The sequence below is a fragment of the Aptenodytes patagonicus genome, chromosome 16 (genome assembly GCF_965638725.1).
Source record: "Aptenodytes patagonicus chromosome 16, bAptPat1.pri.cur, whole genome shotgun sequence".
NCBI classification, from domain to species: domain Eukaryota; kingdom Metazoa; phylum Chordata; class Aves; order Sphenisciformes; family Spheniscidae; genus Aptenodytes; species Aptenodytes patagonicus.
The window spans coordinates 8,986,191-9,124,986 of record NC_134964.1 but is presented as its reverse complement, the minus strand read 5'-3'; the positions used below and the strand labels follow the sequence as shown (position 1 = coordinate 9,124,986).

Sequence of the window (138,796 nt, the reverse complement as noted above, 5' to 3'; positions counted from 1 at the left end):
GGACTGTTAAGAAGAAACACTCACAGCATCACAACGTCCCAACCTTTCTGCACCCAGGCAGCATCCTTCAGCCTGGGGATACACAGGAGATGGCCAGGCCGGGGCCCTGTGACCGGGATTCGTTATTTAGGAGGAGAACCCTCATCCCATCAATAAAAACAACCCCCTTAAACTCTACTTGGAAGAGAGAAAAATCATTCAGCCCGGAGGACTAATTTGATGTGGAAAATCAGGGGAGGAGGCTGGCTCTGGCTTGTCCTCCATGCCTTGTGCTGGCTGGCAAGGAGGGAACGGTTTGCCCTGTAATTCAAGCTGGGCCTCTGGTTCTGAAGACATTTCCAATGGCGGCATTTGGAAAGCACAGAGGACCTGCAGTGCCCACTCCAGCCATCGGCCTCACGCTCAGCTTTGCCAAGAGAAGCCTGACAGCCCACACCACCTTCTCCGAGACTGATTTTCCTCTTTTTCCACTTAGCAGATCCTGATTAGTCCGAAAAGAAGACGAACGTGGCTGCTCTGGCCCAGCAGGTTATACAGACTTCATCAAGCACAAGCCTCCTCATCAGGCCATGTTGGAGGGTGGCAGAGCTGTGTGTCGCACTATCCATTATCACTGGTGTCTGCAAGCACAGTGGAGAGGGCACTGACTGCTTTTACTGCACCTGCAACCAGAGCTCTCCGGTTGAGAGGGTTTTTTCCCCCCTTTGTTTCTGTTATGGAAGAAAAAAGTTATTGTAGAAAATTTGCAACCTGGTCCAAGAATCCTGGCCTGGAGTTTTACTTCTCCCAAAAGAAGTTTGACATCCAAAGGGGTTGAAAAGCCAAGTGATTCCCCATGGATGCTATCGTGCCACGGCTGACCCTCACGTACAGCGATGGTATCACAGCCCTGTGCGGGCACAGGCTGGGGCACTTTCCTGCCAGAGAAAAGGAATCAGCTGTGTGTCGGAAAGGGCAATATTTCCCAAAACCCAAGTGCTCTGACTCTACCATCCTGCATTCAGTACACATATACCCAGATGAAGATCTGGCTGCTGTCAGTGTGGAGCTGCCTGCTCTCCTGGGCACCTTCAGCAGGGACCAGATGCTGCTGGCTGGCTGGCAGAGCTCGGGGCTGACCTCACCTTCAGCAGTGAGATCTCCAGGGCATCAAGTCCAGCAGGATTTTCCTCTGCAGTAAGAACAACTACTGAGATTTCATTAAAAAACCCAGTTCTGTGGTTAGAAGCAGGAGAGAAGATTGCAAGCAGTGTCTGTGCTCGGTGCCCTGGGTTTACATTGCAGGAGAGCTGAGGACAGATCCCAATCTCCCCCACAAAAACACAATGGGCAGAATTTTTTCCAAAAAGCCACGGGACGCGCAGAGCATGACCTCACCAGTCAGAAATGGAGGAATTGAGAAAGCTGTGCACAGGCAGCAGGCTAGGACAAGCAGAGCCAGCGAGGCTGTAGCTCCCCAACCTGCAGAGCTGACCTAAGGGCTTGATGCTGCCAAAAAGCAGAGGTCCGGCTCACCCAGCACCCACTGGGACCTTCTGTGGGCCAGCCTAGCTCTTTAATCCAGCAACAATAAAATGCTTTTCTGCCAGGCAAGTGAGTTGCGTCAGCTCCCTGCGAGGAGCAAGAGCAGCCAGCCTGAGCCGGGCACAGTGAGTGCTGCAGCTCCCTTCCTGCGGTGCTGGGCTGCTGGAGCAGCTCCCATCCCCTGCATCCCCAGAGCGGCCGGAGGAACCGCGTTAGGGCGCAGGGTGAAACCCAGCGGAGAAATCCCATGTGCTGGGAAATGGGGACCCAAGAGCGTAAGGGAAGAGCAGAGGGGAGCTGAGCTGCTGGGGGCTGGAAGAACAGGTTGGATGCTGCAGCAGGGCAGCCCACCCACCCACCCACCCGTGCAAAGGATTAGAGCGGCTCCCGTCCACGGAGCTGTTTTCAAAGGAGGCTGACAGAGCCGGAGATGGATCAGAAGCTGCGGAGACCCAGGGGCCACGTGGGGAGGGAAGGCACCGCGCTGCCCCAGGGCAGGGTAAAGCAGCACTTGGAGGGCCACCAGGACTGTGACCTGCCAAAGAGCAATGTTCCCTCCAGCAAGCAAAGGCCTCGCTCCAGCAAAGCACGCTTCCTCTCGGCTCACCGTCAGCGCGGGGAGCGCGTCCAAGCAGATAACTCTTTGCTCTGGAGACTCACGTACTCGTGAGCTGAGCTATTCTTACCCGCTCAGGAAGGAACGGCTTGCAAACAGCACAAGCAAGTGCATGGCTCGACCTTATTGCCGCGTGCAGGGTGCAAATGGCAGACGAGGCTCCTCCAAACAATTACTCATGCTTCGTTGGTGGGGCTGTGTGTGCAAAAACACAGAGCCACAGTGGTGGCCAAAGCACTTTGCACACAACCTCCTTCACAGCCGGGGAAGAAAAATAAATGGCGTGTGCTTGGAGAGCTGGGGAAAGGACCGCTTCGGGGCCCTGGTGGCAACACTCGAGGACTGCGTTTGGGTGCAACCCACCATCCCTGCCAGCACCCTCAGCACGTCTCCTGGGTCCCTCCGCAAGTCACAGAGGGCTCTAAGCCATCCTCCATGGCCCAGCACCAACCTGCTGGGGACGTGTGAAATCCTTGGAAAAGACAAGCTGTTGGACATTGCCCACCTTCATACGGGCAAGAGAGAGCAGCGAGGGAGACGGGGACAAGCACCTTGTTGACCACAGCGTTAGAAATAATTTCCTTTCTGTGAGAGCCTGGAGCTAACCACAGTGGGGATTAATCTTGCCCAATTAGTGGGCAAAACTAGTAAAACAGCACAGGCTTCAAAACATATCCATGCGATACCAACACTGACTGGCTAGAGTGTTTGCCTACTCTGTCTTGGCAATAAATTCTCAGGTGCTATTTAAGAGGCGCACAGCAGCTTCAACTTGTAGAAAAAACAAACGGGCAACTGATAAGCAAACCCACACGCACCCATCTTCCCGGGGCCACGAGAGGCTCCGGAGCAGGCAAGCAGGGACAGGGGATGCATCACCTTGCTCCAGATAGGCACAAGCCACTTTTACAATGCCATTTGAGTCACTTCAGCTGATAAACAAATAGGATACTTAAGCATGATTTGCAAGTTACACAGCCCCAAATATCCAGCTGACCCACTTCTCCCGGGTCGGTCGTGCTTTCCTCAAATGAAGGCTGTTTACAATCGCTAATCCACTTTGTGTGTTGGTTAAGCAGAGACCTCAGCACACTGAGCCGGCGGAGGCAGGGTCCCGCCTGTACCCGTCAGCCCGAAGAGGCTTTTACTGCAACAGTGCTTCCAGCGCAACTAATGACTTCAGCTGCTGGACTGTTTTCACAGCAAGACCCCGGGAGAGGCGCCGGGACGGGCTGGGGATCACGCTTGGCAGTTGTGTGCATATGACCGTAGCAAGACACAGCATCCCCCAGGAGAAGCTGGGGAAAAAAAGCACGTTTTTTTGAAAGGCAAACAGCGACCAGCTCTTTGCTGACCCATTCTGAATTAAAACCTTCAAAAAGAACATTGATGTTATTTTTGCAGAAGCCACAAAGTCGAAAAGATGTAAAATTTCCTTGAAAACAAAGCAAAGGCAGAAAAGCCCTCGCAGGCCTGCCCTTCCTCCAGGCACTGCCCCACCTCCCCACCCGCAGCACTCACGCTCCTCTCAGCCCCACGAGCACCACCCCATTTCAACAGCCTCCCCATCGCTCTCCAGCCAGCCTCCACCCCAACACCCAACCCGCTGTGGTAGGAGCAGTAACCGGCAGACATCATCCTTCAGCCAAGAACTCCTCCCCTCTCAGATGCAAAGATCGAGCTCCAAAATGTCCACGGACCCCACGCGGTACCAGCAGCCGGAGAGAAGCATACGCTCCTCTGCATCTCAAGCCGCAGCAATCACGTACTCGCGAAGATGCCCATCTCTCCCATCGCTCCTCAACTGCGAGTGCTAGAGCAAAGCCAGCATTGCTGGGTTTGGCTCTGCTCAGGAATTCATTCTTAACGTGACACTTAGAGGCAAAATTTAGCGAGGAAGAAATCCTGTACTTGGCCAAGGAGCCAGCGTGGCCACCGTGAGCCGAGCGGCTTCTGCAGCACTTCCTACGAGCAATAAGCACAGGGAACACACGCAACCCGGCACGCAGCACCGGTTCACGGCATTTCACAGCACGTTGGCCTCAGGCTTGGGTGGGAGCGTTGCAGATCAAGTGGAAATTCCCTCTACCTGTGAAAGGAAATCTAGGAGCCAGGCTCTTTGCAGTGCAAGTGAAAAGTTTCTATTTGCTGTTAGCAAGGGTACATTTTACTACCCAGGTGGAAGGGAACTTGGCACATGCAAGCTAACTCCTCCAAGTGTCCTCTTCCAAGTACCAGCACTGGAAGTGGGCGCTAACTGCATCAAACCTACAGCAGAGCTGCCTCCCCCCGGGCACACAGGCACATTGCTTGGGAGTGATTCCTGGCCAGGGCCGAGCATCATCACATGGAGCGCGCGGCAGGCCCGGCTGATGGTTGTGTAATGCACAAGCAACCTGGGCTGCTGCCAACGTGCAGCACGGGGATCTTCAACAGGAACGTAATCCCGCCGAGGCCTCGCTGCCCACGCATCCAATTAAAGGAAGAAACTCTCCCGGTTTTCCAGTTTCAGTGAAATTCAACCATTCTGCGGAGCTTCGCACCCTCTAGTGGAGGAGACGGGAGCTTGGCACGCTGAGGAGATGCTCTCAAATCCTTCAGCACTGCTGAATTCAAGATTGAATTACCCCTACAGATCCCCAAAGCACCACATCTAGAGAGCACCATCTCCGGCGTGTGACTGCCCCAGGCACAAGCCACAAGTGTCAGTGTAGAAGTAGTTTTATATGCCTACTTGCCTGCATGCACACTTGCAGCATGTTAAAAGTCTTTCTACTTTGTTCACACACGATAGCAAGTATTAAATATGAAGAGAGGAAGAAAGCCAACTTTGAGAACCAGCTTTTATTCACGTTTACCACGTAGTTAGGCAAAACTACTTTCTATAACCTAAAAAGACCACACAAGTATAACCAAACTGCAAGGGCAGCACTCTCACCATCCTGCAGAACAATCTTCGGGTCCCGCCACCTGAAAAGAAATGACCAGGACGTTCAGCCACAGCAAGCACGCTGCAGGGAAAGCTGGGCGCAGGCATCAGAGCCGCTCAGCGTGGGCGCCAGCTACTCAGACCCCACAAGGCTGTCGCAAACAGCTCGTGATCCAGGGCCCTCCTGCAAATGGTTCTGCTGCATATCAATTACATTGAGAAAACGCTTTATTGTTTAAAAGTGAGCTGACAGGAAAATCCTCGGTCAGACAAATAACTTTAAAATTAAGATTCTTCAAGCTTAGAAGATACTTTGCTGACTTATATCCAACTTTTTCCTCCTTTATTAGAAACCTGACAAGCTTTAAATATAGCAAACGTTATATGTTTTGAATTTAAATGATAAATACAGCTCATTTTCCAAGCGCAACTAAGATCAGGATATTTGCAATCACCCTATCTAGGGCTCCCTATGCTTTATTCTGACAGCCCATGTGGCCAAAAATACCAATTTGTAACCCAGGGAAGAATGACACTAGTGAAAGGAAAGGGAAACGCTTGTTCAAATAATAAACTGATCAAAGATGTCAGTCTGCAGCAGTACACAAGTGAAACGTCTTCTACCTGCAGCCTGAGACTGTCAGACAGCTCTGCCCAGGTCAGTTCAACGTTGCAAATTCAAAGCACACGACTTTGCATCTGGTGAACAGAGAGCACAGCTTCACTCGGCACAGGAGACATTACCCAGTCAGGGGGTTAGCGAGAAATCCAGCTAAAGCTGGAGACCACTGCCCCACACAGACCCATCTTCTCTCAATCATCATCAACTGAAGCATCTAAGAGAAGCAGCATCCCACCCCCAGCTCTCTTTAAAGTCCTTTCCGATAGCATTTCTACCATGAAAACTTCCAACAGCAGCACACCGGTGCCAATCACCACTTTTGGCACCATCTCCTTTCCAGCTGGGGGGAAGCTACTCTCAAGCCTGCGGTGTCATGGTAAAATAAGGCTGCCAGATCCACCCAAGCATGCGCCTGATCATAGCAGGCATGGGAACGTGACTGCGTTTCTGCCAAAATGGCCGTAACGCGCAGCCCAGAGCTTATGTTGGTTGACGCTGACAGCAGAAGGTCAGACGTGTGGCCAGCAGAAAGCCTGCCAGCACAGCGTTAACCTCCTAGACTGGTCTGAGCAAATCAGGGCCAGCAAAGTGAGCTTATACTGGATGAGAGTGTTGTGTCACGGGGACGCAGCACTCGGGTCTGACACCAGAAGGCCCCGAGCCAGAGACACTGCTTCGTTTTTGCAGAGGAGGCACAGTACGAACAGCGTTTCTTCAAAAATATACTTCGTACTGTTGCGGTTACCCTGGCAGAATCAGCTGGGTAAGAGATACGGTGGAAAAAATTCACCACCTGAAGGACAAGCAGGTGCAACACAAAGAATTAACAGTGAGCTTGTTAAACCATCAGGCTGCCAAATTAACACCCCACTAAAATTATCAGGGACAGTTCACACATCTGGTTAAAACGGCATGAAACCGGACAGAGCAACAGCATGCTAGAGCTCCCAAGACAGACACATCAATAACATCCTTCTAGCTCAGGTGCTGCTGGTGCACAGTGCCCGTTTTTAAGATTTGATTGGAAACAGAGCATCTGGCAGCTTCTGCACGGCCACCGTGCACGCTGCGGTCTCCACAGCGCAGCAGAGCTCCCCCGCAAAACAAAGCCACTGCGGCGGGGAGGAAAGGGGGGCAGAAAAGTTGTTTTTCCCGCCCCCAAACTACACAGTCCTTCCTCTCCCTCCCAACCTTTGACACTGTTAAGCTTTCCCCTAACTTCATTAACGTGCTAGAAAGTTACTTATTTTTCTCTCCTCAGCTTGTTTTTGCTGCTCTATTGGGTTAAATCTGCTTACAGATGGGCCCGACAAATCCCAGTGCCAGGGCAAGGTGAGCAAAGGAAGCATTTTGCTGGGACTGTGGGCAGGGAGGGTCTCCCATTTCAGCAGCGATGAAATATTAATTCATTTTATCCCAAACTGCACTGAGGGAGCTTGCCAAGCACCGGCAGATCAGCTGCAGCCACGCGCAAAACACAGTCTGATGGCAAAGCTGGTTTAAGGAGCACCTTCCTCCCACCGTCTGGCAGCTCCTCAGTTGAACAGGAGCAACCATCTGGGGTGACCTCGCTGGGAGCCAGATCACCCAGCTGACACCACCAAAAAACAGGAAAAGTGCTTTTCTTTTTGGCAAAGAATTTTTTGTCAGAAGCCAGGACCGCTTTGGTGCCAGGTTCACAGCACAGGCCCTTCCTGCTCCCCTTCCCATCCTTGCAAGAGCACGTGCTCGCCCGAGCTGTGACCCCAGCTGAACTCCCCAGCCGTCAGAGAAAAACCAAGCGGTAAAGAAAATCACAGCTGTAACAAGAGAGCAAAGTACACAGCTTCCAACAAAGCCTTACAATTCGCTCAAGCAAAGAAACCGCCTTATCAGTATTCCCTACTACGTGGGGAACAAAGTTTTGGAATTCAGATAGTACCAGTGATAAATCAAGTGAAAAAATACACGAGCAACATCTCTAAGTTCTGCTTTCCAGGTCTGTAAAATTTGCCTGCAAAGGAAGGGCAACGTCAGTTTAATTTTGCTAGAATATTTTCAAAAGAAGATTCAGCATACGTTAAAGGAACGAATCTAAAAGCCGTTTTTCCATGGCTTAGGTAGGAGCCTGTTGTATGCAGTATCATACATGACCATCAAAACGCTGCAGGGATGCTCACACCTGTTACTGCACAGGATGAACCCCAGCACGGAGCCCGCCTGGGAGTTGATCTCGGGCGCGGGTGAGGCTGGCTGGTACGAGGCCGGGCCTGTCGGCCCCACCACTCAGCAGCCCTTCCCCAGCCCCGCGCTCGCTGCGGCGCCCGCAGACCCCTCTCCTGCCCCCCCTGCCCGGGAGGGACGCGAGGGGCTCACCCGACTCGCCCGGTTCTCACTCACCTCGCAAATGGAAGCGCCGAGGGCCAACGCAACCGCCCGCCGTCACCGTTCGGGGCTGCGGCTTCTCTGGGGCCGAGCCCCGGCAGGAAATCCCGCGACACGCCAAGTTCTGGGAAAATTCACAAGGAAAACAAACAGTCCCGATCTGGCCCCTGCGCCGTTCGCACCGCAAGCACGCCCTGCCCTGGCCACGCAGCCCCCTCCCCACGCAGCCCCCTCCCCACGGCGCGGCTCGCCCGTTCCACCCCTTGGGCCCAACTCAGCTTTCCCCCTGCCCCCCCCCCCCCACCTGCACCCGCACCCCCAGTGCAGGCTCCAACCCCTCCCCCGTGGAGCAACCGCGAGTGGGGTTTGTCCCCTGCGGGGCACCCCAGCTCTCCCGCCGCCCCCCCTGCAACCCCCATGCCAAACCCCATATCCTTCCTCCCAGGGCATCACTGCCCCCCCCCACTGCACCCCAAGTCCCCCTTGCACCCCCACAGCGCTCCAGCCCCCCACACCCTGTCTCCCCCAGCCCCCACTGCCCCCCCACCATTGCCCCCCACCGCACCCCATCTCCCTCAGCCCCCAACACCCCCCACCACTACCCCAGCCCTATATCCTGCCCCCGGCCCCCCAAATCCGGCCCCCCTGCCCTCCCACATTGCCCCACACCGGCCCCCAGCCCCCACTGCACCCCATCCCCCTCAGCCCCCAACACCCCCCACCACTACCCCAGCCCTATATCCTGCCCCCGGCCCCCCAAATCCGGCCCCCCTGCCCCCCCACATTGCCACCCCCACCTCCCCCACCGGCCCCCACTGCACCCCATCCCCCTCAGCCCCCAATACAAGCCCCCCCCCTGCCCCCGGCCCCCCCAAATCCGGCCCCCACCCTCCCATGCACCCCCAAGCCCCCCGGCCCGGCCGCCCGCCTCGAGGCCCCGCGCCGCCGGAAGCAGAAGGGCCGGAAGCCCAGCGAGACGAAGCGAAGGCCGGAGCGCCTCGCGGAGCACTTCCGGCCTCCCGCGGAGCTCCGAGCGCTGCCTTAAAGGGCCAGCGACGTCCCGAGGCGGCCGGGCCGGCGTCGCTATGGCAACCGGCGGGGCCCGAGCCAGGCCCGAGGGCGGCCTGGCGGGCCCCGGGGGCGGGTAGCCGGGTGGCGAGTGCCCCGGGCGGCAGGGCAGCGTCAGCCCGGGGCGCTGGGCTTCGGCCGGGCCCGGCCCCGCGGGCCCCCCCGGCTCTGCGGAGCGGGGACGGGGCTGGCGGGCACCGCTCGGGCTTCTCCGTGACAGTGCCGGGAGGAGAGCCGAGAACTGGGGGGGGGTGCCCCTGGGGGGGGACAGAAAACGTGACCCCATCCGGCGCGGGGAGCAGTCCGCGCTCTAGGGCGGTGCTGGGTTTGGTTTTATATCCCCCAAAAAGGCAGAATCATAGAATCATAGAATCATTGAGGTTGGAAAAGACCTCTAAGATCATCGAGTCCAACCGTCAACCCAACACCACCACCCACTAAACCATGTCCCTAAGTGCCTCATCTACTCGTCTTTTAAATACCTCCAGGGATGGGGACTCCACCACTTCCCTGGGCAGCCTGGTCCAATGTTTCACCACTCTTTCAGTAAAGAAATTTTTCCTCATGTCCAATCTAAACCTCCCCTGGCGCAACTTGAGGCCATTTCCTCTCATCCTATCGCTTGTTACTTGGGAGAAGAGACCGACCCCCACCTCGCTACAACCTCCTGTCAGGTAGTTGTAGAGGGCAATAAGGTCTCCCCTCAGCCTCCTTTTCTCCAGGCTGAACAACCCCAGTTCCCTCAGCCGCTCCTCATCAGACTTGTTCTCCAGACCCCTCACCAGCCTCGTTGCCCTTCTCTGGACACGCTCCAGCACCTCAATCTGCGCAGGCGGAGGGTTCGCAGGCTGCTCGTGGCCGGAGCTGAGGCGGCACCGGCGTCGACGCGGAGGAAATCGGTGTTGAGATCCAGTTTTCGTTTGACGGTTTTCGAGGCCACCGGCTGACGTCGAACCGCGCTTCGCTTTCCGTGGCTCTGCCAGCTCCGCTCCTGGCCGAGCGAGGGCCGCCTTCCAGCATCAACAAGGGTGTCTCACGCGCGTAGTTTAATCACAAATTTCCCTCCGAGGCATTTCGGTATAAACAGCCCGACAGAAGAAAAACACTACAACACACGTGCAATAGCTTTCTCCCTGATGGCTCGTTAAAAATGAATAAGCGCTTAGTTTTATTTCTGCAATAACACATTTTAGCAGACCTTTTATAAAATATACATATGGATCTAAATCATACATGCAAAACCTGGACGAGCAGCTGGTAAAGCCAAGCACCGCGCCGTTAGCAAACGCTTGCTTTCAGGTTGCCCGTAAAACCTTAGCGTGGCCTCTCGGTGCCGGCACGTTCAAGCAAGGGGCTTGAACAACACGGTGACAACTCGGTCATCCCACCAGCCTGTCCCCACGCCGCGCGAGGGCAGATCGGCCCCGCCGGCTGAGCGGGTAATTCAATACTCTGGTTTCCCATTAGTCGGTGCACAGCCCGCGCTGTGCCGGCTGCGCGGCTGCTCGGAGCCTGCTCTGAATACTAAACTGTTCATTTTCTTCTGATTTTTCTTCTGGTGGTTGTAAATACGCAGGCGGAGTGTTCTACAAATACCGAGGAACGTCTTTCTAGTCCCTATGAAACTGGAGGTTGTGATCCCCATTTTGCACACAGAATTGTGATGCAAAGGGATGAATGAAAACATAAATACCCACAGATTTGAGGAGCTCAGCTTGCAAAACCTGCTTCTCTGTTTTTCAGGGTACAAAGCCCTTTCCTTCTGCCCCTCGACCAGTGGCCACAAGCTGAGGGATGTTCACCTCTCTCCCAACACAGCCCAAATCTTCACGTGTTGCTGGTTTAATGTTGGATGTGGTAATGCTCAGTAGTTTTGTTTTGTTTTTTTCTTCTTATCAGAGTGAAATCCTTTAATGGTGCCAGAAGGCGCCCAGAGCATGGCGGAAGAGCCCTGCAGCCAGTCTGTCCGAGGCTGGGCCCTGGGATCTCGCATGCAGTGGCCACACGAGGCTCCTCGCAGGGCCGGACAAGCCAGCCAGGCTGCGCAGGCACCCCGGGCGCCCTCACAAAAGAGATGGGCTTTTCCAACTGAGTTAGAGGGGCTCCGAGACCCTCGCAACCTTGTTTAATGCCTGGCAGGGAGGTGCAGGAAGCAGCCGGACACCCCGCTCCAGACAGACACCCCCTTCCCTCCGGGGCGGCACGGGGGCATGCGTGTGCAGAGCCTGAAAGCAAAAGCATTTCACGACCGATGCCGCACACGGTGCAACCTGCTGCATGCCGTTGCCGCGTCCACCTCCCCCCACACACCCTCTTTTGTCTCGCCTCTTTGGAGCTGCTGAAAGGAGCCATGGGACTGCGCAGCCACTCAGCACCGACCGACTGGCTTCCACCCCCCCCCGTGCTTTTATTTTCCTTTGGTGGAATAGAGCCAGGGCTGCAGCCAGCTTTAAATGTTAGGTATCTCGTTTGTACAGCTGAACCTGTGCCGTCTGGCTGATGGCAAGGGCAGCTCTGACAACAAACTATTTTTTTTTTCCTTTTTGATAAAAGAAAACATTACCTCTCTGAGATTTACACACTAGATCAAGCATAAACCTGAATTATCTCCCTCTCCTTTTTTTCCAGGGAGCAGATAATAGGTAGATCTATCCATCCGTCTGCTTTGTTACACGTCGCCCAGCTTGGCAGCATATCTGTTGCTATTAAACCATGTTCATCGCCCTTGACATTTAAAGGACCATTATGTGATCACTGTCACAGTCTCATACATGGATCCTTAAACCATTCTCTCTTCCTCTTCCCTCTGATGATGGATTTGCTCATTTATGCCATAGTAATTTGTTTTTCTCATGCTGCGCTCCAGCAAAATGCTTTCACTGTCAAATGTGGTTTTCTGTACAGCCCTTCCCCGCAGTACCATGTTACAACCGAGCAGCTCCAGGCAAATCAGAGCTGCCCTGTCTTTCAACAGCGTTAGCGAAACAAAATAGCATATGCCTTTGGGAGCCTGATCACGCCGGGGTTGGATCCTCCTGCGTTCAGAGTCGCTGCTGCAGCGGTGCGAAACGTGGCAGACCAACAGTGCTGCGACTCCTGTTGATGGGGCCATCGGCTACCACGGCTGCTCCATCGCCCCCATGCTGAATGTCCCGTGGGACACGTGGACGTAGGCTCCGCGGTGAGGAGCACGTGGCACTCGAGAGCAGGGAGCCGAGGCTTCCCATCTCTTTGGGAGCCTCTTTTCCACCTCTTTTGGGTGGGAAGCGCCGTCAGCTTGAGGGATTGCAGCTCATCCATCAGGTCAGCACATACATGGGGAGAATGTGCAGACCGGAGGGTTTGCTGCCACCAAAGCTTTTCCAGACGATCCGCAAAGGGGAGAAACATTTCAGTGCACCAAGTCTTGAGAGTACTTGAAAGTCCCTTTTGGCCTCTCCCGTGTTCTCCTGTTGGTGAGATCAGAAACGCTGAGGGTGGTACCCAGCTCCACCGGGCGCTGGTGGGCAGTTTTGCCGGAAAGTTGGTCTCTTACACGTCCAGGCATTGAGTTAAATGGGTAAAAGCACTTACCAGAGAGTTTGAAACATAAAGCTGAGCCCTTGTCCCATGCGTCAGTTTGTACTTTGGGTGTCTCTGATGTGAAAACCCGGCTCTGTACGGGCTCCCAGCCCGCTCCCACCACACACAAACTCCTGCCTCTCCTAGGGCTGCTCACACTGAGGGACTTCGTCCACCCTCGTGAGCAGGACCGTCGATGCGCTCCGGTTCCTGCCGCCTCGGAAACGGGCTGTGAGCGGGGCTACCCTCGCCCATCTCGCACTTGGAAAATGTGGCCAGCAGAGATCAAAATGCGTGTCCCCCTTGGACGGAGAGCGTCACGGCTGGTCGCGCGGCAGGTGGTGTCACCTGGACACCTGAGCCCAAGGCACTCCAAGCATGCATGTCCATCCCACCATGGGGCTGCAGTGCTTCTGAGCTGAAAGTTTGGGGATCTCTGGCTTAAACCTGAAAAACAAAGTGAAAATTTCCTTCTCCACAGAGCTCAGTTGTTTCTAGAATTACTCCCATCAGCATCTCCTCTGTTCCCAATCCCCTGCCACAGAGAAGGTTGCAGAGGTTCATGTATCTAATAAATTGCTATTCAAACCCACTTGCTTGTAGAGAAACATCCTCGACCAAATCCGGCTGTGCTGCGGAAAGTTGTTTTCTCTCTCAGGCACTTGTCACTGTCCCCAGCTGGAGGTTTCTCTCCATCAACCTGCCAGCAGGACAGTTTGTGTGCACACTTCAGAGGGAGCCAGCTGGGCTGGTGTCCATCTACTCCTGAGACGATAAATCTGAGAGCAGGCAACCCGATGAGGAGCGCTGCAGCGGCCAGGCGTGCTGCTGATCGCGGCACATCCACGCTGCTGCCTCCCACCTACCGGGGGCTTTTTGGAAGAATAACTCGTGGCAAAATTTCTGCCAGATCCAGTATTGTATGGCTGTGCTTCCCTCATATTAGCTGTACCAGGTATTATTTATCCTCCAGCAGACAGCACCAAGCTGCCAAGCGGTACGTCATGGAGCTTGGCTAACTTCACGGGCACAGACTAACTGTGCCCAGCCCCGAGCTCCTCTCTGCTGCCTGGTGGCTTGGCATTGCGTGCGTGAAGTAACGCTTGCAGAACAGCAGCCTCAGGCCTCTTCATAGAGCTGAAACAGACCCCAAAGCGGGATGGCGAGTCCTCCCCAAACTGCTTGGCCAGTACATCAGCAAGGGCAGCAGTGTCCATGCCACAAGCTGCTGTGGGATGCTAATTCCTTCCACCAGCACAGCTGGATCTCAGAGGTGATGTTTCTTGGCTGTATGCATGCCTGCAGGACAGGACTCAACACCAGCAGTTATTCACCCGGTCCTCCCATGAAAACTGTGCAACAGGGACAGCTCTGCGGGCTGGCAGCGAGGCGTTTAGCGGGCCTGCAAACATTGGGGGTGATGACCATCTTTAACCACAGCGGACCCCTGTGTAAGCAGGAGGAAGGCTGGGCAGTGCAGAGACGGGTGGTAGCTGGGGCCAGCCCTGAAGGGACCGCGGCAATCCCTTTTATTCTGTGCTCAGGTAGCCGTGCTCTAAAATGCCTTTGAAATACTCCAGAGCACTTGGTCCTTGGTCCAGGAGCTCTGTACCTTTGTGAGCGAGGTCAAGTCATGGCAGCAAACAGGCAGCCGGAGGCACCCCCGGAGCACCGGTCGCTGAAATTGTCCCAAGGAAATTCCTCCGTACTGCATTCTGGGGACCAGCGCTGACGTCCTCTTGCTCTGCAAAACCCACAGCCCTAAACGTCCCCCATCCCCAGCCAGGCACCGCCACCGCTCACAGAGCCCCCCCCCACGCCCCCGGCCGCCTCCCCACTGCCCCGACGAGCTGTTCTACACGGCTGCGGCCGCACAGCAGGCACCCTTCCAGTGCAGGCGCCTCAGGTGAGCTGGTGCCCTTTGCGATCTCCTTCTGTTGCATTCCTATAGAGTTTGGCCAATTTGCATAACAAACACGATATAAATGTCAAAATCAGCCACATCCATATCTTAGTTTCACTTCAGACTCTGATTGCATCATTTTGACTCTAACTTGCCTTTGCAAATAGCTGGAACCTGGCACGCCAGGGACGTCGCCTTCCCGGATCCCCGGGGCTGCGCTCCGAGAGCCCAACATCCATCTTACTTAGAGCCGCCCGAGAGCTCCTGCCTTTCCTGCAGATGCAATTAGCGGTAATGCCACTGCTGCGCAGCACAAACAGACCCAAGGAGGAGAGAAAACCACATGTTGAGCCAGGAGACAGACCTGCGTGGCAGCCCAGGGGGGCAGATGGCCTCTTCTGCATGCCAAGAGAGAAACTGAGGCAGAAACAGCCGGGGGTCTGGCTCTCCGTTGCAGATCCACACCGCAGGTCTGGGTTCCCGGTGCCACCCTTGCCTCGCTTTGGTTTGCACAATTTCTCGTGAAGTGCCATGAGGATGGATGCGCTCAGGGTGTTTTTGCAGATGCAGGGTGAGGGGTGAGGAGGGACAGCTCCAGACCCTGGTCTCTTCCAGACTTATCCATGCACTCCACTCCTCCTCCTGCTGAGCTGTGGATAAACCCTATATAAACCTACCTGCTGCTCTCCGTGACGGCCCCACTGACTGCGTCCGTTGCCTCCTGTGGGGCACATTTTGGGCTTCTATCTAAATGTTTCAGAATCCCTAATGCACCACTTCTCATTTAATTCTGCAAATGCAAATGAGGATTTGCAGGAAACCATTTGATTCACGGGTTCATCCTTTATTTTGGCAGATAGCATCAGTTAAACGCCTCCTTATTTCTGCTTTGTGAGAACAATATAAACCACTTAAGTACACATACAAGATAGACTGATCCATAAGTGCTTATGAGCTTTTTGATTTACTGGGGCGTCTTTATCTTTGCTGAGTATCTTCCAAAGTCATTTATTATTTAGCAGTAAATTAAAGCAGAGGGTCTGTGATTTTCAACAACAGAAATTAATATCCCAGCACTCTGTTGGACCATGTATATCTATAATTTACAGCACTGAAATCAGCCAGATAGAGCGGCAAGACAATCCGTTTCCCCTTCTCCCTTGTTACCTCCTGATTATTGCTGCACAGGGAGAAATAAAAAATGGACTCGCAGGAGAGACGATCAAGTCAGTGAAGGATAGTTTTAAATTAAAAGTCCAGTTTTTGTGGCTCTCATGATATCCCCTTCGCTTCCCACTCCCCCTCCCGCGCACGTCACTTACGGATAATATATTGAATATGCTGCAATCTTGCCTTGAGACTGCTAATTTTTAATCTCACTGGTTCTATGCTCAGGGTTAATGATGATGATGATGATGATGATGATGACGACGACGACGATGATTCCACCTGCAAGCCTCGCAGACACATGCTGTGGGGTGCTTTGCCCGCCCATTCACAGTGGAGGGGTGGCCACGGTACCCGCAGAGCTGGAGCAAGCTGTGGCTATCCAGAGACACGAGCGACAGCGAGGACAGAGCTCTTCCCCCTGAGTCTCCATGGACCCCTGAAGTCCGTGGGTGATATTAGGAACAAGGGTGGGGGTGTCGCATTGGAGAAAAATACATCCTTTGAGCTGGCAACCCCTTCCTTTGGGTCTGGGCCAGCTCGCCGCCAGCAGCCTGGTGCCACGTTCAAGTGCAGTAACATGGCCAGAAAGTTTTATGGGCTGTGTCAGGCTCCAGCTGACACAAAGAAGCTAATAATTTATAGCAATCTCGTGTACTACAAAGGCAAAACATGTCCCTCTTGGTTGTAGCTCTGCGAGCCGCAGGGATAAATCAGCTCCAGCAGGGAGCAAATATGAGAAAAGCAGAAAAATGACCCCGAACTTTCCACTTGGCTTCTCTGGAAGGAGGAGAGCGCAGGGGCCCTGCAATCGCCCTCCCGGCACGGGTCGCGTCCCAGCCGGCCCGTACAGGCGCCCAGGCTGGGCCGGGGTTTCTGAGCACTGCCCGCAGGCACCACGGCACGAACTGCTGCTCAGCCGCAGCTGCCTGGACACCCATCACGCTGCCTCCAACACCTCCTTGCATCGCCTTTTGCTCGTGCCCACGTGAGCCCCCCATCCTTCTGGAGCCCGCCTGGGCTGCGGAGTAGTGAGGTTTTGCACCCCAGAGATGTGGGGGGACGGGGGCTGTGCCCCAGGAGTCACACAGAGCCGTCCGGGTGGCGGCAGGGGGGCACTTACCAGCCACTCCTTATGCTCACCAGCGAAATGAGGCATCTGTACAGCAAGGTCCTCACGTCTGGGGCCTCCACAGGGGCAGGATTTGTGCTTTTGGCCAACAAATCCATCTTCTGGAATAATCCCAGGAAACTCAGCGCTACCCTAGATGCTGCCAGCCGGGAAGGGCACCCATGGGCAGGTACAGACACTTTCCCCCTCTGTAACCACCACCTCAACCCAACGCAGCCATCTCCGTGTTGGAGCAGCACAAACCAACCTCCCAGCATCTACCAGAGGTGTTTCACCGCACCAGCAACCAGGGTTTCACCATGCCAGGACCAAGTCTGCTCTCACCGCGATGCTGAGCAGCTTTCTGCCACAAGAACCGAACTCCCCAGCCCGGCGATCCTGCAGCATCGGATGGGATGCGACACCCCATCACCTTATTTTCACTGTACTCGCTTGCCGCGGTTCCCCAGGCAGCCAGCTGGCTGGACCGCTGCCGAATTATACGGGCGCCCTTCAATTTCTCAACTAAATTAAGAGAGTCGTTTGTCTTGCAGCGAACCAGATAAAAAGGAGGAAAGACATCAAGAAATTCAGCCTTTAACAAGTCACGCTTTCCCCCTCTCTTCTTCTCAATGTGGAGAAATTTCCAAGGAGAAGCCGTTGCAGTATTATTTATCTTTGTTTTGGGGAAGAAAAGCAAGCTGATTAAAAACAAACATAAAGCAAGAGCCGTGGGGTCCCAGAGGCTCCCTTGCAGGAGTTCAAAGGAAAAAAGGAATAAAAATCTGGAAGCGTTAGATCAAGACATTTAAGCTTTGAAGATCATATCAGTTATGGATGAATTAAAACACACAATAATTAGCACTGAAAGCTACGGTACCTGAAGAGATGGGGAAAACTGTTTTCTTCGTGCTCATCAAGTCCTTCCAGGGATGCTCGTGCCAGGCTGGGTTTATGGTCCAGGCGCTCGCGTCGTCGCCAGCAGAGTCTGCGCGTCGCGGCTGAGCTGCACCGGCTGGGATAAGGGTTATTGTCGGGAAACACGCTGCCATTTGCATTGCTCGGGACCGCAGCTCGCCCTCGGACCCCCGCCCGGAGCGGGGACGGGGACAGCAGCGCTCTGCGCGCCTCCCGAGGCCTGCACTAAGCCCTGAGATGATGTGACCTGGAGGTGGAGATAAGGTGGGAGAACAAAACTCCTCCGTGAGCATTGGGAGGCACCTGAAGCTTATCTCCTCTGCGCCTGCCAGTTGAAGATTACAGGCTTTTATTTTCTTCTCCCCAGTGGCAAGGAAAAAAAGAGAAATAGGGAAAAAAAAATCCTGCATGCAAAACATGAGCCTCAAATAAATATCACGGCTATGTTATCCCATTAAAAAAGCATTTAGCTGCAAGCTTTGAACACCCTGGGCCTTACAATGCTGGGCTCTGACTGCAGTGAGCAATGGGAATATACGTCTGCCAGCTGCTGTTGGCTCCTACCTCCTTGGCAAACTGCAGAAATTTTTTCAGCAGAGCCACTTGGCTTCAGACCTGCCCAGGAGTTAATTTGCTTGAAAATCAGCAAATTAGATTAGATACCCCTGTAGATCAAGGGTCATGGGCATGGAGGAGGGTCCCAGCTCTTCAAGGGTTTCACCTTCCCCTTTGGAGTGGGGTCAGGCTCTCCTTGCTCCACTCCTCCTGCTGTGGAGTTGAGAAGGGGGCTTTTGAGCTGCTAATTTCTATCCTAGTTCTTGCAGAAAAGGGATGGCTGGACCATTGTGTTCTGATAGTCCTCCGAGGGCAGTGAATCGACCGAATCTCCAGCAGATGAATGGGAAGGAACCTCTTTTCTGCATGCAGACACACAACAGTGGCAGTGATAAGGATGTTCAGCGGGAAGAAAAAAAAACAGGCAGATTCCTATCAAATAATGTGTTACCATACGGGCAATTCTCAGCAGCTTAGAGGCTGAGTTGGGCTCTGTGGCACTTCGAGAGGGAAATTCAGAACCAGGTGGATAAAAAAAAAGCCATAAAACTGTGTTTGCACTGCAACAAAATGAACCAGGTTTGGGTTTTTTTGGTGGAGGAGGTAAAATTAGTCCAGGCAGCAAGGGTCAGCTCCAGCCCCAAGAGCCGCTCTGCCGGCGGGCGGTGCTGAGGGATGGGTTGCGCTGGGTGGCTGCACCGGCTCAGGTTTTGCAAACTGGATTTGCGGGTGCAGAGCAACATCATCCGTTGTCCTCGGTGGGGTGACAAAACCAGGTGGCATCTCACCCATTTCCATCAAGAGAAATCCACCTCCGCGGAGCTGGGCACGTCCCAGCCCCTCCGATCTCAGCATCCCCCACCCTTCACAGCCGCCTCTCCTGCTGCTGCTTTTCTTTTTGCCTTTTTACAGCTTCTAGCTCAATTCGAGCAGATGGAGGCTGACCCAGGCTAGCCCCTCCTGCCAAAACTTTTCATTCCTTTAGATGGGAAAGGTGTGGGAAACCCTCGTGACTGATGCCTCCAGTAGCACGTTTCAAAACCCCTCCTTGCCCAGGAGGGCAGCCGTGCTCCTGGCTGCTGGAGGAGCGGGGCGAAGGGTGACAGAGCGGGGAACCTGCAGCCGGCAAAGGTTTGCTGTTGTATTTAAAAAGCGCTGGAGCAAGCCTTTTCACCCTGGACCGTTTGATGACTCCAGATGTCCCCATCTGCAGAGCCAAGGACACTATCTGCAAGGTCCCTGCCTGGTGTGTGCAGCAAGGGGGTGGCTTTCCCCGGGGGTGTGTGTGACATCCCACCAGGGATGGGGACCTGCAAGAAAGGTTGCACTCTCCTTTTTGGCTCCTGGGCAGCCACCCCACTGCCGGCTCTAAGTGTCCCCATTGCCACTAGATGTCAGTGAAGACTGGAGCTGGGGCTTTGCTTGGGAAGGGCTGATCCTGGCAGCAGTGCTGGGGAAGCAAAAGCGGGGTTCTTGGGTATGGGCATCCCACCGTACCCCTCTCTGCAAGGCTTGGGGACACCTAGTGTGACCTGTCACCTTAGGCATGGGTTCGGAGGTTTCCCCCGCGTCTCCCGAGGGGCCTTTGGCCCCTCGGGAGACGCGGGGGAAACCTCCGAACCTTTCAGCCAAGGGTATCAGGAGTCCCCATTCCCCATCCCCGGCGCTAAGCAGACAGCGTCCTTCAGCAGGCAACTGCTCCTCGTTAGGTGATAAGCAGCATGGGAAAGCAGCAAGGGAAAGAAATCGGGCAGTTTCTCTGAAGGATGTACTACAAGCAGCTTGTTAGTGTGCAAGGAGTGGGGGGGCTGCGGGGTGTCCGAGGGAGCTGCATAGACCATCCCGCAGGCCGGGCTCTGCACTGTCCCCGAAGCCCTGTTACCGGCAATAATGCGTCAGCTATTTAACGTCCTCCTAAAAGCATCCCCCCCTTCCCAAGTCAGCTATTTAACGTCCCCCTAAAAGCATCCCCCCCTTCCCAAGTCAGCTATTTAACATCCCCCTAAAAGCATCCACCCCTTCCCGAGTCTTGCCAGATCCTTCGCTTTCCCATTGGCAACAGGTTTCACCCTAAGCACGAAGGGCTCTTTCGGCTTTCTCACTGGGGATGGGCCACGTTGCAGCCCCGAGCCAAGCCGGGATGCTCCTGGGGCGAGCGGGGCAGAGGGCAGCCCCTGAGCCGGCTCCTCCGACCGAGCCGAACCTGCGTCCTCCATCTCCAGAGGTCCAGACCAGGAGCTTTGCTGCTGCCCCCCAATAGCGACGTCCACATGGGAGTAGCTCCCCTCTCCAGCAAGCTGGGCTCACTTACAGCATTGAAACGTAACAAATAAATAGCAAATGTCTTAGTTCCATGGAAAGTGAGGAATAGTGATGTTACCGAGCTGAGCAGAACAATTTGATTTTTCACTTATTGAATTACGACGACACATTGGCTTCAACCTCCCAATGAGAAGCGGTTTCCCACCACCAGTGGACGATTATTCAGGCAGAGTTTGAAATAACTCCCCAGCTTCCTGCACCAAAACCCATTAAGACCAACTCTTTTCCCCGCAAACATCCCCTGGAATTACCATTTTCTAGTAAAAAAAAGGTGCTTTACATCAAATTCTCAACTACCTCTAGTTGTGGGCTGGAGGATCACAGATATTAAATACTACAGGAGGGTAAAAACCTCCCCTGCCAACCTTCCTCAATGCTTATTTGGGGGCTCCCTTTGTCCCCCCTGTTTCCAGTCCTGACACCCAGCCGTATGCGCCCCATCCCTCAAATACAAAAAGTGCAATTTCTAATCCCATTTCTATTCTTAAAAATGTCTTCTAAGATTCAGAGGGCTGCAGAGGAGCAGCCCCTGCTCTGCAGGGCCCACACCCAGAAATCCACCCGAAAGTCCATGCTGATTAAAGGGTACTTGATTTTCACTACAAAATAGTATGGGGTTTGGGGGTTTTTTGGGTTATTTGGGTTTTTTCTTTTGGTTTGGTTTGATTTTTTGGGTTATTTTTAAATGGTCTATTTGCTGAAGGTGTTCTTGTAGAAAAAGGTGGCCTTGCACCCACCAGGGTTGGATGGAGATTAGTTTGATGGGCTGGAATAACCTATGCTGACCCGGGGCAGAGCGAGGTGGCACGCTCTGCCAGATTTCCCAAGATTTTAGCCAGCATGCGCAGGGATGTGAGGGTCTCAGTGCAGGGCTCAGCAGCTCTGCAGTCCAGGCTGTCAGAGAAAAGCCAGCACCGAGCAGCTCTGCCACGTCCACGGCAAGCCCGGAGATGCTCACAGAGGTGCTGTAAATACTAAGTGGGATTTGCAGTGTATTAACCACACACACCACACCACCCCCCCCCGAGATGCCTTTTGGAGCCACAGGGGCCGGGGGAGGCTCTAAAGAGACAAGCTTGGCCGAGCCCTGGCTGACACATTTCAGGATGGCCCCATGGCACGTGGCGGGGTGACGCCGCTCCTCGCTGTCCCGTGGGGGACAGAGCGAGGCCACCCCCGGGCAGCCGCCCTGCCAGCAGCAGTCAGAGCAGCCCTGCCATCGCTGCATGAATAATGCATAAAGCACCCACGAAATAATAGCTTCGTCTTCAGCAGCTCCATCAGTCCTGCTCCTGGGCTCGAGTCGCAGCCATTATTGGGAAGGGGTAATAAAAACCCAGCCGCCACCACCAAATCCATGGAGCCTGGGAAGCCTGGGGGCTGCCTCTGAGTTAATTGCATGTAAGAAAACAGCTATTAGGCTTTCTGAAGCCTTCTGAAGAGAATTAAAAGGGAATTAAGTTGCTCACTTCAGCTTAGTCAGTACAAATAAACCTTCAGCTGTTGGTTAGCAATGCCAGAGCAGGAGCGGTGGCTGCTGGAATTTCTTTCTTTCTGGTTGGTTTTTTTTTTTTTTTCCTTTTTTTTTTTGATTCTTGTCATTCAGGGCAACGTAGTGTCAAACCAGCCTGGATCTTCTCCAAGAAAGCTCTGCCTTTGCGGCCACGATGCTATTGCTTTCATTCCTCACGGAAATAAAGGAAGAAGCAAAAAAAAAAAAAACACACACACCAAAACCCCAATCCCAATTCACACTGGTACCTTTTATACCCACGAGAGCCCAATGCAGATCTCATTTTTCATATAACATTGGATAAAGCAGCATACCTGGCAAATAAAGAGATGCTCCCTCCCCCGTCTGCGTGCGGTTTGCTCTGCACAGTTGAACTCACGCTGCGCCCCACAAGAGAGATGAACCCAAGCAGAGAATAAACTGCCAAATAACCGCCGCCTGCAAACGGACCTGGAAATAAAGATTACGTTGGCTTAACGAGCAAATCCTCTGTCGATGGTACCAAAGCATGGTTTGAGAGAGGAGCGTCCCCCTGAGCACCATCGCATGCCCGGTGTGGGTTTGTGACCTGAAAGCATTTGCAAAGAGCCCAGCCTGACCGACGGGCGATGCAGACGAAGCGGGCAGGACTGGCACGAAGGCAGCCGGGGGGGCGGGGGGGGGGGGAGGCCCGTCCCTTCACTGGGGTAATTGAGTAAATGTGAGGAACCTTCATGTCTTCAGCCAGTGACTCCAGGTACAAGGCAGCCAGCCTGTGCCTCAGTTTCCCCTTCTGCAAAATCACACATCTCTTTTCTACAGAGCGTGATTGGATATCAACTTGCAAATCTGCCTATTTACATATGTATACACACACACATACTAGTTATAGTGGGAGAAAGAAGAATGTCTGGCGAAGATGCAGGACACCCCCCCACCTACAGACATGCTTAGAGGGGGGGTCACAGCATCACCGCCTACAGCTGCATTTGCCGAGTTAAACCCGAGGCAGAAGGCAGGACAAATAGCCAGAAAAGCGGCTGGCCTCGGGCAGAGGCTGGGTGCTGGATCCGAGCGGGGTCCAGCGAGTCCCAGGGGGTTTCCATCGGCTGGGCCGGGCTGGAAGCAGATGTTTTGCAGCGCATTGACAGACGCTGCATTTCTGCTCTCTTCGTGTGCAGGCACTAAAATGCCGGACCCCAACTAGGGCCGCTTTAGCTGGATTTTTTTATCGTTTCCCTGAGAGGGGTTTGGATAAAGTTAGAAGTGTGAAGCGGAGCCTTGAACCCCACCAACGTTAGTAAAGCCGCGGTGCCTGGGGGGGTCCCTGCAGGTCAGGTTTACCCACCTCCAGTTCCCCCCCAGCAGGATGCAGCTTCACTGCGGAGCCAAAACCCCGCACCCGAAACGGGAACCACCACTTTAGCCCTGCCGATAGTCAGCTCCCCGCTCCCTGCCGCCGAATGAGGATCTCAGGCCAAACTAAGCGTGAGGGGGGGGGTGAAGGGGTGGGTTGCAGCGGGACAGGGAGAAGAGGAAAGCATCGTCATGGCCGAGAATCCCGCCCGAGCGGTCCCCTGTAAGACAGGTCTTCCCAAGGGAGGATAAGGAGCTCGTGCGCGCCAGGGTGGACTTTGATACCTTCGGGCCTGAGGTCTGGGGAGGTGGCCCCTTTTGGGGGGTCTTGGAGGGACCCAAGCGTCCTGGCTTCCGTCCCAGCTGCCAGGCGCAGAGCTGGGGAACCTCACCAGAGAGCATCAACCGCGGCAGGGTTTGCACCGACAGAGCTGCAGATTTCGTACCCCGCGTGAGCGAGCAGCCTGCCCGGCAGCAGCGGTTGTTTGCCTGCGCACGCCCCAAATCCTCGCTGCCTGTGAATCAGTAAGGCACCAGGAATGCAGGCGCAGCTGAGCAAATACGATTGCTACATGCAGTTATTAATTGGACAAATCTCTCATATTTTGATGCTTGCGGAGCTCTCTCAGGGAGGTTTCAGTGGCTGAGAGGTTATTCCTCCTTGCCTAACTGCTCTGGGAGCACCCTGGGTTGCTCGGTGGTTGTGGGTGCTGTAAGTCATACGAGGACCTTGCTACCCCCAGGCACTTGGGGACTAAAGTCCCGCCGTGCACACGTGCGTCGATATAATGGCTTGTGGCAGAGAGAGGGCACGGCGGGACAGAGAGGGGACCTGCCTGAGGGCACAGGATACCCACTGCCCCGGGCACAGGATACCCACTGCCCCTGCTCACTTTGGCTTCACGGCCCTGAACGCGAAGGCTGCAGCCTGCTGTCCCCCGCAACGTCCCGGGTCCCCCAATCCCTTTCCCGAAGGGCTATTCCAGCCGCTTTCAGTGCTGCTCCTTAACACCCCTGTTTGCCCATGTTTTCCCGAACACCAGTCCAAAGGAAATGTTCAAAGATGGCCGGGGCAAACACATTTGAAAAAAGGCACAAGTAAATACTTACAGCCTCGAGCATTTGCTCTGGATTAGGCAGCCGGCACCGGCTCTGCCCGTGCCCCCCCGGACCCTCCTGCTCTTCCCTCTGCCCCCCGCTCTGCATCCCTCCCGCTGCTGAGAGCCCCTCGTGCCCTGAAAAGGAGGGCAGCGGGCCAAGAGCTGGGTGCACCAGCGAAAAACCCCTGCAAAAGGTTCGCGTGGCAGGTAAAACCCTACGGCACAGTCTGGGCTGGATGCTGGTGCTGCCCGAATGCCCCACGGCATTTCGGGGGTCGGCAGGGGGGGAGCGCTGCTGCTTTTCCTGGCTGTAAGGGGACATCAGACAGTGGAGGAGTCAAGAGCAACACTCAAATGAAGCAGAAAAGGAGGGAGACACTGAGCCTCGCTCGCCAGAAAGGTCACACACGTGGCATCTTTATGCACAGGTAATGATCTGCACGGGTCAGCGCTCCCCACCCCGACCCCATGTCTTGATGGCAAATAAAACCGTGTGCGCTATTAGCACTGTGTTACTCAAGCTGAGGGCAAAGCTATCAGCCAATTTTTCTCTTACGGCGCCTGGAGACGAGGGGAGGGATGAGTGATTTCAACCCCAGCGCGTGCAGGGAGAGGGCTGGCAGGGGGTGAGGGTGGCAGAGCAAAGCGGGGAGGCAGATCCCCCTCGGAGCATCTTTGCTGGCACCAAAAAGCACTGTGATCGCTGCGGATAACACCCAGGGAAGGGAGCACTGGCAGCCCCGGGCACGGATCGCCCCAGGTCCAGGCCAGGGGCTGGCTGGCTGCAGCAGGAGCATCACCCCAGGGCTTTAACAGAGGGATTCCCACTGGGAGAAGAGGATTCATCCCGTGGCTGATCTCTTACCAAGCCTTTCCACGTTTCTTATTTTACAAACATCTGCTTTCTTGCATGCAAATAACACTGTCCACCTCCACGCTGTCACCACAGAGGGTGGACATATCACACGCCTGGGGACAAATCCCGGAGCTGCCACCTCCTACAGCCCGAGAAAGAAGCTGACCCAGCTGGGCTGCAGGGCTTGCTTCACCCCGGCACCCTGGGACAAAACACTCATCCACTGACCCCCAAAATCAGTGGGAACCAACCTGGCAAAAAGTGAGTTAAGACAACAGCAGCTGGAAAGGCTTTGCTGCCGCGACCGAGACGCCAAGCCCGGGTGCCTCTCCCGCTGATGCTATTCAGCCTGACAACATCTTTTTGATTAAATTCTCCGGCTTTCAGGGTGCTACGCTGCCTGGAACGTAATACTTAGGCTGTTAACGGGGTGTTTCATCTCCTCTTTCCCCTCCTCCATGCTGCTCGCCTCTGGGCAATATTAATGACTATGTGTGCTCCCTTCCTTGCTTGGATCCACACAGCCAGTAGATGTTTTTCCTCTCCTCAGCTGTAAGACAGGGGTAGCAGGGCCTCCAAGGAGGTTCAGTGGTATCTTGGGTTTATTCGAGGGTGGCAATAGACCAAAATTGCTTTGTATGAGCCCTCCGGGATGGATGGTGCAGGAAAAAAGGACAAACCAGGGCTGGTGAGGGGTCCTGCCTCCTCCTGTGCGATGTCCCAGTGGGTCCGGCAAGCCCCAGTGACACAGCCCTGCATGGGTTTTGTCTTCGCCTTGGCTTTGTGGGCAAAGAAAGCAAAGCACGAGCTCGCTTTACCTTCAGACGCATTTCCATCGCTGCCGGGGCTGTACAGAGCATGCAAAGCCTCTGAGCTCCTTGGCACATGCCTTGCCCCTGCAGAGCCAAGCAGCATCCCCCGAGGGATGGGCCACATCGCCCCCAGGCAAGCAGCATCCCACCCCGCCGACAGCGCCGACCTGCTGCATCCAGCCCGGAGCCGGTGCGTGGAGTCACGGCGATGAGCCTCGTCTTGCTAATAAAATAATTGAACACGATCGGCTGCCCTACTCGGATCATGGCCAATATCCGTCACATAAACCTCATCTGCCGAGAGATTTATTTGTTAATGAGGCGGGGGGGAAAGCCCGTGCAAGGCTCAGTTCTGCTCTGAGTGATGCTGGGCTGCTGCTGCTGCAAAACCCAGCCCCAGAGCCCGTGTGGGTTTGCACCAACTGAACTGGGATCAGAGGGCACCTGAACCCATCCCAGGACGGCTTGGGCTCCTGCTGAACTGGGGATGGTGGTTTGTTCCGGGATGATAGAGCACTGAGGGTTTAAAAGAGGCCGGTTAGGCGATATCTCAGTGCCCATCCTCCAGCTCTAATTAACAGGGTTTGCACCCTGCACCCTCCTTACCCGACCGGCGGGGAACAGCCCGGCTGCTCCTAAGGAAAAACAACGAGAAAAAAATGCCCATAATATTGCTTTGCTAATAAAAGACATGACAAGGATAATAAATGCAACCCTTCCTCGGCTGCCCTTCTTGTTCCAGAAACCATCCCTCACTCCAAAGCGCTGGGTGAATTTTTTTCTCCTTTTCAATACCGAGCAGATTCGGCTGCCTGGCACGGCACTTTTTTTCCCTCGGCTTGGTGCAAAGCGTCTGGGTCTGATCTCGGGGGCCGGATCCTCACGAAGGATGAAAATTTGTGAGCGCGCGGGGCAGCCGGCTGCTGCTCCTCACTGAGCCATCGAGGCTAAAAAAGGAACTGGTCCGATCACTGTTTTGGGGGGATTTAGAAGGGTTTGTGTGTTTTCAAGTGGCGTCCTCTGGACTGGGCTCCAGATGCTTTAGATTTTGATACTGTATATTCTTTCTTCCCGGATGCTCCCAAGTTAACCAGTGAGTCGGGATCCAGAAGCACAATCCCACATCCCCAGGCTGCAATGAGAAGTAAAGGATTTCGCCCAGGGGGAGGAAAATCCCCGTGTTAGTACACAAACAACGTGAAAACCACAAGTTGTGTTTGTACACGAGGAAAATCCCGTGTTTCTGCCCCTCGGAGGGTGGGCAAAACCCAGGGTTTACTGGAGGCGGGGGCCGGCGTCCCGGGGACGTCAGCTCTTTGGGGTTCCTGGGGGAGCCGCTGCCTGGGATGGGCCATGAAACCCCCCGACAGCAAACCCACTGCCCTTGGCTGAGTTTCCCGTGCATTAATCAAGAGATATGGGGTATTTTCATGGAAATCATTCGTTCGTGAACAACATGCAGATGGAACAAGGGGCCAAATGCCGACAATAACAGCAGCAAACTCCTCTCACCAGCCCCAGTTTTTACGCAGCCCCTTTTCCATGAGCACCCTGGGCTTTCCTCCATGTCTGCGTTGCACGGAAACGTCCCTCCTCTCACCCCAGCCTGGTTTAGGTCACAGCAAACTATACACTGAATAGATCTGAAAAATCAATCCGGATCTTCTTTTCCTTTCTCGGAGCGCAGGCAGCTCTGCAGGCAAACCCTGCTCGGCGGGAAGAGGGCAGCCAGGCGAACCCAGACGGATGCTGCAGCCGCTAGTCCCGGGCTCCTCTCATCCCCCAGCCTCCACCTCGCTGTTGAAGCTGAGACCAAAGGCAAAACCTGCCTGAGACGATTTTTCTTTCTTATTTTCGATCTTTCATATTCTTTGCACAGCCCTTCTGTCTGGCGATACGCTAACACTGCCACCAAATTGAAGTTGGAAGATAAGAGCAATCAAATCCCTTTCCACAGGATACCTTTAACTGGACAGGTTTTGCTTTAAACCTAAGTACCCTACTGGGGATTCATTACCAAAACCCATCCGCTTCCCGTTTGTTTCTAATGGGAGGGAAGATGAGTTTTGAATAATGAAAAGCCAGCTCCTCTCTGCCTGCCTGCCGCTGGACGGAGCAAAGGTTGTGCCGCTGCTCTGCCCGCTCGCCTCTGCTCCAGGGTCCGAGCCCAGCACCGTGTAGTAACCCTGCAAACCCCAAACTATTTAGGAACCCTGCAAAACCCCAAACTATTTATAGAATCACAGAGTGGTTTGGGTTGGAAGGGACCTCTAAAGATCATCTCGTCCAACCCCCCTGCCGTGGGCAGGGACATCTTCAACTAGACCAGGTTGCTCAGAGCCCCGTCCAACCTGACCTGGAACGTTTCCAGGGATGGGGCATCCACCACCTCTCTGGGCAACCTGGGCCAGTGCTTCACCACCCTCAGCGTAAAAAATTTCTTCCTTGTATCTAGTCTGAATCTCCCCTCTTAGTATAAAACCATTCCCCCTTGTCCTGCTGCAACAGGCCCTGCTAAAAAGTCTGCCCCCAGTAGAGCAACCCTACAAAAACCCACCTGGCTCCTATTTGCAGGACACACGCAGGATCCTGGCTGGGACATGAGCTCCTGGGACGGCCACAAGTCAAACCAGGCACCAGGTGAAACCAGTGCTAAAAAAAAAATTCCCCCTAAAGAAGGAGCCGGGGAACAGGCACTGATGTTTTCCAGCTTAAAGCTCTTCCAAATTCTGGTCTGTAGTTGCATCATCTCGGAAGGGCTGGGCTGCCCAAGCACGTCGGATGGCAATCACTTTCCCTTGCAAGGGCAGCAGGGGAAAGTGATGACAAATTCCTCCAGTTAATTAAAAAGCCCCACTCCAGAAACGTAGCAGAGCTTTAGAAGTAATTTATGATCGTTTATTCATTTTGTCCCAGCACAATCTCTGTGGAAATGTAAAATTCAGCTACTGTATGATTTTCTCTTTACATTCACTGGAAGGAGAAAGAACGAACAGATTCTGTTAAATTAATTATCAGCATTGATTTCTTGTCTTTTTTTATATTTTTATCCCGAGACAGAGCCCTCAGTAACTTTGAAGAATCTCTAGCGCTCAGGCTTGGAAAATTGATCTAGCGGCTTCTGTGAAGCAGCATTTCCAAGCTCCCCTTCCTCAAAATACACTCTAAATGTTAATTTGCATGCTCAAAAGGAACCGGGTGATTTGTCATTACATTTGCCTCCTCTCCCCTCTCCCAGATGTAGCTGCTCGTTCCCTTCTTAATTGATTTTCATATTTAGATTCAGTTCTAGGGAAAGTAATTTGGGGACTGAATCGGAGAGAGAATTAATAGCTGACAACAAACGGGAACTTCGATGGGACTTCATCAGGCCATCCGAGCACCCAAACTGGTCCTCTTTTCCTCCAGCAGTTTAATTTTCTTGATCTGTTATAAATCATTATATTGAAATATAGCTACTAAATAGAGACTCCTCACTGCTTTTGCAAAGCAGAGGCGAAAGCTGCCAGATAAGGGGGAAGAAATTATTTGCAAACATTCATTGGGATCAAAGCCCTGGAGGGTCTCTCCCGGCTCCATCAGTCACTGCCGGCGGCAGCTCGGGCGTGCAGGATCCGTGCATCACTGCAGCCTGGGGCTGGACCCAAAGCACAGGGGGAACATGGCCAGCAAAGGCAGGTGCTGCACAGGCTGGTGCGATGCGTGTCCCCCTCCAGGCATCACGGATTCGCCTTGGGATGCGTCCGCATCTCCGGCTGCATAGAGCGGGACCTACAGCGGGGAGGGGAGAGGAGCCCGAGGAGGTGCCGTGACTTGCCCAGAAGAGATCCTGTGTCCCGAAGGCACCCAGAGAAGCGCAGCCACAGAAACCAGCACGGAACTCTCCCAGGATACTTGCATTCCAGGCCTTTTACAGCTGGCACCCACAGCTTGCAGCACCCTTCGCCGGCAGAGGACACACGGCAGTGCTCGTGTCCCCTCTCTGCTCAGGGACCTCGAAGCACGCGGGGTGCTCCTGATGGCCAAACAGCTGCGAGCTTTGGTTGGCAGAAGCCTGAAGCCCCGAGACACCCCGGTGCTGGCGAGCCCTCCTGCCCCTGGAGCTGCTCTGAGTCTCCTGGGGCAGCCCCGCAGGGATGCCACAGCACAGGCAAGCCTTTGATAGCCTCTAGCACGCCAGAGCTCCCGTTAACGTTACTTAATTAACGGTCACAAGGATACCAGGTAGTGTAGCACTGCTCCGGCTGATGGGAATTACCCAACACCAAAAAGCTCCCTGGGCTGACCTGCCCAGGGAGCTGCAAGTCCACTTCAACTCTGGTTTTACTCATTGCACTTTTAGCACCTGAACTTGTAAAAAACAAAACCAAAACCAAACCCATCTTTTAAGGAAGAAATGTTTTTCTGCCAGTAGGTTTCATTTTAGGGCCACTCCAAAGCTGGCTGGAGAAAGCAGTTTCTTCCTTTCTCCTACTGTTCTAAACACAGTTAATTCTTTTATAAATTAACTTGCACAATGTCACAGTACATTACCTCACCTTGGAATATTTTTATTCTGAACTTTGCATGGCTGATAAATGGAACGATGCTTGGATTTTCTCTGGGGATGTTTTACCCGTAACGTAACTTATTAAAATACAGCTGACTGCAGAATAAATAGCACTTTTTCAACAGAGTCCAGGTTATCCAGCGAAACACAGATAATGAATAATGGTTTATGGTAAAACTGATAATTCAGCAGCTATTATATAGACTGGCCCTGTGGTTTCCTTTAATCATTGGAAATTGCTAGGCAAGGTGCCATGGACCACTGGCCAGCTGAAAAGCAGGGGTCCCCAGGAGGGGAACGACACAAGGTCACCTCCTCAAGCCAGCCTCACCAGCCACGATGTCCCTGCCCACCCGCTGTGCCCAGGGAGCTGTACCTGCTTCCACAGCCGTTGTGGTTTATTCCAGCCTTTTATCCCTGGCTGTGAAATGCTGCTTTTTTTTTATAGCAGGGGCCATGAGGTAGAGCAAGGCGGTTTTATTTCTGCGTGTGTTTGCTTTCTGCCGTGTGCGGGGCAAGATGGGGCAGCGTCCTCTCGCCCGGCATCGCCGGCTACTCCACCGGATCTGGGGGTGCACGTCCCTTGGGGTACCCCATCCCCTGCCAGCCCAGGGATGGGATCCCAACCCCGCTGGCTGTCCCTGGAGAGCGGGGCAGGGCTTTCCCCCTCCCAAAGGTTCAAGGATGCTGGGCAGGTTTCTCCAGTTATTACCCACATTTGCAAAGGCTGCCCCTCCTTTCCCCATCGGCTACAGCCAGCTCCAACGGCATCAGGTGTTGCTGTCAGCTGGCGAACACCTCCTGCCCTTCAGGCCCCCCTGCCCGCGCCCTGGCAGAGGGGAGGTGGCTGCTCGCACCGTCCCATCCCCGCTCCCAAACCAGCTCCAGCTTTAGCCACCAGCAGCCTGGCATGGGCCCAGCACATGCCAAAGGACAATTTCAGCAGCCAAGAAGAGAGAAGGTGGCTCCCACCAGAGCCAAGAAGCGGACATAACACCTGATGCTCCCAGCCGCGCACACCCGTCTTTCCGTGTTTCTCGAGCCGGCGGACACGTGCCACGTACCTCAGAGCGCCGGTGACAGTGGTGGCTCCGGACCGAAGGTGCCAGCATGCCTCCAGCAGCATCACAGCCCCTCCGCAGTGTGGGGCAGGGGAGGAAGCCATGGGACAAGCAGCCCTGCCCAGCTGGGGCTGCCCTGAGCCCTGCGCTGCCCACGAGCAGCACCTGCCTTTGGCCTCCTCCCTCCCCAATGAAGAAAGGAGATGCAAACCTTCTTTCTCCCAGAAAGAGCCAGGGAGGGGCTGTTAACCCTTCCCTGTCCACAGGCCCTTGGCTGTAACCCAGCTGCCCCCCGGGCAGGGCAGCAAGGGGACGGCGTGGGGAGAGCTGGTGCCTCTGTGCTGGTCCCATCCCATTTCTTCTCTTTCCAGCCCCCCGTCGCTACCCGGGGTATTGCTTGGCTGGTACCAGCGGTGATGAGAAAAAGCAGATGGTAAATAGACTCATCTTCCAAAGCAAGGTTAACCCGGAGAATAAGCGGCAGAGGAGCAAATGGAGCTGTTTGGAGGATCAGGGAGTCGGGGGCATGTGATGGGCAGGGAAGGAAGGTGCAATATGCCCTCAGGTGGAAGAGGAGAGCAGTCTGGGGTCACTCCACCGGGCTGGCATGGTATCATCCAACAGGCAAACGGCGTTGTGTTGGGAGGCTTGGGCTGGCCCCCAGCCTGAGCGATATCCAGGGCCGCTGCCGGGACTGCCACGGGCTCTGTTGGGTAACGCTAAGTGGCCACTTAAGTGCTGTGCCTCAGTTTCCCCACTTGTACCCCAAGGCTAACCTCAGTTATCAGCAGTGTCAGTAGTGACATGTCACACGGCCAAAGTACAGTGAGAATCTCTGCAGAGAGATGTAAATCCACGTCAAACACTTCTTCATATCTCTTGGGAAGATCAGACAATAATTAGCTCTGACAGCAGCACCCCAGCTGGCAGGAGGGCAGGAGCACGGTCTCGCTCGCAAGCACCAGGCGCTGCTTGCTTAGAGCCAGCTCCCGGGTCCTGCCTCGTGCCAGAGCATCCCGATTTCATCCCCGGTGGGGCCTGTAAAATCCAGGGGTTTGCACGTGTGGACTCTGCTGCGTTTAGTCGGGTTTAAAATAGCTTCCCTGTCCTGCCTGCAGCCGAGCCTGGCCGGGTTGTCTGGGATGGGAGGCAGCGAGCAGGATGGTTGGAGGCAAGAGGCTTCTAGAATAGGGCAGATTCCTGAAGGATTTCAGGAAAACCTCCCTCTGCATTAGTCCCCCTCGTGCCAGACCCAGCACAGCCCGTGGGCTGCAGCTTGCAAGGCTTGGCTTAAACTGCCCCAGACAGCATCTGAAGACCTCCCTTTTATTGATTAGCAGGCAGGCGTGCTTACAGCTCCTTGAGACTCTTCCTCCTCTCTTTAATAAATACCTGCTCTTCCTCCAGCAGCAAATCTGCCTGTGCGGGCAGGAGCCCCCGAGGCCCGGCCGCAGGAGCTGCTGGGGCAGCGAGGTGCCTGGGAAGCGGGGCGGCAGCCGCTGCTTTCCCAAATCCCTTCTTAATTATGCATGATGAACACTTGAAAATCTGACCCGAGGTGGCTGTTGTTGAGTCATCCTCCGTTTAATTGCTTGCAAATATTACACTGTCTCGCAGCGTGGGCTGTAAATTACCAGCAAATAAAGTGTGGAAGCTGCTTTACAGCTAATATATTGCTTCTTGGGAAAGTTTTGGATTAAATGAGTCTTTCTGCTGAGATAACAGCGCCTTCCCCGGGGGTCGGGCTCTGGTGAGGGGTGCAGGGGGATGCGGAGTGGAAGGCTGGGCCGGGGGATGCTGCCCTCTCACCGGCCCATGCCTGCACCTTGCAGGTAGGAAGAGCCACGGGGAGGGTAAAACATGGACGCCTCCAGTCCAGCTGCTGTGACAGCGTTTGTGCCACTGGCTGAGAAGTGCCAAGCGCTGTTTATCAATATTTCCCAATACCTCCAAGGTGAGCCTTTCTGAAGATTTCAACATGAGGGTTCGTTAAGTGACTTCAAGTGAAAAAGAAAAAAAAAACCAAACCAAACCCGCTATTCAGCAGTACAGATTTCCCCGGAGGCTTCTGTTATTATCGTCTTCCCAGTTATGAGTGATTTATCCTTGATGTTCCTGGCTTGGCATACACTCTGCAAATCACTGCTCCCGCTGTGAATCCAGCCCGTCTCGACGCCTGGGCAGAGGGGATGCAGCCACCGCAGGTGCCAGCGTCCCTCTGCCTTCCCCAGCGGTCCCCAGGGGTCGGGGCTGTCCTGCCGCCTGTGCACGAGGCTGGGGCGTCACCTGTTGCTGATGTCTCTTAAGCTCCAGCCGTGGCCAGCCCTAGATGATTAAAAATTGTTGCAGGAAATGTCGAGATTGGGATGAAGCTTGGAGGTCTCTGCTGTGGGTTGATGAAGCCTTTGGGGCAACTTGGCTGGTGCCACGTGGATCTTCATGGTCACATTCGGTGGTGACCCGAGTCGGGCAGGACTTTTGCCAGCAACCAGCCCTGTTAGGAAGGTCTCCAAGAACAAGACTGTTGAAACTGCCCCCAAATTTAACCTAATTTATTAATTCCCATCTCTGGACTCCAAGGTCCTCTGTCCATTACCAAAATGCGTTCGTCCCAGGGGAAGGAGGTGGCAGTTGTTTGGGAGTCTGAGGCAAGGTGATGAAAAGCAGAAAATACCAGCAATGCTGCTGAGCCGCCTTCCAAAATAGATGGTGGCCAAGCAAAGGAAGAAAAAAGTGTCTCCCCTCCCTGCCTTGAGCTGTTCATTTTTTTCCAGGCACACGATTAGATGAATGAGAAGGTCACAGAGAGGCCGAGGGCTGAGCTGCCACCAGGGGAACGTCCCGCCAGGGATTTGGCCCTGGCACCGGCTGGTGATGGCTCAGGACTGCGGCAGGATCTCCAGCCACATTAAAATGACAAATTTCCAACCTGTGGCAAGCACAAAACGATGACTTCGATGTGGTTTGTCCATGACTAGCAGAAAATAAGATTTCACATTGTTTCTAGATCATTCTCTTAGTCATGCTGAAAGGAAACGGTACGCTTTGAAGCAAAGCGTCCCCCCAAGAAAATCAAGGTTATTTCAAGGTTTTATAATTTCCCGTTGGCCATCAGAAAACAGGAGGCAAAATCAACAGCAGCCTTGCTCAAACATACCCCAACCCACTGCGTCCCTCTGATTTCCTAGAAAAGGCAAACTAAATGTTTTGTAATTCATTTTTAGGAGGGGAAAATGGGCATAACTTGGGAACCTTTGTTCAAAATGTTCAATTCTTCAATTCAAACGTTAACAATTCTTAAATGTTAAGAAGCTCTACTGCTTTTCCCCAATCTTCCTCCGTAACTCCAAGACAAAGGATAATTAATTGATGAAGGAGCTGCTTTATATGAAGGCACTTACTCTACTTTGCAAAGAAATGCAAACTATAGTTAGCAGGTTTTTTTCTTTTGGCGTGTGCAACCTGCAAACACTCAGCAGTCCTCGGGAGTGCTGCGCCGGGGGCGGATCATTTATAGGTGTTGAGCGGGGGTCAGTCCTTCAGGCATTTCAGCAGCAGCTGGTGGCACAAATGAGGATTTTTCAGAGTCAGCCAGTGAGTTTAGCTACATTTCAACTCAAAGCATCACCCTGAGGCAGAAGGAGATGTGTCCACCAACTATCAGTCCCCGTGTCTCCATCACTGATGGCTTTTAAAAGTCCCGCAGGTTCCCCCTCCTCCCCATCTGCCTCAGACACCTCGCCACGACTCGGGACTGCAAAGGAAAACCACAGTTCCTGTGAAACACAGGTGGGAAGTGAGATTTATTTTTATATCAAGGATGACGGATAGCAAGACTGTGGTTGTTTTCTCGGGGTGCCCAGATGGGGTGTGCATCCCCGGGCTCGCCCAGCGTCTCCTGCAGACTGGTCTCTCCCCCGCCGGGCACCCAGCTCACTCTTTATTTGGAAAACACTACCCATCCTTTAGAAAAAGCCTGGGGCAGCCAGAAAGCCATTTCCTCTACCAGAAATACCTGGAAGAGAGCAAAAGAAGCGGGGAGGAAGGAAGCTATAAAGCAGAGGAAGCTGTAAGGCATTCGAAACCTTGGTACGGCGACGCTCAGGAGCTGGAAAAGAATAAAAGAGTAGCTGGTCTTTGTTCACCTCTGGAGCCACGGCTTTGGCAAAGATGAGCGAGAACAATAAAACTTCCACCAGTCCTAGGTTTTCCGTGATGAATGTTAAGGATTTTCTCAACAAGAACTCTGAATAGTGTGAAAATAATAATGGAAAACATTTTTGTTGTCTCCAGGGAGGAAGATGCACATAAAGTGGTTTTTCCTGGCCGGGTCGTGCTGGCAACAGCCCTGGGTGCAAAGAGCTGCTGGACGGATTTCAGGAGCCACCCTTGGAGAAAGACTGGAAGGAAACGTGCCCTTCCCTCCTTCCCTCTCTCCTTCAGCTAGATTTGTATTTCTCTTTCTGGCTGTGCTGCAGAGAGTAATGAACGTGGGTGATTTGCCATCAGATAAATGGCATGCATTAGCTGCCTGTTTAGAGACCATATTTCCTCTTTGTGATGAGAGCTCAATATCTTTCCAATGAGTTATTTCTTGGAGATCTTCTAGACCTGGACTTTAAGTACCAAGCAATTACTGCGCCGTAATTCCAGGGCTGCTCGTCTCCCTGCTAGACACAGTCTCTTAAGCCTCGTCAGGTTGACTGGAGGAAGCTTTTTTTAGTTTTAAAAGAATGGCTTAATGGCAGCTGTTTCAAGCAGCTCCCTTTTCCCTTCTTCTCCTTTTCCATCCAGCCTTTTCAGTCACCTGCTGCAATCTCCTCGCCCTGCCCAGCAATGCTGGGGGGTTGCTGGGGCTCCAGGTACCAGAGTTGCACCCTGCACCAGGAGTATATTGGAAATAACAGAAAAGTGGCCAAAAGCTTGTACCTACACATGCATTAAACCATGGCACTGCTGCCCCGTTCTGCCCAAGCTCTGCCCAGGGGGCTGGCACAGCTGCACGTCCCGGGCCAGCATCTCCCAGGGATGCAGCCCATCGCTAACCCTGTTCCCACCTCGCCTGCTTGGTACCTCCACCACTGCCAGCTCCAATGGCCTCGGGCAAACTCCCTCCTGCACGAGGGCCGTCTGCCCTGTTTGCAGAGGAGGAAGAAAAGCCTTCCCCCCCGCTTTGGGAAAAGCCCTTTGCCCTAGGACACAAGTCCGGAGCCACGTTTGCATCTTTAATACAAGCGACTGTTGTGCTCCAAGCTCCCAGTCGAGGCCGGAGCTCGGTGTGGCAGCAGCGGAGGCTCAAGCCGTGGTTTTGTCTTTAAATCTCATTTTTGGGGGAGTATCAGCATGTCCTGACCTTTTCTATATCTCAAGGGAGCAGTGGGTGATGTTGGGGGCCACATTTGGAGCTGTTTGAACAAAAGGTTCCCAAGTTATGCCCATTTTCCCCTCCTAAAAATGAATTACAAAAGTAATAGGTGCTTCTTCAAGCTTTGCATGGAGCTGGAGTTGAGCCTGGCTCTTGTCTGACATGCTCGTGGCGTGGGCTGGAGGGAAGTGCTGCAGCTGTGAGAAACAGGTGCTCTAAAACTGAAGGAAAAGGACCAAAGTTTTGCAAACAGGCTGAGCCAGCCCTTGTGCTCCCAACATGTCCAAGCGCAGGCAGTAATGCTGCTTCCCTCAGGGGCTGGAGGCCGAGAGGAGACAACGTACCTGGAAGCATCGTCCCTTTTAGCGAGCACCAGCAGCTCCTCTGCCTGCAAACCTGTGCAATCACTGCCAGAGATTTACTCCCCAAAAATGCATTTCTTTTTTATTAAAGAATACGGCAACAACAAGCAGAAAACGCAGGGCTAAAGCTGTTAATGCAGAGTTCACGGTGCCTGGGGCATCTCATGCATTTTTAAATGTCTCAACATGTAGAAGTGGAAAACAAGACAGCAGAGTGCCCCGGGGCCATCCCGCCGCCCACTTGACTCCTGCTCCGGGCACCTCCGCTTCCTCCCAGCCCCAGGGCACCCGGGCTCCGCGCTGAGTCCCCAGCAGCCAGGGCGGTGGGACGGGACAGGGTGCAGCAGGATGGGATCCAGCGGGACGGGATCAGTGAGATGGGATCAGCAGGGATGTGATGCAGCAGGATGGGATCATCAGGATGGGATGCAGTGGGATGGGATGCAGCGGGATGGGATGCAGCAGGATGGGATGCAGCGGGATGGGGTCAGCAGGATGGGATGCAGCGGGATGGGATCAGAGGGATGGGATGCAGCGGGATGGCATCAGTGAGGTGGGGTGCAGCAGGACACAACACAGCAGAACAGGAGGAAGTGGGATGGGACGCAGCAGGACGGGACGCAGGGGACAGGGTGCAGCAAGCCATGATGCAGCAGAGAGGCCGAGCACCTGCGGGTGCCTCCCCAGCCCTGCTGGGAGCCGCTTCAGGAGCAGGGCCCAGCTCTTGCAGCAGCCCCAAGCACCAACTCTCAGCAAACAGGTTTATTCATGAATTACAAAGTCTTATTCATTAAAGAAGAACATTCCTGATGAGCAATTAAACACCTAAGTAAGCCTCAGGTGGATGGATGGATGGATGGATGGATGGACGGACAGACAGGTGATGAGCACCACGAACCCCCTGATTTACCAGAGCAAACGCTCTCTTACAGGAGAAATGGTAAACCGGAGCTAGCCTGGAAACTTGCTTTTTTTTCCTCTTTTTTCTTAGCAGCTCTTCTTACTTTTGACATCACTGCACCTTCAGGGCTTGGAAAGTCTCCCAATACACTCACAAAGGCACCGTGTGCCTGACGGGCTCAGTGGGGTGACCCCCGCTGCTCTTGGCTGGAGAGCTGCTTGTCTGAATCAAAATCTCTTTCTGTTCTTCCTACCAATTTTTTCCCACTATCAGATGCAGGGAAAGCACCCCGTCCTGGGACAAGCCAGGCAAGGTGCCCCACACCACGGTCAGGTTTGTCTCTCCCTTTCCCTCCTCCAGAAAAAAATAGGATTATTCTTTGCAGCGTTGGGGTTTTTTTGAATGACCAAATAATGGACAAACCTACGGGAGATATTTCAGCCTCCCAAACTGCTGATGTTGAAATGTATCCAGGAGACCAGGCTAATACTGGGAGTATTTTAAATAGATCAAATAATGATTGCATTGCAAAGCCAGATTTTTATGTCTCAGGCCTCAGGCAGGTAGAGTTCAAGTGCGTTTCGATAGTGTATTAATAGTGTATTAATGAATTCCGCATACGCCGCTTGCAATCTTCAAAGGCACTCTTGTTTTTGAACTGTAATTGTCCACTGAGAAATGACAAAACAAACAGCAATTACACTGGAAAAGGGATTTTAAAAAAAATTATGCCAGTGGGACTGGAGCTCATAAAACAGCGTTAGTGATATATACACACTAAACTGTTGCCAATTGCTGGAGAATTGAAAGCACGGAAGTGCCTTGTTTTCATGTTTTCTTTCTTTTCCCTTTTTTTATTATTAAATTTTTGCAGTGAGCGATGCCCAGGGATGAAGGCAGATGGTGCATCTGCAGCCAGACCCACGAGGAGCTCCCAAAACATCCCCACATTGAGATGGGGAGCAGGGCTGGTCCTCTGGCATCCCTGAGCTCGCAGGAGACACGGTCCCTGAGCTCGCAGGAGACGCGGTCCCTGGAAATGCCAAATAATTCCTCCGCACCCAAGGTGCCCGACGAGTCCGTGGCGCTGGGAGCTCCCTTCCAGCATCGCCGTCCTGTAGGAGCGAAGCGACAGGACGTGCCCTGAAAACTGGTCCAGCCTCTCCAAAGAGAGATGAGAGCTTACCCACCCAGAGGACATTTTTATTAGCATGATGCTAATAATTCATTATTTTTATTAGGGTGGCGCTGTCCCTCTTTATGTGCAGTCTGCAGAATTCTTTTCCACGAGATAATATAACCCACGCTGGCCCCAGTGTGCAGAAAACTGTTGGTAACAACACGGGGCCATTTATTTTGTGTGGTATTGCTAAAGTGAAAACACCAGCGAGGCAGCGGTGGCCAATTACTGTCAGCCCCTACCTGCGAATAGGAAAAAATTCTCCTTCCTAGGAAGGAGAAAGAGAAGTTATGGACTGGACTCGGTGCTGTGGCAAGGCTAATAATAATAACAACAACAACAACAACAATAATTTCTGTGTCTGGAAAGATTAGGGGCTGAAGTGCTCCCTGCCTGCTCTGCCGTGCTGCGTTTCCACCTTTATTTTTGGAGCGTTTCTAGTTTCAGACCGGTTTCTTTTTACCTTAAGTACACTTTTCTATTAAAAATACAGAAGTGTATTGTCGAGATCTAACCTACTGTAATTTCAGTAGCTTGTATAAAAATGTTAAGCAGCACACGGTTGCCGTCAGCTCTATAAAGAAGCTCTAAAACCACTGAAGCGCTAGAAGGCTCTGGCTGAAGGGCCGGATCCAGCGCCTGCCAGCATCGCTACCCTCCAAAAGTGCAGGCGAAACAAATACCTCTCCGCATTGACATTTTCCACTAATTTAGTCGTGACAAAACTGAGGAACTTGGGAGGGGAAAAAAATGGAAAAGCTCATTTGCCTTTTCCTGACTGTGAGTAAAGCCTAAGTAATATATTAATTTTAAACCCATAAAGAATATGAAAATCGGGAACAAAGCGCTCAGCTCCCTCACTGCAGATAGTACTTATCTTGTTTAGGAAATCAGTTTTAAAAGCATGCTCAGATAAGCTTATTTTTTTCATCTGTAACTAGCATATTTTAAATGGTTTTATTTAACTAATAAAAAACATTTTTGATGCTGTTTTTTGGGCATCTTAAATGGAAAACCAATTTCCATCTGAATAGACCATGGCACACGTTGTGAGTCCAAAATTAATAATCATCTCGTAAAAAAGAAATGTATCATTCCCTATATTATAACATAATAAAATGCAAACACGAAGAATTGCCATAAATATACATTAAGCTACATAATTGCTTAAGTAACCTCGCAAAAAAAGGAGTTGTAAAAGAAGCAAACCTGCAGATTAGTGGTTAACAACCAAGAAGAATCGAGTTAAGAAAATAAATAAAACGTACAAATGAGAAACGAGATTAAAGCTGATCATTTAAACCAAGCTTTCTGCTTTGCTAATTTAAATCATGATTAAAAAGGGTGGCTGAAATCAATCATCTCCGAAGCCTTCAGCTTTAAAGCTCCTTCCACCCCGGGAAGGGCTGGGGAAGGGTGGGGGGTAGCCCGGGCATGCCGGGGGATGTAGTGGGATGCGGTGGGACACAGTGGGACGTGGTGGGATGGTGGTAGGGGATCCGCCGAGTCTCACCCCCCCTGCGGCTGTCAGGCTGGTGCTGAGCTCTTCTGGATTAAAAAAACTAAATTACAAGTGCCAAGAGCTGCCCAGGGTCGTTAAATCCTTCCCAGCCCTGGCTCCGTCAAACACCGCGCACTGGGAAGGACGCTTGTTCCACAGATGCTCCTGACTGCACGGGTCAAGAAAATAAGCCAGGGATTCAGGGAAAGCCAGGAGTATTAGCAAAGAAGCAGTGTGGCGGTTGATGCTCGGCTTTGATGCACATCCCATGGTGTTCAGGAAACGATGGGTGGCCCAGGGCCGCAGAGTGGGGAGACGGGGAATGGACATGAGGAAAAATTTCTTTACTGAAAGAGTGGTGAAACATTGGACCAGGCTGCCCAGGGAAGTGGTTGAGTCCCCATCCCTGGAGGTATTTAAAAGACGAGTAGATGAGGCACTTAGGGACATGGTTTAGTGGGTGGTGGTGTTGGGTTGACGGTTGGACTCGATGATCTTAGAGGTCTTTTCCAACCTTCATGATTCTATGATTCTATGGGGTCCCAGCACCCAGCAGCCACCAAATCCATCCCCTCCCAAGTTTTATATGAGTAGGATGTGCAAGTTTTCTAGGAAAGCGTTAACAGGGATCCTCCCAGGCAGGTGTCCTACAAGCTGGATGGGGTGAGAAGGGGCAGCAGACGCTTGCCAGCCCCACAGCAGTGTCCCATCTGCTAACCCATCCCACCTCAGTGGGAGACGGGAACCACTTTGCTGCTGCCATCGCTGTTAGGGTACTGCAGGGAGCCCGCTGTGTTCGCAAAGCCCTACGGCAGCACCCCCGCCAGGACACCCCCCCGCCACGTGGCCATGCCACCACCCGTGGGTTTCCCACTGCTGGGGAGCAGTGAGGGCTTCACACCCCTCCATGCCGGGCTCCTGTGGTCCTTCGCACTGCTCTCGAGGAAGCGTAGTCTTTTTTGGAGTGGATGAGGAGATGTCTGAGGAGCTGGTTTGGGATTTTAGCAGGGCCTGGGGCAGCCCAGGGGACGTGCAGGGACACGGTGGTGCAGCTTCCCACTGGCTACGGCAGCATCCCAGGAAGATACTGAGTTAGAAAAAAATACAATTCCCTCCTGGCATCTCTCGCTCTGACTCACTTCCAAAGCGCGCCCCCGCTCCCGAGCAAACCAGACCATCTTTCTTTCATATGAAAGAGAGAGGCTCAGCAAGATGTAGCAATAATCTGTCGTTTTCTATTCCACTGCTCAGTGAGGAGCATCTGGGGATGGCGGGGAAGGAAAGGGACCTCAAAATAGCGGCAGACTTTCTGTGCAGCTGGAGAAGCTTTTTGGAACAAAGAAAAACCTGGAACAGAGCAAACATTCCCTTTCCCCATTCCTATCCCAAGGAAAGGGCTTGGGTGCAAGTGGCATGAAATGCCCTATGTATTTGCTTGGTTGGGAATAGCTAGTAGGACCTGTTTGGAAGAGGTGGGAGGCTTCAAAGGGGCATCTACCATCATCAACCAGCTGTGACACCCCAGGGCTGGGACTCCCCAGCGCATCTGTTTTGGAAGCTGGGTTCTCTTCTGCTCCCCTACCAACACGTTGTGCAGCCTCATGTCTTGGCATCGACTGCTCCATCCATGGAACAGGCACCTCTGGCCTCGGCAGGGGACCGCTGTGCAGCGCCCTGCCGCTGCCTGGCCAGCGCGGCCCCGTGGTCCCACCTGCGCTTTCCACCCTCCGGCAGCCGATGGTTTTGGATTGAGACCAAACAGGGCGTTGGCAGGGTGCTGGGTCTGAAGGAGAGGCAATCCAAGCGCATGTCACCCAGGGGCTCCCTCCGAGCCTTTGCCAGAGAGAGAAATGCTAAAAACGCCACCATCTCCTCTGGGAGGAGCACCCACATGCCAATAGCCAGGTTGGCTCCAGGAGATGAGCATCTGCTCTACATGGCTGGCACAGGAGGAGCACACCAGGCTGCACTACGTCAGACCCTCCCTGCCTTGGGACCGCAGGAGGGACAGGGCCACCCATCCCCATGGGAGCCACTGCCTGCCCGCAGGGTGCTGCGCTGACTACCAGGGTGCAGGGGAGGCAGCAAAGGCACGGCCAGTTTGAAGCCCCCCATTTGAAGCCCGTTGCCTGCATGTGGGACCACACCGAGCTGCACCTGCCCGGTCCCCACTGTCGGTCCCCTGCCATGCCTCCAAAATGAGACCTGAGCACCTGAGCTTCATACTCTTCATCAGACACTGCAGGTCTTCATCCCCTCTCCCCATCATCCTCCTGCCCCCGGAAGAGAGAGGCGGTGCCTCAAGCCAGCACGGGGGAAACTACCCTGTAGCCGGGGCTGCGGGAGCTGCTCTTTGCTGGGGATGGGACGATGGAAGGACCAGGACAGTGTAATTCCTTCTGCTGGAGCGTGCAAGCAGAGATTTGGTCTCTGGGAGGGATGAGAGGCACCTTTGCACCACCCAACCTTGAGAAGGGCTCAGCCCAGGAGGGTGCAGGTCCTGCAGCCGCTTCCCTGCCCGATGAACAGGCAGCGGGGACCGAGCTGCCGCGATTTTTGGTGCCTGCCTGACTTGAGCTCTGGCCACATCCCAGCTCAGTAATTTCTGAGTTCCTACCACCACCTTGTTAAATCAAACTAGGCGTAAGCTGAAAGCGAGCCGTGGCAAGGAAAGTGTTTGCAAAGCACCAGCGCCAGATGTCCCAGGTCCCGGGTGAGCCTTGTCTACCGTAAAAAGCACCAGCTCGAGGCTTTCTTTGTCTCGCCAAAAAACAAGCACTAAGGCTAAGCACGGGCCTCGCGCTGCCAAGGGGTATAAATTGGCACCTATTAGCCATCCTCAAAATAACTCTAACTTGTTTGACATAATGAGGTGATTAAATCAGCATGAGAAATTCTGCTTCTTGAAGCCAACAGGACACGGCGAGATAAATTGCGTTTCAAATCTCAGCACAATTAGGGAAAGGACGGAGCGCGGTTTAGGGAGGGGGACGTCTGCGTGGGCTTCATTGAGCTTGTTGTGCCGTGCCAGCAGCTCTGGGCCAGGGCGAAGAGGGAGTCTGCATCGACCCACAGCCCTGCCTGCTTTGTTAGTGCTCTGAGGGCTGGGAAAACACAAAGATTGCCTAATATGCCTGATTTCACCCATTTTTCAGCCCCCCACAACCCCGTGAGGGCATGCGAGGACACAGCTGCAATGGGTGCCAGCTCTAGTCAACGACCTGCCACCGCCTCCCACACCTACTGCCCGTGTGTTTTCCTGCCACCAAACTCTTGCTGTAGAAACTCAGTGCATTAAACCTGGTGTTAACACAGAGGGACTCCCCTGGGACGGCCTCTGTTAGCAGGGCGTTTCGGCAAAGAGTTTGCTTTTGCTTCACCAGATAGGGGAAAACGAGCAGGAAAGATGCTGCACGGCACGTAGGTCGGGCAGTAAATGGAGTTTGCCCTGTTGGTGAGGAGCATCCGAGCAGCGTCTTGGGTTGGTGTCCCCAGCTGCTGGAGCAGGCGAGCATCTCCACACCACGATGCAGGAGAGGATCAGCCAAACGTGAACACATGGGTGAGAGCTCCAGAAATCAACCTGCTGCCAAAAGCAGCCGACCCAGGAGCTCCCCAAGATCCCAGGGGACCTCTCAGACCCCCCCCCAGCCCTGTACTGCTTTGGGAGACCTCCGGGGTCTCCACATCGGCATAGGTCTGCAGAGCTCCGCCAAGCCATCTGCCTCCATCCCCCTGTACAGACGTTTCCAGCAGATTTTCAATGACCTTCAAAGGGTTGTCTCTGCTTGGCCGGCTCTTGTCTCTGATGATTTGGTGCCTCTCCGGTTCCTGTCATGCAAATGGAGGGATGGTAAATCTTTGGCCAGCAGTAATTTCACATCTAGACATTGCGGGGACTGAAGATAATGAAGGTTTTTGAAAACCTTCCCAAACACTTTCAGGTGCTGCCTTTGCCTTTCTGTCTTCATGCGTCAGGGACAAATCATTCCTTACAATCTGTGTTCCCAGACCCTTTCGCCTGAACTCTGGAGAAGGATTTCAGTTAGGTCTAGCACAACGTATGGTCATTTGTCATAAAATTATTTTTGCTCATTTATCTCCATTCTGCCTTTTCAAGTCCTTTTCTTGCATGCTACTTTGGCCAAATTCCCAATTCCCTGAATTTATTATCACTATAAAATGGTTGCCTGCTCCACAGCATGACCCAGACCCACACCCCACTGCGATGCTTTAGAGGCCTTCATCTGTTCCTATGGCAACTGGAAAAAGAGGCAAGCACTGCAGCCAGCGCGGGGACAGATCTTGCACGGATGCTGACACCCCTCCCAGCTGGGAGGCTGCGAGGAGACCAGAAGAACATGGGGGGGATATGCAATGCTGGGATGAGCGGGCAGAAACACATCTTCCTGGTGTTTTCTGTTCCCCGGTCACCACGTAGCAGCTCTGTGCTGGGTCCGCACGTGGCCAGGAGGACACAGCTCCGCTGGGATGATGGATGGGTGCTTGGTGCTTTGCTTGTCGCAGAGGGGCACAGCGTGCTGTGCTTGAAGCTGGGGTGGGATGGAGACAACAGGCGCTCAGTGGGCGGTGGGATGTGAATTTAGCCACGGGGACATGGATCTCAGCCCCAGGTCACCCAGGTACCCACAGTGCTGCCTGTCCATCAAAGCCCACCCGCTGCCTAAGGGAGCGCAGCTGGGGCGGTGCAGGGACCTCGTGCCCCACGATGACATCCAGCCTGGTGGCACAAAATCCTGTGCCCTGCTGGGCTGGTCTTGCGCTGGTTTCTTACTCTGCTTGTCCTCCAAGTAAAATACCTTGCACAAACCCACTCTCTCCAAACCAGCCATCTTTGCAACAAGAAGCTGCTTCTGCAAAATCTACTGCCTTTAACCTGTTGATAGACATTAACACCTTTACTTTCATTTACTGATGTTATTCTCTTTTAATTCTTTAATAATCAATTCCTGCATCAGCCACTCCATCAGTTTGCCCGGGATCGAAGTGGAGCTGACAGGCCTGTAATTATCCAGGTCATCTCATTTATCCTTTTTAAACGTTGGCAGAGATCTCACCTGGGAAATTGGCGGAGCAGATTCAGCTCTTGTTTTTGACACAGGCACAATTTTGTTTTTCCTCCTGTGATGGGTCCCTGCCCCCAGGCTGGGGATCCTGTGGGGATTGCCTGACCAGCACCTTGCGTACAGCCACAGGCACCGTCCCCGTCTCCTGTAGCACTCCAGCTGTCATTAAAAACTGGGAAAAACAGCATGGAAGGGCCCCTCATCCTCTCTGCAGCACGGGGACCGGCTCCTCTGCTGCTTGCAGAGTGTGAGCTGGGCTCTGGGTGTGACAGTTCTCCGGTGTCACCACGGTATACACTGCATTTCCTAAGCATCCCCTGGTCTGGGGTCTATTAGTCCCCTCCATCACGCAGCAGGATGCTTTTCCCCCATTTCCCAGTTTGAAAACAAATGTTCAAAACTAAAGTAAATAAAACTAGAGCAGGTGCTGGCCTTGTCCCAGGGGAAAATTTCCAGAAGGAAATAACCCAAGGGGCTACAGATTTCCCCATCCTGGGTGTTCACTGCAGTTCCCGACCAGACGTCCCCGTGCGGGTCGGGCTGACGACGCACACGAGCATCCCTGCAGAGCTGGCCGCGGCCGCAGGGCTCAGCCCCGAGGGGGAGGTGACCGGCAGGACTCCCAGCGGAGCAGGGTGGGAGCGCTCAGGTGCCCCCTTCCCTACCGAGGGCAGCGGTGTCAGGGCCAGAAGCTGCCCCTGCAAGGACTCCTGGCTGCTGTTTGGCCCAGGCTGAGCTTTCTCCAGTCAAGTAAAATACTGTGAAGCTGCAACAGCCTCAAAGCAAATGAAAAAAAGAGCATTTGCAGGCAGCAAACATCCATATTAGGGCTCCTCCAGCAGATAACTTATAGCCATCTATAAAAGCTACATAGAGCATGTCTTCTGAGGCCAGGCTGCTTTTAACATCCATCAAAAGACACTGAAAAAAAAGTGAAGGGGGATGAACAAAAGCAGCAACGCTACAGAGAAGCGCCCTGGCTGCATCACAAGGGAGGCAACGCGTTTACACACACCTATCGCCTTTGATCCGGCGCTCCTCGTTTCTGATTTTACACTTACAAAGGATGCTGCTTATTCAGGCAGCGCCTTGAGTGACCGGCCGAGCCCCGTGGGTTCCCGCCGAAGACGGTACAAAGCACTTGAGAGATGGATGGGAAATAGCTTCTCCTCCGTCTGCAGCCACGCAGTCGTGACACACTGGCAGGAGAGACAGGCAGAAAAGCCTTTGCTCGCTGCCATCTGGCAGCCGGAGCCCAGGAAGCCTGAGCTGGAGGTGAAGGAGAAATTAGCTTTTCTGTTTACCTGCTTGTAGCAAGGAGGAGGAGGTTAAACTGGGACCAAGAGCCAGTTTGCAAGACTGGCAGCGAGCACAGAGCCACATGTGCGACCTCTGCTCACCGCTGCAAGAGCTTCTCCCTGAAGGCAGATGAAAATATGGGGGGTTTGGTGCTGAGATGCACTGGGAACCGGAGCAGACATCACTAGGCTTTGTCCAATGTTGACCAAAAACCCCTGGGAAGCAGCTTTATACCAAAGGATTTGTGTGGGATTGCTGTTCAGCAGCGGAAGGGGTTGTTATGAGCAAAGGCGCCACGGGGAGTATACCAGGGGATGAAAAACCGCTGCATTTTAATGCCCAAGGCTGGCTGGGGCTCGGTGGCATTTCCCTCTAGCTGCTGCTTTGTAATCCTTCTTTGTGCTTCCCAGCCTCCCAGCGCGTCACAAGCTGGGGGCCAAAAGCACGAAGCAAAAGGGCAGTCTGCTGCGTGGAGGAGGTGGTCCGATTGCGAGAGATTCTCTGCAGGGCTCAGCACCGCAGGGACTGCTCAGCGCTGCTGCGAGAAAGGAGACAGCAGCAAACCCCACGGCAGCGTTTGCCAGCCGGGAAAGCTTGCAAAAAGGTAACGGCCTCCAAGCAAGTGTTTGCGTGCGAGTTGCAGAGCAAGCGTTGCTGCAAGGCCCTCACAGAGGAAGCTCAGCACTGCTCCAAAGAGGCTGAAATTTGAGTCAAGGAAGGGATTGAGTCAACCGTCTTCCTTCCCTCCACCTGAAGGCATGTTTGCAGGGTCCTTGGGCATGGGAAGGGACCCTTGCTCCAGGGCAGCCTGGGGGACATCATGGGGGCCGCTCCCATCCAATGCATCGAGCTCCAGATGAGCAGACCCTCGCACTGAGCTGGCAGGCGAGCGGCACCGCTCCAGCACTGTCAGCAACCTACATCAAAGCAACGCCGACGTTTCCCACCAGGATTTCTGAACATGAAATTTCTGCCTATGCCCAGGCTACTTCATTTTTCATCTCTCCTGGCTGTGAGCTGCTCCGCTCCTTTCCAAGTGACCTCGGGCTCCTCTTCCTAGTTATTGCCTGCCCCGTCCTTTTACCACAGAGGTGGGGACGCACCTCTCTCTTCAGCAATGCAAGGGGATGGCTGGAGGCAGCATGGACACCAGAGATGAAGGAAACCCACCGGGTCTCTCTGCCCTCCACGGCCACGGCAGAGCCATCAGCAGGGAAGGGTGTGCAGGACTGCAGGTCGTATAGCCCCAGCTAAGAGCAGCTTTGCCGGTGCCACAAGCCAACCTCACGCTGCAATTTGGAGAACCACCACCGACATGGAAAGGACGAACATTAAGCGCTTTCTGAGCGTGGCAGGCAGCATTTCCACGTGCCCCTATTTCTGGCACGATAAACCCCGGCACATTACAAGGAGGGAGCCCACTGCTGTCTGAAATGCTTTTAAAAAGCTTTGTTCGATACACACGTGGTTGTTAAAAAGCCCGGCATTGATTCTCCTTGCACATCCCCGCCAGCCCATCCCTCCCTGACCTCCCGAACCCACTGCTTCTCCAGCACTAGGATCCCTTTGAGTGCATTATATAAAATGCTGCCATACAATAGGATGAAGCTATGCAGTAGCACTCGCAGAAATGTCTTTTGAGCACACCTAAAGCTGCTTGTTAACCAGAAGGGAGATACAAAGAGCACAAACTACTTACTGGGATATTACTGCTCGCGTGTGCTGCTTGTGCGCAAGCCCCATCGCTACCCGACAAACTTCTCAGGAATTCAACAGTGCCGAGGATTTAATAGCTGCGGGGATGAAGCTGTGAAAAATAAATGGGCTTTGTTTGGTAGCTTCGTGCCACTTGTAGAAAACAAAGTGGTTTCAAACGCTGGGACTTTAAAGCTGGGTATTTTTAAAATAAAATAAAAAAAAAATCGAAGGAGATTTCCAGCCGACATCTAAGCAGTGAGATGAGCTTGTTTGGGAAGTGTTGGGGAAGAAGCTGGAGGCTTTAGAAACGCTCGTCCCTTCTTCCCTCCCCTGAAAGCATTAGGACAAACTGAAAGAGCCTTCAGCCTCATGGGGTCTGTATCGCACCGCCTCGCTTCGCAGCACTGCGGTGGGCTTGGGTGGGAAATTACTGCTGGGGTGCCGGGAGGTGAGATTTCTTGCAGGAGCAGAGGTGTGTGTGCCATGGGGTGAGCATCAGCCCCGCTCGCCCCACGTCAAGGGATGGGGCAGGACGACGAGCCTGCGACCCACGGCAGGCAGGCTGCAAAGCGAAAGCCGCTCACCCGTGGAAATACAGCCCAGCAGCTGGACAAAGCATTTCTGTTATTTACAGCAACTTCCCAGGACCCCAGGTCTGAATTGAAAGCATTTGCTCGCTTTTCGAGAAGCTATTTAGTCCTCTACAGAGAAACGCACAGCATCTCCATAAATTTCAGCAATGTCCAGAGGGCAGTGGGACCAGAGAAAATGCCCTGACCACAAATCCATCAATCTCTTCAGGAAAGAATCAATTTTTATGTGCTTGTAGCTGTGGGGATTATTGTTGACCTTGTGAAATCATAAATAGAAGGTGCTTTTGGCACAGTCCCTGCTTTCATCTGGCTTATTTTTCTCTTCCTCTCTCCCCCACCTCCCCATTTTTGGAAGGTAGCTGCCTACTTTGCAGGCAGCCTGCCTAGAGCATCCTCACTTGGAAATATCCATGCATCTTTTTTTGCTAAAGGCAGAACAGCCCCTTGATGCTCCTGGGCTCCGTCTCCTGCCGGGGGAACACACCCGGCCAGTGCTCGGGTTAGCATCAGCAGGGCACAGCCAAGGTGGGCAAGCGCAGTGCACGGAGCCACTGCAGCCGGCGAGATGCATCCAAAGCCCTTACCACACTCATTTAACAAATTCTTACGGCTATGCTTTTTTCACCATGCACCCACAGGCGTCATGTTCCCAGGTCAAACTGTGCTGTTTAGTTGTAGAGGGTCAAATAAAATGTATATGTCCATAACAAATGAGCTCAGAATTTAAGTCATTGAACTCAAAGACACCTGCAACATCAAATTTTGCTCTGAATATGCCCTCAACCCCCTTTTATGGGCTCTTGAAATGCCTGCATGCATAGGTGCACTTCTGCAGAAGCACAAACCCCCAGGAAACCGTTTGGAAACAGGATCTAAATCTAAAGAATCTAAAGTCTTTTGCAACAGTTTCCCCCCTGCTCTCCCACCTCCCAAACCTTCCCGTAGGGAGAGCTACGGGTTTCTTCCTACAGCTGAGCGGGCAGGTATTACAGCATCTTACACCAAAAGTGCCTGAACGGAACTCCAGGAAGAAAACCCCTCCTTGTCTTTGGTTTTAACAATGCCATTCTGAAGCAGCAGCATGGGATGCTCTAAGAGCTGGTCCAGCCTTGGATGGGTGCCTGGTACCGCCTGGGCTGCGTTAGACAGACAGACAGACACCGAGACTACCCATCTTGTTCCTTCGGCCATTTTCTTTGCCTGGCCAGCTAAGGAAACTGTAGGGATGCTTTTATATTTGGTAGATTACAAAGCTGCTAAGCTTTGAGAAGGACACGAATGAAGAACTGATACAAATTGAGAATGTTCTTTTTTCCCCCCGTGCCTTTGGAGCAGCCCTACCAGCTCGCTTCACGCAGGCTCTCATTTGGACCAAAGCCCTGGTTGCCAGCACCGCGACGCAAGGAGCAGCCAGGCAGCAGAGGGTCCTTCCCTCTGACGGACCCGTTTTGCCTCATCATTAATCATCCATCTAAGGAAGCAGCAAATATTTTTCTGCATTATGCTTCAGTGGGAAAAAAAAAAAATTAAATTTTGATAGAAGAATCTCTAACACCCCAAAAGAGCGGCTAAACCAGACCTCTTGCCTCTTCCCAGTTGCATAGGCTCTGGACAGGGCAGCTGTGGATTTGGGGAGACACTGCCCCCCATGCCATGAGCATCGCCTGTCACCCCATTTCTCTCTCCTGGGGTATTTTGGTGGTCAGAAGGCGAGTGCTGCTCACGCTCCCCTCAAGCAGGCCCTGACATGGCTGCACTGTTCGGAGCATCCTACCCCAAGAGCTACGAAGAAGGAGGGTCAGGAGGGTCCTGGAGAGAAGATTTCACAGCACTTCCCTTTTGCCGTTACCTCTTGGCAGGCAGAAGCAGGCAGTGCTGTGAGCATCTTCCTTCGACTCCCTGCCCCAGCTGCAAGCCAGTATTGCCTGGGACTGGCACTTACCCTGCCTGAACCTGATCTTTCTTTTTCTCCCCCCCCAGTAAACCAACAAACGTACCATTCCTCCATGCAGCTTTTGGCCCCCAGCACCTTTGCAGACTGAATCCCGAGCTCGGTGCTTTCTGCAAGGCAGTAACACGCTATTCCCTCATCCACACTTGTAATAAAAATAGGACTCAGACCTTCATAGGTTTTAAAGAAAATGAGAGCAGGGTCTGACCCTTGCAAAACATGGGACCGGTGCTGGGATGCTGCTCCCCTGCAGCCAGGCTGCCCGGCTCACGGGCAAACTGCTCTGCTGCTAAATGAAGGCAACACAGTGCCCCGGCAGAATATGATGAAATGGATAAACAAAATGCAAGGCAGCCAGCACGAGCAGCACTTCAGTCAGGTCAGATGAAAAATTAAGTTTAAAAAAAAACCAACCCAGATTCAAATCTAGTTTCTCCCATCAACAGTTCATGAGTGGCTCAGCTCCGGAGAATGAGCAAGAAGAGAGGACAAGGGCTCTGCAGAGCATGAAGAGACTGCTCTGGGTCCTGCTCCCCTCTGCTCAGCACAGGACCAGCTCCTGGTGCATGTCCTGGGGGGGATGTTCAGTGCTGGGCTTTGTCTGAGCAAACCCACCTGCGACCATCACAGCTGGTCCTCTCCCATGGGGACCACGAGCATCCCACAACCAGGATTTAAACCCAGAATTGCCCTTTGCCAGATGCGAACCCAGATCTGGCAGGAACGGCCCCGAGCAGTACCCCAGGCTCCCCACGGGCACTGGATTGTGCCGATCCAAGAGCTCTCCTCCCCGCTTATCTACCCCTGGGCATTCAATTACTGGAGCTATCGCAATTCCTCCCGTAGCTCTCCCCACCTCCAGCCCCTGCAGCTGGTCGGACCCCTGGACTATCAGCAAGGTTCATTCACGATCATCATTAACTCATAGCTGCTCTCAGAAAACAGGGAGGACCGCGGCAAGCCAAGCCAGCGGGCGACACAGGTCCCTCAGCCGACGGCCAGGAGCGCGGTGCCAGCCAGCCCCGCTCTTTCTCCGATGCGCAGCCCAGGGTTGCCTTTTCCTTCTCCTCCAACACCCAACCAATTAACTAAATAAACAAGGAAACAGCAATTAACCCAGCGTTGGCCTCTCCAGCACTCTGCTAGCAATCCTCCCTCAGATGAAAGCTAACAGATTTCCCTGCCACTCCAGACAGCTTGAGGGCATGAAATCAGCCGTAATTTTTCATCCTCTGCCCCCCTCCAGCATGCCGACTGTTCCGGGGTTCCAGCCCCTCCAGCCTGCTGCCCTTGACGAAACGCGCCCGGCGGATGCCTTTTAAGCGAAATCAGACCCAAAGAGCTTTGCTTGCAGATGCAAGCGCCTATGGGTGCGTGTCAAGAGCCAGCCGAGCCCCCGTGACACGTGGCCCATGTGGGGCTGCACGGGTGGCCCTCGGCACCCCCTGGGTCTGAGCACCCCTGGGGCAGAGCCAGGTCCCTCTTCAGCCAAATTTGTCGGCGTTTCAACAGTCTCTGTCCCCGATCCTATAGCTCAACCCAGTTATCTGGATGTCTGCCCCGTCCCCGGCACACCTGCAGCTCGCCCGTTGCTAGTGGCATCAGGGCAGACCTGGGGTCCTCGGTTCTTCCCACACGTGGAGACACGCTGCAGGCTCTCACCGCAACGCCTCGCCTGCTCCCTGGGAGCATCACAGCCGCTTTGCTGCTCCAGGATGAGCTGCAAGGCTGGATCGGGTTTCTCAAAGAACATCCTGCCCTTACAGATCCCATGGGAACGAGGCAAGGCACAGGTTTTGTAAAACTACTAAGGGAAAAAAATAATAATACATATTTGACAGACCCATCTTCTGCGCAGACAGACAGCTCTTTGAAAGCCAGAGTGCCTTGTAAAATCTGGGTCAGTTTTGTGAGATTATTTTGAAGGAGTGGAAAACCATTTTGACAACTTCAAACTACCACATTTTGGCTTCCCCCCCCCCCCCCCCCCCCCGAATAAAGTACCTCGGAATGACTTTTTGTCTTCATAATCTACTGAAGTTAAATCAAAGTTAAGACCCAAATAAAATGCCCTGAATGATTGGCGACAGAGCTCTGTGAACTCTCCCCGCGGAGCCGGCGGGGAGCAGCCAGGTCTCTCACCCAGACCAGTGCTGCCACAACTGATTAACTGAGTCAGTTAAATCACTCCTTGTCTCACCGACGCTCCTCATTTAACCCCAGTTCCCTTATATTTCCAGCCCAGCAGACATCACCCCGAGGGACAGAGACCTGGCAGTTGTTTTCCCATCCCGGAACCACTGACGCCCTGTTTATGGGATGGGAATGAAAAAATATTCACATTACAGAAGAAGAGCATCCCCAGTGCGGGGATGGAGCTGGTTATACCCTGTCCTTAACGCAGGCTGCAGGCACGGGGCTGCCCCATGCCCCGAGGGATGGACTCGCTGCCCAAGCGCAGGCAGAAGCTGCCTGCAAAGCCCCACACCTTCCCATCACATGCGGGTGGACCAAGACTGCCGTCCCACATGTGATGAGACCCATTTGGGGACATGAATCTGGGCGACAGCAGCATCACGGCACGAGCGCCCTGGGTGCCGCTGCACCAGGATTCACCTGCTTCAGCAGAGATCTCGTCCTGATCAGCATCATCTGCTCTCCTTACCCCACCACTCCTATTTCAGGAGTGACTGACCAACATTTATTGCTGTGACCTTCCCTAAATACAGCCCAAATGGTGCAAGATGAGGCTTTGATGAGTAGACAAGTGGCAAAGGAGGTACAAGCCCACCCCATGGGCAGCAGATCACGCCCAGACCCCTCCGGGGGCTACAACAGCCCCATCTGCACAAGGACCTGCTCCCGCAGGGAGGGCACCCGGGCTCGAGCAGGCTGCCCTCCCACACCGGGGTGCTGGGTGCTCCCAGGGCCACCCGCCCCAGCACCCTCCCCACGCAGTTCATCAGTCTCTGTGGCACGAGGACTGCAGATGGAGCAGGCGATGGAGCAGGCGATAATTTCATTTCCCTTGCAAATGAGGCCCCATTTCTTCCCTACCCCCAGCACCTCATCAGCGGAGCCGTCATCTCCACCCCACTCCCCACCAGCCTTCGCAGCCTCCTCCACTCACTTCAGTTTGTTCACCCAGCCCCGACAAACATCCATTTCTATTTCAAGGGGAGTCCTGGCCGTCACTGTGTTCTTACAGTCTTCTTGCAGACGGTTGATCAGGCAGGTTTGCTTATTAACGAAGTTATGACAGTTAACTATTAATAATAACAACAACAACTCGCTTTTCTAGCAAACATGGTTCCCTGAGACCTTACCCAATGCCAATTGCTGAAGGCCATCGCCGTATGGATATGCCGCTTAGGATGGGATGCTGCAACGGGCTATGCCTACGTGGAAAAGGGGCTTTGCGGATGCAGGAAGAGTGCTGAGGTCTGAGGTGGGGGTGCAATGAGCTGGAGAACCCCAACAGGTCCCACCTCAGCACGATGCTCCCCATGAGCCCCCACTCCTGCAGCCCCACTGCTCGCTCCTGGCAGGGAGTATTTTATCCCCCTGTTTCCCCATGCCTTGCCCTCCTCCATCAAGGCTTTCCCAACCCCACTGCTACCCCGTGCAGGGTGGGGGTCCAACATCAGCTAGCCTGAGTCCGCGAGGTTTGCCAAGACACCGACTGTTTTGCTGTATTTAAACAGCCCTGGGAGCACCCTTGGTCTCAACAGACCCATTCCCCAGCAAAGGTGCTTTTGAACTACGCTGTGCCATAGCAAAGTAATTAAAAGCAAGCCTGAAATCTTCCCAGGGAACTCAGAGCACAATTAAGGCTGCAGAAAGCTCCAGAAAACAAAGACTCAGAGCTCCCAAGTCCCCTCCCAGGCAGAGGACGGGTGCAGGTACTGAGTGGGGGGCACAGGGGAGCAGCCGCAGGGTCACGCTACCTCCTGGGGTGGCACCAGCCTCAGTTTCCCCACACAGTCTTCCCCAGCATTGGTTCAGATCACAGCAGTCACTGACCTCCCAGAGAGCGCTGCAACCCCATGGCCGGGATCCTGCACCTCCTTGGCTGGAAACCCTGCAGGGAGCAGAGAAAGAGCCATTTATGGGGGGTGCCGCTGCCCCCCGGGACCTCTCCTCACCCTGATCCAACCCAGCACATTGGTGTCCCGCCAGCCAGGCTCCCCCACACTTCTGCCTAAGGGCACCCGGGCATTCCCAGACAGCCCCGAGGCACCAGGGATGGGCTTCATCCTCCCCCCAGCCTTCCTCCCTGCAAAGCAGATCGATGCCAGCCCCGCTAGGAAAAGCCAAGACAGCCAGCAGGATCCAGCCCTGCTTTCATTAATTTCTCTTGAATAATTAAACCCTGGGAAGTTAATACTTTCTGCTTAAAACCTCAAATTGCAGTGTTTGTAATTACTGTTTTATTGAAGCATTAAAAATTAAAGGGCATCCTAAGATTGCAGTTAGTGCGAGAGCTGCATTCGGCCCTGGGTAAGAGGAAGCCGAGCTCTTGGGCACCAGCCCAGCAGTGGGGGGGCACAGCCTCTCCATCCCTCCCCCTGCTGCGGAGAGCAGGTTTTGGGGATCAGCAGTTACAGGAGGAGCAACCCCCCCAAGCCTGGGGGTCCTGGCCACAAACCCTGCCCAGCTCAGCCTAGCTCCTGAGACTCAGGCTGCCTATCTCAGGATGGGGGGGACCCCTGACAGCCCCCAAACCATCACCCATGTCGCTGCCAACACCACCCCAACCCTCCCCACAGAGCACAGGGGCGGGGATACCAACTCACTGAGCCAGCCTTGGAGCCCCCAACCATCCCTCCTCCCACAGCCAGGCTCCGGGGCCAACCCAGAGCCCCCCACCTGCAGCAGCACAGCCTGAATCACCTCTAACAGCCCTTTATAGGCTCCAGCTGCTCCCACCCTCCCTGCACCGTGGGGTGGGCTTGCTGGAGGCCAGGCTGGCTCCAGGCTGCTGCGCATGGACCCCTGGGAATAGGTAACGAGGGCTGAAAAGTGCTTTTAGGACCACAGCTGTGAGGAACCCTCATCTCCCCCTCCAGGTCTTGTGTGCTCCCATCCCTTCGCCATCAATTCATCCCATCACAACTGGAGATAGTCTTGAAATTCACAGCCAGGGCATCCGCTGGCCCCGCAGGGCTAGGGCATGTCTGGGGTGGGAGGATGTCCTGACGTGGGGTGACTTCCCAGCCCCCCGGAGCAAGGGGGCACGGCCGGAGTGCTGTGTCCGACTGGGCGGCTTCACGGCAGACAATAAATGGCTGGAAATGTCGGCGGGTGTTTTCATGCATGCAAAAAGACTAGCAGGCAGGTTGGAGAATTACCAGCTCGTGGCGAGGTGCTCATCACCTGCACGCGGAGGATCCCTCTGCCAGCTGCCGGCGGGGAGATGCTGCTGGATGCAGGGGAAAGGCGGGGAGGGGGCACAGTGGGAGAAGGCAGAGCTGCTTCTCCTCTGCCGTGTGTGTCGGGGAGGTGACCCTCATGCGCGTGCCAGCCCGCTCTGTGCCAGGAGCAAGGCTGGAAGGGCACAGAGGCATCCCGGGATGTTTAAAACACTGCTGTGTGGCGCAGTGAGCGTGGCCCATGGGAAGGGTGACAAAAGCCACCTCAGTCTCCACGGAGGACACCTCTCTCTTGCAAAGAAGAGGCTCAGCCCGGGGGTGATGAGGCCGCCCTTGTTTTCCCAAAGTCCTATTTTAGGAAGGAAAACAAGCATAAAACCCAAACAGGAGATGCTTTATTGGTTCTGGGTGGGGAGGAAGAGCTATTCAGCGCTATTCACATCACCTCACTGCTGCCAAGCCAAGAGCATCCCCCATCCCTCCCGCTGCTCCTGTCGGCCCCTCATCCCAGTCCTGTTCTTCCTTCCCAGCCTCTGTGTAATTTCTCTCTGGAGATGTGGCTTGTGCTGCATTTCCACCCTCAGCCTCGTTAATGTTTGTGTTTCTGCGCAATTCGCAGTCCTGAGTGTTGGCAGGTTGTGTGTCCGAGAGCCCAGAAATATCCATCAGCTCTTTCCCCGCCAGCCCGCATTGCTCCAGTTTGAGCTGCTCGGTTCCCCAGTTTGGGGCTGCGTTACTCCAGTTTGGCCCCCTAATAGCCCATTTTGGGGGCTGCAGCGGGCTGCTCAGCTCTGGAGCATCCGACTGTCCCAGCCATCCCATGCCACACGGACCAGCACCGTCCCCAGGACCCGGAGACCAGCCCGGTGGGATGGCTCCACAGACCCCCAAACTGGTTTCCATGGCAGCCAATTTTCAACAGTCTCGTCGGTCTCCATGGCAATAAGACTTCTCCCTCCCCATCCAGGGTGGTGGGGCGTTGCTCAGGGGTTCCCACAGCAGCTCCCCCCAGCTTGAGAACATCCCCCCGGGTTCCCCAGCAGTTTCCCCAGCCCCCCCCAGCATCTCTGGCCTGCAAGTAAACCAGTACAACCAGTGCAGCTCACGACACCTGCATGGGTGGATACAGATTAATTTTATTTTACAGTCCTGTTGAGGATTTCGAGCTACTCACCGATACGGGACTAAAAATACCACCAGGGTCCTCAAGTTTTTATTTTTCCCGTTCAACGACACTTATAACAAAAACACCCAACCAAAATAGCACCTACAAAATCAGATCGAGTCCCTCGCGGGCGATGGCAGGAGCTGGAGGTGGGAAGGTGTGAAGGTACCAGCTGCGTGCGGGGCGGCTGGAGGAGGATGCAAACGGCATCGCCCTTCCTCTGCGGCAAAACACGCTTTCATTGAAGATAACCCCCAAGATCTGCGGTGCACAAGTTCTCTGCAGGTTTGGATAAAGCTCAGCGAAATGTAAGAGGGAGCATAATCCTGTATTTTCTGTGCCGTTAAATATTGGCAGCAATGATTCTGGGGACTGCTGCAGCGAGTTTGTCCTCTCTGTCCTCTTTGTTTTGCTCAACTGCTTTGATGCGTCCTGGACACTGGGAACCCAACATTTCCTTCGGGGCCAAGCTGGGAGCCAGCCCTTGGGGTGATGCCCCTCCAAGAGTTCCCCTTTCAGCCCCCCAAGCCAGTCCTCAGTAGGGCAGGAAAGGACCCGAAGCCAAACCAGCACCAGCAGCATCTTTCCCGGTGCTGGGGCAGGAGGCAGGCAGGCGGGGGGGGTTGTGGCTGCTGGGCACGATTCTCACCCCGCGGCCCCAAAAGCAAATTCCCCAAGTTACTAGCAAAGCCATGCCATGCTGCTCCCATGGGAGCTCCCACCGGCAGGAGAGGGGTGCAGAGAAGAGGAGTTGGGGTTTGGTTGGATGGGCTTTAAGGAGCAGTGGGGGGAAGCAGGGTGGGTTTGGAGTCGGGACTGGGCTCAGTCCTGTGTTGCCGCTGGGACTCCGAGGGGTCCAGAGCCCACCAGTACCCGTGGGACAACAAATGCGATCAAGAGCGGCGCAGGAGGAAAGAACTGCTCCGTATTCCTGCTGAGATGAACCCGTCACGGGAGGACACTACTTAATTAACGTGCTCAGAAAAAGAAGAACAAGCAGATGTTTTCATTCAGACTCTTTTTAGCATTAAACAGCAATGGAGAAGGACAAAAAAAGTCAACGAAGTCTCCCCGCAGTTTAGTTTTCTGGTCGGAAACGGCTCAAACAGGAGCACAAGCAGCCAAATTCGCACTGTTCTTGGAAAAGTGGCGATCATGCAATCCAGCGCATCATGCCCTGGCAGTCGTGGGGGGCGTCACGCAGTGCTGTCCCCCCGCCTGTCCCCCATCTGGAGAGCAGCACACTGAGGGGACCAGACCCAATCCGATCCCCCCCGGGGTGTGCCCAGGTGGCGGCGGTGGCAGCTCTGGTGTCAGGGACACGTAACTCCGCATGCTCTGCTTTTATAATAAAGTTAAGGCAGATAGTGCGGTTGTTGCTTGGGGGGGAAAGATGATTAACCACTATAATCCCAATTACAGTTTCTAATTGGGATTAATTCGTTAATTAAGTGTGGAAAGCCGTTGCCTCCCAGATTTCTTTTATGAACTTCTTGCTCCCAAGCCCAGTCCCTGCCTTGCCACATCTGGCCACAGCTGGAAGGGCAGAGGACTGGTCGCTTCTGTGTGATGACACAGAGATTGCGGTGGCACTGCAACCGCTGGTGACAGCCAGCCGGGCTCCGCTTTAGCACCCAGTCACTGCTCTTCGTTTGACCTAGATGGAGAGATGGCAAGATCTGGGGACAGGAACCAAAGTGGCTCAAACCTCACTGCCAAACCTGAACAAGCCTTTGCAGAGGGACAGAAATGTTGCAAGAGCCTGGGGACAGCAGTGACTGAGGAACATCTTCGTTGCAGCTTCATCGGAGCTGATGCACCAAGGGCCTGGTGACGGAGGCTCCTTGCAGGTAAAGCTGGTGCAACACCCTCCCTTCTTCCCAGAGCAAACGGTGCAAGGAAATCCCAGCGTGCCAGACTTGGTGAGAGGAAAGGACGTGGGGCAAAGCACACACAGGGGGCTCAGTGGACAGCAAAGGCGTGGGACTGGCAATGCCAGGAAAGGGGAGATGCAGCAGTTCGAGTGCCCGGGCTCTGTGCCGTAGCCAGGGCAGCTGGGTGTACCTTTCCCTGAGGAAAGCGCTGCTGGAAGGGTGCGGACTGGGCTCTCCTCGGCTACAGCCGCTGTACAAGAAAGACACGGACCTGTTGGAGCGGGTCCAGAGGAGGCCACAAAAATGATCAGGGGGATGGAACACCTCTGCTATGAGGAAAGGCTGAGAGAGTTGGGGTTGTTCAGCCTGGAGAAGAGAAGGCTCTGGGGAGACCTTATTGCAGCCTGTCAGTACTTAAAGGGGGCCGAGAAGAAAGATGGGGACGGACTTTTTAGCAGGGCCTGTTGCGACAGGACAAGGGGGAATGGCTTTAAACTAAAAGAGGGGAGATTCAGACTAGATACAAGGAAGAAATGTTTTACGCTGAGGGTGGTGAAGCACTGGCCCAGGTTGCCCAGAGAGGTGGTGGATGCCCCATCCCTGGAAACATTCCAGGTCAGGTTGGACGGGGCTCTGAGCAACCTGATCTAGTTGAAGATGTCCCCGTTCATTGCAGGGGGGTTGGACGAGATGGCCTTTAGAGGTCCCTTCCAACCCAAACCATTCTATGATCCTATGATTCACACCTGCCCCAGCGCTGCATGGCCGGGCTCGCCTCGCTCCCCTGAGCTACATGTACGGATCATGCCCCTGCTCCCACCGCTGCACACAGCGAGACAGCTGGCAGAGCTGCTGGCGCTTCCTATTATTTTTCTCAACACTCTCCTGAAAATTAATTAATTCAATTAATTGAATAAATAAACAATCCTCCATGCTCGATGGCTCTGAGCCAGCTGTGCATCACGTCAAGCTGCAAGAACATCACCCGTTCCCGGGCTAACTTGCTAAGAAGCAGTGAGGGGTCCAGGTCTCAGTGACGTGAAATTGGGGTAATTTGGAAAGGAATTGGGGCAATGCAACATTCAACAAAAAGTTGCACGCACACCCCCGAAATGGCTGCATTTCCATACAGGTTGCAAAGTCTTTCCTTATTTCTTAGAGATGCTGTCAGATGCTTTGAATCCTTAGATGAAAGGACCTAAATTAGGGCAGATCGTTATTTCCTGTTTTCTGGTTTATATTTATAGAAAAGCTGATACGTCTGGTAGCTCACTCTAAAACTAAAAGCAAATCTCTGTCCTGTTTCCAACTGGTCTTTACTGGGAGCTGGGTTCCAGAGGGTGAGAGGCGGTGGGAGCCCTCCGAAAGACGTCGAGGTGAGGGGCTGCACACCCCGCCAGCCCCTTTCCTCCCGGCTTTCCAAAGCCAGCAGCCAGGTGTTGGGAATGGCCACATTATTCATAGATTTTTGCCCTCCTGAGGTCCTTTGCAGGCTGTGGTGGGGCCTGCACCCAGGGGCCCTGGCTGGGGGCCAGCCCCGCTGAGGTACCTAACCCCCCCAAAAACACTCCCCCCTCTCCCCATCCTCCCAATCTTTAATTTTTCCCCCTTTCCAGATGACCTGGATGCCGAGGGCCGGATCCTGGCTCGGTTCCCACGCTGCCCGGGCTGGGGGACGTCCCGTCACCCCCGTGGGTGCTGGCAGGAGAGGCTGCATCCTCAGCAGTTTTGCTCTGCTTTGTGGACGGGGCATCGGTATTTCTCTGCCTGCCTGGGGAATAATATTGAATGGGCCCTATCTCTCCTGAGAAAATATCGATCCAGAGTTTTAATGGCTTTCCGCTAACGAGCCACAATGAGTGTCACTGGGCATCACTGCTTGAGTTGATAAGAAAGGGAACACTTAGCCCCACAGCTTCAAAAGGTGTTTTCGCCCACCCCCTTCCAAGTCCTTTCTACTGGAAAAAAGAAAAAGAAAGAAGAAAAAAGAAAAGGAAAGAAAAAAAAAGGCAAAAGATTTCACTGCTCTTTTCACTCAATAAGTCTGAGGACAGGTTTTCAATTTACTGACTTTCTTTATAGCTCTGGCTTTGCCAAAGGGAGCAAGAGATGAGCGAAGGGGACAGGAGATTAAATGCATTAGTTTATTTTGGGAAGTCTTTCTAAAGGGGGAAAAAAAATAATAATAAAAAAAAAGAAAAAAAGCATGACACCAGGGAGACAGGACTCAATTAAAGCAAGACCTTGAAATACATGAGCCAGTAGTCCTGACCACGGGTCCATTAGACATCCCTGTCAGGCGGTGTGCTTTGGTTACTGGAGGCTGTATGGCAGCTAGATCCATCACCTGGGGAAATAACCACTGGTGCTTACATCTTCAGCAGCTCCTTGATCTAGCGATAAACCCGTTAGGGGAAATAAATGGGTTTCTCTTGTCTGGACTGTCCACATCATGGATGCAATTTGCCATTTTACACGGCCGCTGATAAGCAGGGGATCGGGAGGGAAAAGCCGCTTAACGATTTCCTAATAAAGCCCCAGATAAGAGCGGAGCAGCGCTATTACGTCCCTCCGGTTGTGATTTACAGCCCCGATTGCTGCTCCGGGAGCCAACGGCGGCTGAGCCTCTGCAGGGGAAGATGCTGGTGCGGGGAGAGGCGCCCAGCCGGCAGCGGGATGCTGCGGGGGGATGCTGGGGCAGGGACCACCCGTCCTCTCGACAGACCCCCCCACTGCCCCAGCTGCACTGGCAAGGGAAGGTTTTGATGCGACCAACATTAAAACCGGAGGGAAAAAAAACTCCAGAAAGAAAGTTCTGAGTGGAATTCCTAAGAAGAGCGAGGCTCAGGAACAAAAATCACCCCTGGCTCCATTTCTAGGTACGGAAAATGGATTTCCAGAACAATATCATTCTTTCGACACGCCTGTCCTGGTTTCACAGCTGCCAGAAGAGGAAAACAGGTTAAAAAAAAAAAAAATTCCAGGAGGCTCTGCTCGCTGTGATGCCACCAGAGATGCCATCAGAAGGTCCATGTCCCCCCTGAGCAAACCTCAGGGGCTCCCCACACACGTGCTGTTGTTAAATAAACAACTGCTACTGATTGTTAAATAAACTGGCCTGTCCATGAAGCTGACAGCTCCTCGTTTGATTTTCAATTGTTTGATTTTATTCATAGTTTTGACACTGTTTCCCCTTCTCTTCCCCCTCCCAACTGGGGATTTATTCTTGGTAATTATCTGCGGTAATTAGAATCTCTTTCATATGGCAGCGCTTCGGCTTCCCTTTAAATCTCTTCCATGCTCCTACTTAATAAAATGTGAACTTAATATCTGTATCATCCTGAGATCTCCCTTCCAGATGGAAACGTGTCCTGGCCGGGGAGACCGGGGCAAGCACTGGAGAGCTGCTCGGGCAAGAGCTCGGGAAGGCAGCAGGATGCTCCAGAGATCGCTCGGGCACAGCTGGGGCCAGAAACAGGCAGAGAAAAAGCATTTCCAGGTGACAAAGTCCCTTCTCTTTTACGCCAACTCCTCTGGAAGCTGCTGCTGACCCAGCAGCTCCATCCCTTGCTGCCACCTCCATGTCAGGGTGCCCGGGACCAGCAGAGCTGCAGGAGTCAATATGCCCCGCAGCCCTGGCACACGCACCCCCACATAACAAACAATTCGGTGCCAATTCTGCACCCAAAGCTGATGTTAATACCCAGCGTTGGCGTTACCGAACCAGCCAAGACCTCACCTTGTCCCTGCGTGGGATTTTACAGACCAAGGCATCCCCCTGCTCCCAGCAGCTGGGGCTCCACACGGGACGAGGCAGGAGGGGCTGCCCCGAGCACCCGCGCTCTGGTCCCTGTTCACATCCAGCATCCGCAAGCCATGTGCAATTACCGACGGGCCAACAAGAGAGGCTTTTCCCCGGGCAGCACCGAGAGCACGACTCGGTGCCAGCTGATGGGGCAGAGACATGACAGGTAATACCAGAGCATTACTCAGCCCCATCACCCAAATTTACAGGCTGGCTCGAGATCCAACAAGGTTCCAGACAGATCATTATTTCCCATGACAGCGGCGAAGGTGAGCCAGACGCCTTTTATTTCAGCTTGGAGAAAAATACTCCTGCCAGGGGATAATTGGGACTCTCTGCAGCGGGAGGCAGGCGCTGGGCTGCTGAAAGGTGAAGGCTATTTTAAAAGCAGCTGAGCAGAACCGGTGGAGAAAGCTGCCCGGGGAGCTGATGTGCAACGAGCGCTGCCTCGAGAGGCATCCCGAGCCTCTTGGTCTTTAAAGCTCGCTTAGATCCCCTATAAAACCAGGTTTTATTTGGTCCTTACAACCCTGGGAAGCAAATCGCTGGTGGTTCCTGCTTGCAAATCCCCCGGGCCTCTCCCGGGCCGACTCCTGCCCACCCAGCGCTCACAGCAGCCAGGGCGAGCGGCGTGGGAGCCTTTGCTGGGCAATGCTTTGAGACTGAGATGAAAGGTGCCGTAGAAAGGCACAAGGTATTGCTGTTCAGCTCTGCAAAGAGAGGTTTGCGCTGCTTTTATTTATACACATGCTGACTGCAAGACACAAAAATTACTTAATCAATCCTTCCCCTTGTCTGGTGTTGCAGGCGGGATGGAGGCTGCCTACGCAATTTTGTGCTGAAGATGACAAATTGCTCCAGGATAACGACAGTGTCTCCAGCTCCCGCCTCATCTGGCACGGGGTGCGGCCAGTCTCACTGCGGTGGGCTCACGGGCTCGGCCGAAGGGATGCCCGGAGGACACGAGCACCGTGCGGTGTCCCCCTTCCCGTGGCCAGAGCGGGGAGATGGTGAGGGGAGCTGGGGAGGGAGCTGGGGTCTGCCTGATGCTGTTGCACAGCTGAAGAAATGGGATTTTCTCCCAAAACCAGGCTGCAAGCCAGCGAGCCGCAGGGAGGACGAGCTGGAGGTGCCGGGGCTGTGTGGCACAGCTCCAGCGAGCGGCTGGGTCGCGGGGGAGACCTCATGCACTCATCCTGCCATGCCACTGCTCTCCATCAGTCACCTCAAGCCGGGGGGGGGACAAGCCTGCCAGGGCCTGGGACCCTGCGGTGACACCACCAGGGCAGGCTGCCACCCCCACCAGCCTCCCTCGCCAGCCAGGCCAGGAGCTCTTCCATGCAAGGAAGGGCTGAGAGTAAGTTTCCAGCCCACAATTTTCCAGCCACGTGTTTTACGGGATGCAGGAGTCTCACCGTCGAACGCTTCCAAGCAACAGGAGGGCTGAGCACCAACCTCACAGCAACGCACTTGCAGCCTTGCTCCGGTGAGCAACCCTACAAAAACAAACCAGGTCACCCCAGCCAGCGCTAACCCAGCAAGGGGACGTGCCGGGAGGGGAAATACCGGCAGCAGTGAAAACTCCCCTACAGCGAGATGAATGGCATGAAGAAAAGTTAAAGAAGCAAAGACCCTGCATGGAAGATGGTTGCTTGGAGCTCACCTCTTCCCATGGCTGCAACATCTGGGGCACGCAGAGACACGATGTTGCTTTCACAGCTGCTGAGTTGCCCCCTCTCCCCTGGCCTCGGTCTGTGCCCGCCGGCAACTCCTTTCGGCTGCTGCAGCACGTCCTCCTTCCTGCCGGCTCATTCGAACCCCGAGCAGCCCCCATGCCCCCGCTGCCACCTCCGATGCCTCGGTCCCTGGTGGGACGTACAGCTCCGTGCACGGCCCAGCGGGGCGGAGAGCAGCCCGGGGGCTGGGGGGGCGGACCTCGCTTCAGGCACCTCTACCCTGCTGGCAGCATTGCCCTGGGGACCAGCACCCTTCCCGGGATCCTTCCCCGGCCCCATCCTGCCCCTCGCTTCCCAGGGACAGCCTGGGGCCATCCAGCCCCCGCCAACTCTTCCTGGGGGTACCGTGGGTGCAGACTCCGCTGTGTCCATCCAACCCAGCTGCTCTCCTTGGGCTTTGTCCTCCCCCAGCTCCGCAGCCAAGGCAGGTACCGGCAGCCCCCCTGCGCCCCCCAACACAGCTCTGCCCAATAACTCCCACAGAAGGGCTGGGTGTTGCTTCCCCTTTAATTTACCACTTGCCGGGGGGGGGGGAGGCGGGGGGGGGTGTTAAAAAAACAATCAATAAATAAAACAACCTAGGATGCTTGAAGAGGATGAAAACCCTGAAACTGCAGTCTGCTGGTGGCTTGTCCCATTGCCAGAGGAGGGGAAGGGTGTCCCCAGCCCCCCTCTCCCCATCACCCCGTCCCAGCGCCACCAGGTCCAGGTGGGTTTGGATGCGGTCGGACGATGCTCCTCGAGAAGAAAATGAAACCAAAGGTCAGGACATGGTCATTCACAGTTGACTGGCAGATGAAACAACCCCCAGAGTCTGACACTCCCGGCTCTCCCGCCGGGAGGGACCTGTCCCACCTCCCTCGGCTATTGCAGAAGCTTTGAGAAAAAGCCACTCGTTGCACGTTGCATGTCTCAAACACGGGGGGGGGGACACGACACCAAGTCACAAGCAGTCCCTGCACAGAGCCACTTGTCCTTTGCGGTAGTCGCGGCAGGGGCAGAGGCGCCGGTACTTGGTGTTGTATCCCGCGCAGCTGAAGAGCAGCGGCTCCTTCTGGAGGTAGCACTCGTGGACGTTCTCGGCCACCGCCGGGTAGAGATGGTTCATCTCGTACTCGGTGCTGTCGCAGGTGATGCTGAGCCTGGAAACAAAGACAAAGGTGGGTCAGTTCAGGTGAGGAGGCTGCCTGGGGTTTCACTGAAGGGTTTTTAGTGCTGTTCTGTCCTTCTCGGGGAGGCTCTTTCACTAAATGTTGAGCCAGATCTTTGTTGGTTGCTCCAGCTATGTTTGGCACCCTTTGGCTAGACGTGAATCCTCGTCACCAGCCCAACACATCATGCGGGAAGGGGTGACACTTGCAACTCAACCCTGCAGCCCAGAGACCACCCCAACCCTTGCGTGGGCCATAGATGGCTCAGGAAATCACGCACAAAAATCCACCCAAATCTTTTATATCCCCCCCGCCAACCAACAGGTCTGTCCACTCTCCGTGGGCACCTCCCACAGCAGCTAATGTCCCCTGGAAGGGCACGAGTTCAACAGATGCCCACGTGTCCCCTGCTAGCCGGGATTAGCCAGCAAAACCTGGGTGGGCATCAGCCAGTCCCTCGAGGAGCAGCAGAACTGACCAGTGCGGATCTCAGCATCCCTTTCCTCCCACCCATGCCCGCATCTGGAGACGGAGCGGCAGTGCTGGCATTGCCCTCCCTCCAACCCCTCTCAACCGGTGAGTGCCTGAGCCAGCTCATTTTAAGGTCTGGAGGGGGGCATGGAGGGGAGAGAGTGAAATCCAAGCCCCAGCTCTAATTTATCATATAAAAATGTCAGTGGGACTCACAGCACCTGCCTGACCAGCATGACAGCAATGGTAATGCTCGCATTTTAATTGCCCACAGAGCAGTACGGAGCCGGGTGGCAGATTTATACTCTATTAAAACTTCACCGCTGTGTGTTCAAAATGCAGTTTTATAGAGAAAGACATTAAAAAAAGACAGAAAGGGAGAGAGCATGGAAGAGGTGGAGAGGAACAGGGTGGGAGAGAGGCGGAAACGTGCCTGGAAAGGCTATCGTTGCCTTCTGAAGTGTGAAGCTGGTCAAAGCCAACACATGCAAGCAACGGGCTGCTTTGCAGGCAGCGCCCTGCCTATATCGCCTTGGGCACAAAGGCACCTCAATGGGATTTCGGGAGGGAGGACACAAGGAAAATGGGTGCTGGGGATGGGGGGAGCAAAGGGAACATCATCTGGCTGATGACCCCCACCACCAACTCGCTGAGAAGGTCACAACTCACTGGAGAAACACCTCCTTCTTGTTGAGGAACCTGAAGAAGGTGGGCTCGCAGACCAGCCCGCGCCGCCGGCACGTCTCGGTGCAGGTGTGCCGGGTCTCCGACACCCACACCTGCAGCGAGTCCACCGGTGGCCAGGCGCGGGGGTCCCGGATGGCGCTGGGGGACCACACCAGGTGAGTGGCGTTGGGGGACAGGGCCAATGGGCTCGGAGGGCTTTGCATAGCAGGACTCTTGGCCTTGGGAGGCAGAGGAGGAGACGAGGTGGTGCAGAAATCCTAGTGGGAGAGAAGACAATGGGTCAGTGCCCAGAGGGACAGGGTGAGACATTGGGGATGGGGAAGGGAGGCTGCTGGTGGGATAGGAGGACACTTGGGCTGCTGAGTTTGCTCCTCAGGTTGAGGTCACCTGCATGCATAGGTGGCATCTCCTGCTGTAGGAGATGAAGGCACCGCCACCTCTTCTCCCAGTGCTGCCTTACGCTCTGCAGCAGAAAGGCCTTGACCCAGCCCCAGCCACCCCCCCACCAGCCCCCCAGCATCTTTCGTTCCTGACAAATCTCCCCCAGCCCCCATCTCCTGGTGCTCTCTGCGATTAGGCCACTGGCTGCACAGGGCTGGGACTTGGGGTGCCTACTGGGGAGCTGCATTGGGTCAACGGTTTCTCTTGCCCAGGGAAACAGGGACCAACCCATGGGAGAACAGGGATGGTTCCCAGCAAGAACAGGGATGGTCTCCCAGGAGAACAGGGATGGTTCCCCAGGGAGGACGGTGATGCTCCCCAACCTGGTGCTGAATGTAGGCGTGGATCCGCTCCAGCATCCCCTCGCAGGTGTACTCATAAGGCAGGTAAGGGTCCACCTGCGGAGGGGGAAGAGCAGAGCACAGGCAGCAAGCAGGGACAGCCTTGCCCTCCCCCTGGGCCCGGTGGCCCGGGACAGCAGTGCCCTGGGCAATGGCTCTCCCCACCCGCTGAAGCCCACAACTCATCTCTATCCACCAAAGCAAGCAGGGCAGAAAACTAGGACTGGAAAAACTTCACAAGCCATACAGCAGTTAAGAGAAAGAGGATGAAGGATTAATTTGGGTTCAACCCATGTATTGGTGAAAATGAAGTCACCTTGTTCCATTTTAGTCTCACTTTTCTTCATTTTTGGTAAGTTATAAAATAAAATCAGTTTTCATGCACTAGGTCACTTCCAATTAAAGTATGAACTGTTTCAGCCCAAGAAACACTCTGCAGCTGTGGGCAAGGGGGAGAGGTAATTTTAATATACAGAGGAGGAGTTAGGCTGGTAAAGATGCCAAGCTAATCCAGAGCAAGAGCATCCCGGTGTGCCCTGGGTCTGGTCTAGCATCCCCTGTTCCTCTGCTCTCACGTGCTCCAACCTGGGCACGGTTCTGCCTGCTCAGAGAGGAAGGTCCAGGCTTTGCTGCCCCGGCGCTACGACCCACTAAACCCCCTGGCTGGTGAAAAGCCCAGGGCTGGGACTGGCTGTGCACAATACCGGGGGAAAAAAAAAAAAATCTCTCTTTTCCCACTGTCACTTCTCTGAGGGTTTGCTGCTCAGCGTGGACGGCTGCGTTGGGGTGGAAGCTGGTGTTTCTCCCAGCCTCCGAGGCTCGGTGACCCCCACTGCCGCCGGCACAGGTTGGGACAGGGCAGGGAGGCAACAGCTGGCTGCACACCGGGACGGAGCAAATGCTGGTGCCCACATTGATGCCAGCACTGTCGCTGCACCCCCACGTTGATACTGATACCTGCTATTTATACAGATCTGGCAGCGCTTAAACCACGGGTGTATTTTTAGCGTGGGTTACGAAACGCTGCCGGTCTTCAGGAGACTTTTGCCTGCGCTCACTTCCCGACATCGCATTTCCCTGTCCCGAGGGTCACCCTTGGGTCCTGGCCTGGGAAATCCCCCTCCTCTGCACAGCGGCTCAGCAGCATCCCCCAAACGAGCATGTCCCCTGCACGGCGGCAGCACAGGGTCCAGGGCGAGCAGGCAGGAGCAGGCAGCCGGGCTCGCCGCCCTCCAGTGGGGCCGGTGCGTGGCCATTGCCCCAGGGTCAGTGGTGATTTTCCCCGTGGGAAGAGCATTGCCACGAGGGCTGCGTTACTGATGCACCCCTTCCCTCTGGAATAAATTATTTTTTCAGGAACTTTCTGCCCTGGGAAGACAGATTTTCCACACTCCCTTATTTTTCCGGAGAGACGTTACATGACCCGCAGGAGATGGGGCTGGTCTTGGGACCCCTCTTTCCCCTGTGCATCTCTGCAGAGCTTCATGCAAAAGAAGGACTATAAGCAAAAATACTCCAAAGATAATTCATCCGGAAAACACTGTTTCTTCTACTTTCTGAGCTCTGCACCTCCAAAATAGCTATCTCCTTTTGAAGTACCTGTCAAACCCATGCTCAAAGGCTCAGACGGCCGAGAAGATCCCTCTAAGCATCTCCCTGCCATAAATATCCCACCTGAGATCTCAGCCAGGCTGGAAATCACAGCTGCTCTGTCTAATTACAGATGTGCACGCTAATCAGGGCTGACACAATGACAGGCACTGATCCTGCCTCCGAATTGCTGATGAGCACTGGGGCAGAGTACTCCACAAAGCTAAACTCTGCCCGTCTCAGTCGCACAAAGCCTGTGCCAGGCTGGGTGCTGGGTGCTGCCTGGCACCTATTCAGGGGAGACAAACCTCCCCTCACTCAGCATCACCAACGCTCGCTCTCATCTTACCACTGCTTTCACGGCCGTAACGCTGAGGGGCTTTTCCCAGGACCCCGTTACACCAGACGTAGTGCAGACCTAATTCTGTAAAACAGCCTCTTTCCCCGCAAAACACCGCCGTTGCACCCGCTGGGATGCAGCACGTCCACAGCGGGACGGAGGCAGAAAACCTCCTTGCACCTGCACGTGTGCCCAGAGGTGATGCTCCAGGTGCAATCCCACCTGCCCGCAGGCTCCCGGGAGCCCTGTCGGGTCCAAGGGTATCAGAGGACCGCGGCCAGAGCCCACTGCAGCCCCCGCTCCTCCAGCCCCAACACCTCCATGTGCCCCCCTCCCCCCAAGGCTCTTGTTCCCCCCCCGGCTTCCCTCTCCCGGTCTTGTTAGGATTCAGCTCGTGCACCCAGGACTGATAGAAAATGCCAATTTCAGGAAGATAACTGTTTAATTAAAATCTGACGGGCTTGGCCTCCTCTTGACAACCACATCGTTAATGCTGCTCCCCGTACCGAGAGCTCAGGATCTCCCCAGAGCCCTGGGAGGGAGGAGGAGGGGGGCTCCAAGGTGGGGACCGCTGCATCCCGCTGCCCGGCGGAGCGATGCACGGGATGTCACAGGAGGGAGCGGAGGGGTCGGTGAAGATGGACTTTGCCATCCTTTCCCCCAGGCATCGGTGGGGAACACAGGGCCAGAGGTCTCCAGCCCCAGTGCTTTCCATCAGCCAAATGGGGAGTTACCAGTGCCCCATGGGGATACCGCCATGAGAGCCCTGGTTTTATAGTCTCCAGCAGGAATCCCAGAGCTGAAGAGAGCAATAAGTCTCCCTCGCTCAAAAGGAAAAGAAAGAAAAAAAAAAATTCCAAACGTCATCAGACAAGTAAGTAGAAAAATAATGCAATTCTCTGCCAGCGTGTAACAGCAGGCTGGGAACACTTTAACCAGCTATTTTCGCTGTGATGTTTAATACGCCACTCTTTCAAGCATGGTCTGAAATGTATAATTTTCCATTATATTCCTGTATGTTTGACTTTAATATAATGAAGCCTTCTCCCTTCACTACACCAGAATATTGGGTCTATTAAATTGCTTGTGCGAGGACTATTTTTGACAATGGAAAAAGCTGAAGGCCAAGAAAATGGTGGTGCCTGCAAACCTCTCTCCTTCTCCAGCCTCTAGCCCCTGGCTAATGGCCATAATCCATCACCGGGACAAGCCTCCCGGCATCACCTTTCCCAGGGGGATGCAATTTGTCTCTTGGCTCCGTGTGGCTGTGTCGGGATTTGATCTCTGGGGTAGAGGGGTTTGGTGCTTCCATGATTTCAATTTTCCTTATAAATAGGTCAGGAATGCGAGCCATCAGGGAAACCCAAAGCTGCTCCAAGAGGGGGATGAATGGCAGAGGTACCGCTTGCCGAAAACCTCCCCCAGCAGTTGCAGGGTGACCTGGAGCGGGTGCCACCTCCGAAAGGACAAGGGAGGGAGCACAAGGGCTTTTCTTGGGAGAAAGAAAAAAAAAACCACCATATTTCCAACCCAATCCACATCCAAGCCACGATTCAGATCTCTCTCCAGAAGGAAGAAGTTTCTTTCAAGCAAATCAAGGTTGGCGAAGGATGCCGGCTGCATCTCAACTCCTTTATTTGCACAAATAAGGCAGCCAGCCCTGCCAGCAGGCCCGGCCGGCTCCAAACACACCAAAGGACGCTCTGCCAGCCTGGCCGGAGCCGCGGCAGGGCTGTAGGTGCAAGGATGGCACATCCCGCCCCGAGCTGCAGCTCCGGGTGTCTGCGATATAAATCGGGACGGCTGTACAGCCACCCTGGCACGACCTGGCCGGAGAGCCATGGGCAGGCTGGGGCAGCCGTAAAGTAACTCTAAAATATTGTTGAAGCATCAGCAAATCCCCCAGAGCCACGATGCTCTAAACCAGGGCGAGCTTGTTTGCCAGCTTGACCATATCAGAATTACTACCAGGTTCATGAAACCAGCTCCCAAAGCCCTTGAGGGGTCCCAGCACCCAGCGCCCTGGTTCCCAGCACCCGGCACGGCCTGGCTGCCGCCGGGAAAAGCTGATGGCAGAGGCAGAGCAAAGGAGACATCTCACAGCTTCCCACCACAACATCCCATATCCCCAAAAATGTTTTACTGAGTTTTGCCTGGAAGATGCAAAACTAGAGCTGTGGGATAAGTGACTTTTCAGTCATACAACAACAAAAAAAAAAAAAAGAAAAAGAAAATCCATTTCAGGTCAGTTTTCAATTTCCAATGTTTCCACCCATCAAGGAGGGGAAAAATGCTGTGTTTCAGGTTCGGCAATCTGTTTGGGTTGGAGAAGCAAAGGGAAATGCATCATTTCGGATACAAGCCTTCCTTTCAATAAACTGGCAGGGTATTTTCAAACAAAGGCAGGCAGATGGGAAACAAAACCATGTTATTTCATTCCAGTAATGTTGAAATGAAATGTTTTGACTGAAAAAATAAATTGATGGTGGTTATTCTGAAACAGAGACAAATTTGTTAGATACTCTGATAACGAAACACCCCATTTTGCCTTCAGGGAAAAAAAGGAGTCAGTAGAATAGTTTCTCTGAGCTGCAGTACCTGGCTGGGAACAGCAACACTAAACTGCCCAGCCACCGGCTTTCTGCCGCTCCTGCTAACGCCCTTGTTTTCAATTCCTGCTATAACAAACTATTTTAAAGACAGGATACCAAGGGATTCCTGAAGCCAAAGCCCATAATAAGACTTTGAAACCTGTAAGGTAGGTCAATTTTTAGGCTTAATTGCCTTGACAGCATCTCTAATAAAGCAGACCTTTCTATTTAAAAGACAAAAAGGGGAAAAAAGGAGGAAAAAAAAAAAGAAGTTGCCGTAAGTTATTCACACTCACTCCCTGCTCTGCTTCAGGAGGATTTATACAATACCTTTAAAAAAAACCCAGAGAGGCGAGTTGTGGGATTAGCCCAGCGCATTTCTTGGTGGGAAGGAATAACTTCTCTCCAGAGCGACTGCACATTTTCAATGCAAGCGGGACATCAGCGCCTGGTTTTATTCATTTGAGGCAAATTTAGGACTTCAACCTCCTGGCAGTCGAGGGTAATTACAGCAGTTGGGATGCTTCGCGGGAGGGGACCTCGGGGTGGGGGTCCCTGGTCCCTCAGAGGTGGGTGGCAGCTTTAGCTGCCCCGTGGCCCCATAGGAGACAGTTTATCTGACTATACATGGTGTCACGCTGGGACGGAAAACAGAGCAGCCGCCCTGGAATGCCTGGCCGCACGCCGTGCCGGCGTTACAGACACCCTTGTTCCAGCTCTGCTTCCCCTGCCCTCCGTCAGCTGTTTAGCAACTGAAGAAATAGTTAATTAAGGGAGGGAGGCAGGACGTGTTGTGACTACACCACAGCTGCATTTACATGAAGAGTGGGAACGGGGAGAAAAGCAGAGACGAGAGCTCGTCTTTGGGCAAAACAGGGATCGGCACAGCAGCGGCACGCTCCGGCTGAGCGCCCGGTGCCGGAGACAGCAGGTCCCCCCACCAGCTCCTCCTGCCCGGTGCCCATCACGCCACCAAATCCTTTCCTAAAATCCTTTTTTTTTCTTCTTTTTTTTTTTTTTTTTTAAACCAGAATTATCATTAAGCGTCTAAATGACCTGGTGCACATCCAGTTGACGTTGCAGTGCAACACAGCTGCTCAGGAGCCAGCAGAGCCCTTTCCCCCCCTCTTAATTCTCCAATTTTTTAAAATTATTTTAATAGCACAGCAGCACCGGGCTTCACTATTTTTTTTTTTCTCCTTTCTGGAAAACCTGAAAATTTCCTTCTCTCTCCTGAATCAGAGACCGGCAGCTCCCGGCCGCCCGCCCGCCCACAGCGTTGCCTTCGCTTCGGGGCCCTCTCTTCAGCCCAGATGGTGGAGGGTCAAGCGCTGGCAGCTGGCCCAGCAGCACAGATGTAATTATTTTTAATTTAATTTTAATCGAGATACCGGAATGAATGTGCAAAACAACAACTGTTTTCGTAAGTCGAGTTTGTTCGGTCTTTGCAAACTTGTAGAGAAAATCAGCGCAAGGTGAAGAGCTGCGGCAATCACCCACGATAAGGTGCAAGACCCGGGCAGACGGCACGGCTCCATCAGGTGAATAAAGTCCCCAGACTGCCACAGACACCCACCTCTGCAGCCTCTAACGTGGGGAAAAGCAAAGATGACGCCTCTCTGGCCAGCATCACCGCTGCTTCTCCCTCCGCCCCCCCCCAAATCCCACCCGGCACCGTGAACCCCAGACCCCCGCAGCCTGACGCAGAGCCCCAGTTTCACAGCGCACCACTGTCCTCACGAGGGGACAGCTCATCCCGAGCGAAGCAAATTGCAAGCAAAATGGAGGATCAGCACTTTTCTCCCCTCCAGGAAAGTTGACTTTAATAATTTGGACAACTTGAAAGGCTCCTGCCACAGGGCAGGAGGTAAATATTCATAAGGGAGCGTTTCTAGGGCGGGCGCAGCTGGAGCGCTGCCTTCCCGGGGGGGCCCTGCATCCCCCCTTCTCTCCACGCTTCTCTCATCCTTCACACAGGCAACTCCTGGGGCTATTCCTATTGATTTGCTCCATCCGAATGATAATGATGAACAGTGAAATGGGGGAACGGCAGGTGCAGAGGTCGGTAACTCTCAGGGTACTCGCAGGGAGATGCTCTCTGGGTTTATCTTTGCTTCACACCAGGTCCCAGCACTGCCAAGCATCTCCACCAACCTCAACCTCCTGCTCCCAAACCTCATCTCCCTTATCTCAGCCTCCCCTTGCTCCGGCTCTGCCTGGAGGATTCCCAGGGGATCACTCAGAGGCACGGCACTGCCTTGGGGAAACACCTTTGATGCTCAGCACCAAAGCAAGGCGAGAGCACGAGTCCACCTGAAGCTGCAGGAGAGGAGGATTTCTGCTCTGCATGTACAAATAATTTCCAAGGGTAAACAAGGAAGGAGAAGCAATTAATGCTCAAAAGGGAGAGCCAGGCACCAGCAACCGCCGCTGATATCTGTCCCTGCAAACCCAGCAGCGGGGAGATTGCCCAGCCGCCTCCTCCGAGCCGTACCTGGGTCCTCATGATGGTTTTGATAGCAGCTTCAAACTCCTCGGAGTTATTGTAGTCGACAGTCCACACATGCGGCTTCCCGATGAAGTCTTCGGCATATGGGTGTTGGGAGGACACCTAAAACACAGCAGCGTGAGATGGTTTTTGCAGTCCCTGCCAGAACTGCTGCTGTCTGCCACTCACAGCCACGACGGCAGAGGGGAGCAGCAGGCTCAGGCACAGACACGTTGGGTTTTAAACCACTGCACACAGAGATGTGCTGGAAAAAGAAGGTTTCCTCTGAGCGCAGCTGCCCCCCAACATCAGGCTGATAGTCTAAAATACCCGCTGGGTTGGGATGCCCCATTCCCATCAACACTGAAATCACCTCCACAGCCCTGAATATCTCCAATTCCGTAATACGGGTAAAACCTAACCTTGACCTGAACCATTTGTGGGCCTGGAATGGCAAAAATAGACTGAAACAGCAAATCTCTGGCAAGGCATCGTGTCTCTCAGGTTTGCCAGCTCCACAAACAAGGCAGAGAGAAAATCCACCAACACCGAAGGCCAGGGAGAAAGCGGTGCTGGAAGCTGCATCGCCCCGATGCCACGGGCAGCCCCATGCACTGGTACCCCACAGCCACCCACCTCTCACCAGGCCATTTTTGAGGATACCTCTCTTTTGTTTCAGCCCCTGAGCTGCCTTTTCAGCCCAACGTTGCTGCAAGGCAGCCAGAGCCCCAGATCTCCTCTCAGGAAGGGAAGAGGGAGGATGCTGAGCAGGGGAGGAGTTTTTGGGGCACCGTGAAGTGTTGCAGAGGGGCCTGAAAATGTGCCAGCTGGAGGAGGAGAGCAGTGCATGTCTCTCTTTTATTCTCCCGCTTGCTGTCCTTTCCCATTTTTTGCCGACAGATTGATCATCTCCTTCCCCTCCGGCATATAAACACCCTGGGGCATTTCACAGCCCTCGTCCCCGGCTGCCCTCCCGGCTCTGGGCTGAAGCACAACCACAGCACCCACCTGGGATGGGTGCTAACACCGGTAGCTAATTAGGGGGGTGCATGTGACAGACACGGAGGTGCAGGACAGCCCTACCCCCCAAACCCACGATGGGCACCGCTGAGCCGAGCTGCAGCAGGGCTGAGCCGCACGGCCCCCCGACAAAGCCCTTCTCAGCAGGAGCGAGCATTGCACTGCATTATCCACTTTATTAATAATAAAAGAGGTAATTTTCTCAACGCTTTAACTTTTAAAGAGTTCCTGCTTCACTTAGATTGAATTCCCAGCGATGGGCAAGCCTGGGAGGGATTTTGTACTCCTGCAACACTGCGGAGGTCCCGGCATCCCTCCGGGGGTACAAAAGGATGAACAGGGGAGCATCAGCCCCAGTTTGGGAGCAGGGTACGGGGAGTGCGTGGATCTGCACTGATGGGGAAGGAGCTGGGGTCTGTGGTCTGCAGAAGTCTCCTGCACCACCTTCTCCTTTGCAACCCCAAACTCACAGCAGGGCCCCTTGCACCCAAGTGCTCCGGACGGAGACGATGCGAGGATGGGAGAGGGGACCCCATCTGCAGGTATCCGCACTTCTACTTTTGGAGGAAATCTCACAAAAAAAACAAACAAAAAAATCTCAGTTTAGCAACCGCTCTTCCCCGCACCGGCCCGAACCCCGGTGTAAAGGAGGTGGCTCCATCCAGCCCATCCGCTCGCCTCCTGCCAGACTCACCTCTCTTGACGTCGGCTTCCCGCGGAAGAACTCGTGGTTGAGGGAGCTGTGCGGGGGATTGAAACGCGCCTGCAGGAAAACGCAGCCGTTGGCGATCGCCTCCAGCGGGGCAGGACCCTCGTAGGGGAACCCAAAGCCAATGAAGAGCTGCAAGGGAGCAAACCCAGTGCTGGTGAGTGAACAACCGCCGTAGGAAAGTCTCCCAAATAACCCACCAGCATCCCTCTCTGCTGCTCTAGTCCTGCACACCAAGCCTCTAAAGGCAGCTCCATGTGGTTCAACACCCCATAGCTTAAATGTGCTAAAAACTCCCCCTGCTCCATAGCTCACAGCCCACTTGTGCAAAGCAATGGGGTGTTCAGGAGCTGCAAGTTCCCCCGTGGTGGCTACAACCATCGTATTGGTCCCGTATGGAGAAATACTGGTTTGCCAAAGCCATTTGGGCTGGAGAACCAACAGCATTTCCCCCAGACACTAGCTGAAGGCGACCGGGACGTGCCTGCACCCCGCACACTCGCTCTGAGAATCCCGTTTATTTTTATCACAGCCTTGGGGGGAAAAAAAAAAAAAACAAACAACCCAGCCCACTTAACAATAAATGAATTAATCAGGAAACTTTGTGCTCCATCTGCGGACAGTCTGCAAGGAGAAACTCATCAGACACATCTTGATTTGAAATTATGTGCTCTGCTCAGCTCCCGGCTAATTAGCCCTGCTGATAGCGCCTGCAAGCCTGGGAGAAGCGCAGATAACGGCCTCTCCCCCCACCCCCTCCTTTAGGTTTTATTTCTCAAGGCAACTGAGTCCTCACTGCTGGCTGGTTAATGGGGGACAGTAAGCGGGGTCCCACGGACGCCCCGGCTGGCTCTCGCCCACCTTCGCCTTCCTCAGCAGCTGCTGAAACTCGTGCTGCGGCAGCAGCCCGTGGTTCTTCACGAACGCCGGGACCTCGGGCGGCCGCTGCGTCTCGTAATAAACCGTGCCGTGGATCTCCATGTACTTGTTGAGGATGGCCAGGAACTTCTCCTTGCCCTGGGCAGGAAGGCAGAGGTGTGAACTGCACCAGAAGATGGGGCTGACCCCCCCACGGTTATAGGGGGAGATTTAACTCTCAAGCACCCGCGATGCTTCAGCCCAACCCACAGCAGTGCAAAACCTGCACCCTCCCCTCCGCATCCCTTGGACGCACGTCCTGGACCGCCCCAGGCTCCCAGTGAGCCTGGACGGCTGCAGGATCCGGCACCCTGAACATTGGCACCTCGAGCCCCTGCCACCTCTGCGGGCAGCTTCCACTCTGGAGCTGCTGAATTAAAGGTTTCGGGGGATTTAGGGAGAAGTTTGCAAAGACCAGAGCTTGCTAATGGCCTCTTACTGCAAGTAACAAGTCCCCAGGATTTTCTCACTCAGGTTTAATCCTGTTTTACTACCTGGAAAAAAATCAAGGGGGTCATCAGTTTTCTTCTTTTGGAGGCTTTCCTCCTTTTGGTCTCCAAAGCAGCCCCCCATTTTAACAATTTCTCTACTGCAGATTTTTTTGCTTGGAAAAACCACACAGGGACCACCCTTTGGATGCTGTATTTTCAGCTTGTTCCAGTGCTGCAATAGGCCCCGAAACAGCAGAGACTGGGAGGAAATAAGGAGGTATAAATGCGGAATTTGAGAAAACTCCGTATGTTGCCTTAAAGCCTCTCTGAACACTGTATTTCTGCCCTCAGCCACGTATCCCTGGACTTCTCTAAGGCTAAAAGCAAGTGGTTTTGGTGGGATGAGGCTGCAGGGTGAAATCCTGGCCACGGTGCCACTAACACCCAAATCAGCACCGTTTTGATAGCGATTCCCTAATGCAAATGGCTTGGGGAGATGGGAATGAAACACAACTTATAGTCCATGGGTAGCGCCGGGCACCACCGAGCATCGTTGGGGGGGGGGACCGATCCCCACAGCCCCCTGCACGGTGGGGGGGCTGGCATGGGAGACCCCCTCCACCACTCCATCCGAGCACCGTGAGCTGTTTCGACCCATGGAAATTGGGCAGCAGCCTGATGAAAACAGCCTTTCCCAGCTTATTAAAACTTCGGCTCCTGTTGCGAGCCAGAGGCAAGAAGTTCGGAGGGGTAGGAAATGAGAAATAACGGGAAGGTAGGTTTAATGAAATGTTTCTAAATGTCAAAAAGATCCTGCTCTGGAGACGGCGCTTGGTCCAAGGCTTGTAAATAAGCACCTGGCTCCAGAAGATGGAGGTGCTCTTTTCCTTCCTAGACCTCAAAATCACTAAAAATAAGGAAAAACTCTTCCCCCTTATTTTATTACGTGGGGTGGCACAAGACACGAAGCAATGCCCAGGCAGCCTGGCCTTGAGGAACAGCCACCAGCGAGAACCAGCTGCAGCCCCTTCACCCAGTATTAAATTACCCCAAATATGCAGTTTTGGAGAAACTGATGTTGTTTGTGAATTCTGGCTAAAAGAAGCAAACGCTCATAGCACTAAGGGTGGAGGGAAATGTCTGTTCTGAGGTTTTAAACTCTCTTTAGTCCCTTCCCAAATTAACCTAACTAAGCTCAGACGAAACTTCCGGATAAGAAAGGGCAGGGGAATGGTAGAAAAAAAGAAGACAAGATGTTACAGTTCCCCTAAAATGAGATTTAGTGGGTTTCAGTAGGTTTTTTAGGGAGCCCCCAAGCTAGGCGGATGCTGGGGGGATTTGCTCTCAGGCATGGGAGGTGATGGAAAAGCCACAAACACCAGGGAACAGGAGATGGTGTGGCCGGATCCCAGCCCACCACAGGCATCCCTGTGAGGGCAGAGCCGCTAATCGGGAAAGGTGGGGATGGGGAGGAGATACAGCCCCCGGCTGCATCAACCCGCATTGATCCCAGCAGCTCGGGAGGACCGAGCCCGCGACGAGGCAAAGTCAACTCTGGCAAAACTTTTTCTCTCGCGAGAAGACGGGCAGAGGTAAAGCCCAGCAGGAGCTGGTGCGGTACAGTACCTGCAACTGGAGCAGCCCCAGGCGGTGCACAAAGGGGAAAAAAAAAATAGAAATAAATCAAGACACAGTGAGAATTAGCTCCTTTTTTTAAGCCCTGGAAGGAAAAGCAGCTGGCTAGCTCTGGATAAGAGAGGGGGGAATACACACACCCCCTGGCCACTATAGGAGATGCAGGGGAGATGTTTCGGGGGGCTGGGGTTATTGGTGGTCTTTTTGCTCACTGGCAGAGCAGTTTGGGGCTGGGGGAAGAGAGCGAAGGGTTTTACCCCGCATCTGCTGGCCTAGAGGTGGCCTCAGCCAGGATGCACCAAACGTGGCCGAGTGTGGGGTCCCAGCAAGGACCAGCACCGGCCACCAGCAAGGATGGAGTAAGAGCCCCCATGCCGCAGCCCACCCCTCTCCCCCATTACAGTCATGGGAGGGCAGGAGGGCAGCACAACCCCCTTTCACAGGGTACTTGAAAGCAGAGCCAAACCATCCCCATCATACACAGGAAATCACCTAACAGCAATCATTGTAATTAATACATAAAATCATTGATATGAAATCCTCAGTCTAAGCAGCCTGTTGGGAGGAAGCATCGCCTAGAGCAAAGAGCAGGGGATGGGGTCTCGCCAGCCTCTGCCTGGTTTGCTCGGAGGCGCTGGACATGTCACATCACTGCAGCAGCCTCAGCTTCCCCTCTACGAACGGGCCAAGGATGCTTCTCTACAAACACACGGAGATCCGCGTCTCAAAAGCTCAGGGTAAGAGCCAGAGGCTGCTACTACCCCACAGCTCTGCCTACGACTGCCCCTGCCCATCTGGCTGCTCCCCGCAGCGCCAAGGACACCCACCTTCCAGATGCTGGCCTCCTTCCCGTACACCACCGCCATGCTGCTCACTTTGTTGGACTTGATGAATTGCCTCTCGGTCTTGTTGAGCTCCTCCGACACAAAGCCCATGAAGGAGTTGTCAGGGGTGTGAGCTGTGGACACCAAGGGGAGAAGACACGTGGCTGGACAGATGTTTTCTGGGACTTCATCAGGGTTGAGGCTGCAGCTCCACTGCAGCATGGGGGCTGAGACGAGCCCAGCTCCAGACCCTTCCTGCAGCTTGATGGAAAAATGGCATGAATCCCCATCCAAGCAGCTCATGAAATACAGGCTTTGGAACTTGCTCGAGCAACTCTTTAAAAAGTAAGGCATTTTTAAGGTTGCCAAATGGGCTTTATCCAGCCAGGAAAAAGCAACATTTGAGTCACCCAGAGCCCAACGGGTCACCGGGCTCCTTTCAGACAAGCACATCTCCTTTCCACTCCACAGGCAAGTCTGAACCACTGAGCTGCCTCTCGCCTCTAAAACCCCAGCTGAAAGAAAACCAGGCTTTGCAACCAAAACCGCCTTGCATTTCCCCTCCCAGGAGTTGGAAGCTCCTGGCTGTGCCCTGTGTTTGGCCCTGGCTGTGCTGGAGCTAGCGACCCATCATGGAGGCAGGAGCCAGGTCTCTCTCTCCAGTGCATTTCTATATGCATTTTTCTATATGCATATTTCTATATGCATTTCTATATTTCTATAAGAGATGGCCAAGCGGATTCGGGAGCTCCTTGCAGGCAGCGGGCAGGCAGGGGGAAGCAGGAGCAGAGCCAGGGAGGACAGCATTGCCCACGCATCACCTCCTAAAGGAGGTGAGCCCCCGAAACCGCGCCCCCGCCCCCCACTTACGGAACATGGTCATGAACTGGGTGGGCTGCAGGTTCCAGTAGCCCCAGTTGGTGCGGTAGCCACGTAGTGTGGCGTACTCCTCGTGGTTGTAAGCCGGCTCTGTCCCAAAGGTATCGATGACCCGGACACGGCACCTGGGAGAGGAGACAGGACCGCGGTCACACCTCGAGGACCTCGGCTCGAGAAAGTCCCACTGCCAGGGACATCTGGTGTCCCCAGGCAGCTCGTCCCTTGTCTGCTCCCCAAGCAGGGGGTGCAGGAACATCCCAAGCAGCCCTTCCCAACCCACTGCTCCCTGCTGTAACCAGCAATTTCCCCTTGCAGGGCTTTCATCTCCCTGACATTTGCGAGAATGATGTATCTCCCGAAGACTTGTTAATGCTTTTCCCAATATCCCGGGAATGCTGAGGCAGGCATTACCAGCACAAGACCAAGGAGAGAAGGGGAGCATCAAGCAAGGGAAGACCAAAACAAGCTGAATGCGAGAGCAAATGCATTTATAATAAAAGCAATAACACCACTTGTCATTTTTCTCTCTAATAAAATTGTGTAGGATAGTGGAGGAGATGGGAGAAAACATAATAAATAGCAGGACTATCAGCCCTAAATTAAATCTCGTATTTTCCTGGCTGGTGATATACCGGGGGATGATGACATTTGTCTTGACGCCAAAGGAGCCAGGGACAGGGCTCTGGCTCCACTTCTTGCAAATAGAAAAGGCTCGTGCTTCCCTCTGTGGTGCAGCCACCCCTGTCTGGAAGAACACACGCACCACAGGCACACGCAGGGTTTTTTTTTTCCCCAATTCAGTCTCTTCTAACGAGGTTTTATCTTAAACACGCAAGGCTCCGGAGCGAACAGACCTCCTTGTGCCGCCGCAGCAGGGGACACAGCACGGCAGCAGCTGGCAGAGCCAGGCAAAAATCAAAGGTGCAATCAAAGGGTCAGACCTCTTGGGCATGGGAGCTGTCCTTCGAGGTCACTAGCATTAGTCTTTGCTGCTAATTAACGAAACGGAGAGTAAGAGAAGGGAGTGGCTTTGCTTACCTGTATTTCTTAAAGGAGAGCCCCATGTGCTGCTTCATCTGTTGGAGACCGTGGTAGTCGGTGTAAATCAGGTCGAAAGGTAAAGGATTGGTCAAGGGGCAGTTTCCCCGTCCTGGAGGCACCCCTAAGTGACTGGGGAGAAGCAGGAGGGACTGATCAGCCCCCCAGCACCATGAAAGCCCTGCAACACAAACACTCGTTTCCCTGCCCAGTGTTTAACAGGGGCCATCAACCAGCTCCCCAGTTGATGGAGGGGGAGGAAGATCATTCTCCTCTCCCCAGCCTTTATTTCTTGGGCCAAAAATCAGAGGTTTTTTGGAGTCCTGGTCCCTCCCCATCTTTGCACCTGCTCCAGCCGAGTTGCTGCTTCTCACACGTGGATGATGAGGCTTTTGCACAGCATTCCCAGCCAGGGCTCACCGGCATCTCATTTGACACACACACTCCCCTGGACCTCTCTTGTCAAAGACACCAGATTTCGTTTGCTTTCACTGCAATCACATCAGTGACAGACTTGCAAACCCACATCTTTCCCCTCCTCCTGGCCTGCAAGGCTCCCAGCTTAGCCTAAATCTCCCGGTTCCCAGTCCCACATCCCTCCCAGTGCAAACACCGTGCATCCTTTTTCTTACTCCAGTCCTTACAGGTACCCACCACGTCCCTGAGCACGCTCAGGTTCTCCTCACCGCTGGTGGCACTGCCTGTCCTTGGATGTTGCGCACATTTCATTAATATTTCTGACTTTTTGTCCCATTTACGAAATAGTTCAATAAAGCCAGGCCAGCCGGACCCTGGGTCTCGCTCAGTGGGTTTTCAGCCAGTTCCTTACAACAGCCGTACTCAGCCCCTCTTCCCTCCTCCGGCGGATAAAATGCATTATCAAAATCCAGCTAAACTAGATCGACTGCAATCTCTTTATCAAGATCATCAGCTACCTTGCTGCCAAGGTGATATGTGATTAATCTGGCATGATACAAGGCTGGTAAACCTGCGGCACGTCTCCTTCCATTTCCAATTACCTCTGTGAACTGATGAATCCCTCTCTCCAAAGCTGTTCCACTAAGTGTACCACTGATGTCAGCCTGACAGCCCATCTGCTCATCTGGACCACGTTTCCTCCTTCTCAGAAAAAAAAACTGTGACACCTTCCAGCTTCAGCAGGTTTCTCAAAAATCCCTGTTACGTGTACTTGTGATTTCTGAGTGCCAGTTTGCTCAGAAATACAAATGGTCCACCCCTCAGTTTCAATGTTCTTGTATTTTTTTGTCCTCCTAAAGACAACAGTTCCTCACCCTCACCCCCATAACCCCACTCACACCCAAAGAGCAATAGCAACATCCTCAGGGAAAACCAAAATGTTGACCTGATTTGGTCCACTTGGGCTCTGCCCGACTCCCACCACACAGTCACCCTGTTTCATTCTCAGTCCTTCTAACAGGGCTGAGGAACTTGTTTTATTTTGTAAGTCTGAGCTCAGACAGTGTGAAATCTCACCCTTAGCTCCTGCCTGCCAAGATGTCTGTCTGTGTTTTCTTCTGGGCTCTTCACTTAGTCCTAGCACCTATTTGGAGATGGGAATTTATCCCAGCCATCCCTCTAGGCATTTTCCCTTTTCTTAGGAATAAAAGGTCCAGCCAGGTTTTAAATTCCCAGGCTTTGAAGCCTTCGCTCTGTGACCTCTCTTACTGGTTCTCCTAATTTCTCTGCATTTCCCCTTCTGAACCTGAGAATCCTCTTTCCAGCCCTACCTGGATTTCCTCTGTTGCTCAGCTGAAGCTCGAATGGACCCACAGTCCAAGGGCCCATCCTCTGAGGAGCACTTCCATAAGGTCCTCAACCCTTGCCCAGACCTACGACTACGCACAGCATTTCATCTATCGATCCCATGGCTGTTTGCGGAGGAAATTGATGGCTCTCCCACCCGGGGAACAGCCAAGTTATACAGTTATCACAAGCATTTGCTCTCCAATCTCTCACTAGTCTTCACCAATAACATCAGAAGGGTCATATGTAGCCAGTGAAATTGGTTGGCCATTATAGCTACGATAGAGGGCTTTGTCTGCTCCTGGCCATATCTCCCTCTCCTTCTGATATGGCTTGCAAGCCCTTGAGCGTTGGGCACCAAGATCCTTCTTCCAGCCCCATCCTGAGACCGGTGAAGGGTCATCCCAAACTCCTGACTGTGACTCCAGAGAGCGAGTAAACGTGGAACCACATCACTCGCCAAAGACAGGAAAAATACAGAATTTCAATTTAAGGCGAAGAGCTGTGTTTGCACCTGCTTCATTGCTCTTGTCACAAGGAATATAAGCGTCAGCTCAGGGCAGCCCGGCTGGGTCAGCCGCAGGGGAAACAGGCGGCAGTTTTATCACTTTTATGCACAATTTTACATGACATGGCTAATTGGGAAGATGGCAGGAATAGAAAGGCTCTCGCCTCCAACAGCCACCTCAGTACAATAAATAGGGCAACAAGGAGACCCACCCCTCCCAGGGAGGCTGAAGCAGAAGGGGAATTGTTAAGCCAGTAAAAAAAACCCCAGGATTTTATAGAGATGCAATGCTAAATAGCACATTTACTAGCACATGTACTGCTTTCTCCTCAGTCATCAGGAACATGTATTCAACAGCTACGATTACTTTGCTGCTGGAGGATGAGCGCACCTCTGCTGACCCCCCAAGCCGGGCAGCACCTCGCGCTCTGCTCCTCTGGGTGCTCCTCAAACCACCCCTGAATTTTCACTAAAGCAGATCCATAAACCTTGTATCTAACTAAAAATCCCCCAAATCGTAATGCTTCTCTTCCAGCATACCCCATCCTCTCCCTGGTAGGCATCACACAAGCCGCTGTGTTACAAAATCACCCGTAATTTTAAAAAGCCCTAACCAAACTTGACAAGGGGCTACAGGAGACAGCAATTAGCATATCTCATACTGAAGCCTCCAAAAAACTTTCCACTGGTTAGGTAGAGCAGGCCTGGCTCCCCCGGCTCCCCCTCGTCACCGCGATCTGCCACACATCCCCTCTCCGGGTGTTTGGGACTTGCCACATCCATTTATACTCCCAGCACCAAGACTGCGAGGCAGGAATAGATCTACAGGCAGGACCAGTATCTTTGAAGCAGAGCCTCTCTCTCATTTACCCCCCTTATCCTTCCTAAACACTTTATAACCACTGATTTTAATATTCCAATCATGCAAATCCAGGCTGCACCTCCGAGGTGGGGGGGATTTTTTTTTTTTTTTCATTCCTCCTTACTTAAACATTCTTTATTCAAGCTTTCATCATTTGCCAGTTAAGTCAACTAATTTTCTACTAAACCCAATTTCACTCATGGTTGGAGTGAAATTTCCCTGATTTTTCCTCGTGCCATGTACTATTAATGGCGCTTGAAATTATGCAAATAAAATTGATGAGCGCAAATGCCTTCTTCCCAGCCAGTGCAGCCAAAAGATTTGTTTTTGAAAACCTCTCTATCCCAGCTCCTGAAGAAACCTCTCCTCCCAGACCAGCCAAGGACAGCCACTGGCTCATGCCCAGGCTCAGCAGCTCCGGAGCCCCGGCAGGTGACCCAGTGGCTTGTTCCATCCCGACATCCAGGATGGATGCTCCGAAGTGGCTTCAATCCAAGCGGATGCAAGCGCCTAGCTCGCCTCTCCACCAGCTGCCTCCACCAGCTGTGCCTACTCCAGAATAAATCTACAGCAGCTTCTTGTCCTCCTATTTTCCCCTTATAAGTACTTTAATCAACCAGGGGACACATTCCCTTCCCGAGCGCGGTGCAGGCTCTCTGAAATCAGATGACTGCGGGGTTATCTTTACATCCCATTGACCTATTTTCAAATTAACCCAACATTGCCTTCCACATTATCACTCCTGGGGCTGAAAAGTCCAGCACTAAATGGATCTCATAGGCATCTGCTGGCAGGCTGGGCCAATATCCTATATTATATTTAATTGCATCTTCTCTGCCCGCATTTGCTGTCATCAGCAAGGCAGACTGCAGCAGGAGAAATGGAGGAGGGCTTCTGTCCTTTCTGCTCCCTCAGCTTCTCCCTGTCTACAAGAGCCCAGCAAGCACAGGGCCGTTATCCGGGGGATGAAAGGTGCTGGAGTCAAGCGGCTCCCGGGGGTCTGTGACAAGTCCATCAGGAGCAATTTAAAGTGCAAATCGGAGCGCGTGAGATGAACGCCCCACTGCCTGGCCTCTGCTCCCAGCTCTTCCTCCTGCTAGAAGGGACTCGATGACCTCAAAATCGAGTTTTTTCAAGCAATTACAGTATGCTTTTTAAGCCACCTGCAATGATTTTACTTTTGCAACGTGCATCTGGACTGTTTCTCTGGCCCATCATCGACCCCGTGTGACACAGCCCTACCCATCTGGCGGTGAGGTTCAGCAATCAATTTATTTATTTCCGAGGTTCAACAAACCCCTGTTTTCCCATTGTGGCAGGACGCAGCAGTTGCTGGAAACCTTTGCATTACGTTCCCAGAAGACAGCTAACACCAAGTCTTCGCTGTTCAGCTGAACACCAGCAGCTCCAGTGGCTCCACGGCAGGGCTCTGCCAGGAGATCCCCAGGAAGGCATTTTTTCTGGGCTGCAAAGATAAGCCATGAGGAGTGAAGGCTGCTGGATGCTTTGCATCTTATAAGGGGATTGAAAGCCTCCAGAAATGGGGAGTCAACAGTCCTGCAGGGCTGGAGGCTGGGTTTGATCCAGGGGCTCCCGGTTGGATCATCTCTGGGTGTGCTGAAACCTCTGTCCTCCCCAACCTCACCAGCCCGGAGGGGCTCTGGGCCCCCACAGGGAGGATCAACCCTATATAAATTACCCAGTGATTAATAAGGTTATGATAACTTTTATGTGACAAAGCAGAGGTTTCTGCAATGGCAAAGAAGCCAGTGAGCGCGTTGTCATTTGGCTACAAAATAAACATATTTCACGAAGGAGTGCAATTTAACAGCTCGGTAATTCCTGCTAATTTATGCACCTTCTTCTCCTACAAAATGAAGCCCTCAAAGGCGGAAGAAATCCCTCCCCACCGCCCCTCGCCCCGGCAGGGCGGCTCATCCCCGTTCCTCACATGGCTGCTGCCAGCAAAGCTCTGAGCTGCCTCCTTGGAGGTGCCGGGAAGCTGCTGTAATTAAAGGGAGCAGCTTTTGCAGTCTCGTTTCGATGTACCCAGCTTTTAATTGCAGAGCTACACAGCTGCAACTCTGCAAGCAGCTGTACCTGGCTGAAGAGGGGAGGAGGAGCCGGGGAGGTGATGAGATCCACCATCCTCCGGTGAGAGCCACCCTCCGGCCGGGCAGAGCCAGACCCTGGAGAAGCACAGGAGGGTGCCAGAGCAAACGGCTCTTTCTGGTTGGAAATTCAGTAAGTAATGAAGAAACTTCCCAGGAAAGGGAAATCAATACTTGGGCTCCTCCGGGGAGCAGCAGAAGCTGAGCACTCACGTGCTTGCAGCACCTGGACAGACCCTCGGACAGGCGGGCTGTCCCCTGCTGTCCCATCTGCTCCAGCAGCTCAGAATGAAGGGACAGTTTTAGCCAAATCTTCATGGACACCACTAGAGCAAAGCCGATTTGTACCCACTGACGTCCCAGACCCCCGCCTACCCCATCACCTAAGATGTGTCTGCTGGAAACGCGTCCAGATTAAACTACGGACTGGAGAATCCAATAAAGCTCAGACACACAGTGGCGTGTCCAGCATTTGTGTAACCCCTTGGCTCAGTCTTCACCAACCCTGTCTTTGCAAGGGTTTGCAGCGGTTGAGTACCCACAATCAGAGGCATCATCTTCAGCTCCCACCGAGACCTGTAACCAAACATCCAGCCTTTCCGAAGCCCACAGCACCCCGTACGCAACCGTGTCCCCGTATGAACATCAAAGCCTGGCCAGAAAAAGAACAAGCCAGTAACCCTAACAGCTTACAGAAACTCTCGGTCTCAAGTAACGGGAACATCTGATGCTGCATTAAAGGCTGAGGTTTCCTCCCCACCAGTGCGGAGCTGATAAATCCCACGGCCACGCCACACAGCTCCATCAGGACCACATGCGTCTGGTCACTTCTGGCTATTTTCACGAGCAATTCCTGGCTTGCCTGCACAACGTCAGGACTGTATTTGCCAACTGGCGAGGGAAGGTGAAGCCTGGAGCCTGGGCATCGCGCAAGTTTTCATGTGAACAGATGCAAGACAGAAAGATGGCTTTTATCTGCCAGAAAATAATTAGAAATGCCTTCATCTGGACATCATGTTTCCATTTGAACGGCCTTTTTTGCAGCCTGAATACACCTCGGTGACTATGGAAAGCGCAGGAAAATAGCAGCTATAATTAAGTATGTGCCAGGCAATGAGAGGAGAGCGGCGGTGGCAGGAGCTGAGCCTCGTCCCACCGCAGTGCCGGCCCCGCCGCAGCCCTTCCACGCCACCCCAGCACACAGAGAGCGGCTCGTCGCCCAAACCACACACTGGCCACAGCTACTGCTCGGCAGGGAAAGGGCTGCCAGCACAGGATACAAGCACGTGCTGAAAATTAAGTGCCTTGCCAGGGCCAGTATTAGGAGTCCAGAACTTGACACTGGAGCAATTAAGCTCTGAGAACACTTTGTAAAGCCCTGACCCCACGAGGCATCAAATCCTGTTTTCTTCGACTTTCTGTCCTGCCTTATGAGCTGTTAATTTCAAGGGGGCCATTGCAAAAAGCACCTTTCAGCATCTCCGAGATCAATAGTCCCTGCCGCTCCAGCAGCTCACAGCACCGCACCCCCATCTCCCTCAACCTCTCCCTTAGCCCCGTAAAACCAGCTGGAGATGCCGACACGACCATTCCCATGACCTAAGGACAGGGGTAGGAGCTGGAGGTCCCTGCAGCGCCCGTTGTGCCCCTTCTCCTGGGGGGAAAGGCTGAGCGCATCCCTCCCCGCCTGCCCCTGGGGTGCGGGCGCTCCAGAGGAAGAGGCTCGGCTTATTGGGGCTTTTGCACCGGCGCAGCCATCACCCCGAAGGCGCCGCTTGTAATTTTCCAACATCTACTTCTAAGCTGCCTCACTAACAACCCAGCTCAGGTCTTTCAGGCACTTCCCACTCCTCCCCTACCAAGCAACACGCACACTCACCGGCCTCGATTCCCACTTCCCTGAAAGCACATTTTGGCTACCAAAGCAGCATAAGAAGCCTTCAGTAAGAATAAAGTGTTTGCATTTGGATTCGGGAACTTTCCTCCCTCCCTGCTTCAAGACAGGGCTTGAAATGCTGCCGACTCCCTCCGCTGCCCCTACCCACCCAGCACACACCTCTGAAGGATAACAACTCCTGACTCCCTGCTCCAGCTCAACACTTTGCTTTCCTCCCAGGGAGCTGCACATGCCCAGCGATGCTTTGCACCAGCCACCAGATAATCCCATGTTTCACCCCTTGCCTGTCAAGACGCATCAGAAGCGGCTCACAAATTCACCAGGAAATGCAAAAGAGGACAAACACCTGCGCTTAGTTTGACTACAGGAGGAAAATTAGCCTCTGGTAGGACACAACAGCGGAATTCACAGGTCTTTAACGAAAAGCAGAGCTGAGCTCAGCTGCGCCGATCTGAGACCTCACAGGGGCATTTGGACAGTGCCTAGCCGAGCCGTGGAGCAAGCCTGCAGATCCCCAGAGCTCCTTGGCTTTGCTCCAGATTAGCATTGGTCCCCCAAACCAGGGGAAGAACCGTTTAACACCCCTGCTACTCACTGCTTGGCATCTGCTGCTCTTCCCTTTGGAGCCCCCAGCATGGAGAGATGCCCAGCACAACACGGTCACACTCCCAACCTGTTTTCACCCCCAGCCTTCTATCACCAGTTTTTTGGACCAGGCACTTACTTTTCCTCCTCGTTTGCCTGATCCCCAGCATTTCAGACCCAATCCTGACCACTGCCCCCGGGCACTGCTGCATTGCAATCAATATAGATGCTAATAATGAACAGCTCTCAGATAACTACCGGCTGAAGTGTACGCACACAGACCTTCCAGTGATCCCTCGCCAATGATCAATATGCGTAGAAAAATCAGCTCAGAAATTTGAAGAGGCAAAAAACAAACCAGGAGAGAGGTTATTCCATGCGGAATAATTTACGGGCACCAGCCTTTGCTCCATGAAGGCCGTGCTGGGTGGGAGCAGCTACAGCTCTGAGCTGTGAAAGGAGCAGGGGGTGCCAAAGAAAAATAAACAAGAAGTGGACTCAACATTTCACATTGCTGGAGCAAAATATCCCCAAACCCGCCCTGACGCTGGTGCCTGCCCTGCTGCAAGCTCAGCAAGAGACAGCCGCGATGGGAGAGGACAAATTTAGCCCCGGTCTACAGTGGAGCAAAGCTTTGCTGCTTCAGGAGTTTGCACGGGGGCAGGAGGGATAAGAAATCACTTGGGCTGACCCTTCCGCAGCGACAAGTTTTGCTTTATTCCCAACACCCCAGTTCTAGCCCCCCGCGCATCCCCCAGCTCTCTGCATACCAACCCCTGCCCAAAGCTGCAGCTACAGGTCAAGCCCCCTCCAGGCTTTAACGAAGTACCCAAGATTAACTATTAGCACAACTCAGGATTAATTACATGTGTTCTGCTAAGCCTCCCGCTTGCTCGTGGTCGGGCAAAGGCTTATCTCAGCATTCCTCAGAGCCACCGCTAATGCCATACCAGCCCGATAGCAGGGACATTGCTGACAGGTCTGCAAGCACGGAGCAGGACTGCTGGCACCACTCGATCCTCCCCTCAGGGGGGACCTCTGCTCCCCCTCCGACACCCGTGTTAACCCACCTCTTGATGGGCTGCAGGAGGGTCCCAGCAAACACTGGGCTCAGTCTCCAAAGGGACAGAGGAGACCCGGCTACAGCCCCAGGTCCTGCCTCCGCTCGCCCCAGTGACGTGGAGGTGGACCATGACGTGGGTGTCCAGCATTTAAAATGTCATCGAAGCCAAGCATAGGACACGCACTCGGGGAGGTGGGGACGGTTTCTGTCACTGGGACAGAGAGAAGTGCAAGATGTGCAGCCCCAGCCTGGCTCGCTCGCTCCCCATCGCAGCCGCGAAGGGGAAGAGACGGAGCTGCCGTTCCCAGGCATCCCAGGGGACACGTCCAAATCCATGTCAGCAGAGGAGGTCGCACCACTGCCAACCGATGTCAAAGCTCCTGCGCTTCTGAGAAAGGCAAAATACTACAGAGGCAGCCACGCAGCTCTCTCCAGAGTCACTCGCAGAGGGAAACGGATGCTGCAAACCCCCCGTAAGACTCAGCCAGCTCCTTCCCCTCGTTAAACGACCACCGTGAGGCTCTTCATTAAAAAACACAAACAAGAACCACACAACACCACCACAACCCTCCCAGCCATTAACTTCTCTCAACCTTAAGTACACAGATATTATTTAGCACGTCAATTTTGCTGAGCATGCCACACAGAGATCGCCATGATGCACGCCCACCTCTTTGAGAAGCTGCTGCCTTTTGTATTAGGACCAGGATTATTTTTTTGAGTTAATTAGTCAGGAGCTAATTCTGTTCATTAACTCTGAATGCCACAGGGGCAAGGGTTGGGTTTTTTGGTTGTTTTTTTTCTCAGGACTGTTGGGTTTTTTCACTCCCTTTTCAGCATGACTCATTATGCAGCCGATGCTGGCTTAGCATCGCCCAAAATCTGCCCAGTCCCGAAGGCAGCTTCAGGCTTTTCTTGATTTATAACCCATCCTAATTTGCATTTTCCCTGGCACTTGCCCTCCACTCGAGATGTCTCACAGGAGGCGAGGAAACGTTGCAAAGTTACAGGAGGCAGCAGCGTCAGCCTGGTAACAACAGAACTGCATCAGCAGAGAGGAACGTGGCACACAGTTATCTCCTCCCTCTTACTTTTTTCCATCTAATATTGGTCCCTCTTGGAGACAGGTGCTGTCTAGAGACACTTGTAGGGTGGCCCGGCGTAGCTGTTTGCACACTCTCACCCTGCATCGCCCCGTATCCCACCGCAGAAAGAGCTCATTCCTCTGCGGGAAGTGCCCCAGCAGCGGCAAATTCCCCCGCAGGTCTTGAAGCCACCACGAGCACCTCCCGAGGAGGGACTCCTTGGTGGCTGCCACCCCCCTGCAATGGATGCAGGTTATTTTTGGCAGCCGCCCCAGCTGCCTGCCTCACGGTGGAGCAGGAAGGGAGGGAGGGAAAGAAGGAAGGAAGGAAGGAAGGAAGAGAGCACAGTCACTGCTCAAACAACGCTGGCGAAGCCACAGGAGTTGGGTGCAGCCGTGCACGGTGGGAAGAGCCAGCGACCTGCAGGACACCTGCGTCCTACAGCCACACGGCCACCAGCCCTGCAGAGAGCATCCCTGGGGAACAGGGGGGTTAAAAGGGAACCTTTCCCATACCCAGCCCTAGGCAGGCGTCAGGGGACACAGGTGATGCTGTGTGCTGACAGCAAGGGATTAATGCTGCTCAGATCCAGCACCGGGACCACAGGGCAGAGCCCTGCCCCAGACATCTCCACATCAGCCCCATGCAAAGCCCTACTGCAAAGCCTTAGTTTGGACCAGTCCTCCTCACTTTCCTGGGATGCAGAAGGGATGGGATCGATCCCAGCCATGACACTGGTGGTTTGCAGCCACCCAACACTTGCACCAGCGCAGGACCAGCGCTGCCCGAGATGCAGGTGGGGAAAAGCCACCCCCGAGCCCTTGCAGACCTCGTGCTTTCACGCAAAACCTCGATGCAACCCACACACATGCGGGGGGCAGACCCTCTCGGGGGGGACCGCGCACCCACAGCACCGCAGCACCCACCTCTGCAGCTCCTTCAGGGAGACCGTGACCCTCAGGCTGTGTCCCAGGAGGAAGAGGGCAGCCAGGATGTCAGCCCACTGCACCATCTCGCCCAGTGGGCCCCCCTTCAGCACCCGCGGACTGAAAACATCCCCTGACTCCTCTGTCAGGAAGCCAATATGGATCAAGATCTGGAGAGACAAGGAGAGGGGTCAGTGCTGGGAGAGGTGGTGCTGGGGGAAAGGGACAATTTGGGTTTTCCAGCCCAAAATGACTTATGGTCACCGATCCCTCCAGCTCCTTTTGCAGGCTGTAATTGCTCGGGGAAATCATTCGGGTGTAAAGATAAGTGATCTATGTCCAATTAGCAAAGACCCAATAGTCAGAGGCTACCAGCTCCCATCGACTGGCGCTCTGTATCTTGGGACCAGGCCCATGTTCCCGATGTACATCACGGTCCGTCCCACGGACCAGAGCTGGATCTCCCGGCACACAGGGACCGAAGGGCAGGCACCGCAAAAACATGAACGGGAGGGCCAGCAACCTCGGCACCTCCGTGGAGGAGACGTGCCAACCTCCCTGCCTGCTGCCGACAGCAGTCTGCCAGCTGGACATCATCTCCCACCCACCAGAACCTGCCTCCAAAATTCACCCCATCGTTCAGCAACACCGGTCTTGCGATGTCCTGAACACGTGCAGAGTCGCGTCCACGGGACATGGACCCAACCCTACAGACCCATGTGCTTCCATAAATGAATTTTCCTCCCAGCCCACTCACATCCCAGCCATACCCGCTTCCCGTGTCCCCAAGAGCTCAGCTTTCCATCCCCGCACCACGACCCACCCCCCCCCGCCCCGTGCAGTTTGCTCATACGTGTTTCTGGTCCCTTTGCCGGCCCTTCAGCTTCTGCTCGAGGCGCCGAGCCGCCCGCAGCCACTGCTGGGCCAAGTGCCGGATCCTCTTCTTCATGAAGCTGAGGGACTCCTTGCCCGTGCCGACCAGCTCCAGGAGGCGAGTCAGGTCACCCCGGAAAGCTGCCTAGGAAAGGAGCACGCTCTGCGTTTTGAGTGTAGAAAAAGCAGCCACGAGAGGAGCCCCTGGGTTGCCACGGGGGCTGGTGGAGGTTTGCCCATCATGGCTGAGGTGCCGTGGGTCCTTCCTGGATGGATAGCTTCCCCTGGTGCCACCAGACCTGACACCAGAGCTCCTCCACTTAATGCACCAAATCCCAGGGGCCCTGTTGCACCCAGAGCATCTCGTGACATCCTGGATTCCTCAGCAGAGGAAAGACACGGACCTGTTGGAGCGGGTCCAGAGGAGGGCCACGAAAATTATCAGAGGGATGGAACAGCTCTCCTATGAGGACAGGCTGAGACAGTTGGGATTGTTCAGCCTGGAGAAGAGAAGGCTCTGGGGAGACCTTATTGCAGCCTACCAGTACTTAAAGGGGGCTGAGAAGAAAGATGGGGACAGACTTTTTAGCAGGGCCTGTTGCGACAGGACAAGGGGCAATGGTTTTGTACTAAAAGAGGGGAGATTCAGACTAGATACAAGGAAGAAATTTTTTACGCTGAGGGTGGTGAAGCACTGGCATAGGTTGCCCAGAGAGGTGGTGGATGCCCCATCCCTGGAAACATTCCAGGTCAGGTTGGACGGGGCTCTGAGCAACCTGGTCTAGTTGAAGATGTCCCTGCCCACGGCAGGGGGTTGGAGAAGATGAGCTTTAAAGGTCACTTCCAACCCAAACCATTCTATGATTCTGTGAAAACCCACGGGCGGCATCGTGGCCCTGCTGATGCCCCTGGCTCTGGGAATATTTATTTCCAGCAGCCTTGAGGCCATTATCTCCCGCCAAGCCCCCCAGGACCGGCAGGACACAGGCTGCCCCCACCTTACCTGCACTTGGGGCAGCGGCGGGGGGGAAGGCAAAGCCACCGTCCGGTTTCGCCACGGCAGGGGAGGGCAGAACCACTCGACTTCGCTGAGGTAGATGAGGAATGAGCACTCGGTGCCGTCCACGCCAAAAAACGCATAGCAGGGGTCGGAAGTCCACCTGGCCCTCATCCACTGCGAGGGGGCAAAGAAACACATGGGGCTCGTCCTCCGGCCGGGAGGGGACACAGCCACCCTGCAAGCTGCCCCTGCTATGGGCAACCTCATTCTCCATCATCTTTCTCTAGCTGAGGGTGGATAAAGGGCTGCAAACCAGTGCGCACCCAGCACCAGTGCCAATCTTTGCCTACCCAGTGCCTCCAGGGCACACGGGGCAGAGGAAGAGCCAGGAAGGTTTGCTGGGAGCTCCCTGGGTTTCTAGCACTGGTTCCAGCACCAACACGTGCCTTCCCCGGGGGCACAGCCATTAATCCCTAGGAAATGATACACCACAGGGTTTTCTTCTCGGTTAGCTTTGCTGGGGAGCAAGCTGAGCTGCTGATTTCATCGCCCCAGGTGCAGCGGGACAAGGAGACAGATCCACCGGCAGTCCAAGAGGATGATTTCACACGAAGGAGAATAACCAGCGACTGGAGCAGCGATTTATCATCCCCCGCAACGGCTCTTGCCAGCCTCTTCCTAATTCAACTACAAAAACAAATCTACTCGGGAGACAGGTCGCTGCGCCCAATATGTAAAACGCAGCAATCACCCGGACAGGAGATCGAATTACAGCCTTCCACAATTAAATTACATTCCGAATTTACTCAAATCGTGGAAGGAAAAGATGCCTAGCACCAAGGGAAGAGGAAAATACAACCCCCCGGTATCATTTTAATATACCCTTCAACATCTTTTCAGGGAGACTCGGCCCTGCAGAAGCCTGAGCTTGAAGCAGGAGGCTGGGAAGGGGAGGGAAGAGGGAGATGCTTTTAATTAGTTCATGTAAATATGCTCTCTGACAAAGCAATCATGCTCCGGGCCAAATGCCAGGCTGCATTCAGGTGTAATGAGCAGGTTGGGTCAGGCAGGACATCCTATTTGAGATGGAGGTCCTGGCCACCTTAACGAGATGCTCTTCTGAGATTATTCCCCAGACGCTAGCTCACACTCCAGATATTTAAAGGCGATGTGACAGTGCTTTCTCCTCACCACGCTTCTGTCATTAAACACAGAAACTACAGGCAGGGAGGGCTGCAGGCAGAGGTGGCCTCACAGAGCTGACTCTGCTGCTGCCTGCACACCTCTGGGTACTGTGCTTCAGTGTTTCGTACGACTAAAACTGAAGGTATGTGCCTTATTATCGGGGGAAAACAGTTACATTCATATAGCAAAGGCTCCCAGAGGAGGTCGGACACCTCCCTTGTGTTTTCTCCTCGTAGCACAGCTGTGCTTTGCTTTCCACATCTTTGGCTTTGCTCCTGCTTCTGCAACAGGCTGTACCTTTCCCATTTTAAAGCAAATAGTTTTATTCTAGAAAGCATCCCCCTCCCCGCTCCCCTTCCCAGTTTAACCCCCAGGGTCATTGCTTTGTGCCCTTCCCAGCAGCTTCCAGCCCAGATCGAGACCCTCTCCCAGACAGGGAATCCCGACTCACCTCCACTTTCCCAGCGCAGTCAGGGTACTTGGGATCCCTGGGCACCTCGCACTGGTCCCTCCTGCCTTCCACCACTGCAGAAAGACAATTTGGGCATGGGGAGAGCCGGGACATGCTGGCAGAGCAGCCAGAAACACTTGGAGGGGATGGGATGGGATGGGGCTGCCAGCCCCTGAGCATGTTCATCGGCACCGCAGCTGGGCCGGCAGACAGCCCCATCCCACGTGATGGAGCAGGACACCAAGATGTGAAGCATCTTCCCCAAGGTCAGGAAGGAAACAGAGGAACCCCCCCCCAGCCCTGCTTCAACACTGAGAGCACGTTCCCCTTTCCTAAATCCCAGCAGGTCTCCTTATAGCACCTCCCAGCTGCTCTCACAGCCTGGTCCAGACCCCAGGTCCCACCTATCCACGCTCCTGTTAATCATCCGTAAGCAGCCTGCAGTATCTAAGGAAGCACTTGACACCCTTTACACTGTAAACCTGCAATAAAAATTGTCCTGCTGAGCTGTCGAGAGAAGACTCATCCCCCAGGGCCAGCCCCAGAATAAGGCACAGAAGTAGCTAAAAACAGTAATAGGATCTTTTCTTCCTCTGTGGTTGGATTAATAAAAGACAAGACCCCTCCTATAAGCCCTCCTTTGCCTATAACCGAAAAAGCATGAGGTGGAAGAGGCAACGGAAGCATCTTCTACCTGATGATGCCAGCCCAAACCTTGGGAAACATGCAGCCGTGTGGAGAAACATCTGGAGAGCCCAGCTGCCCTTGCAGCACTGCCGGGTTGGGATGGGAACGTCTCTCCTGGTGCTGGATCCCAGCCTCTGGGCTTTGGATCCAAACCACCACATTTTTCTGTCCAGGTGTTCGTGCTGGCACTGCTCCTCATCTTTAATTCTGCGGCATTTATTTCTGACAGCAATTCAGATTTGTCACCATTCCTCCCCCTTGCAGGTATGAGTTTCCCAGGTGTTGCTCCTCTGCAGATTGATCTCCCCAGCTCTTGAGTCCTCCTGGGCCAAGTGAAGCAAGGCTTTTAGAAGATTACTGCTGTCAGAGGCCCCGGAGGGTGGATCCCTATGCGGCCTCCTTTTCCTGGCTGTAATAGCAAGGTGAGAGCCCTGGAAACCTCCGAGAAGGCTCAGACCACACTCAGGACCTCCTCTCCCTCAAAGACAGTCAGACCACGTGCTGCGTCCGCACAGGGTTAGACACAAACAGCCCTAGGAGGGCTGCCAAAGAGCTTCAGGTGCCCTACTTAGTCCTGCAGACAGGAGTGAGCTGGGTAACCTCAGATCAGCATCCGTTCCCCTGCGTTTTTACGAAACTTTTCACGCTAGGCTTAGCTGGATCTCCCTATTGCAACTGCATAACACGTAGGAGGTTTGGGGCGTGGGGACCCCTGGGGACACTCACCTTTCCCGTTCAGGAGGCTGTTCCGGAGAATCTGATCTACTTTTATTGCGATGTCCGAGACATTTTGAGCTATAGCTTGGATCCTCTCCATCAACCCGGCTGCTGGCTGGAACCTGGGAAAAAAAACCAAATAGACCCTGAAAACTTGATGTCTCCCAGTGGTGGTACCCAGGGGTGCTTACAGCAAACTTGCCATCCTTGGAAGCTGCCAGCAGGTTGAATTTAGCTCCAGACTGCAACATGGGAACGCCTGGTCCAGCGTGTACCAGGCAAAGAGCTCATTGCCTTCCAAGAGGTTTAATTAAAAACCTATGTAAATCAGCATTCTGCCATTTTTCGCAGTGTGCTGATAAACACGGATACATCTGTACATTTTACATGGGGAAATATTAAATAGGCTGGAAAAAAAAAAGTTTTCCTTTTTTCAGATGTGCTATGTTTGAAAATCCTCTGCTGTGATTATTGGCCTCGCAGTGCGTGTAGGAAGCCGTGCTGGGGAAAAAAGGGAGAAAAAAACCCAAAAAAATACAGAGAAAGGAAGGCAAAACCAGAAGCGGGTTGAGGAAGCTTGTGGGCCTGGAGCAGACTGCAGCCAGATGCAAAACACGCAAGACACATGGATGGCCTGAGCCAGCCCGTCCACCAGAGCGGATTTCCAGGCGTCCTGGCGAGGAGCAGCGGCAGGGTGCCGGGGTGAGCATCGGCAGCGCGGCAGGAGCCAGGGCTGAGCTGGCTGTCGCAGCCCCAGCAAAGCCTGCAGGCACCTTCCCACCAAGGCTTGAGATCAGATTCCACCGGTTTGAATAGCTGCGTACGCCGTCTAGCGAATTAAACCTCGCAATCAATACCATCCTGGGTAAACAGCACCGTTAAACTCATCTACATAACACACTGTGTAGACGGAGCGACAGAGCACTGTAAAGAGGCCGGGTGTCAATTAAAACCCGGTGTAATATAAAAAAGGGCAAGAGAACTCAATCCATCAGCAGTGGTGTCCTGCCAGGCTTGACAAGGAGCAAGCTCTCCACATCCAACGCCTCGCCTGCCATTTCCACCGCAAACAACAACCACATCTCGACGAGCGCTGTTATCGCAGTAAATAATTTCCCCTCCTGCAGCATCTTGGGTCATAAGTTTTCCCTCCTGCTGCCACAGAGATCATTATAATACAAGGAAGTGTCATAAGCAGTGAGCAAAACCAAAGGGGCTACCTTGAATACTCTTGGCACAAAAAATATGTGCTGATGTCAGGTCCTTCTCGGTGAAGTTTTATGTTTGTTCTCCGGCAGATCAGTGAACCCAAAGGCTGGGATTTAAAGTACCTCTGTCCTCAAGGCTAAAAAAATCCTGGTTTTATGAACCGATACTGCTTCGGTTGTTGATTTAAAGTCCATTCGCTAGCAGTAAGCAGCCCACGTTTTTCCTTCTGGCGTGGTTTATGACCATCAATACTCAACCTGCATACCTCCACAGGGAGCCACATATCTTAGGCTTTTAAGAAATAATAATTAAACGCAGAGGACACCATTGCCCCCAAGTAACTTTCAACCTTCTGCAGAGAATAAACCCCAGGTCTCCTGCCAGCTGCTGTAACCGCTGCAACAGGGAGGTTGCTCATGAGGCTCTGGTAACATACAGGCACAAAAATTACCTGTGATGAGCTCTGCTTGGGAGCGTGGCTCCGAGGAGATAAAATGCTCCCGGCCTGAGGGCTGCACAGCTCAGCCAGCCCTGAAAGCTCTCAACTCCCCGGGTTTCTGCAACCCTTTTTCCTCCGGCAAGCAGCCATCAGACCACGCAGGTGATGCACATGCACTCAGTAAACAGGGAAAAGCTGGGATGGGCAGTTTAGGAGCAAACGTCCCAAGGATGCAGTGAATTTAGAACCAGCGAGCCCAACCTCCTGCTCCAACAACAGGAGAGGGACATCAGCTTGGTGGAGGTGCTCCTCAGGTTTCTCCACCACTGGAGAAAGGAGAGAGGATGAGCACAGCCACGGCAGCCCTGCTCCCATAGAATCATAGAATCATTGAGGTTGGAAAAGACCTCTAAGATCATCGAGTCCAACCGTCGACCCAACACCACCATGTCCACTAAACCATGTCCCTAAGTGCCTCATCTACTCGTCTTTTAAATACCTCCAGGGATGGGGACTCCACCACTTCCCTGGGCAGCCTGTTCCAATGTTTCACCACTCTTTCAGTAAAGACATTTTTCCTCACGTCCAATCTAAACCTCCCCTGGCACAACTTGAGGCCGTTTCCTCTCGTCCTGTCACTTGTTACTTGGGAGAAGAGACCGACCCCCACCTCGCTACAACCTCCTTTCAGGTAGTTGTAGAGAGCGATGAGGTCTCCCCTCAGCCTCCTTTTCTCCAGGCTAAACAACCCCAGTTCCCTCAGCCGCTCCTCATCAGACTTGTTCTCCAGACCCCTCACCAGCCTCGTTGCCCTTCTCTGGACACGCTCCAGCACCTCAATGTCCTTCTTGTAGTGAGGGGCCCAAAAATGAACACAGTATTCGAGGTGCGGCCTCACCAGTGCCGAGTACAGGGGCACGATCACTTCCCTACTCCTGCTGGCCACACTATTTCTGATACAGGCCAGGATGCCATTGGCCTTCTTGGCCACCTGGGCACACTGCCGGCTCATGTTCAGCCAGCTGTCGACCAGCACCCCCAGGTCCTTTTCCGACAGGCAGCTTTCCAGCCCCTCTTCCCCAAGCCTGTAGCGCTGCATGGGGTTGTTGTGGCCGAAGTGCAGGACCCGGCACTTGGCCTTGTTGAACCTCATACAGTTGGCCTGGGCCCATCGATCCAGCCTGTCCAGGTCCCTCTGCAGAGCCTTCCTACCCTCGAGCAGATCAACGCTCCCGCCCAACTTGGTGTCATCTGCAAACTTACTGAGGGTGCACTCAATCCCCGCCATGCTTCAGAGCACCTGGATTAGCCCATAATCCAACTTCTGCCTCCTCCCAGAAGCTATCCCAATTCTCACTTGGGTCCGAACCCGCTCCCAAACACCCAGGTAATTAGGCAAATCTCAAAAGTCAACAGCAACCTCCGTCCCCATCTCCTCTCTGATGACCTCCAGACCTCAGGAGGGTACTGGGCGTTAAACACTGGGCACCCACAAACACGTGCAAACAAAAATCAGGATCGTCATCCTAAATAAACGGCTTTCTTCCAGGCTCAGCTTCGCAGCCAGCCTAAGCCCCGCCAGAGCTCTGGCCACAGCAGCGGTTTCCACCGGGTGATGGATCTGGCCCGGCACCTATGCCAGCTTGCCCAGCTCTTGTAAGCTACAACTGGTCCCCAAATACAAAGATTTCAACATGGAGTCCTTCGATGTAAAATGTATGTTTGATCACGCTCAGACAGCACTTTCAGTTCTCGCAAACAAGACAGCCGTGTCGCATGGGCTCTGTGAGGCTTTCCCCGAAACACAGAGCATTACTGAAAAGCGACACACGGTTCAGTGTCCGCCATGGTTCTTGGCATACATTAAGAAGATGGAAAAATTACAGAAAACATCCCTCCAAAACAAGCAACCAGGCTCAAATCTCCCACCACTTGCACACTCATCACCCTTATTTGTCAAACCAGTTTACTCCAAATCCCCACGACTTCGAGCGAGGGATTTTATGCTTGGGGTGAAGAGCCCCAAACATCAGGAGCACTGATGGGCCTCAGTGTTAGCACTAACGCTGGCAGCACTGAGTCAGCCACCTCGGTGTTTTTATCTGCTGGGCAACAGGGCTATCACCTGAGCAGCAAAATTCATTGAACGTATTAAAGAGATGACAAGAAGGTTAAGCAGAAGTTCCATCACCTATCATTACAGTGATTTGTCACCTGGGCAGAGGACAAGAAAATAAGACATTTAAAGCAAAACCTTAAATGCAAAAAGGTTTTCTGTAGCTCGTCAGAATTTGATGCCTTATTCTTAGTAACTGGAGACACTGGGAAGGACAAGGTAAGTGGCTTATTCTGCTCAGTGACAGCTAAGCAGAAGGGAAATATCCCACCGCGTGCCTCCATCCTAGCTGGGATGCCAGCACCGCTTCTGCCGGCCCAGCGGAAAGAAGAGCTTGCTTCCAGCGCTACCACTGCACAGGGAGCAGCGACGGGCTTTTTTTTTTTTCTTCTTTCTTTTTTTTTTTCTTTTTTCCTTGTGGCTTTTTAAATTTTTCTATAGTGACAATATAAATGCCACCAAAATGCGCTGGGGCTGTGCCAGCTATTGAAACTGTAGTAAATTACTATGGGTTTTCTAGAACAAATTTTTCCCTGGGACCTTAAAACCGTTTACTACAGCAAATACAGTACTTTTACTTCTAACCATCAATATTGATTTCATCTTTATTATTTTCAGATTTATATTTCCCCATGTTGATTAAGATTCAGATCACACTATGCCTTATAATGCACTGCATACAGTATTAATCTCATTTCAAAAACTGCTATTAAGATGTATCTTTCCCCACCGGCAGATCATTTGCCATATAATATAGCTGGAGGTTTGAGTCTTCCTTTACTTTTTCATGCATTAATTTGGTTCCCTTTACTTTGTTTCTTGTCCCCAACCCCGCAGCAGCAGCTCGGATTCAGCCTGTTTATCCCTTTACAAGGCACTGTATTTTTATTGCCTTTTATAACAGTGGCATTATAAAAAAATGAATCTCTTTCTATTCGTGTGTTGTCTTCATAATACAAACCCTAAACATATTTGCTTGCTCATCCGATATTTCTTGCTATTAACTGGTGAAAGCAGTGACTTTGGGAAGACCGATACAGATGGAGAAAAGCAGATGTTTTGAAGATAATACATCAACAAATGCAACATACGCACGGAGCAGTTTACCAAAGGATTCCAACTTGCTCATTACGATGTCTGCGCTGCCGTTTGCCTCTTTAGAGATTTTTTTTTTTTTTTTCCCCTCCCCAAAGACCCAAGGCAGAGCAGAAAGCAGCTGGGAAGGGTGCCCAGGAGCCAGGGCTGGTGCTTGGCTCTTGCTGCTTCTCCACTCTGGGGACACAAATCACCCCTGATGTCCAGCCCCATGACAGCCTCGCTCTCCAGGACAGGGAGCCGAAATCCCGGAGGCAGCACTGATGGATAACCCTTCCTGGCAAGGGGAAAAGGGCCTTTCCCGTCCTCCTGGCTCCTGCTGCAGCATTCGAGGTACTGCCCGTTAAAATAGCTGGGGTAGCTCCTGGAGAAACAAACCTCTAGGGCATCTCCAGCAGGTCACCCCACAGGCTCAGGCTCCTCTCCCCATCCACTCAGGCGGGACGAGCTCGGAGTCACCCAACAGCCGGTGGAGGACATGCTGAGGAAAGCCGAGGGGTCCCCAAGGATGTGGGGAAAAGCCCTCATCCAAGTTCTGGATAATTAAAAAAGGTGATTTAAATCTCCAAGAAGATGGAGCAATTACAAGCTTTGCTCCTCTGGTGTAAGAGAATCCAAGTAAACCTCATCGATGCTGGAGGCAAAACTTCTTTCCAGGGATCCACACCCTTGTGCGCATCTCTGCATCCTTGCCGAGGTGGCTTGCACCCCAAAGGCCGGGAGCCAGGGGAGAGAGCAAGGAGAGGAACACAGACACAAGGGGGTTACCGGGCAGCTGATGCTCTCCCTAAAATTTGGGTCACGGTCCCCTGACACCGATGCTCCCAACGGGGGGCGTAGCAGGAGAGACAGTGGTGGCCGGGTGGGTGCCCCGCTCATCAGGCTCAGCTGCAGGCTTTGTGTTTATTCAACTTGTAATCCTGGTTTTAATCCTCTTAACTCCGGTGCTGAAGCTATTAGCCTGAGCCGGGATAAACAACCTTGGCTTGGTTGAGCTCAGGGTCCGTGCAGTGGTGGGGAGGCAGGAGAACAGCCAAGACCCCGGGGTGCCGTGTTGGGGAGTGCGGGGAGGGTCCCGTGCCCTGCTCCGCATGGGAAAGGCTCAGACCCCCAGGGAGCAGAGCAAAAGCCTAAAGCCCTGGTTGCTATCAGCTTGGCAGAAATTTTTAGCAACGTTAGGGGAAAAAAAAAAGTGCTGGGGCTGAGGCACGGGATTCGCAGCTTTGCTACCCCCAGCGCGGGCTCTGCCAGGTCGTTCAGCTCCTCGGTGCCTTTCCTGACGTCGAACAAGGACAGGGATGCTGTACCCAGCTTTGCAACCTCCCTCGGAGCCACGTACGAGAAGGCCCATACCACTGATAAGTGGTTTTATGCTTCACAGGCAGCTCCAGCCAGTCAAGTGGATAAAAATTTAAAAATATATAAAAAAAGAAAATAATCACAGAACAGCATCTGCTTCCAATGCAATTTCTGGTGTCTCTGTATACTGCAATCTTTTCCATTACACCTCAGGACTGAGACAAACAGCTCGGTCTCCCCTCCATGAACACCTGAATAAAGACCTGAGTTTGCTCTGGCCATGTTTGCGCCTGTTGGGAATCCACCCTGGGCAAATATCCCAGAGGATGTGTTTCGGGATGGGAACGTTCCTTAGGAACTCATCTGAAGCAAATATCGGATGATGCATGGGCAGAGCCCCGCCTGAACTCCTCCAACTCCAAGTTACGTAATAAATTGCGTAAGAAATACCAGAGCATTTGACTCACTAAAGTACTTCCATTTATTTTAATTTCCGTTTACTGTGGGTGACGTTTCTCACACAAATGCATTTAGAGGACCAGACCCTGAGCTAACCCAAAGCCCGCAGCTGCACACCCCCAGGGAAGGACGCTGCCATTTTAGCGAGCTGGCAATAAATTTCATGAAAAAAACCTAAGAAAACCAACTTTCTAATCAGAGCCAGTATCTTGCCAACATAGGGACAACTTGCCATCAAAGTTGAAAATCATTAGTTAAAATATTTTATGAATGCTATAAAGTGCTCCGAGCTCCCTCCCAAGCAGAACACGAAGCCGAAGCCACAAGCCCAAACCTTCGCTTTCCTCCTGACTCCCAGAGCAGCGCTGAGCTGAGCCGTACGCCCGGGCAGCAGTGGGTTTTATTTATGTGAACATGAAGGGTGATGGACAGGAGGGTTAGGGGATCAGTCACTCTGATGTATGTTAATCTTCACTTGGTTGGGGCATATATTTGCCTACATGCTTGAGTAACCTGACGCAGGCTGCGAGAAAGCACCTTCAGTGAGCTGCAGAGACATTGCCAGCCTCGGCAGTCTCGACTAAGAGGGACCTGCCCAAAAGTTAGACCAAAAATACCCAGTTTTGACCACGATCCCCGGGGCAGGGGATCCCCTGGGTGAGATGCTCTCCTGAGCCCGTGCTTTTCTACAGCCCTCAGCCTCGCATTTGCTTTGCCAGCTGGGTGTTTCATGGGCACGCTCCACTTCATTTTGGAAGGGTTATTTTGGCAGCCTGTGTTTCCACCATCAGCACTACAGCCTCCCCAGATGCCCCCCTCCATCGTGCCCCTGCCCCCCAGCTGCAAAGCCCCCAAGCCCATCCCTCTGGAGGGGGCTGCTTGCTCCCAGCTGCTCCAAAATCAGGGACACCCGACGGAGGGTTAACGGGATCTGATTTTCCTCATAGGGTAAATCAGACACACAGCCTGGGCAAAGGCATGCTGCTGCCACACTGCTGCCCACCCCACAGCACCGCTGCCAGCCCCCCAGCGCTGCTCCGAAGCCCTGGGCTCTGCGTGCCCCGGGGCACCGCGTGCCAAGGTCTTTCCCTGTGCAAGCCATTCCAGAAGACATAAACAACCCCGGCACAAAACCACCAGCAAGAGCACTTTGCCTCCACGTGTTAATGCACCGAGAAGCCTCATTTGCAAAGCCCTGCGACAAAGCAGCCCCTGGCGTATCAATGTTTCGGGCTGGAAAGGCACAAAATAAACAGAAAGCAAAGCCTACTGCAGAATTAGGTTCAGCAAATTGAGCTGGAGGTGCTGGGGGAGGTACAAGCCTGGGAGCAGGAGGGGAGGGTGTGAGTGACCTGGGCACACGTGGGCGCCTACACCCCCACCACATTGGCAATGCCCATCACCCTCCGGCTGCAGGTCTCTCCCAACAAGCCCAGAGCCCCTCGGGCAAGGTGGGGGCACACGGATGGATCCTGCTCCCCTGGCCACCCTGCTAGTGGTACACAGCCACCTCTCTGCTGTGCCTTAGAGGGAAAAGCAATTGATCTTAGCTGCCAGGCATGAATTTCCCTGTGCATCTCCTCCCCTGACCCTGATGGGCACCCCAGAAGTGAGGGGTCCTCACGACCCCCTGCGCTGTGCCCATTCCCCTCCGAGCTAACACCAAAAGCATCCAGGACCGGGCTGGAGACGCCCTCAGGAGCTGGCAAGAAACAACTCGCCACCTCTGCCGGGATGAAACAGCTTGCAGGACCCATGAGGAAGGAGAGCACCGGGGAGGAAGACTCCCACGGTGCTGGCTGCTGGGCTCTCCTGCCAGCCACATCCCTGATGCTGCTCCCAGGGCCGAGCTCTGCTCAGCAAAACAACAACCCAGCAAAGCTGGGCTGGATTGCAGGACGGGTCTTACCTTCCCTGCAGGCTGCTTCGGGGCTCTGCCCGCTCCAGACAGCTCCAGATGCCCTCGCTGAGCCCCACAGCGCGCCAAGGAGATGGGGAGAGGATGCACGGAGGAGTTTGAGACTGCTCCGGGCTCACCTGGATAGCAAGGGACCGTGGCGCCTGGCAGTGATTTCACTAAAGCCAGCTTATCAACGGCGACAATTCAGGAATTAATAGAGCCAGGCTGGCAGGATGCAGGAACATCACCCATTTAGTGTCATATTGTGAGACTTTTAATTACTGGGGGAATATGGAGTCATGTAATGATTACAAGAACAAATACTTAAAGTGTGTGGAAATTAACTGAGCCTTGGCAGTAATTAAGCTTGAAGATTAATCAGTCGTTAGCAAATAACACCCTTTGCAGGCTAACCACTATGTGGGGAAGAGGGACGACCAGGGATGCCAGCGCTGCGGATCCCAGTCTTCCCCGCTGCCACCTCCCCGTGGGCATGGGCAGGTCGGGAGCAGCCCGGCCCCCGGAGAAGGGCTTCTCCCAGCCCCAGCACTGTCAGGTTACGGTGCCAGCTTGGGTCAGCCACTTTAGACCCCCTCCCTCCCTCCCTCCCAAGCGCTTTCCAGTGAGGGGACCAACACTTCCACTGCGAACTAACATTTCCCTTGCCCAGTACATAGCTCTCCAGGAGGCTTCCATAAGTACTTCTAATTTCCTTCTCCTCTGATGATTTACAAGGGTTGCATTCAACTAACAGCGGTATTGATTTTTCTGCAGCTGACTGGCAGGCTGCTCGCCCTCGTTAGGGAACCCATCGCTTACCTTCCCAGCACGGGCAGGGTGCGGGCAGGGGGGAGCCGGAGAAGGGATCCAGCAACACCCAGGGCAGGCACAGCAGGCTGGTTCATGGGTGCAGCCTGTGTCCCCTTACCCCTGGGCAGCTCTTCGAAGGAGGACGTTGGACATTTGTGTTTCCCAAGAGCTTTATCTAAAGCATTGCGAGAGGCTGGTGGGCTACACATAGAGGCACCTATAGAGTATTCAATCAGACAGCACCTACGGAGCAACAGCAAAAGCTTCAGATGACGTTTGCCATGAAAGATCTTGGAGTAACTTTCAGCTGAGTAAAGCTGCCTGCCCTGGCAGCTGAGAGGCTTTCCAAAGCAGGTCATTAATCACACCCCGTATATTTAAATTCCTCCTTGTATTTTCCGAATGGGAAAGCCACCCCTGCCCTCTGTCAGAGCAGTGCTGGAGGGGGACAGTGCTCACGGGCTATTCCATAAAGCCCACCAAAGCCTTCACCTCTCCCTTTGGGCTTGGCAAACCCAAGCCCCCCCGATTTCATTGGAGATCCAGCGTTAAGCAGGAGAGTGCTTTGTGAAAACAAGAATTAATCCGCTTTTGCACAGGTGGAATTGCAAAGCCCATGCTTGCGGCTTTGCTGAGCAGGGAAGGAGACGAAGGCGGCCACCGTGCTAACCAGAGACGCTTTAAAGAATAAAATCCCTTTGAAATTAGCACCCTTTAATTGTATTATCTTTCGCTGACAGCTTCAAGTCAGTCACTGGTGATCAAAGAGACAGAGACAGGGAGGGAAGGAGGAAACAAGCCCTTGGTGGAGTCCGGGGGTCCTAATAATGAACAACACCAGGGTGTCTCCGCAGCCCCGGAGCTGATCTGGGTTCAGGAGACACCACTCGGTCCTGGTGCGGTTGGTGGTACCTGCTCCCCCTTGGCACAGGGAGTCCCTGGGGGCTGCAGCCGATTACCCACCGAGGGACGGGGACCTCAGCACACCTCTCCCCAGCTCCATGGGGTCTCAGCCCAGGTTTTGCACCAGCTGCTCTAAGATTCTCCCCAGGATGCTCCACGCAGCTCTGGAGAGCATCCATCAGAGCAGCAGGGTCAGCCTGGAGCCGGGCTCTGCTTGGAGCAGGGCGGCAGACGGGGTGTATTGGCTCTGCACCCTTCCAGCTGCCTCATGCACCCCGCAAAAGGAGGGCAGGGACCAGGACAAGCCAAGAAAGGTCACTATGGATGAGGGAGCATGCCTGGCAGCAGAGACAGAGCCGCTTAAACCTGCTGAGACCCAGCACAGCTGTAACACTTCCAACATGTCTCCTCTGACCACAGACCTCAGCCAAACCCGGGGGCTGCAGGGAAGGAGGGCAGCGCTCGGGAAATGCTTCACAAGTGTTTGCAAATGCTGCCGGTGCTTTGTTACAGACCATCACAGCAAAAATCCATCCACAGGAAACCCCCCCACAATGGTTGCTTCATCTGGAGATGCTCTGCCCCGTGACCAAAACCTGATCTTCAGAGGCTCATCAAGGAGATGAGACAGATCAGTTTTGATGCAGGATCAAGTGAAGGGACTTGAATGCACTTAAGGGGTAATTTAAAAGGAGCAAAAGGTGATATAAACTAGTTGTCCCTGATTTTCTGTTCCTGAAAATTAAGACATCTGTAATCTCAACTGCTCAAGCCCATCTCAGCACATACACAAAACCCACGGCTGTTTTGATGTGCTGGGTCCATAAGCTCCCATCCTCTCTGGTCTTGCCAAGCGATGGCCCTGGAGTCACCAGCCACATGGCAGATCTGAAACGCCAGATCCCCAACTGCAGCGACTGCTGCCAGTTCACATTAAATGCTTTTAAGTTTCTCTCTTGGCCGCTGGTGTACAGAAATTACCATCACCTGAAATTACTGGTTCTTTTAACACAAGATTGGCCAAGAAAATCATCAAATGCGAGCGAGCGCCTTCCAGTCGCTGGCTGTAATTGTCCTGCCCATTCCTCTCCAGGATTACCGTTGTCCTCCTTGTACGCTTGGGTACCAGCCAGCCTCGTAACGACAAAATCCCCTGCCATTACCAAGGTAAATTATACTTTTCAGTAGTTGAAATTATGTTACTTAAAAGGCAAGACCATGCACTCCGAGGCTGCCTGTACAGCTTTAATTCATGTGTACACGCAGTATGGCACAGCACAGCCTTTAATTATAGGCTCACTTACTCTATTTTCCATTATAGGCACAAAAGAGGCTCGTAAGGAAAGCAAGGGAGAGAAATGGAAATGAAGATGGAAACAGGGAGGAACAGGAACCCCCGCCGACTGTCGAGCACGGCCACAACAGGAGGCCGAGGTGGGAACACTAGGCAGGAGCCGCCGGGATGCACCGCAGCTCCCACGCCGGCTCCGGTGGCACGGCACAGGCCAGAGGAGCCCGCTGCACGTCACATCCCTGCCACCCACCGCTCACGTGTCACCTGCGACTCCACCTGAGCAAAAATCTACGCTGGCATTTTTTTTTGCATTGCAAAGTTTGTCCCAAGTGCTGCCCCTCGTTTTTTTCATCCCCGCCCCTCCACATTCAGGTTGCTTTAGTTACCATTTTTGCAGGCCTTGGCATGACAGCCAAATTAGTATTAATAAATGTTTAAAGGCTCTCAAAGCAAAGGGAAATGTCTCTTTAGCAAATCTGCATGTCACGATGGGAAGGTCTGATGGCATCTCTCAAGCTGCCGGCCAGGACGGATGCGGTGCGTGCATCACGAGGAGCCAGGACGCCAGCTCTGCGCAGCAAGCGTTTCGGGGCCCGACAGTTTCCTCCTCTTTCATTTTAAGCCTTGCTCAACTCCAAGGCTGAACATATCAGCCCCGGATTTCAAACAACAATCACTTCCACAGCTACCCGAGCAATATGGGCACAAAGAAACCGGCCTGAGCTCGCTCGGGGATTTAATGGCAGAGGGAGCACAGCCCACGCACCGGGTACTACTCCAGCCATTGGCGAGTCCCACCTCCAGCTCTACCACAGCACGGCGGTGAAGAGACACCCTCCCACACTGCAACACTAGCAGCTGGGACAGGTGCTACAAGTAACCCCGAAATTCACAGTAATTTCAGAAATCCCAAAAGAAAAGGTTTCCAGAAATGGCAAACAACAAGACTGCAAAAGATCTGCCCAAGCCCCATGCCCTGGTGGACTCCACCATTCCCACCCAGCAGCTCAGCCCGGCACCGCAAAGCGCATTGGGGTTTTTTGTTCCTGCAAACCCCCCGAGCCCGACGCCGCTCCACGGGGCATCATCGCGGCCGACTGACCTGTCCAGAGGGAATCGCGCTTCATCCCCTTTGTGGAAGTCAGTGCTATTCTCCAGCCTGGCCAAGATGTCCATCTTCTTCATCAGCATCTCCAGCATGTCGCTCATTCGCCGCAGCACCCCTCGGGACTCCAGCGCGCCCATCACTGCAGGCACACAAAGAGCAAGCGAGACACGGTCACGGGCTGGGTGCTGCCATGTCAGACCAAGAAAACGCCCCTCCCCATGGCTTCAGCCCCAAAGCTGCCCACGGTCCTGCACTCCCAGCCCCGCTGATGGGCTCGGTGGTTTATGGACCATCTCAGTGCCCCCCTGGATATCCCCTCCCTGGCTTTGCCAACAGACCCGCAACCCCATACACATCGTCCTGCCTGAGCACGGGCTAATCCCTGCCTGTGCCCAAATCCAGCTGCGCTGCTGCAGCTCCCAATAGCCAGCGGTTACACCAGCCCTGGATCCAGCCTCCTCGCCCGCCTCTCTGGGCATAAACTCCTGACTTGTCCACCCGATCCAGGCTGTACTGAGTGCTTACGGGGAAACCGAATTTATTCTCAAACACAAACCAAATGGCCTTTCATTTTGCACTTCTATTTTTCACTCTCCAAGACCCACCTAGCCCAGCATCCTGCCTTTGACAACAGCCTACAGGGGATGCTTAAGGAAAAGCATGGGAAACTGAGGAAATAGGTGGTCCTCCCCCAACATATCCTCCCAGCAGCACTGGATTTTCCTGTTGCAGAGAAGAATTTCTTTTCTACCCAAATCTGCTACAGGGTGGGTGCCCCAGCACTGGAAATAGCTCCGTCTCAAGCGCTGCATCTCAGCTATCCCCCTGGGAAGGCCTCCGATTCCCAGCCCCATTTAACGCTCTGCTTCCTGTGGGGTTGCACAGCACCGACCCACTGCTGTGTTGAACGCGCCGGGGGATACACGAGCTCCTGGCTCCCAGTTTGATCTGCTGTCTAGTAACAGGCAGCCCGGAGCCCGAAGCCAGGGAACAGAAAATAAAGCTCCTGTTTCATCTCAGCGCGGCTCATTTCACGTTAGTAATAACTTAATCAGCGCATAATCCCCTGAACTTCTCCCGTTTAGCTTATCTCTGCTGTTCCACTCACACGTGCTTTTCAAGAGGCAGCGCCTATTTAATTTAGGGAGCAGCAGGAGCCAGGTGGGCAGCGCTGGGAAGGCAAGCGGCTGCCAGACACCCCGGGTGGGTATCGGGACTTACGGACATCTCATACATCTCCAAATAGATGCAAAACTGGGTCTTGCAAAGCCAGAGCGTGGCTGTGCTGGTGCATCCCTTGGGTCCCCCACCCCGGCACAGCACCCTGCACCCAGCTCAGCCCCGGCAGTGGGATGGAGTGGGGCATCCCAATGGCACCGTGTGCTGGGGACAGCCCCAACACGGGCTTCTCCTCGCCGCAGGAGCTGACTCAAGCCGCTGCACACGTCAAACAGCACAGAGGCCGGCCTGAATGCGAGGTCTAGATGGTTTTGGTATTCAGATGAGAGCGGTGCATATGGCCGTGGTGGGAACCAGCTCACCACGACGGCTCCCACTGCTGCAGAGATGCAGCCCCAGCTCCCTCCCCACTCCCCGAGTAAATCACCCACTAACTCCAGCTCTAGATGCTGCGGCGCTGGAACCACGGCTGCCGGGAGTTGGTTCTCCAGCTCTGATGGATGAGGGCTGCATCGGCACCGTAGCAGAACCGGGGGCTTCAGCATTCGCACGCCCCCCTGCCGGGCTCTCGCCCCAGCGGACGCTGTGAAAGCATCACATCACTGTGGCTGCCTGTCGCTGTCGGACACACGGCACGTGAATGCAGGGTCACAAGCCAACCCTTAACCCCTCCGAGAAGCTGACACTGGGCCAGCCAGACCTCGCCAAAGGCTGTCTTCCATGCTTGACTGAGGTTATCAGCAACACATTATTTTTCCTGATGCTATCTAACAGAAGAAAAAATGAGAGCAAAAGCAATTCCTAAAAAAAACCCAACCAAAAACCCAAAAAGAAACAAAAACAAAACATTCACGGAGATTGAAACCTGGCTCTTCCCCAAACACTCCCTGCACTCTCATGGCAAGAAGTCGGCAACTTCTGCTTGAGTCGGTGGGTACCCGAGGTCCTGTGCAGCCCCAGACCTCCCTGGATGGATCTGGGAACGCAGGAGCCACCTTTGCCCATCCCACCAGGAAGGTCTCCCAAGCCCCTGGGTGGGACACAAGTCACAGCCTGTCCCGTTAAAGGGCAGAAGTGCTAACAAACTCACAATTAAAAGATACTATGGGGGGAAAAAAGTGGAAACTTGGACCCTGGAGCTCAGTTTGTACAGGGGCCTCCCGAAACATAGCTGAGCAAACTGGGCAAAGACACGGCCAAGAAAAATAGAAAAGCTCTGAGATGGGCTTAAGTCAGAAAATCCACATTAGTTATTTCCCCACGGGACTGAGCCTGCTCCAGTGACATCCCTACCACGGCTGGGCTCTGTTCAAGGCTCACAGCCCCCAGCACCCTCCACCCTACTGCTCCAGGCAGCTTCCAGGACTGACCGGCCCCCGAACGGGGATTTCTGCTCTGGATTTACTCCTGCTCCGACATTCTGGCACTGCCAGCGGGTCAGAACTTAGATCCTGAACTCAGTTTTTGAGTGACACGGAGGCTGCGCATCCTTCTTGCATGCTCCTGTGCTGGCGGGTGAGTCCAGAGGTCAGGAAAAGGACCCGATACAACCACTACAGCTGGCCAGAAGGGCTTAAACCACAATCACCACGTTTCCATGGATGGAGTGGTACCCCTGGCCCAAGGATTTGGATCCCAGCTTGGGTTTTTTTTTGGGGGGGGGGGGGGGGGGGAGAGGGGTGTCAGGTCATGCTGGTTCACCAGGAAGATGCAAGGATCGTGTCTGGGAAGGCAATGGAGATGACCGAGAGCCACTGCTGCCTTTGCCGCTCAGGGCTGGGCTGTCGTCCCAATTTGTAGCCAGGCTGCATTCATTTAATTACGAAGGCCTGTTTAGTGGTGCAGCTCATTTGAAATTTAAATGGCTGCTCGCAAAGCCCGGGCAGAAAAACAGCTCTGGCCCCCCGATTAAAACTCAGACACACATACGGAGCTCGTCCCCGCAGAAGAGACCTGGGAAAAGCCCTTTCCTGACGGGTTTGGGATGGGTCCCAGGAGCCTCCCCAGCCCTGCGAAGAGAGCCTAATCTTGCCCTTGTCAGGGGGACAAGGGAAACTGAGGCACGGGGCTACATCAGGCTCACGTTTCCAGCAGGCAGCAGTGAGCTGATGTCCGTGCCGAGCACCCAGGGGTGCTCAGCACCGCGTCCCCACCACCCAGGCAAAGCTCCCCAGGGATCGCCCCATGCTCAGGCAGGAGCAGGGGATGGAGATTTCCTGCTGCTCGGGCTACATCCACACCCCGAGGCAATCCAGCCGAGGATGCCTGCTCCGAGTCCTCACCACAGAAGCACAGCCAACAAGACAGCTCTGCTCCCAAATCACTAAGGAGGGACAAGGATATTCCCACTGAGGAATGAAACTGTTTCCCCCTGGACCCCAGAGAAGCCGGCAGCGAGCGGAGCCACAAGCCCCGGCCCCGCAGGTGAGGCCCCAGTGCCAGCCCAGCCCCCCCCCCCCCGAGATTTCCCCTCGTGTCACTGCCACCATCCAATTTCCCAGCTGGTTTTGAGTGATTCCAGGATGCTTTTCAACAGCAAAGCTCTGAGCTTTGCTGTCAACAGTGAGCGGAGATATTCCCTCTCCAATAAAGAAATAAAAAAAAAAAAACCACCCCAAATCTTAAGTAAAAACAGTAATAAAAAAAAAATCTCAGCCTTCACCGGGTTATCTTTTTGGGCACCCTGCCAGAAAGCAGAGCTGTCATGGGGCACATCTCCCCCCAGCCCTCCTCTGGCTCTTGGAGATGAAGTCAAAGCCCTTTCTCATCAGCACCTCTCTTTTTCTGTTCTTGGCATTTTTTGTTGTTGTTGTTGTTGTTGTTCCAGAAGCTTAAGGAGGATAACAAGAACGATTTGACATTTTTGGCAATGATTATTACATCTCTTGGAAAGTGTGTCTCATTAAAACCAAAAGAAAGGAGGAAAAGTGCTGAAGCGACTCTTTTAAAAATGCAAGAGCCAGGATTAATTTGTTAACCTGAAGCGGAGACCCAGACACCCGCCGAACGGCTGCTCGGCTGCCTGACAGCACGTGCCAGCAATGGGGATTCGGAGGATGGAGGGGAGCCCGGCCAGAACCCCCAGCTTCTCCCCTTAAGCCAGTGATGAAGATTCCCCGAGAGACTTGCAAACAGCACTGCAGGCAGACAGGATAAACCAAAACCCAACTCGATAGCATGAAAACCCAGTAAAATAGTCCTGCAAGCCACTTTTTTTTTTAAAAAGCAAGCAAGCTGCTAATTACAAAGGAGAAATATTCTAATTACCCTTGATAATCAGCAATGATGGGAAAGAAAACACAAGTAAAACTGCTCAACAGATTAATTGGAGTTTGCTAAAGTATGACAGGTTTTTGACAGTTTTCCTGAGTAGCAGTCACTCTTTAAAGGCAATCACTGAACCTGACAGAGGTTTTCATAGCAGCACTAGGAAATAATGATTGCAATCAATCATATCTTACTGGATTTCATGAGACATGCTGGTAAACACAGCAGAGGGAGGAGAATTATTTATGGCGCTTCAGAAGAGCATACAGCTAAGTAATTGGATGAAATCAGGGGAAAAAAAAGAAAGCATCCCCTAAGGGTGATGTCTAGTGAAAAAAAGAAATAGTTTCTCTGTGAAACCAGTGGAATAGCCAACAGCCAATATGCTCAAATTTGGATGGGTCAAAACCCTGGGGAATTCACTAATGATACACTTGTCTTTAAAATACCTTCTCGGAGTAAATACACCCCTGGGCAGGCGTCCCACCCCGGACCATTACCTGCCACCGAAACCTCCAGGAACGGGAGCCAGGACAGAGGTGCGGGTGAGTTTCGCTGCGTGTGCAGACTGCCCTGGATGCGAGGGTGAAGTTCAATGCCAGATGCCTCGGCGCAGGAGTGGAGAGCAGCGGAGAAAGCAGCATTTCACGGACCATCTCCAGCACTGCCACGGCGCAGGGGACTCCCTGCCGGGCAGCCCGATGCGGGGCTGGGACCAGCGGAGATGATGTGGAGTGGCGCTGGTGGTGCCACGGGGGAAGGAGCAGATGGGAAGGAGTTTCCTTGCTCAGGCATCGTGTTTTGGGATCCTGAGCATCCTCCCCACGCCGCCCCACCATTGCTCACGCTGGGAGCCATCTCCACCCAGCACTTCACAAGCACGAAGGGCGTGTGGGATGTCACCTCATCACCCAGGTTTGCGTGTGGCTCTGGGACACTTGGGCTGAGGTTTTCAAAAGGAGCTGAAACCCTTTGGATGAAAAAATTTGCATTCTGGGGGCACGTTCCCTTTAGTCACTTGGACTGATTCAAACCTCCTTGCCCTGCGTAGCTGCTGGACCCAGATGACATCTCCCTGTCCCTGGGTCACTCGGTCCCATCCTGCTCGGGGGGGCGGGGGGGGGTGTGTGCTCATGCTGCTCAGCATCAGCTTCATGCCGAGAAGATGAGGAAAGAGAAACATGTAGGGAAAATGGTGTCTGAGCTGCACACTGGTGCCCAGTCCAATGCATCCCTTGTGTTTTCCTCCTAGCGGATGCAGGACCCTGGTGCCACCCCATGGGTGCAGAGGTGGCACCCCACCTCCACTGCTTACAGGCAGCTTTGCCACCCAAAAACCAGCCCAGTTTCAAGGGCAGCAAGAGCCTCCCTCACTCAGTGGCCACAAGAGCCCAGCCCCAACCGTGCCGGGAGGAGACCAAGGCATAGCCTCGACCCACATCTCCACAGACCAGTGTGAACAGCACCAAAACATCCCCTTGACATTTAAAATGCAATTCCACAATATAGCTACACTGTTCATAACATGGCTGATTTGTTGTTGATTTTTTTCCTCCCCTCCTCAGACATAAGTCATATCCCTGCCTGGCTGTCTCGCAACAGCTGAACGCTCCAGCACAAGAAGGGAATTTGCTCAGAGATGGTAAGATATTACTTATGTCCATTGAAAATACCAGCTGAATTAATTTCAATCTAAAGCATCATTTGCTTTGCTTTGTTTTTCTCCTTTAAAGGACAACTTCAGGCTACTTAAAACCCTCAAAAGGACAACGTACTCTTGAAGGATTTCTTGGAGAAGAAGCCGGAGGATCGCCACTGCAGTGCAGCTGGACCCAGACCTCACCGCCCAGCTCTCTGGGTGGCTGGTACCCCGGGGCTGTCCTGGGGACCCCATCCTCCCAGGAGGGCACCCATCCCAGCACCTCCCCGGTTTCCGGGGAGCAAAGCACGAGCCCTTCGCTTCTCTCCTCCTCCCATGCTCCTCTATTTACTTTCACTATTGATTTTGATTCAAGCAGATTAAAAGACCAAAGAGCCAACTAGCCAAGGGCTCAGGCTAACCCTGACACATAATCCATTACAATCACAGCCCAGAGACCCAGCACTAACTGGTAACAAGAAAGCCCAAGGCCAGGCTCAGGCTAGCAGCGATGGCCACCTCCCGTCTCCACCCCTTCGGCACCCACCCTCGGGGGAAGGTGCTCCAGGGATGGATGAGGTCCCGCTGGGTGGCTGCACCCCTCCAGGGCATCCACTCACCAGCACGGGCACCCAGCCAGTTGTTGCCTCCAGCAAACCCACTCACATTTCCCATTAAACTGCTACAGATTTATTATTTTAAGTTACACAGAGAAAACACGGACCTGCTTAGCCAGTGCCCCAACGCAAAAAGCACAAGGAGCTGCACAGGGAGCTCCACGCCAGCAGCAGCAATTTGCACCTGGAGGTGCCCACGAAGCAGCTTGGGGGCTGCCAGTGAAGCGGACACTTCGGTACGGCTCCAGCTGCACCACTGATCTGCTGCTGAGCCGCTGGAAACGGCCAGTAACGAAGTGGTTCCCTGGTAATCTGCCAAATTAAGCAACCTTAAGTCACCGGCTGGTAAAGTAGATTATGTCCTGCCTGCCTCCTATCATCTACCCCCTGGATTTATCCATCTTCTCGTCCACTGCTGTGCAATCAGTGACAAATGGGCAACCTCAGGGATGTTTGCACTCCCTCTCACCACATTCAGAGGCAGGCAGAGCCCATCAGGCCCCGCTACGCCCTGCACGGCCAGCTCCACCACTGTGGGGCTAGCAGCTATGTGCCACAACCGAGCCAGGCAGGAGCCGCCCCAGGGCTCTGCTAACGTAGCCGTGCAATACCAGCGATTGCAACGCTGCCGCGGGCTCAAGAGCCCCCCCCCAGCTGTCCTACAGCCCCCCCGCACGCCGGTGGTGCCTCGGGGAGAGACACCGCAGCGGGGGGACCGATGTGCTGCAGAAGTTCCCTGGCTGAAAGCGAGAGCCAGCCGTGCCGTGGCATGCATGTTGCCTGAAACAGCACCAGCAGATGGGAAGCAACCCCGTTCGGCCCCATAAATCACTCCCGCAAGCACCGTGCCACCCCTACGGCCAGGCACCGCTCTGCCCACCCTGCTCTCGGACAGCCACGGCAAAGCCACATCCTTGGGCTCTGCTCTCCCGTGCTGCCAATGGCTTCATGAGTGATGAGCCATACCTCTGCTTTCCTTCTGTAGCCCCACGCCCCGGCACGCTGCAGGTCCTCCCCCGGGAGGGCGATGCCCCCCCGGGAGGGTGATGCTGCACCAGGTTTCGTGGAGGAGGTTGGTTAGAGAGAGGCCACAGAGAGGTCCTGAGCAAACTTCAGCCTCCATCCAAGGTCCCACCAGTCCTCCTCCAGCCTGCTGCTGCACAGAGCACGGAGGGGGGGTGCCAGCCCAGTGTCCCCCACCAACCCCACCGGCTCTGGGTTCTCACTCCCTCCCTCGGGGCAGCCCTTCGGCCGCGGGACCCCGAGCTGAGCCCGCAGAAGGGGCTCCTGCCGTTCCTCCACCCCAACCAGCTCCCCCTGCCCCCGCCTCCCCCCAGAGGAAACACCTGTAAGAGCGGACTGCAGCTCTCCATCTCCAGACTAACGTGTTTGCTCCCTATTTCCATATAAATAAGACAAGTCAGGAAGCTGAGCAGTACAAATAGACACATTCACAGACAGGAGGGTTTCACTAGCTCAAGGGACAGCGCAGGGCTGTTCCCCCCAACTTTTCTTACTCCTTACCCCCCAAACACACACCAGAGACCTGATGTCCCCTGTGGGACACGAGGACGGTCCCACAAGTCCTGCCACAAGCCATCACTCTCCAGGCAAAATGAGCTCGGTCAACGCCTCCTCTCCCCAGCAGCCCCAGGAGATGGGCTGCGGGAGACACGTAGCTGGGGAAGAAGAGACTAATATGCCCAGCCCCAGCACAAGCTGCAGTTCAGCTTCTATTTATTTTATTTTTTTAACCTCATCTTTTTCCCCCTTCTCATTCCCCTTTCATGTTTTTTTTTAAGAAGTGCCAGCAGGGTATTTTTAGTTGATCCTCTATTGCCAGCCAGCACTATTTTAAATTGCATTTTAAGCTGTTCTGCAGTGCTCCAAACACCTCATGCTGCAGGCGAGGCTTTCAAACTACAAGATTAACATCTATTTTAAATTGCTTCCTAAACACAAGGGCTCCAGCGCAGGGCTCACTCAAGGGCAGTTGCTGGTAGCAAAGCCCAGAGGACACCGGGGCTCCCAGAGCACAGCTACACCCCATACCAGGCTGGATGCTGTCGGCACCGGGGGCAAAGCTGGACCCCAGTTTTGCAGCCGGGACCCCCAGCTCCAGGCAATGAGCAGCTCACACCCGTCCCACGGTGGAGGGGCAGCCCCAGAGCGCCTCCACGGACCCGTGAGCCAGGGACCCCCTCCATCACCAACCCTCATTTCGGTTCGTGGTCTTTACAAGAGAGGCATCGCTCCAAGGGCATCGGCATTTAACTCAACTAGTTGTTCTCCTCAGACCCCCCGTTGCTGACCCGGGGAAAATTGTATTATCAGGAGCCGATGACCCAAGGATTGCAGGAAATCAGCCCAAACCCCTCGGGCAGAGGAAGGATTCGACCTGGCATTTGCACGCCCCGAGATCAGCCAGAGGACTGCTTCAGGAGGCTCGGCACCACCATCGCTCCTCTGGCTCTGCACGTCCAGCGCTCGAGCCCGCAGCCTTATTTACAGCTGCCGCAAAACATTATGTTTCAGAGACAGCAGAACTCACTAACTTAACATTTCCAAAACGATTACCATTTTTCCTTAAGCCAAAAATATTGGCCAAACAGTGCCGGGCATCCTGCCGCTCTGTTTCCAGGGGTGAATAAATCATCCCCTTCCTCCAAACCCATCAGCCCCTGCCAAGCCCAGGGGCCAGATCCTTCCAGCAGCAGCAGAACAGGGCAGCAGCCCAAAGCGGAGCCCATGGAAGCTGGGGGCATTGGCAGAGCCATGGGACGAGCCTCCGCTAATCTCCGCCCGAGCTGAACTGGGCCCTGCTCTCTCGTTTAGCCCAAAGCATCAAATAAATCAGTGGGAAAAAACAGCTTTTACAGAGGCTGCTATGGTTCCCACTGTGCTAGTTTTATTTTCTGAAGTACCTGCTGCCTCCCGGGCTCAGGATGAATTTTGATTTAGGAGTGAAAAGGGGTAATAAAAGCATAAAGAGCCATTAACATTCCTCCTGGCCGTGGTGGGGTGTTTGCTCATCACAGGTTGATGGAAATGCCATTTGACTTCCTTACGAGCTATAGAAAATCAATTAATTGATTTAATGATTCCCTGAGAGTCGCTGCTTATGGAGATAACAGTACCGGGGCCAGCAGGATGCTGCTCCTCCCTCCTCCAACACGGCAGCGGCAGGGAAGGGGCCAGTGCACGTCACTGCACAGAGATCTTCATCTCCGCTCCACCAGTTTAAGACTCATGAATTCACACTTCCATCTTCCAGTAAGTTTGTTGGCTTTTTTTTTTTTTTCTTTTTAAGCCTGCAGGCATCCAATTCTGAGCAGCGATTGTATCAAACGGGCACTTCTTCAGTAAGAGACGTGTCCCCAGGGTGGATTAAGCTTTAATCGCTACCACAGCAGCCCTTACAATTCTTATTACCCCTCTTTGCCCTGCAAAGCACCAATCTGCATTTTACTCCTCCAGCACATCCCCGCAGAAGTGGGCAGTAACCCCTGGTGTCACGTGGAGCCCCCACGGACGCCTTTATTTTCCTTATTTTAACAGCACTCGTTTCCCTGCCTGCAATAGCAATTTAATAAGAACAGTAAAGTTTTACACTTCCACTTTAAACTCCCTTTCCAAATGTGGGTTGGAGATGGGAGCACAGTGCACGTTCACCAACCCGACGGGGGATGCAGCGCGCCAGGACTGAAGCGGGACAGCCACGGGGAGTAGACACCGGAGAGGACACGTGCTTTATAATCAACCACCACTTTCTCCACCCGGGCAAAGCACTGGTCTGCTCCAAAAAAAAAAAAAAAAAATGCAGATTAAGGACACCCCTGTGTTGCCCATGGGGGTGCGACCCCGGCACCAGCCTCTCGCTGCGGCACAGTGGGGCCGGCGGCACTCGCACCCCGGGGTGCAGCTGACACCCACAGTCGCTCCCAGCAGCGCCCATCACCATCGCCAATAGCCATTCCTCAGCACAGAGCACCACCTTAACCCATAATTAAAGAAGCCTCCCCACACTCAACAGGAAGAGCAGAATAAGTTGCTATTGCTGCCGCATGCGGCGTTATCTACTTAAAAGAGCCCCTGGAGCGACCGAGCATCTGGCAGGAGCCAACAGGGAGCGGGACCGGGAGGGAGGCAGTGTTTGAGGCAGAAAGCCCTCATCCTGCATCTAGGCTCTGCCTTGCTTTGGGGTCTCCATTCTTCTCCCCCTTCTCCCCATCGATGCTTGGACAACGAGGAAGAGAGAGAACGGTCCCGAGCGGCAGGAGCTGCCAGAGCACAGCATCTCTGGGCAAGCCGGAGAGCCGGCCCCACCGCCCCAGCATTTTTCTGAGGGAGGAAAAAGCAAAAGCCCATCTTCCCCAGCACAGCTCCTTGCCAAGGAGGTGCTCCCAGTATCGGCCAGCTCGGCTTGGCACCGACCAGGCAACTTCTTACAGCATCAGCTGGCTGCTCTGGCCCCCAAGGCTGCTTGGAGTGGCTTCAGATGGGACGGACACAGCGAGGCTGGAAACGAGCCCCAGGCACCGAAGAGCTGCACAGCACGCTCTCCCCATGGGTCTCCCCTGGCTGGCACCCCTCCAGTGGCCCACAGGCTCCAGGAGACTCAAACCCAACTCTGGATGCAGCAGCAGAAAAATTAAGGGTTGGGGACGCGCAGGATCTGCACGTCCCAGCTGGTGCCAGGGAGGTGACATGCACCTGCTTACCCACACCCTCTCCACGGGGACCTGGGGAAACACTCCGGCTAACGGCACCACGGGCGCTGTGGGAAGAGGGGGATCAAGAGGGAAAACTCCCGCTGACTTTCAAGAGGGTTTTGCACAAGCAAATTCTGGATTCAGGTTGTGAGAACGGCCTCATCCCTCTGCCTGGACGAGCATCCCGGCCGCTGCCTGCGCCGTCTGGCGAGACACGCTCAAGCAGCGGATCCTGACAAGCTGCTTACAGGCTGCCGCAGACAGTTATCCAGAGCTGCTCAACAGACAACATCAAAACATAAACACAAGCAGCCCGGCAGAGGGTTATAACTCACTCGGGAAGAAACCGGGAATAATTAGTGCTGAGTTTGCACAGCAGAGTCTGCCCGGCTCCCTCCCTCCCTCGCTCTGCCCATGCCCCCCCCCCCCCCCCATCACCGTCATTTGGTTACACGAGACTTTGCAACTGGTTCTCCTGTCGCCTTCACCGTGCATTGAAGGCAACAAGATAAACTTATAACTCGCATTACTTTTTGCATGCAAAGGGAACACAAGCATCCCTGGAACCGCACGTCTGTGCGTCACGTCTCAAGGAGGCAGCAGCCCACGCTCTCACTCCCGGGTGCTCTCTCCAGCAAGGTCAGGTAAGAAAAGAGGCTGTCAAAGCCATAAAGCAACTTTCAGGTATTTTGCCCAACTCAAGCTCCTGTCAGAACTGTGCGCTCTGCCGAGGAGAAATAACTGAGGAGCAGATTGGGATCTGTCACAAGTGGCAGCGACCCAAGTTTGCAAACGGGTCCAGAAATTACCTTTCCCAAGACAGAGGGAACCGGGACGGGAGGATGAACACATCTGTGTTTTGCTTTAAAGCTCCTTCGGGCTGAGCAGCATCTCACTGCAGCCAGGACCTCGCAGGCAGAGCCCAGCTGTCCCCTTCTCTGCTGCCCTCCCTCGCGATCAGCCGTACACAGAGGGTACGTGGTGGGTCAGGATCACGCACACAGACCTCCACCTCCTCCCCCCTCCCAGCACGGCCGACTGCGAGGGAAGATGACAGAGTTATTCAAGCTCACGCTGATCGTTAGCAAATCTGAGCTTGACCTTTCTGCATCCTCCATGAGAACAAAGGGCGATGGTACCCGGCCACGCTAACCCAGCTGGGATGCTGCTGGAGCAGAAGGAAACCCAGCAGAGACAGGGGCGGGAGCAAAGGACCCCTCCAAGGAGATCATGTAGGTTCTCACATTTCTATTTGGCCTCCTTGCTCTGCTCCTCGGGGAGCCATTCAAGAGATTTAACTAACGTGAGATCCCATCGCTTCACGGTACTATGACTCTGGAACGGTGAAGATGCCCTACAAAACCCCGAGCAACCTTCAACATTATCTTCTGCAGCACAATTCCTGCTCCTCCACCATCATCCCTGCTCTGGAGAGAAACAGAAGCCACAAACACCAAAGTACTCAGTGGTGCAGCACAGCCCGAAACAATCTCCCTCTCTCTCCTCTTCTGTGTTCATTGATGGAAGAAATTGCTTTAAGCGGGCGAGACTCCAGGAACAGGAGCAAGCGACAGCCGCGGGAGAGGCAGAGCACTCCAGTAGCTGGAACCAGGAGGGGTGCTGGGTTTGGGGAGAGCAGGGCAGGATTTCTGCCAGGTGATGTTAAGCACGATTTCCAGTGCAACACGCCTTGACCGTTGTCTGCTGGACCTCTCCGGAGAGTCCCGTACCCCAAGTCAGCAAACTAGAGCCATTCTGATGCCCCAAGAAAGCAGCACTGCTCAGCTTCACCCAAGCCTACATCCAGGACAGGTTGCCCCAAGCCAGCAAGGGGGGCTTCCCCAGCAGGCTTTCTCCATAACCTTTTCACATTTAATTTTCTTTCCCTGCAAAATGGAAGTGAAGGACAAAATCTCAGAGGCTTTTGCAGCAGAAGCTGTTCTCTGGCCACCTGCACTTCTGCTGTGCCACAGAGCAAGGAAAGTCACCGCAGGCGCTGGTGCACTGCCCACTTCCAGACAGATTTGCAGGCCAAGGCAGTTACCATTGGCCAGCTGCAGAAAGTCCCCATGGCGTTGGGCAGCTTCATCTGCACATCAGGTTGACTGGGAAACCCCTTACCCCAGTCCACAAGCTGTTTAATATCCCATCAGGGTCCATATCCTACAGCCCCGAGGAGATCAGGCCCCAAAACACATCTCAGCAACCTAGGACAAGGTGCACCTGCCTTGCAGAGGATGTGCTTCACCCCCACTCACTTGCATTTTCCAGCTTGCGCTCTAGAAGCGGCCCACCCCCACCTTTGTCCTTCCTTTGTCCCCTGTCCCCGCTGATCCTGTTCCCAAAGTGGTTGAGGAAACACAATGCAGGAGCCCGTTTGTGGTCACCAACAGGAAACCAGCTGGAGATGCTGCTGGGAGCTCATTTTGGGGTGGAGAAAGGCAGGCGTCGAGCTCTCAAGCTGAACACCAACCCAGGCAGGAAACACTTGAAAACGGGTTGAAAAGACAGTTATATGGGAACAGCAAACACACAACTCCAGTGCTCAGCAAACCACCGCTTCCCAAAGGCATGGAGATTCAAGGACCTCAGCACGAGAACTGCTGTTGCAGCACACAGACCCCAAGCACCAAGATATCTTCGTCTATACGAACCACTCAAAGCTCTTGTATCAAAGTACCACCAAGGTCAGCTGAAAATAAATCAGTGCCCTCTTGCGAGAGCCAGCAGCCCACAGCGAGGGCAGAGCTCAGCTCCGGCCATTTCGGGACATCAGGACCTGTCCTACACATGCCCTGGGCCTGCAGCAAATTCCTCCACCACCTCATACCCTACCATACAGGAATGAACAGCAGGAGAAATCAGAAGTCTTTCCATTTTTTAAACTAGCTACAGCAGTTGCAGGCAATATTCTAGCCACATCTAATCACACTTTAACACTTAATAACCTATTTTGCTCTGTTAATCCCCTGCAGCAGCAAGCTCCACCAGCGGGACGTACATCAGCGCCGAAACCAGAGTGGGGCACAGCCGCAGGCAGAGGGACTGCTGCCAAATCCCTCCCCAGCCGCACTGCAAGCACCATGTGCTGGTTTTGGCTGGAATAGAGTTAATTTTCTTCCCAGTAGCTGGTACGGGGCTGTGTTTTGGATTTGTGCTGGAAACAGTGTTGATAACACAGGGATGTTTTCGTTACTGCTGAGCAGCGCTGACACACAGCCAAGGCCTTTTCTGCCTCCCACCCCACCAGCGAGCAGGCTGGGGGGCACAAGAAGCTGGGAGGGGACACAGCCGGGACAGCTGACCCCAACTGACCCAAGGGATATCCCACACCATATGACGTCGTGTTCGGCATATAAAGCTGGGGAAGAAGGAGGAAGGGGGGGACGTTTGGAGCGATGGCGTTTGTCTTCCCAAGTCACCGTTAGGCGTGATGGAGCCCTGCTTTCCTGGGGATGGCTGAACACCTGCCTGCCCATGGGAAGCAGTGAATGAATTCCTTGTTTTGCTTTGCTTGTGTGCGCGGCTTTTGCTTTACCTGTTAAACTGTCTTTATCTCAACCCATGAGTCTTCTCACTTTTACTCTTCTGATTCTCTCCCCCATCCCATTGTGGGGGGAGTGAGCGAGCGGCTGGGGGGGGCTTAGTTGTCGGCTGGGGTTAAACCACAACACACCACAATTAAAGGTTTTGGTGCATTTTCAGGATCAGCCCCCTGCCCCAAGACAGCTCAAAAGAAAGATGCCCAGGGGAAAAAAAACAAAACAAAAAAACAACCAAACATTTTAAATTCTAAAGAGGAGGAGAGAAGAGGGCACAGAAAACTCAATCTCTTGAGTCTAGAGTCGTTCCCAAAGCATCTCCCACATCCAAAATTTATAGACTTGTCTGTTCTCTTTTTTTATCTAGAGCTTTGTTTGTAGAACAAATTCTCTCGGTGGCCATTTCAAAACAAAGGAACCTTTGTCTGTGTTTACCTGACAGCAGCGGATTAGGATAAAATAACTTGTATTTCAGAAGGTTTTTTTATTTATTATTAAGACACAAAGCCTCTGCTGCATCGAATCACCAAGCAGAGAATCCATCTGAGGAATGATTTCTGGCACACACCGAGAAACATGGCTTTTGGAGAGAGCCTCCGAGAAGAGAATTCACATATAAAAATAAAATTTAAAATGGGATTAACTTTTGGACTGTGACATTATCCATTTCTCCTTTTCATGCTCCTGCCTCACATCTATCTTCATTTTGGTTTTGATCGGCTGCTCGCACAGTTCAGAAGCCAAGAGAGCTCTGGGCAAGTCTGGGGCATTTTCATAAGCTTCCCCTTGGATTGCAATATCCAAGGTTCAGCGCTGGGCTGGTCAGGACACTCAGGGAGAAATAGGAACGGCCCCAGCCTAGCCTGGACCATAATCCATGGGTTTTACCACTTATCCACAACTCAACAGGATTTCTCCAATACAAATGATTTTTAAGTGCTCAGGTGCTGGGCTTGACCCCCCAGCTCTTTGCAGCCACCCCAACCCTGCAGGCGTTTAAGCGCATGGGCAACTTCACTTGCAGAGCATCGCTGCTGAGCCTGGCAGGACACGTGGAAACAAGGACCAGAGCAAACAGCCAACAAAAGCCAAGATGGCCCCCAGGAAGGACCGCAGGAGCGGACACTCGCCAGCCACAAACATACCCGACTAAATACACCAGCTACGATGGTAAAGCAGCCCACACCCAGAGCGTAGGGGGAGAGGATGCTGCCAGCTTGCAATGCAAAATTAACCAATTAATGAATAATGCTCAACAAAGGCCCATTAAACCCAACGCTTCGATGAACCCATGCGGAGAGGAGAGCAGCAGCAGGGACCAGGTCCTTCCCCAGGCACTCCAGAGGGTTTCACACCGGGAGCCTGGTCCCAGGGGATATTCAAGCCCGGGCTCCAACACATGGCAGACCTGAGGCCACGCACCCAATAACTCCTCCAAAGCCAACGGTCCTGAACCTGTCCAGGTTTGTGCAAATACTGGCCCGACTCCCACTATTACTCACATCAAGAGCTAATCAGCCCAGTAAAATTAACCTGCTCCTTTGAGCTCATCTTCTGACCAGCATTGCGCGCTTAACAGCAACGATAATAACCGGCAGTATTTCTTGGGTTTCCTTGGGATCCATAACACACGTTAATTAAATGCCAGTTTGTTATTCAAACAGACCTATTGAGACTTCGCAGCACTAATAAGAAGCATATTCATTTCTGTTCCCATCAACCCGCACCAACTTCACTGGAGTGCATTCAGCGCTCCTCCACGTGAGCTCAGCATCACCCTAGCCAGGAGGGACCTCTGGAGTCCCTTCTCTGACCTCCTGCTCCAAACAGGGCAGACCTGGGGGTCAGACCAAGCTGCCCACAGCCTCACGTCAGCCAGATGTGTTTTGGAAGTCTCCAAGGATGGAGTTTCCCCACCTCCCCAGCTTCCCAGAGGCTTTGACTCCCCATCTCCCAGTGGCACCGGTGAGGTTGCCCAGCGTGCATCGTCCCTCCTGCCTTTTTCCATGGGTGCGACAGCTGGTTCTTCCAGCCATCAGAGCCTCCCCAAACAGCCACAACCTTTCAAAGGTGACAGAGAGGGGTCTGCAGTGACATTGGCCGGCTCCTGTCCAGCTCCAGTCTTGTACATGCCCTGAGGTCTTGGTCCCACTCTGCTTTCCGGGGTTCTCACCCTGTGTAGCTGTATGCAGGAGCCCTGCTGAGAACATCACCATGCGGGGCGGCCAGTCCCTACATACCAGTATCACAGGAAAGGCTGAACCCCAACAGCCTGAACCTGGTGTTAAAGAGCTAGAAAAAGCCTCTCGGGTTGTGCCCACCAAGTCCTGGGGACAAAGAATATAACCCTCTTCCAAAACGGCATCCTTCCTCCAGAAACAGCAGAGAGGATGCTTCGTGTTTCAAAACGGTGTGTGAGACCATGAACGAACCAAATCTTCCCCAACAAGAAACACAACAACAGCCAAATCTGCAGCAATTCATCTGGAAGCAATACCTTACTTGGCAAATCCATCCAATAAAGAAAAATAATAGTTTTACATTGAATTTCTGAGCTTTCTAACAAAGCAGGACTTGCTTTAGCCAGTTACAGACCTAAGAAGTCAAAAGCTTGAAAAATTAGATCACAAATCTTTTTTCTTCTTTAAATGAGACCGACCAGCCATTACCAGAACCGACATCCAGACCCACAGAGCAAAGCAGCGGGCGTCCCTCCCGGCCAGCAAGGCAGGCGCTCGCAGCATACCCCTTAGCAGAGCCAAGGGGCCCACCATGACCGGGAGCTCAGATGCAAGAAGGTGAACCCATTTACACACCTTGATTTAATCACCTAAAGCAATAAGTGTGGAGGACTCAGAGGTGTGAGAGCCTGAAAAAGGTTTCTTTGGATCCAGCTCCAGGACTGCACTGACATTGCACCCGGTAAACAACAGAGACACAAGCATGGGAATCAGCAGACTCAAAGATCTGTGTTAAATTGGTGGCAAGAATAAGGATGGGAAAAGCTATTCCACTCCAAGGTATCCAGAAAGGGGATAAAGAAGCTGAATAATTGTCTTTTTGCCATCATTTCACCTCAACTTGAGAGTCCTCTGGGGTGGGACCAGGGGCTTCTGCAGGTTTCTGGAAGCCTTCGCTGCTGTTTACAGCACGACCTGTGCCACCTCTCACAGTTAGTCAGTCCCTCTTTGCATTTCTTCTAGTTCTCTGCAAACTCCCTGGGGACGCTGGGGCTCTCCTGGGACAGAGGGCAGCTGTAACAAGTGAGACCTTTTATTCCAAACTCAGGAATCTTTTCAGGATCGATCTCCTCAAAAGCCAAGTTTGGAGAAGGCAGTGGTCTGGGGGCTTCTGCCCACCCTCCTCACGTGCCGCTTCTCATCCCGAGAGGGAAGAAATCCCCTATAACCGGGCTTCACTCACCAGCCGTTCTGGGAGCCGCGCTTGGCATGAGGACAGGGACATTAACACAGCACCCACCCTCCTTGCAGGGGCAGGTACCCTGAGCACGGCAAAACATGCAGAAAATACCGAAAGGCGCTGATCCTGCAACCTGCTCAGGCTGAGGTCAGCCAGGCAAACACCAGTCCCTTGGAGAAGGGGCTTAACGGAGTTGGTGATGGGAACAATTAGGGGAGCACAAGGGGAGAAACGCCAGCCGCCATGTGCTCCATCCACGGGGGAGAAAACAAAGCCAGCTGCCGCAGGCTGCACATTAATCTCTCTGGAAGTCAACTAAGCAGTTTACAAGCACCATCCGACTTCTGGAAACCACCACTTAGTCCTCTCCTTCTGTAGGAAAGCAATTAGCGCTTCTTCCAGCACTGCAAGGAAAGGATTTAATGTCCAAAAATCACATTCCAGGCAAGGCTGGGGAGCTCAAATCCCTCCATGTCTTTGGTATGGAGGAAGAGAAGACCACGGTAGCCTGACCAAGCCTAGCTCACCCTGCTCACGGGAGTTCAAGCTGGGCATTTCCCTCTGTGCAATTCAGTCGTGCTGTTCCAGGCTGGGACTGCAGAGGAAAAGTCAGGGCGAAGCTCAATTCAGTGCAGCAGCATCCTCCCAGAGCAAGGGCAGGACATGACCCTCCCACCATGGAAGCTGACTGCACATCTTGCCAAAAAAGGTGTTTTAAAAAAATATAACAGAAAGCACACTTGGTAAAAATCAGAATATTTCTCTTCTACATTTCAGTAGCTCCACGAAAACACAAAGGCCTTTTATTTTCCCATCCCTAAGGAACAATTTCCACTCCCTGCAGACCAAAACTGCCCAAAACCACTGAGCCCTCCAAGCACCCGAGCCAAATCCTCAGCACGTCAGACTGGGTGCAGCCCATGCAACCCACACCACCGCCAGCAGTTGAAGGTCTAATCCCGTCAGCCCCAGCCACCAGTGTTTTCCCATCCCTCTGCTGTGAGTCAGGGTCAGCATCCACACTCCAGCACACACATGTCCCCACTGTGCCCGTACACCTCTGGATGTGAACACAGCCAGGTTTTAGCCACATGGCTGCAAAGCACCCCGTGCCACGGCAAGAAGGGCCAACAGGACCCTGAGTCGTCCTGACATCCCTGAAACGGGTCAGGAGGGAGCCTTGGGAATGGAGGCACCTGAGCACCATCCTCCCTGCATCCCTGGTGCTCGTCAGCTTGGCTGGACCACGCGCGTGGGGGTCATCGAGCATCACGCGGGACAGGACGGGCACGGACCCGCGCTTACCTTCAGTCCGGATGGTGAAGGGAGAGTCCCCCAGGCGCTTGGCTGAGAACTGCCCTCCCAGCGACGTCATTAGGAAGCACAGGGTGAAAAATCCAATGCCCAGCACGAATATCCTGCGGGAGGGAAAGCAGATCTGTAGCGAGGTATGACAAGGAACTGGCTCGCTCCTAGGACAGCCCCACCACCCCTCACCCCACTAGGGTAACCCCTCTGCACAGCAGCAGGAGCCACTTTGTTTTGGGGTGTCTGGAAGAGGCAGCTGGGACAATCCCTCCGTCCTTCCCAACTGCTCCATCCCCGTGGTTCACCCCATCCAGCCCGGTCAAGGAGCACCTCTGCGGCCCCAGCCGCGCGAGAGCACACCAGTACCTCACCCCAACCACGGCCAGACCCACACGTGCTTCATGAAAAGCCCCAAGATGCTTCTGCCCAAACCCTGGCACTGAGCAGGCGGGTTTTGCCTGAGAACAGCCTCCGAAATCCCTGCAGCCTGCTCCGACGGGCAGGCCTCGAGAGGGAGCGGAGGACACGCACCTTCGGTGGGAAAGCTGAGCGAGAACACGACTGCCCTTACGATGCTCCACTAGATCCGGCCCAATAACCCAGACCGCAGGAACTGCTACAATAAACAATACCCATTTTCCTCCTGGGAGATTCCAGAGAAAAGAGAGACCTTGTACTTTCCCTTCCTCCCAAAGGATCTTAAAAAAAAAAAAAAACACCAACAAACCTTTTAAAAAAAAAAGGTCTTTGTTCCCCCTGTAACTAGGCCACCAGTATTTGCCATTGTGTCCGGCATCGCCTGCACAGCGCGGGCAGCCCTGTGCGCAGCAGGACGAGGAGGAACCCGTGCTGGCAACACACACAGTGGCCTGAGACCATCCCACCGCCACTTTGTTCGTCCAGGCTGGCAGGAAAGCGTCTCCCACGGGGACGCACCGGGCAGGATGCCGACCCGCACGTCGCTCCCAGCCGAGCTCGTGGTCACCTCCAGCTGCGAGAGAGGCAGGAGCTCTCAGCGCTGCTCCTATTCAGGCCAAATTCAGGCCAGTAACTTTTTTTGGGGGGTGAAAAGGCTGAAGGCGGGAGCTCTGTGCAAGCAGGAGGGTTATTGTGCACCAGGGAGCATAAAGCCAAGCCTTCCCGTCTCCCCGGTGTGCAAGCAGAGCACGCTGCGCTGAGGGACAGACTCCTGGCCTCTTTCCACTGCTCAGAGATGCTGCTGCCGCCTCCGAATCTCCGCGGAGGTGCAACATCCTCCAACAGACACATGGGCAAAGCCCCAGCAGAGCCACTGCCAGGCGCTGTGTATGACAGCTCCCAGAGCCGCGGCCGTACCGGGGATCTCAGCCAGCCAAACCCAAGGAAAACTTCAAGGAAGAGAAGGAGAAAAGACAGCTGCCAGCCAGCCTTGTGAAACAACGGGTTCGTCTTCAAATAGATAAATCCTGTGTGGGACAGGGAGCTGAGCAAGCCCTTAAGGGTGCCCGCTGGCATTTCTGCCTCTCAGCATCCCTGAGCCAAAGGGAAGCAAACTGCTGAGGACAGGCACCAGCAACTCTCCTTTACAGGTTCACAGCATTATCCGCAGGGCTCAGGAGCCACGCACAGAAACACAGAGCAGCCGCCCAACACCAAAACCAGGCTTTTCCAGAGAAAGGCTTGCAAAGAAATGCCACAGCCCTCCATCTAATTGTTATTGTGTAGTTAAAAGGCAGAGGATTAGGAGCCAGCCATGAAGTCTGGGCTACAACGTGCCAGCATTACAATTATCTGTTGCTGGAAAGGGCTGGCAAATAAAGTAACTTGCTTCAAAGCACTCGTTAGCTACAGAAGATGTTGTGGAGAGCTGAAGTACAGCATCAAGCAGCTCAAGAAGGACTGGGCTTCCCCAGGGAGACCTGTTGGAGGAGCTCCCAGGGCGGGTCCCTACTGCCCCGGCACAGCACAGCCAGGCAGGGGGCTGCCTGGAGAGGCTCCTGGGCAAGACACGGTGCCTTCACGGGACCCCACCGGCTCCCTACCTCCATCCTGCCAGCTCCGATGATGCTCTCGCACAGCCAACGCACACCTGAGCCCCAGACCCAGGGCAGCTTTGCTCTCAGCATCAGGCAGCTCAGGAGCAAAGAGTTTCCTCTACCTGCTCCGAGGAGGATCAGCCCTGCCCACCACAGACAGGCATCTAACCCCTGCCCATCACCCGGCTCCCACGGATCATCCCTGCCCCAGCCCAGCTGGGTCCCAACAGATCAAGGTCACCTGGCCACAGGCTCTGGACAAGCAGCATCGTGCAGCTCCCGATCCCCTAATCAAGAGAAAAAGGAACACCCTGGGCTCATCAGCATTAACAAGCTCTGTGAGCAGCACACTCAACCCAATGCACTCACTCACTAACCCTTTTGGAGACCTGCAGGCAGGCACCGGAACAGCTGACCCACCGGGGAGAGGGGACACTCAAGTGCATCGGTAAAACTGCCTGACATCCCCATGCAGGCAATCCAGGAGTGAAGCAGCTCAAGCCCCTTTTATTTCTGAATGAGCCTGCCCTGGGGGGTGAAAAGCAGTTTAAACAAGCTATAAAAAGCATCGTGCACTTGGCTAATCCAGACTCCTGACCCTGAAGGCCTGTCTATAGGCACAGCTGGCACGCCCTACAAGCAGCCGCCAGCAGAGCACAGCCATCCCCTCCCTGGCAGATGCTGATGAACCATCAAGCTGCGGTGTTTGCACGTGGAGATGACTACGGACCTCAGCCCCTCTCCCAAAGTAGACCTCAGAGAAGGGTTTCCAGAAAGCTGTGGTCCAGCTCCGGCAGGGAGGTGATTGCGGAGGCGGCAGAGCATCCCTGATGCTGCAAAGCAACGTGGTGTCCCATAAATTGCTTGGGGCAGGGGTGATTTGGGGACATTAGTCCATTCCCATTATCACACCCTGTGCCCAGCCACGTGGCGCAGCGCTGAGTCTGGAAGAGGCTCTTGGGAACACGACGGAGGGGATTGCAGCACCCCTCTCAGCCTCGGAGGGATGAATTTGTCCTTAGAGCAGGAGAGGGGGAAAGCTGTCTGCCATGGCACCTCCCTGGCAGGAGAGGACAACAGCACAGTGGAGAAGGCACAAGCTGGAGGAGGAGGAGGAGGAGGTCAAAGCCCAGCTGTGCCCCATGACTGAGGGTCCTCCCTGGGCGCACGTTATGGTACAAAACCCACGCAAAGGCTCCACCCTGCTGCCAGCTGCCTCCTCCCCCAAGGGACATTTTAAAGAAGCATCACCTGATTAAATAATCAGAGCTGATCCTGCTCTTCGTTCTCACCCCTCCTATATGAAGACAATATCTTCATCATTATGCAAGACCTTGTTTACGCATTTTAATCTTCATAATTATACTCTGGCAAGGAGTGAAACACCGAGAAGAAAGAAAAAAGAGGAAGGAAAGAAAAAGATTCAAAGGTGATCTGTGCTCTAGCATCTCATTAGGAGACAAAATCTTTTTGATTTTGACTGGATTACAGAGAGGGTGGGGGAGATGCAGGATGCTTTTTTCCTAAGAAAAGAGGGATCAGAGCCTAACCAGAATTAATGTGCCTAGGAGAGAAGCGGATCCAGCCCAGCAGCAGTGCTCCAGGGAGCGGGGTGGTTGCAGGGATGGGCTCTCAGCCTGAGGACCCCATCTCTTTTACTTTATGCTGATGCTGATCTTCTCCAGGTGAATAAAAACACTTGGCCCAGCCTTAACTGTGTGGAAACTCCTTGTGCAGAAAACAAATACCATGAAGTAGGTAAAACATACCAGAGCCCAGATCTTCCAAACTGCCCATCAAATGCACTGAGCCCTCTGCCCCCAAAATCAAGTCTCACTCACTGAAGACCATGGAGCTCCAACGACCAAGTACTCTGCACGCTGGCTTTGCCTGTCATCACACGTCACGTTTAATTCATCGCCTGGGCATGGTTCTGGTGCCAAGTCCCTCTCCACATCCTCCCCAAACTGAACCGTTCACAATTCTGGGTTCTGGCTTGGTGCCCAAAAGAGAAGGAAGCCAAATTCTCTGAGTCTTTAGTGAAAATTGGAAGTGATGCCCCCAGTCATTGCAGATTTTGGCCCATGGAACTGAAAGCTGGATGTGGCCAGGAGGGTCTGAGCAATGAGCTGGGAGGCGATGGGGAAAGGAAGGCCAGCAGCACCCAGCGGGACGGGGCTGTGACACTGGGACTGTCTGTCCACAGTGCTGCATCACCCAGCTGAGACCTACGGGGAGAATATTACGCAGGTGCACGGGGAACCCAAGGGCTACAGGGAAAGGTAATATCTTTTATTAGACAAGTTTTCAACACCCGAGTCTCTTGAACCCAAAAGCTGAGCCACAGTTTCTAACAGCAGCAGCCAGGATAATAAAAGATGCTCCCTCTCCTGCAAATGTTGTTTGGCTCAGAGCCCAACACCGTCGCGGCACTGTCGAAATGATGCTCAGCCACGGAAATCTTCCTCCACGAAGGGGACCACAGTGAATTCTCTTACTGGCCAATGTTATAGACACATGAAAAGCCTGGCTTTGGTTTCCAGCTGACAAACTTGCCTGAACTCCCCATGTTCTGCAAAACCAAGAGCTGGGTGAGCTGGACCAGGGCTCTCCCCGCCCCATGGTGAATTCTTGCCTGAATCCAGCACTGTCACAAAAGAAACACCTTTTGGTGCTGAGATGAAGTCAGAGCCATCCCTGGTCATTTCTACAAACGGTTTCTACGCTGATTTGTTCTCTCTCCCCTTCCCATTTGCTGCAGGCGCTTTCACAGCTCAGGGCTTTGCATTGCTTTGCTAAGCATGTCTGGAGCATGATTAATGAAATGTTTTGGTGCAAAGGGTCAGGTTTCCTGTTCACTGTTTGCTGATGGCACCGCTGCCAGGAGTCTACACCAGGCAGGGGATTGCACCATGGGCTTCCGTAGAGCAGCGAGGCTTTGCCCAGCCAGCAAGGAGCACCCGATTTACAGGACCCATCCTGATTGCCAGTATCTCCTCCCGCTCCTGCAAGTCGTCCCTGATTCACATCAGCCGAGAACGTGGGGTGCTGATTTTAGGGGAGCGGTGCTGATTCGCACCAGGTTACAGCTGGAATGGGGCAGTGCCAACGCTCGCCCACGCTGGGCTGGGAGCAAGGTGACACAGGACCGTGACATAGGGGGGTCAGGCTCAGCATGACACCAACGTGGAGGAGGCGCAGAGCTGGACACAATGGGACAGCTAGGAGAGGGTCTTGGGAATTTCCCCTCTTACACAGGGAAAGCCTGACTGGTTCCAGTGGCACCTGTACTGGTCTGCACTGGTTTGAGAGCAGAAGCCAGCCCAGGGCACGCAGACAGGACCGTGCAGGTGCTCCATTCTGCTATGGACACCAGGGACCCTCCAGCCTGGTGCTCTCCTGCCATCACAAACCCCTCGTCCACACACATCCTCATCTCCAATGGGACTTTGTGACCACCCCGCGACTCACTCCCTGCACTTCCCCGGCCTGATCCCAGGTCACTGCTGAAGATGGGCTTCCCCAGGAGTGATGCCCAGGGCACGGGGGAGAGCGATGCTCAGGCCAGTCACTTCCTCATTACAGACTTCAAACCTACTTAAGAAAGCAGAGAGCCAAGCAAAGAGCGTACCTCTGGGGCGCGTGTGTCCTTCCCACCTCTCTCACAGTCATTCCCCACCCCACGCTCGGAGCAAGCCCAAGCCGCGGGGACCCTTCGTACCCCTGCTCCACCACCACTTTCCGTCATCACCTTGGCCAAGTCCCCCAGCCCCAGGGCACTGCTGCGGGATCCAGCCGCAGGAATCCCTCCAGGCAAGCGGTGCAGAGCCAGGCAACTCCAGGGGAGAGGCAGACAACATCTCCAAATCTGAGCACAAGCAAGCAGCGCAAGCGCAGCCCCGTCCTCCTTCCCGGCTCTGGACAGTGGCCTGGGCTAAGCAAAAAGGCAGCAAGCATATCCCTCTGGTGATCCCAAGTGATCCCCGGCCCCCAAACACAGCGGGGTGCGCTGGCAGCTGCCGGGCTAGGCTCACCCCACCCTGTGCTTCGCCCCCCGGCACTTTCCCCTTCTGTGGGTTTTTGGTCCCTCTCCCCATAGAAAAACCAAGCAATTACCAGCACCTCCCATGTGTCTCAAGCCTGGGAGCAACCAAAGCGCATCTCTGGTGAAATAAGGAAGCTGGAGAGCAAGGACTGGATGGGGGAAGCAAATGCATGGAGGCAAAAATGGGGAGAGTTGCTTCAAGGGGAAAAAAGCAATAGGTGGGCACGGGCGTGCTGCAGCCAGCGGACTTCAGGCTCGGATATCAATCCCAGCCCCGCTGCCAGTTCAGGGTGGGTTTCAAAATCCCCGTCAGCACCAGCAGATTCAAGCCAGAGGAACTGATTCCCCCGCGAGTACCAACATCTCCGAGAAAGGTATTAAAAAAGACAGCGGCAAACAGCCCTGTAATTAACCCCCCCAAAAAATACCGGCGTGAGGAGTGAATTGGGAGCCGCCAGTCAGCGAGCGCTGCAGGACCCGCACGCTGACCTGCGGGCAAACTTGCCTGGATCCCTGACATCCTAATCTGGGCTCAATCCCCCCACACACACACGGCGAGCCACAGCCCCCCCCCCCCCGCAAAATGTGCTCCGACCACCGCTTCCCACCCCGCAGGGGCCGAGGAAGGCGGGGGGAGAGCCGGGAGGAGGGACAAGAAAATAACAACTTTACCTAAAGGGTCTCAAGGTGACGAGGCATCTTCTGACCATTATCTTCCCATCCGCGTTGACTGTGATCATCGTTCAAAGTTGCGGGGGGAGCGGGGAGGGGGCGGCCCCCGCACCCCCCACCCCCCCCCCTCACCGAGGCAGCGAGCGGGGCTCAGCGGGCGGAGCGCGGGGCTCCGCGGGGGCGCATGGCGGGGCGCGGAGCGGGCGCGGAGCGCCTCCCCGCCCGCCCTAGCCCTACCCGCTGCCGGCCGAGCCCATCGCCGGGCCGCTCCGCTCCGCTCCGCGACAGCCCGTGCGGGGCGCCGCGCCCTGCCCTGCCCCGCTCCGCTCCGCGCTGCTCCGCGCAGCCCCGCGGAGCCAGCTCCGCCCCGCACCGCCCCGCGGAGGCTGCGCCGGGCGCGGCGTGCCATCTAGCGGCAGCCCCGCTCCGGAGCGGGGGTGCCCGGGGGGGGGGGGGGGGGGGGGGGCTGTGCAGAGGGCGGCTTCCCCCCGGGGGTGGGGGGGGGGGAGGCGTTTGGAGGGGGGAGGATGGCCGTTTCGCGGCGGGGAGGGCGGCCGCATCCCGGGGCAGGTGACAGCCCCCGGCGTGGTGACTTCGGGAGCCGGGGGTGGCCCTTGTTGGGGAAGGGGGGGGGGGTGGGTGTCAAACCAGAAATGCCACCATGCAGCCCCCACGGGTGCTGTTTGCTTTTGGGGGCTTCGAGGA

At 53.9% G+C, this 138,796-nt stretch overlaps 1 protein-coding gene and 1 non-coding gene across 2 annotated transcripts; both read right to left on the bottom strand.

Annotated features, from left to right (window-relative positions):
* Positions 1-7,799: 7,799 nt before the first annotated feature.
* Positions 7,800-7,979, bottom strand: LOC143168095 (small Cajal body-specific RNA 16). The gene has a single exon (XR_012996657.1).
* Positions 7,980-66,319: 58,340 nt separating this feature from the next.
* Positions 66,320-138,193, bottom strand: MGAT5B (alpha-1,6-mannosylglycoprotein 6-beta-N-acetylglucosaminyltransferase B). Its single transcript, XM_076353827.1, has 17 exons — positions 138,092-138,193; positions 131,357-131,469; positions 111,670-111,814; positions 99,053-99,165; positions 97,640-97,713; positions 96,007-96,177; positions 94,984-95,148; positions 94,131-94,300; positions 83,330-83,461; positions 82,283-82,416; positions 81,416-81,546; positions 78,466-78,621; positions 77,590-77,736; positions 75,882-75,998; positions 68,849-68,923; positions 68,067-68,341; positions 66,320-66,917 (listed from the first exon to the last, which is right to left on the bottom strand). Exons 1-17 carry the CDS (start codon positions 138,157-138,159, stop codon positions 66,719-66,721), a joined length of 2,385 nt encoding a protein of 794 aa, XP_076209942.1. The 5' UTR covers positions 138,160-138,193; the 3' UTR covers positions 66,320-66,718.
* Between the last annotated feature and the right edge of the window lie 603 nt (positions 138,194-138,796).

Excerpts from the sequence above, each read along its gene's own strand:
- MGAT5B (XM_076353827.1), bottom strand. The coding sequence starts at position 138,159 with ATGATCACAGTCAACGCGGATGGGAAGATAATGGTCAGAAGATGCCTC. Across the intron at positions 96,178-97,639 it reads ACTGCGCTGGGAAAGTGGAG|TGGATGAGGGCCAGGTGGAC; the intron begins GTGAGTCGGGAT and ends GCCCCCTCGCAG. Across the intron at positions 82,417-83,329 it reads CTCTCCTTTAAGAAATACAG|GTGCCGTGTCCGGGTCATCG; the intron begins GTAAGCAAAGCC and ends CTCCTCTCCCAG.